This window comes from Perissodus microlepis, chromosome 17 (genome assembly GCF_051167445.1).
Source record: "Perissodus microlepis isolate ML-2025 ecotype Zambia chromosome 17, ASM5116744v1, whole genome shotgun sequence".
In the NCBI taxonomy this organism is placed as follows: Eukaryota; Metazoa; Chordata; class Actinopteri; order Cichliformes; family Cichlidae; genus Perissodus; species Perissodus microlepis.
Genome location: NC_140477.1, coordinates 7,259,996 through 7,404,174, shown reverse-complemented (window position 1 = coordinate 7,404,174; position 144,179 = coordinate 7,259,996). Strand labels below are relative to the sequence as shown.

At 41.8% G+C, this 144,179-nt stretch overlaps 2 protein-coding genes and 1 long non-coding RNA gene across 12 annotated transcripts; 2 read left to right on the top strand and 1 right to left on the bottom strand.

The window, feature by feature from the left end:
- Nucleotides 1–22,542: 22,542 nt before the first annotated feature.
- On the bottom strand, nucleotides 22,543–126,908 carry foxp2 (forkhead box P2). 9 transcript variants are annotated; one of them, XM_084909401.1, is made up of 20 exons: nucleotides 126,485–126,906; nucleotides 121,492–121,655; nucleotides 115,437–115,503; nucleotides 114,188–114,254; nucleotides 82,414–82,600; nucleotides 63,982–64,071; nucleotides 54,986–55,123; nucleotides 53,647–53,736; nucleotides 51,537–51,717; nucleotides 50,002–50,287; nucleotides 48,201–48,305; nucleotides 42,180–42,267; nucleotides 40,523–40,606; nucleotides 36,140–36,350; nucleotides 35,182–35,285; nucleotides 34,924–35,025; nucleotides 32,427–32,548; nucleotides 32,188–32,257; nucleotides 31,037–31,344; nucleotides 22,543–26,362 (listed from the first exon to the last, which is right to left on the bottom strand). In XM_084909401.1, the coding sequence occupies exons 5-20, from the start codon at nucleotides 82,588–82,590 to the stop codon at nucleotides 26,218–26,220; spliced, it is 2,301 nt and encodes a 766-aa protein (XP_084765527.1). In that variant the 5' UTR covers nucleotides 82,591–82,600; nucleotides 114,188–114,254; nucleotides 115,437–115,503; nucleotides 121,492–121,655; nucleotides 126,485–126,906; the 3' UTR covers nucleotides 22,543–26,217. The 9 variants fall into 9 exon arrangements, with proteins under 9 accessions (XP_084765527.1, XP_084765526.1, XP_084765525.1 ...); XM_084909400.1 differs by having other exon boundaries at nucleotides 121,492–121,643; XM_084909399.1 differs by lacking the exon at nucleotides 121,492–121,655.
- LOC146369147 (uncharacterized) lies at nucleotides 92,336–96,773 on the top strand. Its single transcript, XR_014797303.1, has 3 exons — nucleotides 92,336–92,640; nucleotides 94,029–94,229; nucleotides 95,031–96,773. It is a non-coding gene; the product is annotated as an uncharacterized LOC146369147 (long non-coding RNA).
- ppp1r3aa (protein phosphatase 1, regulatory subunit 3Aa) lies at nucleotides 125,149–136,796 on the top strand. 2 transcript variants are annotated; one of them, XM_084909398.1, is made up of 4 exons: nucleotides 125,149–125,555; nucleotides 132,067–132,125; nucleotides 132,221–132,318; nucleotides 132,988–136,796. In XM_084909398.1, exons 1-4 carry the CDS (start codon nucleotides 125,545–125,547, stop codon nucleotides 136,141–136,143), a joined length of 3,324 nt encoding a protein of 1,107 aa, XP_084765524.1. In that variant the 5' UTR covers nucleotides 125,149–125,544; the 3' UTR covers nucleotides 136,144–136,796. The 2 variants fall into 2 exon arrangements, with proteins under 2 accessions (XP_084765524.1, XP_084765523.1); XM_084909397.1 differs by lacking the exon at nucleotides 125,149–125,555 and adding an exon at nucleotides 130,350–131,222.
- Nucleotides 136,797–144,179: the final 7,383 nt, after the last annotated feature.

Below are 144,179 nucleotides of genomic sequence, written 5' to 3'. Positions count from 1 at the left end.
TTGATTTCAATACTTTTACACTGACAGTTCTAACATCTACTTTACATTATGTATATGCCACTAAGGTTCACAGAGATGGTTACTTATATGACCAGAGATCACTCAGATTTTGCAGAAAGTGCACACAATACTTTAACTCAATGAGAAAGTGCAGCTCAGCTTTATAGCTCAGTCATATGAGAGTGACACTGGGACAGTGCAAGCAGGGAAAATGGGTCGTATTCCAGGGAATGCATAGCATTTGCTGTTGGAGACTGATTACAAGTAGTTGTGGTGTCCAACTGGTTCCCCAGAGGTTGAGTGTACAACACCCTCAATTTCCGGGTAACCACTTTCAGTGGCAAGGCAGTTACAGAGGTTGCCTTGTGGGAGAAGATCTCCACCCAGACACTGGCAGTCTGATGTTTTCAATTTTTCAAATAACTGCAATTTCATTTATAAATGCTTACAAATTGCCAACATGTTGCAATCACGTCAGTTTTCAGTTAAACTGCTGTCCTGAAGCAACTATTTGTGATGGGTTTTTTTTTTCTCAGATCTGTAAGATTCTGGCTGGACTCTGAATGTAAGTAGTTAATGTGATTTTTTTTGTATATACACAGCAACCCCTATTCAATTCCAAACTGATAGCAAACTGATTCAATGTTAATGCCATTTTATCGCCCTTGAGGCAACAAAGTCACGCTGACGACAGTAGCACGAATCTCAAAGGCAATGAGAATGCAGGTTCGTTGAATATGATTTCAGTAGTTTTGGTCATGTTGTGGTTTCTATCCACTGTTTTCTATGTGACTGCAGCATTAACGAAACTCAGTATGTTTCATACTTTTTTGTTTTTGTAGTTCTCACTCAAATTTACGTAAATGAATGAATCAATTACCGACACGTTAGAATTCTACTCCTGAAAGTTTTGTGTCTTCTTTGTCCTTTGCTGCCTTTGTTGCCCAATGTGGAATGATAATCAAAAAAATGTCAGACTGTTTGGATTTCTATGATCCTTTACAGAAGCTATTAGCATAAACCATAAGCCAAGCTAAAGCGACACTGGCTAAAGTCACAGTGGGATCCTTATTTGTAAAGGCGTGACGCCTCATAGCCTGTGTGTCCTGCTTTGAGGTTTCCAACATGATGCCAGCACATGCCCCTGAGTCCTGTTAGTAAAACCCCCCTGGGTTGAAGCAGATCACATTTTACCCAGAGGCACGCGCAGCCACCCGCAAACACACGCATTCAAAAGAATACACAAACAAAGCACAAATATTCTCCAACATTCAGAACTCACTGACTGTCACACGCACAGACACACACACACAGAGACACTTCCCTGAACCCTCCTTCACAGTCCACAAACATACCTATTTCTTGATTAATTCGATGCCCTGCCTAAGCTTCCTAAATTATGCTTTGACATAGGTTATAATTAAATAAGACAAATTTGGGAAGTGTATGAAATCTCTCATTTTCTGAACAGAAATGTGAGTTTTAATTTACCTCATGCCGAGAAAAGCTGCGGTCACCTGCAGAGAGCCAATTCACTGTGCATCGCTCGGTGCATGATGTCTGGCTCGGACAGAATGCGTCGTTAAAACAAAAACCCCTATGCCAATTTATGGAATAGCGGTCAAATATTTATCCAGTTGATGAGCTGGGCTGTGTGTTCCTCCCTGACAATAATTAAAGACAAACCAAAGCTAAAGGTGAGCAGCAGCCATGACATAATTTCACAACGACCCAGTCTGAATGAGAGGGTAGAGGACAGTATAAAAGCACAGATTTTTCCTTGTCTTGATGAATGCATGTGAAGCAGGATGGGATAGGGATGTGTGAGGCAGCTTTGATTGTTTGATCCTGTTTGCATGAGCTGATCCATGATGGGTAAACATCCAAAACTGCAGAGTGACTGCTTATATAAACTGACCTGTGCAACAGCTGTGGCGGGAATAAGCACTGTCACACCAGAAAACTGAAATAAATGAGCTTGCCTTGTTGATCCGAACTGTCGCCTCCCACCAAGCCACAACAAACCCTGCTCGACATGACACAGTGGAATCCTACTCTTAATTCTCTCATCTGGAAAAAAGGAGTATATTCCCCATCTTCTACTGCACATACACAATAGACTTCAAAAGATGTGAGATTGTGCCTCTATGCCTCTATGGTTGCCTGCTACTCCCCCAGTGGAAGCTATTGAGATGTATACATGAATGGGTATGAATGGGATGTTGGGTTGTGTGTTGTGGGAAGGGCCTGTTGTGAGATCTGGGGTTTCTCAGACAGGGATCACAGCCTGAGGTGCTGCGTGTGTCCAATGAACAGTGCTCAGCACCATGGGATAACAATGAGAGCAGAGCAGTTCTGAAAATCAATAAACTGCTTGAGCTCTCCTTGGTCTCCTTCGTAGAGAAATAACAGGATGCTAGAGTCTATCTATGTCTCTTTATTTTTCTGTCTGGCTCTTTTAATACTCTCTTTCTTCAGCTTCTGCTTTATATAGTCACGGTTACAGGGGGAGGGGGGGAAGCAGAAAAAGTGGAGTCCATACAGTAAACACTGACATATTTAGTCTTTCCACGGGGAGGATATTTTTCTGTAGCCTATCTCGCGGTTAAATATGCCCTTATAAATGTCACAACTAATCCATGGACTCCCAGCATTAATGTGAAGATTGCACAGCTTGCATGGAAACAAGTCAGGATGGGAGAAAAGGGGGGATTTTGCAAATCTCCCATCAAAGTTGTCTAATTATGTTAATCAAGAATTCTCCAAATGTCAGCATCGCTGGAGAGGAAGAGATTTGGAGAGAGCATACACTGTAAATGATGAATCAACCAATCAACCAGACCGCAATGATAGTAATGACAGTTAAAGTTAGACATACAAAAAGAGTCGGCCTTAAATAATAGGCGCACTTCAACAGTGAACACATGAATTAACGTGAAGAATCAATTTATTGCAAGATAAATATTTTCTTATGCTGAATTGGCATCGGTTTTGCTCCGTGTTTATGGGAATAAAGAGCTGAGGAATCTGCCAAGAGTTTAACAAATGACATCCAAGTCCCGGATAGAAAAAAATAATTGAACCATGTGAGAAATAAAAATTGTTTCTTTTCTTTTCACCATTTAAACTTTTCAAATATTATGTTAATATTATGTTAATATAATATTATATTATGAATAACAGGTTATTTTCCCTAAAATGACAAAAGAGCCCTTGACCTTGAGTACCACTTGGAATTAATTTTTTTCCTTTTTCTTTTTTGTAAATGAAGTTTGTTTCTATTGTATGAAACTACATGCTCATTGGCTAGTAAGCTATCAGCTTTTATTACAACCAAGATCGTAAAGATAGAACGCTGAACTCGAGATGTGAAAGCGGAACTTCAGAAGCCAGCTTGTAATCTAAATCAAAGCTAAATATTGCATGGTTTAAACATCATAATTAATATACAGACACTAGCACTCATATTTGCTAATTTTTATTGCTAACTTGATAGATGCTATTTCGTTACCTTTGGGAAGAATAACTTCATTTCCCCCTTTCTCAGTGCTAGCTTAGCTTAGCTGCTCATTGCCCATTTATTGTAACTTCTAGCGTATTTCGGGTAAAAACCTGGGGAAAATATTTTGGTTTAACTCTTAAAACAAATGAGCATATATTCAGTATCACCAGTGTCTACTCTATTATATTACAGTTTTTAGCATATTTTGGGTAAAAGCTTAGGAATATATTTTAACTTATGTTTATCAAGAAAGCAAATTGGCGTTTTATTCAATATCAGCAGGATCTACTATATTGCGTTGTTCTCAACATATCTATGAGCCTGGATATTTTAGCTTTAAATATGCTTACATGTCCAGTAATTTGTAAGACGACAATTGAAAAAAAGTGAGAAAAATGACAACACAAAGGAAGTCGTAATTTAATCATCCGCAAAATAAAATATTACAGTGCACACTGAAACGTGCTTTCACACTCTATAAAGCTCCACGATCTGTGTAGCACGCATTAAAAACAATCATGCTGTTTATTGTGTTTGCTATAATTAGATCTTTATCAGCGGGAGGCTTTCTCCCCTCTGATTCTCTAATTTGATACAGTAGCGTGTGCCACAGGTTAGCCACATGGGGAGGAAACATTAATCTAATACAAGAATTCATTCAAAACTCCAGGGGATCTCCGCTAAGTGTTGCAATCTTTGGCTATTAAATTAATGCTGTTGTTTGTTTCATGATGGAATAAATAGGATATGCATGATGAATTAGTTAGTTTGCCGAAGACAGCGTCAATGAGATGCAGTAATGGATGTATATGTATAATATTAGATAAGTAGCAGATTGAAATTTAAATCCAATCTCATCACTTTATTTTAGTCTTTATATAATTTTGTTGGAGTGAATCACTTTGAGCCCTGGAGCTTTTCTATGATATACAATCAGTCCAAATACACATGAATAATTTGTTAGCTATATTGCCTGGTACACTTCTAGTTCTTGATTACTGACTGCATTAAATCCAGACTGTTAAAACTCCTTTTACATTCATTTAAAATCTAATGACACAAGAGTGCCTAAACAGGAATTTGTCCTTTGTTTTTCCTCTTTTGAAGAGGACCAACTCTAAGTCCTGACTGCCACTAACATGGCAGCCTTTCTTTAGACACTTATAGAGACTGATAATTCCCATAACACCGCAGACCTCAGTGGAATGGGCTTGAGCTCGACGCAAAATTATACCTCATTTGCATGTCATTAGGAAAATAGAAGCCACCTCCCCTTGTGGATTTAACCTCTTATAAATATATTTAAATATATAAATATCATGAATATATTAATTGACATGGACATCACAACATAATCACTAAAAACACACACACGCACATGTGGAAACAGTGGAGTCGCTTTTGGGCGAGACATGCGTGCAGACGGCTCTGAACACACCTGGAAACACGTTCCAGTGCGCACACACACACACACGCAAACAAAAATCATTACTGCCTCTGCACACATTTCAGCCAACTTATCCCTGACCTTCTCATAAACACACGCAGAGAGATCCACACTCCACCCTCTATAAAATAGTCACACATTCTTCCTCGCCACCCACACCTCCCTGCATGTCACATAAACCTAGCCCTCTTTCTGTCTTTCTCTTCTTTTCCCCTTTTCTCCCTCGCCTTTTCTCTCTGTTTTCATGGATCAGCGGAGAGAGCAATTACATCAGCGTCGGTCTGACGGCCTGGAGATGAAGAGCTGTGTGGTTATGGGCAAACACCTGGCCATGGTTAGAGGAGCGGAGCAGGACCAGAAGTAGAAAGAGGAGGAGGAGGAGATGCAGTGTAGACAGATGTGCTGCAGGTTCTTTGGGCTATGGGGAGGCCTAGAAGCACACTGAGTTTTGTGTGTGTGTGTGTGTGTGTGCATGTTAGGGGTTGAATTGTGATGGGAAGCACTGAAGCACAAGCGTGAGAAACCACAAGATGTGTGTGCGTGTGTCTGTTTGTAAATCGTGTGAGTGTGGTTGAGTCGAGTCAGTGAAGCCGTTAAACAACCCCCCATCACAAGCAGTTAACATTACAATCGCTCACAGCAGTCAAAACTCCGCACCACCAAAGTTTCAGGCTATCCATTCAGCATGCGTCTGCCTTTTCACTTATTGACAGAGTCACGGCCATTTGCATTACAAAAGGAAACTGTATGAAAATATTCACAAAACATGTCATCTGTGATATGGCTTCAAAATGCTTCAAACATGCCCAAAATCATTGGGAGAAAGAAAAAAAACACACTGAAATACAACAGTAAAGCGGGCAATAGAATGTAAAACACTTGCTGTGCCTCCATTTCCTTCAATCTGTTGCTGAGGGATATTTAACTTTAATGTGGAGACAAAAGGAAAGAAAGAGAGGAAAAGTGTGTGAAAGAAAGTGGCGGGATTGAAAGAAACTGAACAATAAAGGAGGGGAAAGAGTGAGTTAGTGAAGTTGCGTGAGGATCACAGGTCTGCTCTTTGACCTCAGACTAACCTCAAAGAGTCCTCAGACAGACATGTGGTAGCCATCTGGCCTGGCTAACCATGCTATTATATCTGGTGATTTATACTTAAGTGTTACTTGAATTATGCTGCTATGGCTGATTTAGCTTTAGTTTTGCTTACGGCTCAAGTTCATTAAACTCTCACTTCCAGTGACAGTGTGTCATACATAAATGGGCATTTTGATTTTTATACACACGTGGTTATGTCAATCAAAGCAACTGTGCTCAAGTTAAATTGTGGTTGCTACATAGAGGATGTGGTATCTGCAATGGATGTCAGAATGAGTGGCACAAAAGTCTTCCATCTTGGATTAAGTGCATTTAAAAAAAATCAAGTATAGCTGAGAGGTTCTGGTGCTTGACAACCTCTATTCTTAAATGGATGCTTAAATCAAGACTGTAGTTAGTGCAACACAATATTTTACTTCCAAAATGCTCAAATTCAAGTGTGAACCACATAACTAAAGAATCAGATCATTTAGCATATTGCTAAAAAATGTTGGATAACCACGTTGTTGTTAACCATCAAACTTCCACAGCTTCTGGAAAAAACGGGCCAATGCCATTCTTTCCGACACGTTCTCACTCCCAAAGCGTAACATTTTACGCTTCCGGGTACCCAACACGAGATTGAAAATATATTACGATTGAAAAAATGAGGAAACATGAGAACCATTTGGAATGAATCTACACTTGTAAGTTTGTTTTACTTAAATCGCTTTGGAAAAAACTATCTAACGTCATTAAAGTGCTGGTTAAGGTTAGTGCTAAGGTTAGGGTTAGGGCTAGAATACGTGGCTGGAACGTGTATTACCTCAGGAGAGTCATTCTACTGGATTTCATCCATAACCTGGTGCGTAGCATAAGAACGCGGAAGGTCACCTTTCGCATTCCTCAGGAACGCCTTGGGACTTGACAAGTCGTCACTATACTTCGCCCCGGGAGTAAGAACGGGCTAACAGACAGCAGAGAGCGATTGTTTTAGTTGCAAAAATAATGCACTTGGTATATGGGAAAACAAGCTTTTAGCTCCTGTTATTCACAGCCTCATTAAACACTACCAATGAGTTTATAGACTCTAATATTAATTTTATAAATAATGGTCCCCATAGGATTACACGAAGAAGAGTTTAAATACCTCAGGTCACCCTTTCAAATAAACGGATAAGGCTCAAGAGATGAAGAAGTGAGTGCAGTGGGTGGAGATGATTGTCAGGGGTGATTTGTGACAGAAGGAGAGAGAGCAAAAAGGATGGTTTACAAGAAGAAGAACTGAATGAAGATTTTTATTGGGAGTGACCGGGATGGACCAGCGAGCAAATCCGAGGAACAGCTCAGATTGAGTGGTTTGGAGTTGAAGAGAGGTAAGGCTGTGATGGCCAGGACATGTGCAGAGGAGGGATAGCGGATATATTGAGCCCCTAAAGAGGTCAGCTGAAAGATGAAGATTACATTTAAAAAAGGAGAGAAGTGTTACTCCATTTCTTAGTGAGATGGACCTGTCTTTCATCAAATCTGGTTTCAAAATGCCAAGATAAACATGGTGAAAATGCTCCAATGAAGGCTTCAAAATGAAATTTCACAATCCAACAGGTGACGACCGTCTGGGTATGCTCATCTTTTACATACAGTCTGTGTAAAGATACATATGCATGAACAAAGGACACTGAGTAAACATGACGCACAACAAAAAATAGCAGTTGGAAGCAGTAGTTAGAGGAGCATATTGTTCTGTTTAGAACTTGCTTATAAATATATTTAAATTGAGTAAGTTAGTCTTTCTGTTCTTAGAGTCTTCAATGGCACCAAAAAAGAGAACAATGAAAGCAATCACCTTCAGACTTCCATTTGGCTTTTGGGGGGCTATGAAAATATCACAATTGTATGTTTATAGCCTTGTTAAAGGGTATTAGGGACTCTATCAGCAATACAACAAAGCAAAGCAGATGCATAGGCTGCTTTGACTGGAAAGAGGCAAGGATGAAACAGATGGAGCTGCAGGTCCACAGCTCTGTTAAGAGGTACAAAAAGTACTGTCATGTTGATATCACAAAGACAAGATTGTTATTTTAGTATTTCAAAATCCAATTTGTAGCCAAGCCACTTTACTGTGAGCTTCACCATGGGGAGTGATGGGAAAACTTTCTTCAAAGATAGACTCACAGATAAATTGCAAAGAATTTGTTATTGTTCTCCCCTCAGTGAAGCTCAAGATGGAGATTCACAAATTTTAAGTAATACTGAAGGTGTAATATACCTACCCACTTTTATGCTGGCTTACTTATTCATTCCACGACTCCATTTATAGGCTCTGTAACTCCAAAATTATATTTAATTTTCAAAAGAAGGGAAGGCACAGATTGTAAAATGAAAAGAAAAAAGCCTCACAGCGGAGCGTGTTCTTACTCCCAACTTATCTTATATTGATGAGATGCACTGGCTATCCTTAGGCATCATTTTGAAGCACAGGATAAATGTTGTGAAGGGCTGGTTTTGAACCCAAACCACAACCTTTCCCTAATTCTAAACAAGTGGGTCTGGCAGCTAAATATGAGCAGAGTAAAAGTGAGAGCAGACAGAAACAGAAAGAAAAGAGAAACTTAAAGAAAACAGAAAGAGAAAGTAAATAGGACACAAACCAGAGTTCTCTTGTCAACAGTGCTGTAATTTACATCACGTAACTACGGTGGCCCTGAGAGGCCAAATGGACTGCAACTTAAGAAAACACCAGCAATAAGTGAACAACTCTTCTCACCCCATGCACGCCTCCATCAGAGCACACGCAGCAAAAGATTCATCGCCCCAAAATGCAGAACTGACCGGCACAGGAAATCCTTCCTTCCTGTGGCAATAAGACTGTACAACTCCTCCTCGCTCTGTAGATTACCTTTAGGATTAATATTAATGTAACTTTGTTTTATACTCTTTGTGCAATATTATTAGTCATCTGTTAGTTATTGATTGTATGTTTGTCTATTTCTCACAGTATATGCTGCTACACTACTTTCTTTTTAATTCTTTTTTTTGTATTCATTTTGCACAAGTATTGCACTTTACTGATAGGTATGTTATTATTTTATTTATTGTATTATATTTTTATTTTATTGTACTGTATTCTACTTTAGTGTATTGCATTCTATTTTATTCTATTCTTGTGTACTCTTTTTTCTTCTTTTCACCTTGCTGCTGTGAGCATGCTCGTGACAAAAGAATAAATAAAGTTCATATCTTATCTTAACACACTTACCTCTCATCTTTTCTTTCCTCACAAAACTGATAGATTCTCCACTTCTTTTAAGTGTCTCCCAGCGCAATTCTTAGCATCTTTTGGTTCCTGCAACTGGTGCGTCAGGTTATTGTCTCCCCAGAAATACTTCCCTTGTGCTTTTGGAAATCTGTTTTTTCCTATTTCTGCTTTCATTTTTCCTATTTGCGTTGTGTCTTGTGTGCTTTTGCAGCATTTTTCTTATTGTTGGTGTTTTCTTAAGTTGCAGTCCGTTTGGCTTCTCAGGGCCACCGTACATAACCCCCTTCTGCCTACTTATAAGGTCTTTGTTACTCTTCCAAAGAGGAACATTTGTCTAAAACTCTGGGAATGTACCTTTTTCAGCATTCTGAAAAAATGTTCTCCCTGGGTGAAATTGGTTCAGAAGAGGGCCCTGCTCCCAAACCCTCCCTGTGTCACAAGCAGATTGCCACAACAATTTGAATGGAAGATGTTGACGTGTCTGCAAAAGTTGCAAACCATTTATAAGTTTAAAAGGGTGATGCAATTCCCTGAAATTCACTAAAGCCAGAATTTCTTTGAGTGTTAACACGTTATTCTAAGAGAGCACAAATAGTGAGTAGTAAATACAACAATAACCTTAGTGAATTTCAGAGTAATGTCGATGTAAAAGAGAATTATTGGCTGAACTAGGAACAATAAATCAAAACTGTTGTGCATTTAAAAGCACAGTGTAAGCACAAAAAAATTGTTGGTTAATTGAACTCAGAGGATGTAGATCTTTGTACTCGCAGCCAACACAGAAGCACTTGTTGCAGACAAGTATAAACCCAGAGCACGCCTCCTAGCCAATTAACAGTAAAATCAGCCCAAACAGATTTCCAATTGATAAATCTTTAATGATACCAGGGATTTTACACAAATACACACTTGACAGTGCTAATTTAAAGCAAATAGGAAGCTTGATTAAAAATTCCCCGGGCATAGTGGGGGAAGATAAATGTTTGAATAATTTATCAGATTTAATTGACACGACTGCGATGTTGTAAACAGAAATATTTTGATGTTCGTAATGCATTTTGACACGATGAGATTTTGGGAGAGATCCAAGGAAGAAGACGACAGATTCAGAAGGGGAAAGAAACTCCAGAAAGTGACAGAGGCTGAGGAAGAGGGAAATCAGCTCTCAGAACTCGCCATTTACATATTATTACAGATCAAGCTGCCTCTACAAGCACTTTGGAAATTTTTATCATAACGAATGAAAAAAATGAAAAAGTCTGGGAAAGTGGTGGGTTATGATAGGCAGTGGAAGTGATCAGCAAACCCAATGATACACAAGCCTCGGAGGCTGCCTGAGGCTACAGCGCTTTGGTTTGACCCCAAGAATGTGACACTAAACAAGGATGTAAATACAGCGAGAATCGAGTGAGAGAAGAGGAAGAGATGGAGGCGGGGGGGGTCTTAGTCAGAGCACATATGGTGTTTGTCGCAGTACGGCACACATAAATACAAGCACACATCAAGATAGGGAGAAAGCGAGTGGAATTGTAAGTAAGCATCACAAAGATGACAGAAAAAAGAAAAAAAAAGTCAGGGGGACCGTGTCATGTTCCACTGGGGACCTAGCAGGGGTTACACGGCCAGCAGGTGCAAGGCCAGCACTTGTCCGATAAGAAACCGATCTGCATGTGCCGGCCTGCTTTCCTGTCCACCCCGGCTTCTGGTAAACATCCCGGTAATCTGCAAACAAACAGAGTTTACCTGTGACTATGAATGAATACATCAAATTTTGATGGAACCACCATGTAAGGCTCCCTGCACGCTCAGAATGCATCTCCACCATGATATGGTGTACACCTGAATACATGAATAGCCAACAAGGAGGCCCTCGCTGTTTGTAGGGGTGATGTTGACTGAATTTTTAAAGATGTTATTTTGATTTGACACGACTGCTTGGCTCGGTGGAGTTCGGAGGGGGGCGGTGGTGGATGGTGGATATATAAGACAGCCAGAGGAAGAGACAGAAAATCATCCAAGGCAGTCTGTGTCTGGGGAAGGGTGCAGGATAAACAGCACTGGGAGAAGCTCCAGAGGACAGAGACAAAAGACAATCAGCTGGTGAGGGATGGAATCATCATACCGACTGTCATAGGGATGGACAGTGCGGAAAGACTGACGGGAAGGAGACAAAGATAGAAGCTAGCAGATAAACAGATCCGGAGATGACAGGCTCACAGTGACAATCCTACACGTAAAGATCTGAAGGTACTAACACGCGAAGACAGCCAGATGCAGAGATAGACTGTAGAATTAGATGTCAGCATTACAGACAGCAAGATGAAGTCACCTAGACAGCCCGCAGGTAATGTAAGTAATTGGCACCATTTGTTTTTTTCTTTCCCTCACACCTTCAATTTATTCCCAACAACGACAGAAAGAGTCGCCACAACACGAGCTTCCCCACATTACTGCACATAAGATGCGAAAAAAGAAAAAAAGAAGTGGCAGCGAGGGGTGTGGGGGTGCTAGGAGCAAAGCTGACATTACAACACACGAGCGTTTATGTTGCCTCAAAATGTACGGCATCAACATCAAAGGAAGCCTCACCTTTTGCAAAGAAGGCGAAGACGAAATAAGCGTAGGCCCCTCGCTTTATTAACTCCCAATCAATAAACATGCAGTCGGTGGAGAGGTAATCAGGAAACACTGGCAAATGGCCTGACAATGTATCAAAGCCGACGCTCCGAGGCAACGGCACAAACTCTAACAAGCATTTTATTACCGGTAGCTGTTACTGACATTAGTCAAAAACCAAGAGAGATAAAATAGAATAAGGAATGCAGCGTGGCTGGCTGAGAGGGCCCCTCGGCTGAGAGTGTGCACCTCCTGTGTTTGATAGCCACACGCCTCCTCTTTGATATGATAACAAATATAAATTGTTTAAAAACATCAAATAGGTAGCGAGCGGGAAGCAGTCTCGCTGTCACGGATGTCTAGAGGGCGATAATGTTGCTTGTCCACGAGGTTGAGAGTATTCTGCTGCAGGCTTTTTGTTTGAGCCACAGGACGTGTTAATGGGATATTTCAGTTTTTCTGCATGTCTAATATCACTGTTTCTTTCTTCCTTTTCTTTTCACTGCGTCGTCTTCTGTGTTCCTGTGGTAAAGTAGTCACATCCTAACTGTTAGCATAAGTACAAATGAAACAGTCCATGATCCACACGTAAATGTGCATTCTGCATTCACAATCCCACTGAGATAAAGGTGCTTCCAGCAAATGTTCTAAACCACCATGTCCATAATTGTGTTTATTTACTTTCAGCTAACGATTCAATCAAAATGAAACACTTTTTACAATTATTCTTAGTCTTATTAATATACTTTTTTGATCCAAAAGTGGATTTCTGTTTCTGTATTAACCGTAGAACACTATCGCTATAAATAGTAACACAATCACTAATGCCGGGTGATTTTTACCCGATATAATATGACCAACAAAAAGTACTTGTCATCAAAATATATCAAAATATGACAACACATGACAAATCAGAGTAGTCTGCTTTTACTTTCAACTGTGCCATGTCTAACAGAATGAAAAAAAGTGTCATGAGGGGACGCTAAAATAATGCTCCAAAATTACAGAAAAATCAGGAATTCAAGAACGAAAAAATTCTTAAAAAAAAAAAAATGACACTAGAAAGCTGATCTTTGATCTACCCATTCCTGGGACATTTGAGATATTCCTGGTGAAGGCACAGTCTCCTTGACATGCTAACAGCTGCAGGAGAGAGAAATCATGTAACTGTATTTGCTTGGATGAAAAACACCCAGCAATAGTGTTCTAGGGTTAAAGCTATGTTCTAGGTACATTATAACAACAAACCCTTCAGAAACCCTATGACATAACGTACACCATAAGCTGATGACTGTCTTCAACAACTGTGATTGGCCTGTTCACTACCACTGTTTCCTCCTTTGCACTTCCATCTACCTTTTGCTAATGAACAAGATTGACAAAGGAAATTGAAGCCACTGCAGAAATACATCTAACCTGCATTCTGCCTGAAGGTCACCAGATGGCAATAGATTTGGTTGCAAAATGACTTCTGGCTCTATAGAAGGCTAGGGGGAAAAAACAGCTTTCTGCCTTGACCACTGATTTTGCAGACACGTGATTTTTGACATATGAAAGTCATCTTGACAATACAGAGTTAAATGAAAAAGGCTCCGAGTGGTTTGCAACCATCCAGCAGCCACTGCTTACAAGAGATAAATGTGTACTACCCAACCACTTGGTAAGTGGTGGCAGGAGGCTGAGGTTGATGGTAGATGTTCTGAAATCAATTGCTAAAGCTCTACTTCCACTTAAAGCGCCCCTTATGCAGGCTTAGAAACAATAATTCCTTGGCAACTTGGCAAGAAAACGGCAACAATCAGCTGACCCCTATGAGCAAGCACTTGGTGACAGTGGGAAGGAAAAACACCCTTTTTAACAGGAAGAAACGTCCACCACAAGCTCCTCAGGAGGGGACGGCCATCTGCCATGACCGGTTGGGTGTGATCGGACGAAGACGGGACAAAGAAACTGTGGAAGAGACCCAGAGATGCATGAACAATACATAAAGAAATAGTGAATGAAAAAAGGTCATGAAGAAGAAACACTCAGTGAATCAAGGGAAGGGCCTAGCAGCCTGAGCCTATTGCAGTGTAACTAAGGGAGGACTCGGGGTCACCTGATCCAGGCCTAACTAAGCTTTATCAAAAGGGAATATCTCTGCCAGACAAGTTGGGATCTTCCACACATCTGCCAGCAATCAAAGCAATGGTTCTGCAGCCTCTTTGTTTCACTTAGTTAAAGCAAGCAGCCATATACAGAACACACATTTTTTCCTCCGTGATCTGTGGTTGTATCCAAAATGACAGACAACTCTCAAGCAATATATGCGTGACACACATGAAAAACATCGATACATGTTCTTAGTAATTTTAGGGCCTCAGTCACTCACTTTGGGTCACACTGAATAAAAAATTAACTCTACTTTGTAAATCTTGGTCATACTGTGTTTAAAAAAAAAGGGATTACATGTCATATGACTAACAAGTCCTTAGTCAATAAACAAGCGGTTTCACAGTCAGACTCATCCATCCCATCACCAAGATGGTGAAAGTGATGTTGAAGATTTAAAAATGGACTTCGGAAAGCAGTGGATTACATCACATGAAACAGAATGAAAGAGAATGGAAAATAAGCAAAGAGGAAAACTTAGATTCCACCAGCTAGCGTTTCAGCGATGATATTGCAGAGTAACATGTGCACACTGCTCGCAGGTGTAAAGACTGACAACAGCATCAGGCACTTCTGTGGGCTACGTTGTAGGATCTATGTAGGTTAAACAGAAAACTCTTAAGCAAGCCTGAGGTCTTTAAAAACATATCCCTCACTTGACTGTAGCCCAATAACTTTGATGGAAGTCAGTAGGTGTGTTTAAGGTACCCGTGTTTGCAAGCCTTGTTCAGGAGAAGCTGCTAAACCCAAGGGCTGCTAACCTCGCATCCAGGTGAGAAGCCAAGACTGAGACCCGCTCCTCCCGTCAGCTAATTTGTTTGCTTCATTCGGGGGCATAGCTGATATTAAAAGGAGATCCTGAGCAGCTGGGAAAGACGGATGCAGGGAGCTGGGGAAAACGGGAGTCAGGGAGGGAGCTATCAGTTTACAAGCCCCAGGTACGGTGAGTGGGTGAGTGAGAAGATGCAGAAGAGAAGGCAATGAGGGAGAAAGGAAAAAAAAATCTCATCCAAATAATTTTCACCCTGTGGGCGCTAAAATGCAAATCACAGATCAAAGACGTTTGGAATGGAAACTGGCGAGATTGGGAAGGAATATCATCAAGCCGGGGTTATATATGTATGTTCAGGTTGTGAGAGAGACATGTTGGACTCAGGTAATGGAGCTGACCTGTACTTGAACACTGCCCCCCACTGCCACTATCATTTTCCTGCTTGCTTTTTCCCAAGGTTGAAGCGTGTACAGTACAGTGGAAAGTAATTCAGTTTCCCCTTATGCTACCCCCCCCCCGTCTCCTTCAATCCATGTTTAGAAAGCCTTTTTCTCGAGCCAGTAACTGTCTAGTTTACACAGACCTTCATAAATGTTGAGGTTTGGCAACCGCAAATGGTTGTTTGCGTGTTGCCTTGTACATCAAGACACTTTTCCCACCGCTGAGTGAACAGCTTCTCCTTTCTAAGGAAAGGAATGTCAAAAGGCAGTCAGGGAATGGCAACAACAACAACCGCCGTCGGAATGTGTACCTAGCGAACGCGGCGCTCTAAGTGCTCCAACTACTTCAGTGGTGTTTGATTTGGGTTTTTTTTGTTTTTTAAAAGACACGGGAAGCTAAACGGAATCATCCCAAAATGCATCTTGCTGAAAAATGTTCACTCTAAACCTACAGTGGAAATAATAGCGCAGCATTCATCTGCCTCTATACACACTGATGTGAGAGAACATACGGTAGGGTAGACGGATGTGGGCAGAGACTGAGAGAGAGGATGATGGAGGTAGAGGGGGGCGTGCTATAGATAGAAACTCAGGGGAAGGATGTGACTGGGAGAAGGTGAGGGAAGTCTGTACAAGGAGTCTCCACATTAATGCCTAATTAATGTCTCTCTACCCATTAATGTCTAATTAATAATTTACATCTGTCTCATCCACCTGAAGCTGTCATAACTTTTCTTGTATCCAGAAATTAAATGTGACAATGTTACATTTGTTTTCTACTTCTGACTCTGGCAGGCATTCCGTTTTTATTTTGAACACATCTGAGTAAAAATATACCAAAAAATGTAAAAATCACCGCCTCATCCACCTGTTGATGACGTGGCATAATCCCATTAGCACGTTAGCACTCGTAAACCCCACGTGAAGGTCGCGGCAAACTCAGTCATTTCATTAACTTCCGATATCTTTGAACATAAGCAAATAAATGTGAAGAAATGCCGTAAAGCGCAGTCTTATTTTCCAGAGCCTCAGCGTCTGTTTTCAGACACAGGGCAGGTATTCGGTTGCGGTTCCCTGGGTGCCATCTGCATCAGCACCGAAGCCTTTCACTGACGTGGATTAGCGGTTCACGGCACTTTGACTCCGACCGCCGCAGGATTCAAAACACAGCTGGATTTTTATGGTTGGTCAGCACAACCTGTGGAGGGTCACCCTGCTCCCAGTGTTCACCGAGCCCTCTTCAAATACACCATTTCCTCTCTGCTGTAGTTGCTTTCTTTCAGGGTATTTGCTTTAAGAATGTAAATCCTTAATCCTCCCATCTTTTTCTTTTCTCACTGCTGCCTTTCCCTTCTCTCCACGTCCACCCATTCTTCCGTCTTTTTATCCCTGTTAACCTCTCCATCATCTCTATATTGCATTGCTGTCCGATGTTATTTTTTTCTTCCTTCCTGCGCCCGGTGTCACCTGCTTTGTAATCTGATTACTTCACAGCGGAATTAGTATGTATATTTAATGCAATTTTTTTCTCCTTTTCTCCTCTCCGTCTTTTATTCTTTTTAAATCTTGATGAGTGATGCGCGGAGGAACGGAGATGGGGTGGGGTTGCTCTACTTGCATGTCTGGCGGATATGCCAGGGCCATGCTAATAAATGACAGCTGATTTATGCGTCTGTATTCTTTTATTTATAAAAAAATAGCAAGCGGGCTGATTTCTGATATTAATAATACAAGTGGATCCACTTTGATTAGGCTTCTGTGGAGAGCTGTGCATATTCAGCATTACAATTAAAGCCTCTGATGTGAAATAGGAATGACACGCTAATGAAGCGAGCTAGCGAGCCTGAACCACGACTGTCCAACAGCATTACGGCCCATCTCAGATGAAGAGTAATTATACGAGGAACACTGAAATGTCATTAAAAATCTTCAGTAAGTGATTTAACCCACCATTCCTCACTAATGCAAGATATTTCTTTTTTCTTTACCACCATCCAACCCCCACATGATCAGCTCCCCAGGTTCTTCCCTTTTTTTTTTTTAAGCAATCTTTTTTTTTTCTCCACGAGACCCAAACTAATGCTTCATAAGTTCCACAAACAAGAACAACAATAAAAGGCCTCAAGACCCCTTAAACACAAACATATTGAGATTTGAGACGAAGACATACAGAAGCATTGTCCTAATTTAATTCCACAACTCCGCGGTGCCAGTGGTGGTAGATAATTGAAATCATTCCATTACAGATTCCATTATGAATTGGCGATTAAAGCCAGATGTGATTACCATGGATTAAAAGGATGATAGTTGTGATCCCCCCCCACCACATAACCTTACCAGCTAAATGTAAGTGCTTTATTTATGACGGTTAAACATGTAAAGGTGAAAACATAACATGGAGTATGTAGCGTTGTTTTTTCTCTACCTGCCAAGTGACGAGAGATGCAAAGCAGCTGCTGGGGTAAGTCCAGTTCAATTTCTTTTTAAATTTTCCACCGTCCCCTCAAAAATAAACAGATGAATAATACTAGAGAGAGCTATAATGTGTAAAAATGATGAGGGGGGGTTGATGATGAAGGCAAAGAGTGTGTTTGAGGGGTGTGTTTCTTTCTAAGAGGATTTAGATAATCTGATTCTACCCTCTCATTCATTCTTTGATGTGCTCATTTTCACAGGCAAAAAAGAAAAAAGATTTGCCAGCAGCCTCGAAGGGTTGTGTTTGTTGTTTGTTAAAGCATAAAGCAAACAAATAATGAGCTATATCATGTCATCATATCTTATTCATTAGGACGGACTATCGAGAAGTCTCTTTGTGCGTGTGAGTGTGTGTGTTTGAGAGACGAGGGGGAGAAAGACCTGATAGGATACGTGTGTGTGTGTGTATGTGGCAGATAATGCCAAAGGCAAGAATTCATGAATATCAGCAGTTTCTCACCATTTTGTTGGGTTAATCCCTTGTTTCAGTTGGAGAAATAGGCATTTCTCTTGCATACATTACACCGGTGCCTGCACATCACATTCACACAAAGCAAAAAAGTGCGTTTACGTCAGGTTCCTCTGATGAAGCGATGAGTGAAGTTTTATGTATCGAGGTCATAGTTTTTTAGGCTTTTTTTTTGCCTATCTCAGCAGCTCCGTCCACAGAGTGGGAAGTCAGATGTGGTAAAAGGAGCAGGTGAGCTTGGAGTCGGGTTCACTTTAAAAGGTAGTGACTGGTGGAAAACACTTAGTGGACTACACATTAAAGGATTCTCATCTCATGGGAATGTTGTTTTATCCTATGTTTTTTTCTGATATAACAGAAAAATTGCTGACTGTGAAGCCTTAAGAGAATCTTATATAAAAGTGGACAAAAACATTACAAAATCTGCCTCCCCCAACCTACTGCTCGTGACACAGATATGTGATGGCATCCGATCTCAGCACCGGCTGGGTGGCTACTAGAGCTGGGCGGGGTGGGGAAGTGTCCCCTCGCCCACCACCGAACCGAGCGTCATGCCTCCGAGCCATGCAATTATTTTTGCACTGCATCCAATATCAACTTGAGAGCAATGCAAATTATTTAAGACGCGCTTTTCAGGACTCGCAATTATAATAATGATGATCTCAATTAGCGTTGCCATTGCCTCGGACTATTTAGCAGGCAATTTTGCAGCCTCGGGGTAAGGATCTTCTAGGGAGCCGACACGCATCGTCAGGTCAGAAGGGGTGGAGAGAGAAAGACCGAGACGGAGACTGCACTCTTAATCAATAAGCTGAGACTAGAGATATTTACCACCCAATCCCACAAGTGCACGGTTCATAAATTGACCTAATTGGTCGTTGTTAGAGAAATGAATGATGCCAGGATGCACTGTCTGATTTAAAAGGCCAAGATACAAGCTAACTTACTAGCTATTGTACTGAACTCCTGAAAGTTAGACATGGACACTGATAGCACTCTCTTATAGCACTCGCTCATTGTGGCAAGTACAGGCTAGTAGCTAGTTTGGCCTAGTGTAATAATGAGAAACAGATGGAAACAGCTAGTCTGGTTCTTTCCAAAGTTTACAAAAACAAGATATAATATAGTAACAACTCATAAAAGTGCTCATAAATTACTTTTGAAGTTAGCCGCTTTCCCACTTAGTCTTTTTGCTAAGCTAAGTCTTCTGGCTGTAGCTCTATGCATATATTTAGCCTCTGTTATGGAACGATGCAGCTAAAACAACTATCAGAAGCTAACATCTTAGCTCACCTGTGGTTTCTCACATGACGTCATGGGCACATTCCTTAAGAGTTGTCTACCAGATGATACATCCACTGCCAACCAGAATAAACCACACCAGGGAGGCATGTATTCCCTGAGGTTCCTGGTGGTTTCTAGCAAACGAAGGTGCTGCGCCAAAAACCTCTTGATGATTACTTTGGTTGCTAGCAACACTTTCCTGTAGTTCCTCAGGTTTGTCTGTAAATACTCACAAACTGCTACTTCATAAAGTATAACTTTAGCCAGACGCAAACAAGAACTGGAGAAAATTCAACTGCTGAGTAAAAATTTGTCTCATCGCTGCAACTAATGTGTTTCAAAGGGCACAACTTTTGCTCTGAAGGTTAACCTTCTCCTTTTCTGGTTTGTGTCACAGTTTTCACAGTTTCACTAAAGCTCAGATAGTAGCAGTAGCAGCAGAGTGGCAGTGTTTGTAGACAAGGCTGTTAGTTCTAGTTAACCTACGACCACAGCAGTATGCTAGCGACCAAACCAAGGTGCACAGACTTGACTTCCAGTCTTATCGACTTCTGTTAACACTTTCATGTTGAGTTTATGGGGTCAGTCGCTCATTTCAAGTCATATTTAAAACTTTGTTTCTATCATACTTGTTTATACTACGCATTTCAGAAGTGAGGATCATCTGACATATGCTCATAGGCTAATGAATTCTGATTGAGAAGTCCAGTAAATACATTAAATACAATAAATATAGAATAAGTAATGTGTTCGACCATCAAATCACTATGGGAGGCAGTATTTATTGCTACATATTAAATGTATTACTTCCTTTATATATTACCTGGTATAAAAAAATGACTAATTATATTTATATAAATTTTGCAATTCTCCCTTTTGAATAAGGGATATGCAATCTGATTAGCCAGTTCCTCAGAGAATCTTGACTCGACCAAATCAAGCTTCTTTAGCCTGACCTGTTGCATCACTGGCAGGAGAGGCCAGTAACAATTATTTATTAATTATCAACAGCTGTATCACACACCCTGATAACTTAAATGTGTATTTGTTGCTACTGGCACAAAGTTTACAATGAATGGTGATCTTTCTCAATTTTGAAGGAGGCAAACTAAAAATAAAAACAATTCTTAGCTGTTGAAAGTATACTTCTTCTCCTATCCGTCATTCTCCATTCACCTTTGTTCAGCTTTCTGGCTAGTAGCCAGGATTAGTTTCCCTGGCCATGACCTGGCGCACATTCACATACACATCATCACATAGCCTACCTAGGGGAACACGAAGACACAATTAGGTATAGTGAGGATTAATAACTACAATACTTAATTTGCTTGAAAATGGTCATCAAAGGTTTGGTTTTTGGACCAATTAGTTTGAGATAATTTGCTGCTTTGTGAACCTAGATATTTTCCCACCTTTAGTCCTAATGCTAAGCTGAGCTTAGCTAAGCCTTCTTGCTGTAGATCTATATTTACTGTATAGAAATTTTATGAACTTTTCCAATTGTCAACACAAAAGTAAAGAAGCACATGTCTCTAAATGTCTTAAAGCTTCCAAACATTATTTTGTATTTTGTAGATCTTTCTTTACAAATTAGCTGCTATTTTCAGAGCCTTCTCCCACTCCCATCACACCATGCAGTATACTTGCAGTGTACTGAATAAGGAGGAACTCCCCTCCCACCACCACCACCATTCATGTGGAAAAAGCTTGCACCACCAGCTACCCTTTCTTTTATTCATCGCTCTGTAAATAACTCCACTTTATGAAAAGCAGCCACTGTGACTCACGGATACCTCTCTAACCACAAGCCATTATTATTTCATGGCCTTTGAAAGAAGGGTCTATAGCAGGCGCTCTCACACTTTAATGTCGGAGCTCCCTCTGATGTTGTGTAGTACACAGCGGCCCTTGTTGCACTCCGTATGCAATCCCTCACTTGAATTCACAAACACTTCCAAGTGCATAAACAGCATGGAAGACAAGTGCCTTGCGAGCTAGCTAATGCTCTGGAACGCCATTGCTGAGGAGATAACAGCAGCCTGCCAAGGCTGATGTCTGGGACTGTCATGGGGGGGGTTGAAGAAAGACAAGTGTGTCTGTGTGCCTTTTTATGAAAAATGCTGTTGTTTTCTGACCTCTCATGGGACATCATGTGGTAAGGAAAAAGAACACGCATCAGCGTTACGATTAAATGACCAGCGGATATGATTCAAAGAGTCCCACGATGTCCCTGAGCACCCTTTGGAACGTGTAGAAGGCTCTCGGCATACAGACGAGCTAATGGGCAACCTATTGGTCATGGTAGATTCAGTTTGAATCTCAATGAGGGTGTCAGTGTGTGGCTGCTCCATGACCGACAAGGTGTGGTAGGCCTGCTGGAGTTGATTTAGCCACATTGCCTGTCATTGCGTTAGGCCAGTCAACATCCATCAGTCGAGAGGGTAAAAAGCTTTTTTTTGTCTTTTCAAGTGTCAAGAGGAAGCTGCTGTCTTTGAGATTATGGAAGATGGAAGATGTCTGGTGAAATTTCACATCTTTGTTTTCTGTACATGACACAGAGCCGTGATGCTAATAAGGCAGATATTTTTTTACATGGCAACAGACTTAATAATGCGGTTTGTGCCAAAACCACTTTTGCAGTATGTAGCCCAGAAATGAAGTCTAGTTGGGTGAGTTACTTCTTACAAAAGCTTTTCAAAGGTACACAGCAGTGCTTGGGTGTAGACTGGGACACGCGTACGGTACATGAAAGCAGTGGGCTTGAATCATACAAAGGCTAAACCCATTACAGGTCCAGAGGGGTGGGCAATACAGTGCCTTGTCCCGCTCCTCTAAACAAGACTCTGGGTACTGGAGGCTGGAAAAAAAGGCTTGTAACACATACATTAAATTTTAATTGTTTTTCCACCCCCTTCCTTCACATCTCTGAAGTAGCAGCTCCTGAAACCTTAAAAGTGTAATGCCAGCTAGATTTTCATGGCTGTGCCTTTGTAGAATAAAAGATACAACAGTGGAGGGAAAATAATTTACTCTCTGATGCTGGAGGTAGACAGTTGCTTTTCAAATTCCAAGTTTTGGTCCTTTATTTTATTCAGCAGTGAAATGCCATGAATACAGAAAATAATGTCTGTTACAATTCTCAACCATGACCTTCTAATGTCAGAGAACTTTTAACGTATGGACACAGTACACATTAATGAAAAGTATCAAAAAAAGTCGCTGGATCGATCGATCAAAAAGGAAATGAAAACAAAAACAAACCAAAGAAAAGTTCTCACCAATTACATAAACATATGTTTGCTACAGTCCCAATTTACTGTATACATAGGGGGATCATATTCTCAATTATTAGAGAAGGATAGCAGTAGAAAGGATACATGACTCAACTGCCAGACATAATGCTTCATAAAGTATGCACAGAGGTACAAGCAATAAATACACACATTAGGTTAAGCCTTACAGCTACGCAAAGCAGATGCAGAAAAAGCAAGTTTGCTATTCTTAGCGAGCAATGAGAGAGAAACAGTAAAAATTCAGGTAAGTCAGAAAAGAAACACTGAGATTTTTTTTTTCCTCTTAGAAAAAAGTCTGGTAAATTTATGGGTCCACCAACATTTTTTTTTTTTTACATAAGTATGCACAGTTATCAAAATACAGACAAAAATCAACCCAGAAAATCCAGACAATCCTAAAATCTAGTGGAGGAGCAGATCGCAGTTCTGGAGGTCTTTCTGGTATTATGTGCAAGCAACTATTTTAGACATTTTTTTTTTACTTAATTTATACAAAACCCATGCAAATCTACAGGTAATATGCATTCTGTGGCTGACAGGTTTTTATCCCTCCCAAAACAGTATATCTGAGGTAACGCACTCCTATGCATTGTACGTACAGTTAGGCCATCATCCCCATGGTTTTTATTATATTCTTTTTATTAGTTCTCGTTTCCAGTCCACCAAATGATTTTTTTAGACATGCATTTTAAAAAAAACACAATATTCCCTTACAGATAATCTATACATTATCATTCTACAAATGTTTTGAGGACAACCTATTACAATGCAAATCTTCCATATCTTGACGCAGGGAATGTAAACGTTGGGCTTGAGCCACGTCCTATGAGACAAGCGCAGTAAAGTGTAACGGCTCTTGTGGCATTCTCGTAACTCGTGCAATCCGTCGTAATTGTTCTGAATTGGTTGTTGTGCAGAGGTAGGAGCTTTTAGAAAGCCTTTTTGGGTAAGTGGGAGACCCCTTTTTTTTCTTTTTTTTTTGGAAAGACACAGCGTCCTTTTTATTTGGTGTGATAAGATTATTAAGAACGTCGTCTTCAAGTCGTTTTGCTGACTCCAGCTAAGTATTGAAGGGATAAGCTTTGTTCCAGGGCCCAGTACCCTCTTGACGTGGAACTGGTACGTGTGTGTATGTGTGTGTACTTTACAAGCTGAGCGTTTGTACAGTACCGCACGTGTCTTGTGTGTTAAGCTCTTACAAGCCCTGTTCTTTGGCTTGGCACAACACTTGAAAACATACATATGCACAGTGTGTTTCCATTTTGGTCTAAACAGAGCAGACACGTTGCTCGCTGCCGCAGCAAGACACAAAGCCACGTCAGGTCTTTGACAGCATACGTTTTCAGCAGCTGGAGATTTAACCAAAACAAGAAAGCTGGCAGACCACAAGCCTAAGGTCTGTGTATGCTAGTCTCTGACACATGTGTGTGTTTGTGTAGTTATACTGTGTGTAGTTTCAGGTTTTCTTTATCCCATACAAGAGGAGGCAGAATTTTGTGTAACTTTGGTTTACTGAAAACATAAATGACCATTAAAGCAACAACGCTTTTCTAGATGACACTGGCTGTGAAATGATGGGACGTAGTTTCCACAGTAACTACCTCTCTTTAAGTCACCCTAAAGCGTGATATAAAAAGCTGGCTGTCTACCCAGAGCGCCATCAGTGGCGATGCCTTTCGTACGCGTTTGGAAGCTGCACAGACCCACGCGACGAGGATTTGATGAAGTTAAAGCAAATCTCACCTAGAAAAAGGTAGATAATCCTCTTCCGCAATGGCTATTACTATTTGCTTTTCCACGGTAACCAAGCCACATCATTTCATATTCACTTGAAAATGTGACTTATTTGGCTTCACTAGATATTCTTCATGTTTGGTTAGCGATGTTTTCAGTTTCGGTTTTGACGCGGCTCGGAAGAAAGAAAAAAAAGCCACGGAATAAAGACATTATTTTGACAGTCCCACTTAGAACAATACATATTCACCAGGTTAGAAAAAATAAAAATAAATAAAGAAAAAACAACTATGTGTAATGCATAAGAAAAAGTTTAAAAAAAAATAGAATAAAATAAAAATTCACAACAACACAATGTTTCTGCACTTCCATTGAATACACAAATGTTTTGGTCATGATCCACTTTTACAGTTAGCTGCTCTCTACCAGTTACAGCACAAAATGCCTGCAGTTCAAACATCACATCACCTCCTACCTATGGTATGTCTGGCAGAAAATCTCCAAAGTGGACTTTTTTTTGTTTGTTTTGTCTTTTTTTTTGTATGAGTTAGCAAATTTCACATCAAAACCAGCCTTTATTTTCCCTCCATCTTCCTCATGATCATCTTTGTATAGGGCTAAATGAAACAATCCCAGAGGTTATTCCAAGGTAGTTTGCGGAACAAAAGCTTCTCTTTGTACTAGTTTAAAGTGGCAGAAGGCGGACCAAGAGGAGTTTGGTGGCTTCTGTCTATAAGCTATTGGCCATTGCTAGTGTTGGCTTTGGTTTCTAGCTGTTGCCTGTGACTGTTTGAAGGTAGACAAAGCTTTCGAACGAGGAGGTAAAAGGAGAACAGCGAGAAGAAAATTATGCAGAAATGCATTTGTTTTGGAAATGGCGCTTTTTAACAAACTTATTTCTTCCCCAACTTAATTTAAATTTTTTTTGTTTATTCACAAACAGATAACAGACTGGAAGCCAACTTTTTTCCTTTTTTTTTTTCTCCTTTGTTTTTTTTTTTGTGTTTTTGGTGTTTTTTTTATGGACAGCTGCAACAACAGTCTTGGTACCGCAGTTCCGTTACTGGTGTGATTTGGGGAATGGCATTTACAGTTGGTGGTATCTAAAAAGAAATCGCATTTGGGAAATTAACAATGGTTTTAAAAGAAAGCTGAAAATAATATACTGGGTTTCATAATAGTAGCAACATACAGGCAGTGACACAAATTTCTGAGACTACTCCTGTGCAAATGATAACAGAGCAACAACTTGAATTGAACCAGCAATTGTCTCTAGACATTAACAACTACTGTGGGTTGGATTATTCACAAACATAAAATGTCTTCCTTTTTGGCAGTATATGAGGCCGCTAGCTTTCAACGGAACATGGTGTTCCCCATCCATGAGTCTATCATCCTTACACGGTATGTGGCCACGCCATCCCTAATGAAACAGGTCTCAAAGAGTTCAATTTTTTTCCCAATCAGACATCTCATGCCTGCTTGTGTTTGGGGGATCCCAAAGGGCTGCAACAAAGAGTTCCTTTGGCCCAGTCTCTATCCGGATACATGCTCAATAAATAGTCCCAGTGGTGAGAGAGACAAAGAGAGTCAGCTGTGGTTGCTTGGACTGTGGAGTGGTTTCTAGTCTTGCGGGAGGTCTGTGTGAGAGAAACAGTGCGGTTCGGTGAAGGGATATGTTGACCAAAAACTGTATCCTAGTCACTCCAGATCTTCCGATAAGTTCCCTTCCTCCAGCTCCCGGTCCTCCTCCAGCTCTGGACTGTGATTGGCTGTCGTCACAAGTGACATCGGACAGTCGTCGTCGTCCATATTAAGTGGCTCCTCCTTTATGTGAATGGGTGGCCTATGACACAAGCACATAGGCGATAAATGATAAATGTTAGATTTATTCTTTAATTCAATGACAAATCCCTGCAGCACGATCACATTTAAAGGGACAGTTCATCAGAAAATGACAAGTTTTCTCAGGCATGCAGTGCTATTTATCCATCAGGATGGCTGCGTTTGCATCTGTTGAATGTAATGAAATGAAATCACATGTTTTAGGGAAAAAACAGATAAAGGCTTGTGGGCCATTTAGTTTCTCTACTTTTCAACGAATGCAGACACCTCTGCATCAGAATCTCCACAACTGGCCAACTGATACCAAAACAATGGATAAATAGCAATACAGGCCAGAGGAAAAATACACATGATTTTATGGTAAACTGTTAAGTATAACATTTAAAGTAAGGGAAACCTCATTTACAAGTAAATTATGAAGGGAACATAGTCAGGTGACTTATTACCACCATAACGCAATGTGCAAAAGAGGTGTGGAGGAGTAATTCCCGTTACTGCATGGACTGTGTTCAGCTAACAGACAAATATTCAGTGGCATCAAAAAACAGGCGTTACATGCATTATCTAGAAAGTAACATGTTGTTTGCGAGACACTAATTCGACATGATGCCTCACGTCTACTGTAAGTAAGCGCATGAAAATTGCATGAAAAACATGGCCTCTGTAAGGCCGATAAGCTGTGATGTTCCAGACATGTTTGGCATTTAAAAGTTTACTGATGACACCAGGTTGAAATACATGAAAAAGGAAAAAAAGGGGGGGGGGGAAAAAAACAGGCCACATAATAAATAATGGAGAATTTCTCATCCCTGAGCCCCCTGGAGCAAAGGCAGAGGAGAGGCTTTTTTATCTAGTTAATAGAAAGCGCAGCCACTCGTTAATATGCAGGGGCTGTGCGTGTCGCTCCTCAAGAGGAAAAACCGGCAGCTAGGTTCTGCCATTAATCAACTTCAGCCCCGGCAGTTCGCTCGGACACCATGATACATGTTTTTAACTCTAAATGGATGAATATCTTTAGCCAGTGTCAATAAGCACTGGGCAGCAAGCAGCAATGGCGCTGCTCACAGGACGCCTTATGTTTCAGAACAACAGAGGAGTGGGCGGGGGAAAAAAAGAAGTGTCGGGCCACTAACAAGAATAATAATGCTGTCACACACAAACAAGGCATAACACGATCTGGGGCTCTAGTCAGGGAGAGGGGTTTGTGCCATGATGATAAATCTGACAAAAGCTAATTATTTTTGACACATCGGATGCATCAGAAAATCCCCCTAGACTCTGAAAGAGGAGAGCGGGGAGAGAGAGAGAGGGAGACTTATCAAGTGGTAGTATGTTAGGAAGCCTCTCTCCTGGGTTGCCTTCATCAGTGGAAGCGGGGAGGGCAGGGGGGACTTTGAATTTGAAAAGAACTTTAAAAGGTACAGATGACTTTAATATTCAGAGCCAAATACTGTAAATTAATATTCTGATGTGGTGGGATGAGAAAGGGAGGCTGATCTTAGCAGGATGCGAACAGGAGCGGATGAACCTTTCTGTTTCTGTGCCTCAGGTTTACAGAAGGTGGGAGATAAGACAACAACACCTCCACATCCTCTTACCTGCCGATGTAACAGCTAACAGCATGGAAAGACCGATTTTTTAAAAATTAAGATATTTATTTATGTTGCCGATGGAGAGTAAAACTGGTGTTGAAAGGTGATAAAATGATGGGCTGATTGCCAGAAAGTTACAAATTTGTTGCTGAAATATTTTATGTTCTACATGAGTGCTTGGACAAAAACACTTTCTGAGACACTAAAATGTGGCTGTATAAAGGGATGTTTAGGTCACTATGTGAGGCTGTACCCCACCTTTCACTCATTAGTTATAGCTGTTCATAAACGCCATGCTGTAAACATTTAATATGTCCACTGATGCTGATCAGTACTTTATATTTGTATACTAGCACCAGATACAAATCATTGTTCAGCTGGTGCCCACAGCGAGTGAAGCGATGCATCCCTAGTTTTGTCGAGCACAATAAAAAGTGTTTCATAAAGAAGAAATGGTGTTTTTTTAAACACCATTTCCCGAAAATGACAATGAGTCTGTACTTGAATGCATCACGTGGATCACCTGGCAGACTGGAATGTGTTCTCATGCACCTCATTAGATGTTTGTGTGGCTCCGACGATAACGTTCACAGGCTTTGTGACACTTTATTAAAATATGTGGATGAGCCATTTAGTACTTAATAGCTAGCTGCCATTATTGAGTCACTCAGCAGGACTTTTGCGATGTAATAAATACGCAGTGCTTCGAGTGTGTGTATGTGTGTGTGGGTTCTAGAGATGCCTGGCTCTCACATCAATTGGAGATTAGCACCTGCAATCATGCAGAGGTATGTCGGGACAAATGCGATCATTAGTGCATGGATCTAATGGTAGGCTGCGATGGGGGGGCAGGAGAAGTAGTGCGGTGAGGAAGATAGAGTATGAGAGGAGTGCAGGCAGCCTGGGGAAGGGAGGGAGGGTTGGCAGCGAAGGAGGGGGCAATAAAAGTTTGCAAAATTTCAGACACCAAAGAGAGTTGGGCCTCAGTGTGATGACACGTTTATTGGCTCTCATCTCAGAATCAGTTGAGTGACCAATAACTACATCACTCAGGGTTTGTTGCAAGGAGGTTTGCAGATGTTTGGACTGGTGTTAAGGACACAACTACTTTTTAGCCTGTGGCTACACTGAACATAGCCAAAGGTTTCACTGGAAATATAAACAATAGACTTGGTTTCACCTAAAACGTAACCAGTCACTCATTTAGACATTTAAATTGAAAAAAGATGTGTTTACAGTCTTTAATCCTGTTATCAAGATTGGTGCAATTCAATATCTAACTCACTAAACGTGGACAGGGATTACGCGGCTCCAACCTAAAACATGTTTTACGAAATGAAATAATCAATACAATAAAGTTTTTAGACAGCGTGGCACTTCTGCATAAGTATTCAGAGCCAAAACTACATGATGTGCACACGCTCACACCGGTATGCACACAAACCTGGGATGGCCCGGGGCAGCCTGCTTTGCAGTAAAGTAGATATCATTAACCTTCAGACATTTAGGAGAAGAAGAGGTTTGAATGGACTTGCTTGTGCTGAGGACTCCTCTCCAGAGAAAGGCCTTCAAGGTGATGTACTATTTAGTTTAGTGCTACAAGCCACTCTATTATTTAAACACATCTTTGAAAAGCCATTCATGAAAAACACATTTCTTCCATTTTGAGGTTGTTGTGGCTTTGTAAAGGCGGGCGGGGACCGAGGGAGGGATAGAAGGATGGATGGATGCGTCTAATCTTCTAATCTAGCTACCCTTGCAAGTGTCAAGGCTAGTGCGGCCAGAGAAAAGAGAATGCAAGAAAAAGGAAGTGCTGTCCTGTTACTAAAAATTAAATGAGCTGAGGGAGTGGTAACACTGGATTCTGTCTGGAACTGGGCAGATTTGCTCCACTTATTACCCCCTTTCAGAGAGGGGTAAACATGTCCAAACAGATTAATGTATAGATGTCTGGTACTAAGGACTAACCAAACACTCCTCTGTTCTCTCTGATACACTTAGTCACATGAAACAGAAGTGCATCTTTTATCCATTAAAAAAGTGACTAGCTGATAGGTTTCCAACATGGTCTTTGAAGGAGAGTGGACGAGAATCATATAAGAATCATTTCTTTGTGTTTGTTTTCCGTGTGTGCGTCATTTTTCCACAGCGAGTGCTTACGCAGATAGTTCTTTGTGACATCAGCAGCCCAGACATTCCTAAAAGTCACATGAAATCAATTTTTAAAATCACTCTCACTCTCTCTCACACTCGCTTTCTCTTAGCCACGTTAAATGAGGGATGAGGAAGGGAGAGATTTTTAAAGTAATTAATGCTACACTTGCTAAATATTAATAGGCACAGTCTTGCATAAAATACAGCAGCTAAACCCCTATAATGCAGACGGTGGTGTAATTAAAGACAAATGTGTAATAGAGCCTATTTATAGACTAACTGTTAGCCAAGCGTCCGCCTCACCTCAGGTATAAGCACAAAGACAATCAAATTACAGCAGAAGATAAAGGATGAGAAAAAGTCTGCTTATGATATCGTACGTACTGGAAATTGAACCCTGCCCTTGGGTCAGAGAAAACTGAAATAAATACTGATACAGAGGGTTAAATGTCAGGCAATTAAACTAACAAAGGAATTCAACGTAGGCGTACAAAGGGGAGGGGTCAATGTGTGCTTGCATACTTAGATAAGCACTCTTAAAAATGTGTGAGGTGTAAATTAGTGCATACCCACCGCATTTAACATTATGAAGCATGAAATAGGAACTCTGATCCATCGTGTGCATGCTGCAACATCATAGGTATGCTGTAATGGTTGTCATTTAAATCCACAAAGCAGCTGTTATGGGCTGAGTAAAGGGCAGTATAAGCACCGGCAGCTTTTAATGAGATCGACTGGGGGTGAATTGTAGTTTGTGTTTCAAAAAGCTTTTAGGTTTTCTAAAAAGAATCTTTGACAATGTCTTAAGATCAGTGTTTAATCTGAGAAAAGTGCAGATGATGTGCACAAATTTGAGTTCTTAGAGGTCTAAGTAGCCCCAAGAGTTAAATTACTTGCACGTATATTTTCTTCTATGTGCAGGAGCTTACATGTGTACTGGAGGGGAATATCTGGGGCTGCTGTGTCCGTTGGTGTCCAGGTGGTCGACTGAACCGTTGAGGTCCTCGTGGGCTGACTGCAGCAGCATGGGGGGGCTGCCGCTCAGCGTAACTGGGGGACTAACACCCAGCAACCCCGGTGGGCTCCCTCCCAACTGGCCAGGCGGACTTCCTGCGGTCAGTCCGGACGGGTCTCCGCCGAGGAGGCCGTGGCAGGTGCCTCCCATGGGGCCTGTGGCACCACTGCCCATGAGCCCCGGGGTTCCCAGCAAAGGCAAGGAGGTCTCTGCTAGGGCAGCCTGTGGGAGGAAGAGACAAGTAGGGAATATTAGGAATTAGAACTTGAATAGACAGAGACAGGTCCAGGAACACTGAATAACTGGGTGCATAAGAGGGAGTAATCATTTACTGTCACACAGTTGTTTTGGTGGTTTAGAGGCAGTATGAAGAGTGAATATTATGATTTAACACAGTAATTATTTAAAGACCGTGGCTCAGTGTTGTTCAGCTGGAAACTATTTTTCCCCATGTGACACTTTCCTGACAACTACTTCCCCTCACCTGCCATTCCTGTGCCCTTGTGTGGTGTGGCTATTAAAAAAAAAAAAGTCCCCCCAAAACTTTACCTCCAAATAATAAAAACTCTTGACACTTTCGCCTGCTGAGCATTAAAGTTATATACGGTGATTAAATTTTTAAAGTTTTTGCCATGAGCACCTCGCCAGCGTACACTATGAAGGCAAATCATTTATGACAGGTTAGATAAATATTAATGCACATGCCCTTGCATTTGCACATGCCGCTATCAATCTAGGGTGGCTGCCACTCCTGAAAGAAGGGAAAAAGAAGGGAATCAAGGAGCGAGAGTTGCTCCTTGATTCAACCACAGGGTGGCCTTCTCTGTCTGATGGCAGACCGGAAGAGAGAAGAGTGAGTGGAGAGGTGCAGAAATTCACAAGCAAGGAACAAGGTGGTAATTCAAGTTAGAAAAAGAAAAAAAACTTGCTCCCTCTTATGCAAAGTGGAAGTATGAATATGGAGTTCTATTGTGCACATTAACTGCAATCATTCAGTCACTCAGGCAGTGGTCCTGTCTGTCAATCACGTAACACTGGCAGCCAGCTCGAGGTTTTGGTCCATACCTGTAAGCTGGCATTTAGTGCAGTTCCATAGCCAAGACTGGAGGGCAGATTCTTGACAAGTGATGGGCTTCTGCATACAAAAAAGTAAGCAAAACAAACAACAACAAATGAGTCAATCAGATCATAACATAATGTGTAATGTAATGCTAATAAGAGAGTGCAGAGTGTATTTAACAACGTTTCCACTGATCCTTTTAATCTTTTACTGATCTGGATCTATGAGTCAGCAGAGCACCTACCCCGTGATCTTCTGCGACCTGCGTTTCTGGTACTCCACCTCATCTACTGTCCACACTGCCCCCTTCACATTCTCCACGCGCACAAAGCACTTGTGCAGACTGAGGTTGTGGCGGACAGCATTCTGGAGGCAGAGAGAAATGACGCACAGGTCAGAGGGATGAGGTAAAAAAAAGCGAGTCATGTTCATTCATTATCCATCAAGAAAAAAAATGAAGATGAGGAAGGCTTCAAAATGGATTTTTTTTTCCTGCATTTTGAAGAAATTCTTAACATTCACGCACCATTGATTTAATTAGTAAAAAATTGAGTGAGAGCGAATGCTCTTACAAGTCCTGCACACAGTACATATCAATCAGAGTAAGTAGGCTAAAAGGAGGTAATCAGCATAGCGAATGGCTTATGGTGGTGACAGAAGTGGTAATGCCGGCCTTGATAATGTGATGTCAGTAACCCTTCCTGCTCCAGAAAAGCATTGCTCTTAATGGACACATCGCTTAAAAGATGACAGTATTGGAAGGGGGAGAAAAAAAAAGTCGTCAGGAGGCCCCTGTGTTTGTGTGTGTTAGAGACAGCGTGTTCCTGCAGAAGTCAGGGCATTAAGCTGAACTGACTTCTATATGTCTAAATACTCGGGTAAAATGACACAATCATCTTTTCGATATTATTATCAAAGCTGCTGTTAAATTAAAAGAAAACAATAAGGCGTTTTCATTAATTACTAAATAAGAAATAGCTAGAGAAAGAAGCACTCTTCTATTAATATGACAATACGTCCATAATTAAAACATGCATCAGACTCTACAAATAATAACCTTGGCTTTAATATCCCTGCCTCTCATATTTATCATCTCCCTTAGCTTGGTGTGTACTGCTCAAGAAAAAGGGATTCAGAAAAAAAAGAAAGAAAAAAACCTCATAAGCAGATCTCGCATCTGACCTGAAAATCCCAGGATTTGATTGATCTTAATGCCCATGGCTCTGAATATGATAATTTTAATATTAATGAGCAAATGAGCAGTTTTATTATGCATGCTATATAGTTAGAACTAATAAGCTTCTGGGTGAGAGAAAAGAGAGAGAAAGGAAAAGTGGGGTGTGGGGTGCAGATCCCTCTTTTGAGCTTATGAGACCAAGCTGAGATATTAAACTACCTTTCATTTCTCTCCTTTCTTCTTCCCCCTTTTTTTTTAAAACAAATTCTCTTCATTAATCAAATGACAGGCCGATCGCTGATCATCCCCCTAATGCTTACAAAGGGAAACGCACGGCTGTAGATGTAAATAGATCGCACTGGCTTTTGTGCAGGGTGGGGCAGATTAGGATATTTTTCTAAAAAAGGAGCAGGAAAGATTTGAAACCGTTCAGATGCTGGTGGTGGCGGTGATGTTGGTGGCAGCGGTGTTGTTTGGTGCCAGTGAGAACATATCGTAACATCACTACGCAGCAAAACACGGAGCGCGCTGTACAAACTGGAAAAGGGCACCCATCTTACTACGTGTCCTCTTGTATTGGTGATCACACACCCATGTGCTCATTTGCATCCCAAATCCAAATTAATTCACTTTGCTAAATCTAGTGCTGCGACGCGCCTCGCATGCTGATGAGCGGCTCGTTGAGTTTTCCCTCCAGTCCTCTGTGCAGCCACAAAGGCTAAAGGGAGCTAACAAATGACAGACAGGGGCCAAGGATAAATAACAAAAAAAGAAAGCAATGAAGACAGTGGTGCTTAAATTGGGCTTTCTTTATCAGCAGACAGGCACACTTCTGCTTAAAACATGTGCTGCAGGAAAAATATTTTTCACCATCTTTGTGTTGGGGAGACAGGACAATAAAGTTGTAGGGACAGATATACAAATGGGCCCTTTTGTGTGGGTAAATAAAGAGTGCTCCCTCCATGACAGGCCAGTTCTCACTTTGCCCCCCTTGCTTTAGTTCCACACTCTTAACCCCTCTCACAGGCACAATGTATGTGCTCACGTGTACATTGAGTTCCTATGTGCATGCATCTTTGGCCTCCGCATAGTGGAGAACTGGTTAACAGGCGAACAGCCATCTTTCTTCATAATTAACCAATGATATGCGAGAGAAGGTGGTTTTCGGGACTAGGAGGAGGGGTGTATCTCTTAACAAAAGGTGCTGATGATGGAGTGGCTGCTGTATAATTAGTGCGTCAGAGCCCTCTCCTCTCCACGCCAAGCCTCCGCTATTAATTGCACCGAATTAGAAAACGATATCTGAGGGGAGAATAATTCTTTCGCCTGTCATTTCTAAACAGAAAAGGCAGAACGGTGGAAAAATAAATAAGAGGAAGAAAAGGGCTCCATTCAAGACAGAGGTTGGAAGGAAAGGGGAGAGGAGTGCTAATCGCTCTGTGCTGAGTAAATATATGCTTTCTTAAGGTTTTGTGTTTGACTTGAGCGGGAGGAAGGAGCAGGCTTTGCTGTGATGGGAGTGAAAGTGCACGGGAGGGTGAAGAGGGGTGTTCATGAAGGTTACCTTCCAAGTTGCAGCATTGCGTCTGAAGTAAGCGAACGTGCGCGTGAACCAGCTGTATATTTCATTAAGTGTTAACTGCATGTCAGCAGAGTCCATGATAGCCTGAAATGAGATGACATCAAATAACGGTTGACTAACGAGACCAGGTAACTGACACGCATACAACAACAGACAGAGAGGAGAGAGGCAGAGCTGCCACGATTCATGCAGCAATTAATTTTAATCTAATCAGGCAAAGTTAATTTATTTCCCACTCACCTGTCTTATGAGGGTTGCATAAGTAAATGGCGGTCTGACATCTGCGTTCTTATAAAACTCATAGTTTGGGGCAATCTCTGGAAAAATAAATACTGTGTCACCACCTGAAATAATTGGCACATTTTATTCCTTTAGGTATTGAATTTACTCAAGGTTACATCAAATTAAAATGGGGTGGGGTAAGGATTGGGGTGGAGATGGGGATGGAGGGGGGTTGACAGAGAAAGGGGGCACATCAAATCAACATTTTCCATGTCTAACAAAATGCATTTTTAATTAATCTCTCTCGTGAGAGATCTTAAACACTAATACATCCCATAAAATGAAATCCGTGTAGTTAGTTAGGCTCAAGTTGAATAATTTATGTTGCTCCACACTAAACACAGAGAGTAAATATAAACATCAAAAGACGTCCCGTTTAAAATGCAAAGCTTAACACATTGAATGTCTTAATGTAATAAATATTGTATTTTTTTTCCCACCATTATTTGAACTTAATTAACATTCATGTAATATTTATGCACAGAGGAAGTTCTTGTCTATTTACATATAGAGTGATTAAACACACGCTTGCTTTTATAAACCCACCACCAGACAGCTCACACTGGTAAGACCAACAAGCCTCTGCGGTTTGTGGGTATGCGTTTATGTCAGTTGTGTGTGTGTGTGTTCACTTTCATGTCTGTGTGTGCTAAACTGCTAGAATATGATTAGTTGAAATTACTATTAATAGTCCAGGGCTCCGGTTATTGAACATAATTTTTTCATTAGATAAAAACAGAAACGTACCCTAAACTAGATAAGTGGCATTCTAGTTTATGTCAAATAACTAATAAATAAAATATATAAAAATGAGAATAAGCCACTTCATGTTAAATTCAATCAGGAATTGAATTTTACAGTAACTGGAAGTATTTTGATATCTGTGTTAGGTGCTGCGCTGAGTAGTTGGTCCTACCTGACGACAAAGGCATGGAATATTTGTCCGAGTGGCGTCTGCGCATGGCTCCCATGCTGGGGACGTTTGCTCCTCCCAGCACCGATGGCACGTGGGGCATTGCAGCCATGGGTGTGATAGGTGCTGTGGGCGTGGTCGGTGTCTGAGGTAAGTTGGGGGGTGACGCCGAGGGCAGGTTCTTGGACATGGTGACGCTGGACACCAAGTTGAGCTGCGATGGAGGAAGACAGAATGTGATTGGTGGAGAGCGTGAAAGAGACAGAAACAACTTGGGGGAGGGGGGTAAGGGGGAAGGAGGAGGAGGAAGGCATTATTTTGTGGTTTCTCTGACAGAGCAGAGTGTCTGCTCTCCTCCTTGCTAACACAGCTGTGTTTCCACTAACAAGGCTCGTGGAGAGGAGCCAGCCCATCTCCACTAATTACAACCACCAAATTGTATCATAAGAATTCTAATTAGAGCACGCTGTTCAAGATTATCCAACGATCAGCCTCCGTGTTATCCTGGCCCCATCTCTCTTTATCTCTCTATTTATCACACCCTCCCTCTCTCATTTCCTTCCTCCCTTTCCATTTACCCCACTGCAGCCACCCATAATTCTTATGCACTGAGGAAATGAGCATATCAAAACTCTTTTTCTACACTGTTGGAGTGCTTTTGCGAACATGGGCTGTCTGACCCTAGTCTCTAACCACAACTTTTCTTACAACAGATTTGAGCTATGTCACAAAAGGGGAAGGCTAAATAATTTTTTTCGTGGATAGTTTTAGTTGATGGGGTGATCGGAAAGTAGGGAGAAACTCTACTATCTGATCGACAGGCCCAAATATGTTTTAAAAATACATTTTGGTCAAACTGTATCCAGTGATTTTGTAATTGTATTCTACCAACTACTTCTCACTTTTTGTGTTTAATGGGACTGTTTCATACTCAACTCAATACTTGTCAATACTAGACTAACCAAAATAATGTAACCAAAAAGGTTCTAGTGCAAAAAAAATCTCTCCTGTCACTTTCAGATTCTATATATTTAAATGAAGACACTATTAGCAAATCAAAGCAACTCCGTGGACAAAGTATGCTATGCACAGGGTCAAACTGCAACTAATTATGTTGCTTTTAACTAAAACTGTCTGCATTTGTAAATCTCAACACTGGGTGGTGCATATGTCATTAAACAACTGCTACAGTAACTAATTACATTATGTTTAGTTTGAACTGATCTGCAATTTGTTAGTGAGAAGAATTCAGGACAGGCGTCTGAAACAAAAACAGTAACAGTACTGTAACAAAGTAGTCGCTACACAATAAAACTTTCTTCATGGCCAGGCTTGAGATACTATCAGTGTGCCTTGAGTGTGACAGAGGTATATGACTCAGTGTGTGCCAGTGTAGATTCCTAATGAAGAATCATAAAGCAAGTATTTTTCCCCCTACAAAAAAGCCTAGCCTGAGTTTTAGTCTAATCTAAACTGCTCTGTAGGTGGACAGTCAATCACAGAAATTCAACCCAACAACACAACTGAAAGCTAATATTCCTCCAGGAAAGATTACAAATGTAATAGATTCTTTGTCCTTAATTCAGTGTGACTTTCAGTGCATGAGGCAGTATAGGAAGTGGGAGTTTGAGTTCTTTCTTTGCGTGAGCATACAAAAGACACTTAAATGAATTTACACGGACAGTGACAGCCACTCCACACACATGTGCACTTGGCGTCTTTCTCTCCTTCCCTCCTTTGACATTAGAGGCAAGGAGAGCGCTGCTTACCTCTGGCTCTGCTGCCAGCTCTGCTCGCTAATCGTCCAGCTTTTCCACCACTTTTGCATTTCCTTCCCAAATCTCATGTGAGAGGCTCTAACCGACTGGAAAATTCCTAACTGACCTTTTAGTCTCTGCTCTAATTTAGTCGGAATGGTAATGACATCGTTACATATTCAAACCAAATTGCCTTAATTGTGAATCTACAAGTGGAATGCATCCATTGCGAGAGTTTGAATTAAAAGTGACTTGAAAGATGGAAGGGAATGAGGGCGCCGAAGGCACTGAGAGATGGAGGAGCGAGGCTGAGGAGAAGGTACCAGCGGTCATTTGTGGCATGTGTTGATAAATACGATAAAATGTCAAGTTTGAGACACTCCGGTGGATGTAGTGGTTTTCACATGATAATTATATGCCCACTTAGCTATAATGAGCTGCTGTAGTGATGGGCTGGGACAAGGGATGAGTACGGGGAATGAGAAAGAAACTTTAGAGGTTATGGAAATAATGTACATATTAACCTATTTTAATAGATCGGATCAAATGTGTACAGCTACTACTAATATTATCTACTTTTTTTTAAAGCGTGTACCAGGTAATGTTTTAAACATCACTTTATCTGAACACAAACCATTAATTACACTCCAAGTGCTCCCTGTTGTGTCTTTCACTGTTAAGCACTGTTTTACTATTTTTTTGACAGACTCACACTGCACAAACACACAACTGACGCCTTCAATAAAAATAGCAATTCATTTCCTTGCCAGCTATGCCGTCATCAAAGTATGCAATGTGCAAATTTCTGTGTGATTTGAAATGTTTCATGTTGTTTTCTCTGTGCATCCTGTTACATACGTGCTAACTAGACCCTGAATTGTGAAAAACTCGATGTATTTTTTTTTAAACAGGGTATCTGATAAACACTCACGTTCTGTATGGCAGAAAAAGTGCACTAAACATGCAAACTAGATTCTAAATAAATGCCCTTGTATATGAATATTGGGATGTATTGTATATTTATAATGTTAAAACATAAACATTGCAGACTCCTTGCCTTCGAGCCTTAGTGGCGTAGAGTTCCATTTTTACAAAGTGGAAGTGATTACAGCCAAACAGAAGAAGTGAGCACTTTGTTACCTCTCGCTCATTTGAATACACAAGGTTGGGAGAAAGAGAAATGCTAACTTTGACTCGCATCCATCTACGGCATGGCCAAAAGGTAGCATTTAATGAAGTAGAACAGGGTCATATTGGAGACAGTGAACCAGTGTCTTGTATTCATCTGGCATTAGTTAGCCACGGGCTTCACTAATGAAAAAATAGGACTCACCCTCAGCCCTGATAGGCCAGCGTGGACTGCTCATTTTTATCAAACTGTGGGGTCGATTTTCTGTCTTGCATCTGCAGTTCTACTGGGTGCAAACTCGAGCTGCCATTGGAAACCGGCCAATCACTCTCTCTTTTGTCCCATCTATTAGCTTTTGCAACAGAAACACGCCTGTGCATGTTATTCCCTGCAACAAATCTCCATATTACCTCCCCTTAAAAAAATGGGGAATCCTCAAAATTGAGAACTTAACTGTTCGTTTAGGAATTCTGTCTGAATTGCCCCCACCATCAAATGCAATTAGCTGCTCTTTCATGTGTGCTTTATGTAATGCAATACTTCATTAGCATCATTCATTCATATTCAGGCATGGATTATAGGCTGCAAATTCTTTATTGGACGAGATGGAACCAAGCTGCTGGAGTTTTGAAGATTAAAAAAAAAAACTACAGAGAGGGAGAGGAAGAGAGACAGAGAGAGATTGAATAATAAAAAGGGAGTTTGATTCCTGATGGAATTATGGGATAATTATGCTATCTTGTGATTATCTACATTCTATGATGAGAGGTGATGAGGAAAATTATTCTATTGAAAATAGGCACTTACTAAGCAGCAGAAACACGCTAACAATGTTTTGCTCTCAAATATTTCAAAACGTCTGAAATTGGAAGGAAATAATGTTTGCAAAAATGTATCATCTTAATATCACATTCAAACACTGGTTAGGAGAGATGCATTTATTTTCATTCAATCTAAAAGTAAAAGGCGAGAGAAAGTAAATCCAGAATGGCATCATTTGCCTCCTTCGGTGACCCCGTTTACAATTTGGGATTTTCTTTTTTTTTCTGTAACCAATTTCAGCTTCGCTGTGGGTATTTATGTCAACACCACATCATCTTCAGCACTCAGCTGTAATTTTCAGGTGTTTGTTGTTAAAATGACACGTCTTCTCCTCTCCCATTTCACTTTTGAGTGCCGCTGCAAGCCACTGAGCCAAACAGTCATCAGCAGCCAACAGGTTGTTTTGGCTATTATATCTATCACAAAGAAATGACCCTGCGTTTTAGCCAAGGACTCCACCGCTCCACCATCTAATACACTTCCAAACTCCATTGTCCTCTCGCGGCGCACAATAACCGATAAGAAGCAGATGTAACTCTGTATTACAAATCCCATTCCTCCCCCTCCCCTGCTTTCATCTTCTGTCACTCACTCGCACAACTGCTGCACGGTTAAACTGTTCATTTTCTGCGTTCATGGCCGAGCCTGTTTACAGTATCCAGAGCAATATGCACTCACTGGTTTGGGAGATGACTTGGGTTCTGAGGGCCGCATGTGCAAGTGGGTCATCATCGCCTGAAGACGCTCACGTTCTTTAGAAAGCTGTTAAGAGAAGAAGAGAGTACATTAGAGGAGGGAATACACAGAAGAATGAAAATAAACAAAGGTGAGACACGAGACTTGTCTGGTAGAGAGAAAAAGAACAGAAAAGAAAAAGAGGAGATGAATAAAAAGAAAGCAAGAAAGGTAAAAGAAGTAGAAAACGAGGGGCTGGGGGAGAAGGTGCAGACAGGTCAGGCAAAACAAATAGCATTTCATCTTTTTGTCAATAGCAGAATTTAGGTCAGAGAGGCTCTGACAGTAACAAGCTGGCGAGGCCATAAATTAGGTGGTCCTGAGTGTCTGCTCAAAGTCCTGTGGACACTGTTAGGGGGATGGAGCGCAGCCAGCAGCTGCTGAGAGGTGAAGAGGTCTTCCAAACAGGGTGCCAGGCGGCCCCGCCTCCCCGGTCCAGTTAGTTGCTCCAGCCATTGCCTATCATCAATCTAATTCACAAGGAGTGACAGGGACTGGACCATGTGAAAGCCTGAACCCTCTCACGCCCTTAATACATACACACACGGATCAAACACGGAGAGAAACAGACAAGCAAGTAGGTGTGCACGCATACACAGACGCTGGGCCTCATTACTAGTGACGGCTCTCAAGGAAAAAAAAAAGAGAAGGAGTGATGGTGGGAGTCAGGAATGAAAGAGAAGACAAAGAAGACAAGAGACAGGACAGGCAACACAAGTGTATCACTGTAATTGGTCACACTGTAAAGAGCAAGCTTCAGTAGCTTGGACAGAACATGAATACATATTTGATAAACAGCTTGGATCTTTTTTTTTCTATTTTGCACAATTTATTTACTTAAAAAAAACAATTTATCAAACCAGAAAGGATGGAGAGATGCTTGTGTTTTTAAGCAGGCCCAGACTGGCTAAGGGTGTTAGAATTTACACTGTATACCCTCAATTATTATTTTTTTAGTACAAAGGAGCTGATTAATAAAACTAACTTCATTCACTGGGGAGAACTGCTCAAGTCTTAATGAACCACCATAAAGAAACCACCAGCAGACTGACTGTTTCAGCTGGCACTGAGTTTGTACCCAGTTTGAAATATTTGTTTCTAAAGGAAAAGCAGCGCTTGTTGGCAGTGCTGAGTAATAATGTCGCTCAATCAGCGCTCTCATTATCTAGCCAGCATGACTTCTTAATAAGGTCACGCTCCACCTACTGAAAATAGTTCCCTCCTTTTGAGCTTTCTTCAGGTGCAAAGTGCAGTTAATTAACACAGCAGACTAGGAGAGATGCGTTTGCTATTAATTGGAAAGAAAAAGAAAGGAAGAGAAAATAAAGCATACGCTTAATTCAATTAAAACAGCCATAATGACTTTGGTTGTAAGGCCCGAGGATTCCTTTGTTTAGTGGCTTTGTTGAATTCAGCAGGTCCTGCTTGTCTGGAAGTATTAAGCAGACCACAATATGGCCTTCCTCTCGCACACGCAACTTTCAGAACATAAAGTTTTGAATGGCTGATTCACGAGTTAAGTTCAGTATTGTAAAATAAAACAATATGTGAGACTTCTTCCCCCCGTTTTTTATCCTTTATTATCAGAAAGAAAACGTACCTGTATTTCTAGCTGCTGTACGACCTGCATCTGGACTCTACACTGAGCCGTGCTCCGATCGTCGAGGGCGTGCTCGCTGTTTAGGTGCCTGGCGGTGGAGGAGAAGAGATGACAAGCCAACTTTAAAATCCATACAATATTTCAAGCCCGAAGAAGGCAGCAAGTGAAATTCATTTTCACCATGATCAAAATTTCAGAGGATGATAATTACAGTATCAACTTCAGCACTGTTTTATTTAGATGATAATATTTCTATACTGGGATAATTATCTATAGGATCCCGTACAGGCCCATTGTTCCACTCTGAAATGAGGTAATTAGAAGTAACATGACGGTGTGTGGTGCCATGTTTAACATGACAATAGGCCTGCGCCAGTTTAGATGGCTAACTTCAGTGCCACCCCGAGCGCCGCTTTCTACAGAGAATAAAAGATGCTGGGCCAGCAGAATAGCTTTGTCTCCTTCGTTTACCGAAAACAATACTCACGATTTAACACCAGCAACATTTGACACACAAAGGGGGCTCTTTGCTTGAAGGTGCATTATCTAGCAGCAGACATATTAAATGTATCTGGTGTGTTCGCCTCATTAAAAGAAAAAAAGGCAGCCAGACAGCCATAACAGTCAATGAGGGTTTTTGCCTTGATTGGATTTCGTCTGTAGGACACAAAAGCTCCACCATTAGGATAGACCTTTATTCTTGGTAAAGCGCACATATGCAGGCAGACACACACACACACACACACACACACACACACACACACACACACACACACACACACACACTCAGAGGAACACCAATATGGGGCAAAACGGGGGTTTCTAAAGTGTTGTGATGCTGGGTAATGAGCCTCTATCTAAATGATCATTGGTGACAAACTCACAAAGCAAGCTTTGAGGAGACATGCTTATGAAATGCCAGAGCTGCCACTTTATCTCCAGTAATTATAGGTTAGCTTGCAGACCCTTCAATGATCATTTACAGCTCTGCCTCCAGTGCATTAGAGGGAGTACAAAATCTCTCTCGCTGGCTTTCACTTTATCTAAGAACACACACGCTTGCTTACATTATCATGAGCTTGCACAAACACTGATTGGCACATATAAAAAAAAATAGATACACAAATACACAGAAATAAGCCCCCTCCCCCCACAAACCCCGTATTCCTTTATTTTCTTCCAAAAGCCTCGCTTCTTGTTTATCTGCAACGTGCAAAACAAGCCAACTCACTGAGCTGGTTCCTCCCGACCTGCCAATCAAAACCTGAATAGAACATTTGTAATCACAATAGCTCTGTACCTTTCAATTAGCCTGTGCACATTTAAAACCATTCCATTCTGTCCCTGCTTATACTTTTATAACCATTTCAGGTCTAATGCTCAGAAATTTTTCATTATAAATCAAAAATGAGGTAACATTAAAAAAAAGTGGGGGGCGCGGAGAGGGACGGATGAGGGATAGCAGCAGAAAGGGAAGGGACGAACTGGTGGATTTCCTCAGCCCTGTGCCTAATTGCTGTTTCAGAATGCGCATGCAAAAAGGGGGCATTTCATTAATCATTTAATCATGTCCCTCGCAGGATGAGGGAACTAATGTTGCAAATACCCTTTTCATTTCACTGCCCATAATGCTATCTTATGCACTTGATGTATGGCGTGTGTCATGAATTACAGCTGCTTCAAAAGCACAGAGCAGGCTGCTCGCTGTCCCTGAAGATACCGCTTTACAAAAAAAAAAAAAAAAAGACAGAGAGAAAGAGAAAGGGGGAAATCTTTATTAAGCTTGCCTCTCATCAACAAGAAGCTTGTTTATCTAATATTTTGCATGTGTTTGTGCTTGGAGGCCCTGTGGAAGTCCTCCAGACAGTTGCAGCTTGCTGCATATGCTCATCCTACTGCTGGCCAGTTAGCAAGACAATTACAGGAAGATTACTACATGCATTTATGAAATATTCAAATGGCTGTATGTCCTACTGTGCATTAATAATGCCACACAAAGACAGAAAGGAAGGGCGGGGGCAGACGCAGATGGGCAGACTGGAAGAAATAATGAAAGAACGCTGTATTTACTGAAATGTGGAAAAATAGATGACTGTGTTTCTGTCCTCTCTGAACTATGAACTTCTCTTGTCTTCTTTCATGAAACAGAAATCTCTTTATTAATCTTATGTCTCATTTTATTTCATTATTCCTGAGTTGTTAACTGACTTTGGCTTCCTCACTTGTAACCAAATTGAAGCATTCTGATGGAATTGTACATTTTGAGGGCAAATAAGAGAATTGATCTAAAATGTAGCATTCAGATAAAACTACTCACACTTTGAGATAAAGAATACGAGCCTTACTGTCCATGAGCCATTCTAGAGAAACACGGATTTCTGAGGATTACCCGTGTGATGAAAGGAATGTAAGAGCAGCGTAAAGAACAGTGTTGCAGAGTGAAATATGTAGCCAAGGTAGCGAAATCAAAGCAAATAAAGAGATAAAGGGACTGATGAACACAGACTGTGGGAGGAGTGATGCACAGCTGTTTTTAACTCTCACATAAAGACTCGTTTTTATTGGAGTCTGCAGTTTCTCTTTTCTCTAAAAGAGAGGGGAACAAAACATCTCAAAGGTTTTTCCCAGTAGCTGGGTACATGAATATGTATAAGCCATCAGTGTCCACTAAGGGCCTGATAATAAATCTGCTCAAGTCCAGAATATATGGATGATACACTTTTGCTAATTGACTGTGTGTATTATCAGGGGCTCAGCACCGAAAGTTGGCCTCCATAACTGTACACAAATTGAGAAAACCTGATATCCACAGCATGCATATTTACACACACATTCTCTCACACTGTCTCCTTGGTGTCGGTGCCCTCCCTTTTAAAGGTCTTGTCACGGTGCAGCAGACATGTGGAGTGGTAAAAGCAAGCTTACCTATCCAAAGGGGCCGGGGGGCCTGCCTGACTGAGGTGCCTGCCTCTACAGTGTGTGTATGTGCACATTATATAGAGACAAAGACACTTGCCTGATGCCTTGTGGGTTTAATTAGTAGCGGGTTACAGACACTAGGTTAGCGGCTGAGCTCACCATTTTAACATGGAGCCTGCCTTCCTGCCAGTAATAGGAAGAGCAGAATGGTGACGGAGAGTGTAACAGTTAACTGTGTGTGAGTGAGAACAAGTATGCATTTGCAGGTATATTACTGAGGGGGGAAAAAAGCCAAAGTAGGCGGGACAAGACGTGCATGTACAGGAGAAGAACACATTTGATGTGTTCAAGCTTTGTTTTTTTAAAGCGCTATAAAAATCTGCAGTAAGCTGGAGGCATTTATTGTACTGACAAATTATACAAATAAAACATCCACATTTACAGGTATTAATTGCATTTTCTGTCTCTTCTGTTTACCAAAAAGGCTCCCACCAAAATAGCCCTGGCACGCAACCTAAAAGCATGAATGTTTCTTTCTCTGTCTTTCTCATGTAACTAACACAAACACACCCACAAAGCAGCAACACCCACCACTCGGAGGTGGGTGCAATATTATTTCATTTTGAACTTCACAGAGCTAATTCAGGGTGCCAGCCACCTCGCGGCTACCTTTTCCAGGTGAGAACACTTAAAAGCGCACTGAAGAGCTATTAAATGCTGATCTTGACAAGTTTCTTCATGGAACAAAACAATAGATAACTAAACGTGTCACCGCCGCTGAGCCGAGCTCCTACAGCGAGCTACGAGACGCCAGCTTGACTCGGGTCCCCTCTCCCCCTTCCACCCCACCTCCCTGCATACATAACCCACACCCAAGTACCAACATCTAAACTGTCATCTACATCTGACACCCACTTTATGTAACCCCGTTTAAACTGCACTTGTGTGTGAGTGCATCTGTGTGTCAGTGTGTGTGTCGTCGACTGGCATCTCCGGAAACATGAAAGGACTCCCTCTGACACCTACAATCACTGCTCCGAGGCACGCCACCGAGCAGCCATCTTTGTTCTGATGACGAGTCTGCCTTCTTTGTTGGTGTCTGTTTTCATGTTCTGGCTGGGTTACAGTATAGAGCCAGCCTCTGACTTGCAGTGGTGTGTGTGTGTGTGTTTTCTGTTTTGTAGCAGCCAATGTTCTGGCAAGTGTTCTTACAAAACCGTCTGCCAACCTGTGCACTCGCTTTCAAGTATGAAATCTACCCATTTTCCAACTATCTGTCGAGCTCTCTCAGTTTGTCTTTACAGCCATGCATCCTTTTGCATTGGCTTACCAGCTTATTCGCAGGCACATGGCTTTACACACACTGTATCTATGCCCCTCACCTAAATAACCAGCTAAGCCACCTAGACACAGTATCCTTACAGCACACAGACTTACGTGTGTTTGAGCGTGAAAGGAGCATACAGTGCCAAGAAATAGACTGATGTCTTCTATAAGTAAGTGTACTAAGGTGATAGGACAAGATATCAGAAAATCTGCTAATCCGATAGAGGCTTGCCTTATCACGCACACATCTGTTCTCAAGCTGCAAGGCAAACTGTTCCACCTGGACTGCCGTACATGTATTCCAGGCTGGACAATGGATTGTACACATGCATTTGGCTTTTCATAAGCATGACTAGATGATGCTTATGGTTATGCCATGCTCAGTCTAGAGCACTGGTATTGGCATTGACATGTATGCGGCACATTTTCCACAGGGGATTAGCAAACACACTTGTCAGACTATGATTCATTGAACTCCACTGCCGTCAATAATGGGGCCTTTAAGTGATTTTATGCCTTGGCAGTGTGTGAAAATGGAGTCTAATGTACTGCCTCCCTCTATCTTTGAAAGACAGGTAAACACCATGTTTATTAGTGTCATTTCATTTTACAGATACACCTTTTAGCTTTAATTCACAAGCCGGCATTGAATTAGCAAAGCCTGACCTAAATATGACCGTTTTTTTAAAGCCTTTTGTAACTTTACAGCCACTACAGTAGAAAAATGCATAATTTGGAAAATAAGCCAGAACAATGTCCTGATTTTAAGAGTTTGTGCGAATTCACATGGACATTTACAGCCCATGAAAAACACTCACCAGATCGTTATTTCACAGTTAATTACAAATCTAATTAGAATATTCAAATTAAAGCTTTCCCCTTTCTTTTCTTCTCTGTGTGAGAGCAGGGAGCCGGGGAAAGAGTGAGAGAGAGAGAGAGGCTGAGGGAGACTCTCAGTGAGTGGCAATGTGATAACCTGTAATCGGCAGTGCTGCAAACACCTTCTTCCTTTGATGTCCCCCCACTAACATCCTGGCAACAAAGCCGGCCAATTACAAATGAGCTAATTAACTAAATTGTTGATGGAGCATGAAGAGTCCATTCGCTCTGGCGCCTGCACCATGACAACAGTGAATGGGGGCCTTTGTTGTGGAGGTAAGTGTGCGGCCGTGCGAGTTGCCATTAGCTTTTGACGCTTTTTCACAAACCTATCAGGCCCCTCCACGCCAGGAAGGAAAATTTGTTATGGACCAGAGTTGGTTTAAATCCTGCACTACTAGAGTGAAACCCTGTCAACTAGCTGTCTATAAGGTCAAAATGGGCTCTGTGAAAAGCAGTGATGTTTTCTTTGTTAGGCCCCCACAGAAAGACCAAGCACTGTACTGAAGGGGATCGCTTTCAGAGATTGTTATTTCCATCTTCAGTCATTTTTATGTGTTATTATGGCTCAGTTCTGGGAGCTCCCCACCCTTCCTCACATGCACACATGGAAAGCAGGAGGCAGGAACAAGAAACTGCACTACCTCGAGGGATGTGGGTTGCAAAGCAACTTGCAGAGGGACAGCAACTGTATTCAGGCTAAAAATGCTTAAACAGCACACCCTATTTGAGATGTGTGGCATCAGATGATTTGGGCTGGCACTAGGATCAACTGATCAGGGAGGATGGCAGCGAAAACTGACTTTTCAGCTTGCCTGAACTACTGCTACACTCAGTATATATATATAATATATGTTATTTCCAGTATTACGTATTTGTATTAGAGCATGTCCTTACTTCAAAAACTGTCCAAAGTCTTCACAGATGTTCTCACAGCCGGGCCACTTGCACACACCGTGACCATACAGGGGGTGAGTCCCTCCACTTTCTTCGTGTAGTGAACTAGAGGCGGGCCCAAAAAAATGAGCAAACAAGAAACGGGAAATAGCAGATTAAAGACACGCTGAAAGAGGTCAGAGCACTAATTCAGCAATTCATGTGATGAATAACCAGGGCTAAATCAGACAGAGAGAAAGCAAGGGATAAATGCAATAACAGCAGCTTTATAAAAAGGAAATTTGGGAACTGGGATGTTGATGGCTAACAGCCATTCAGTTTAAATAATCACTACAGGATAACTATATTAAGATGGCAAAGACTAATGTGTGAGAAATAGGCTGGACTACCATCCCCGATGGAAATCTAGTTTTGTCTCCACTGTAGTCACCATCCCATCTTGTAAAGCCATTATGGGGAGGAGGGGTGGAGGCTTTCAAGTAAACATTAAAAATCCAGACAGCCATATAATTTTCATCAGGAGATTAATACTCTGTGTAACTTATGTTCTTTGAGGACAAGGGGAGCAGGGGTGTTCTGGCGTTTTTCAAATGGCACCCAAATAAGTTACGACCCTTCCTAGACAGCACATCCTATTAAAGATGACAGTTTAACCTTTTAGGCCAGGCGCTAGTGTGTCTGTGTGTGTGTGTATGAAAATGTGAATGAGAGTGTGTTATGTACGGTCTGTGTCTTAGCGTGTGTTTGTCTGCATATAGGTTACACATGTGCATGCATGTGTGTGGTCGATGGCTACATGCATTCATGCCTGTGTGTCTTAGTGCAGGCAGAGCTCACGCTGCGTTTTACAGAGGGGCTTTCCCCTCATCGATCCATGGCATGTTAGTAAGCAGTGCTCCTGACAATACTCCTTGTTCGATCATTATGAGACACCACACACCCCTCGGGACACAAGCAGATAAAGTCTTTTTTCCTTCCTTTCTTCCTTCTCTTCTTATCCATTCCTTTCCTCTCTCTTTCCCTCTGTCTTCCTTCTAAAGATATCTTTTTCAAGCCTCCTTTTAGTGGTACTGGAGCGATAGCATCTACTTTAAACCAATTACACAGCACTTCCACCTCCAGTGTGAGTCTGTACCGAGCATCTACACAGACACACACACAGACACACACACACACCGCTACACCCTAAGTCCTTATTATAATATCGCCCAAGAAAAGCCTTTGAATAATGCATGGGCCAGATAGGCAGATATGTGAACAGTCAGTGTTTCGGTGCTGGATGCATTTATAAAAGACGGCATCACAAGGATAAACATCCTGGAAACGCCACTCAAGGCATCACGTATTCTGTTTACATGACAAGCAAGCATGGAAGGTAATTTTCAAAAGAGAAAAAAGAAAGAAAGCACTAAATACTTAATGTACAAGGGGGTTACCTTGTCTTCTCTGCCAGAGACGCTTGTTGTAAATGCGCCTGGCTGCATGGCGTCGTCTCCCCGCTTTTGATATGTGTGTGCAAGCTAAGTGTGTTCAACTGAACGCATGGTCCCCCGGGAGAACAAGGCTCTTATTTTTTTTCCTTAAGACACTAATAAACTTTTGAATAAATAAACAAAACGCCCAGCTTTCCCTGAAGTAACGATGGCTTGTTGTTGAGTGCCTTGTTTTGATGTGTTCAATCGTGGCACGGCAACAAACAAGCTCGTGTGAAGAGTACGGGTGCTGTAAACTTTTCATCTTCCCTTGCTTCTTCCTCTGTGATGCATCAAAAAGGTGGCGGATGGCATTTTAGTTGGTTTACCTCTCTCGCTCCCGTTCTCTTTCCCTTTCCCTCTCTCTCCTGTGGTTGAGGGCGGGAGACTGTCCGTTGGCGATGGAATGGTGAGAGATGGGCGGCGATGCTTTGGCGGGATTGGAGGAGGAGGTAGTTGAAGAAGAGTTGTTAGTGGACAGGTCTAAACCGCCGCCGCCACCCACGCCGGCGGCAGTGCCGCTGCTGTGTTTGATGCCGTTGTCCTCCATTCCGTGACCGCCACCTCCGGTAACGTCCTTCCACAACTGCTGGAGCTCTGCGGGGCTCAATCCAGCTAGAGACATCAAGAAGGAGATAGAGAGAGAAATAGATAAGGGAACAGAGAAAGTATACTGAATTAATAAAGTTGCTCAACTTAATACTTAATACAAAAAAAGAAAAGAATCCAAGCTGTTTTATTAGCTCTCACTTGCACATTGTGGTTTTCAGTTTAGGATGCATTGCACTCTGTGTTTACAGGACAAAAGCTTAGCTCTGTATGGATTATTCAACAGCCAGAGAAATTCCATACAGCTGCATGACTGAAGGCCCTGCTCTCAGCAAGGGCAAACTCGAATATGAAATCACAGTTTCCTGTTTATTGAAGCCACGTACAGTCTTCTCTGCACAGTCAAATACTGGTTTTAAGCTGGTTATGAATCACTTGTGTAGCTCTGACGCACAACGATTCGTGTGTGTCCAATGAGTAAAACTACATAAAAAAAGACTGATTATACTGAATATGAGCAAGTTCCACCTAAAAACAACAAGCTTTGTCAACTGCTGCTTTTCAGCTTGGCACAGAATTAAGCAGTTTCCTTTCATTTCCTCCTAACATCTTCCTGCCTGTTGTCTTCGCCTGCGCCATTTTGGTGGTAAACAACAAACATAGGTGTTTACTTGGCTCGGGAGGGGAAAAAACAAAAATGGAGCCTGCTCTCTTCTCCTCTCTCTCTCTCACTTGTCTTTTTATTCTTCTCTTTTGCCTCTCCTTTGTTCTCAGTAAAGGCAGTAAACAAAAACAACAACAACAACCTCTGAAAGAAGGAGGGGGAGTTGGGGAGTGAGGGAATAGAAACAGAGATGGAAAAACAACAAACAGAGGCAGAGCACAGCTGAGAGAGGAACAGAGGAAGACAGAGAAAGCCATAATCAGATGAGAAAAGAGTGGAAGAGAAAGGAAGAACAGAAGACAAATCATGAGGAGAGTTAAGGACAAAGTGAATGGTAGAAGAGCATACCAATGAAGGGACGGCAGACAGACAGACATACTTAAAGATAACGTATGAGAGACACAGCGGCATACCAATTAGAAAAAGACAGACAGGACAGAAAGACAGATGAGTGGTAGGACAGATGGGCTTGGAGACACTAGACAGCCGGAAGGAACAATAAAACAGAGTCAGACTGTGAAAAGCACCAGTAGACAAAAATATAGGAAGTATGTGACTACTGCTGCGAGTCACGTGCTTAATATCAATGCAACTACCTCCCTGCTCCCTCTTCTTCCCACCACTCCTCCTCCGCTCTCCTCCTCCTCTTACCTGGTGGGGGTAGGGTCTGTCCGGGCAGAGCGGCTTGGCCCGGAGCGGGACCAGGCAGCGTGAGCAGGCCCTGCCGCTGCATGTTGAGCAGGTGCTGCTGCTGTTGGAGCTGCTGCATCTGCAGGAGCTGCTGCTGGAAGACGAGCTGCTGGGCGGCCAGCTGCTGCTGCTGCTGCTGTTGCTATAGAGAGAGAGAGAGAGAGAGGAGGAGGAAGAGGAGAGAAGCAAGAGAGGAGTGAAGAGGAGAGGAGAGGAGGGAAAATTACAGACGAATTAACAACTGAGTGAGCGGGAGAGGACAGAGGAGACGGAGCGCTGTTTGTGCGTGAAGAGTGTGCACTCAGTCGCCTCTGCTGTGACCTTAGCTACACCTCTCTGCTTCTTCTTCTTCTGCTTCTCTACACGCTCTCTCCCTCTCTGTCTGTGCTCACTTAGTCTTTCCTCCTGGTTTCTTTTGGGCTGTACCACCTTCTTCTCCTGTCTTTGTGTATGTTCATGTCTTTGAGCACACACACACACAAACAAAGCTATGCTGATATACCAGCTCTCAAGCCTGTCAGTGTATGTGGCTTGTGATTGTGTATGATACTAAGCCTCTGGTATAATCCCCCCCACCACCACCCCTGATAGTTAATTGTCTCGCCTTCACTGATGGTCTGTTACAGCTTATGTGACCAGAGGGAACTAGCAGAGAGAGATTTAAAGCTGCATGTGAATGCATAGACACAAACACGCACAAACACAAACACACATCCACTGCACTACACCCCCCCTTCCACTCCCTCTCAGCCCTCCTTGTTGGCTCACAGAGTTGTTTATCGCTGGGCCAGACAGGCAATTGCGTAAGCTTTGTGCAAAAAAAGGAGAAAAAAACAAAGACAAAAACAAAAACAACAAAAACAACAACAAAATGAAAAACATCAAACTCAGCCACCGCTGCAAAACAACTGAGAAAGGGAGTGAATTTAGAGAGAGACAAAAGCAGTTGGCTCTGAGCTCTGAAACACAGCCGTACTGCAAACACCTATTAGGAAGCAAAAATCTCAGGTAATGATTGGCTGCAAGTGCACATTCACTGAGGCTTAATGGGGTATACTTTTCTGTATTTCCAGTTAGCTGTGCATATGTAATGCTTTAACCACAGAGGCCAGTTTTTGTTGTCACGTTTCTGTATGCTAGTGATGGTGTACCTAGAAAAGTATGGAGACTGAGGGACTGAGAAAGGGAGAGGGGTTGGGTGGGTTTGGGGGATAAAACCTGTGATGCGCTCACTGGAAAACAGGCTGCATAATGGAGTGGTGGCGGGAGGCGGTTTGCCCCCCCACACACACAAACCTCTCCTCTGCCTCAAGAGAAATAAGGGAGCAATTTCTATTCCATATTTGATGGCGAGCCTCCTGAAAAACTCTATTCACAAATCCAAACAGAAACAAAGCCGCCGGGAGGTCAGTTGTGACTTCCTGTAAGGGCAGCATAATGGGCTGCTTGAGGAGAGAGAGAGAGGGAGATGAAAATAAAGACAGAACGCGTGTGTTTATGTGATACCCATTTTTGAATCAATTTAGCCGTTCCCACAGAATTGCCTGGCCGTGGCTCTAGACCTGGACCGACGCTGTTACGCAAATGTGGCTGAGGCTGTCATGCTCCTCTACTGCTCCATGATATCCAAAGAGAACAAGACAGAGGCATGTCTGTCGACCGGCTGCCTGTCATTGTGATTTATGAGCGATGCACATTGCAACTTCAGAGGTGCTGCATGTGTTTGTGTGCCCGCAGAAACACTTCATTAACGAGGTGGCTGCAGCACCCTTTGACTTGTGTGAGCATGTGTGAATACAGACAAGACATGAAACTGTCTTTAACTGGATCTCCATACTGTATAATGCTAGCAGGAATCAGAGGAGAATAGCCAGCACTGCATGTGTATGCTGTGGGGTTATTGTAGTATTATACCTCCGGGTTAGCCCGCTTAATTACTTTATTTCTAGAACAACAAATCTGTCTGTTTTATGGTGCTTATTACTATCTATAGAGAATCTACATGCACACATTCACGATCATTTCCCCATGAGGCTACATTACTATGTTATGTCCCCAGGTGTGCACCTACCTCTTTAGCCTGCTTGCCAGGGTGTTGCTGCTGCAGAAGCTGCAGATGAAGCTGTTCCTGTTGTTTCTTATAAAACTCCTGCAGGTGTTGCTGTACATAAACACACAAGCAAATACAAGCAAAAGTAGAAATTCAAAATGAGTTTATGTATTTATCAAAGCAAAGTTAAAAAAAAAAAACCTGGAATTTTCTGTTACACAAACTTGGTGAGGCTGATCTATTATATCTTTTCAGTGTCAGACTCAGATCTTTGCAGTCTTTCACAATTTATTTCCTATGGAATGTTAATAGTCCCACAGTGCTGCAGGGATAACAATCCATCATATTAACTATGTATTTAGCTGCCAGAAGGTACTGGCTTCCTTTGGAGTGGTTGAAATAAACAAAATAAACTCTCTTAGGATCAAGCTCTGTACTTTAAACTGATTCTATTAACACACATAGTCAAACCGCTATTTAAACTTTCATATCATTTTTTTTTTCCATGTGGCTGTTTGGCCTAAAAAGAGAAGCCAAAGCAGGCCAGGCCACTGGAATGCTTGATCCAGTTCTATGCAAACTGCTACTGAAATATACAAGATTTAACAGACTATATGCAAGAATCAATTGAGAAATATTTTTAAATACGTAAATCAACAACAGAAGGTAGCAGATGTTGATTTTGTGACTGATGTGTATGGCAGATGATCAAGCTTTCTATCAAATCTTATGTGAAACTAAAAATGTTGAGTCACATTTTAAGACAAATCCCTGTACTTGCACAGTGGAGCGTGAAAGCATGTGACCACATCGAGCTGGGGAGCTCTTAATGAAGAAGAAGACTCAGAATGACTGACATTCTTAATTAAACTATTGTCTTTTCCTTAATCAAATCTATGAATGACAAATGCATTTCAACTCTGCCGAGTGTGCTTTCTCAAGTTGATTCCAAATATTACATCACCATCACTTATCGTTCAGCTTCTGCTGCACAGCCCAACTATGCCCTACTCTCACAGTCCCTGATGGATGCTTGTCAGGGAATTGAACCAGCGACACACTAGAGACGGTTAATTAGAGGTGACATGCAGGAGTACGTCAATTTCCGATTCCCCTTGGTAAGCGTGTCAAGGACATGGGGCTGTGGTGAGTTGGCGTAACTGGTGGCTGGGCACACTTATGTGGAGGGGTTGTGTGTGCATTTTTGTGTATGCCTGTACAAACACCAGACTACATTTTTATGTGGATTTAAATGTGTAACTGTATGGATGTGGGCAAACCAGCCTAGGTGATGATGGGGTATGTCACAGCATGAGTGTCACAATGTTCATACGGTGCATGTAGGTTGGAGTGTGTGTACCTGCTGCAGCATTACAGCCTGCTGCTGCTGGAGCAGGGCCTGGAGCTGCTGGGGGGAAAGCACCTGCTGCTGGAGGATCTGCTGCATCTGCTGCGGCGTCATCACCTGGGGACTCATCATGGCCACTGACACTGGAACCTATACATGGACGATGATCGTGGGGAAAAACAAAGAAACGAAGAGCTGAATAAGTTTTCAGGCATAGTGGCATGGATCTGCTGGAAGTGTGGTAATTGGTGGTTGGAGAGGTAGGGAGAGCAGGCCTCTCATGGCCGTGACGCTTTGCAGCCTAGAGGAGATGCTGAAGGACAGATGGGTGCCGTGCCTTTGTGTTGCTCATCTTATTTTCCTTCCTTTACCCCGCTGGGAAAAGTAAAGGATTTAAATAGACATAGACCTTAATTAGCAGGACCCTTGAACTCGCCCACTTTATCAGCACCGCTATTATGAAACAGCGTGAAAAAATGCACAACTCTAAAGTTGATTGAAACTACGCTGATGACGTGGACGCATGGCAGGAACAATCAGCATTATGTCATGGGAGTTTGGGGTGTACCTGAAGTATTCTTTTTTAATCTGTTGGAACGGTGTGAAAGCAACTCTTAAGTTCTCATAAAGGCTGCTGGTGTAGTAGGCTACGTAATTTTGAAAAATGCATGCCCTTTTTAGGTAATACTCGCTGCAGTAGAAGAACATCTCCAAAACAAAACCAAGATGCGTACGCTGCTTATGCCACATTCTTCTGAGGAGACAGTGCGAGCCACTTCTGAGGCAGCAGCTCAGTAGAACGATGATACGTTTCTCTTCAGGCTTTGATTGCATGCACACGTTCTAACAGGGGAGAGTAGGCTTGCAGTGATATTGCGGAATTTCTGCTCCTTGTAGCTGCTTAAATATTGAATGACTTTTGTGTGTGTGTTTGTTTACTCCTCAGTTATGGAAAAAAGAAGCCAACATGAGTGAATGATTTAGTGTTCAGTTCGGTTCAGTAACACAACAGCTCAACGCTTTTTTACTGAATAAGAAGACTAAAGTGGCACATTTCCAACATTTGCAGATACAAATTAGTTTGTTGTTTCTTGAACAAGAATTGTGGCATCCTGGAGCTGAATGGTAAACAGGCAGGCATTTAGACCTTAACATAATTAAAATATCAACATGTAGTAACACTTTTACTGAACTGCGACACTGCTTAGCATAGAGGTGCCATGACAGTAGCTAGCCTATATGGAGTGTCAAGGGGCCAATAAGACGTCCCTGTCCTCATCGCCAGCTAATCAAGCTGGCTTGATTACTTTCCATGTGCGTCTCTCCTCCCTCCCTCTTCCTCTCTCTCCCGTTCTCTCTCTGTCAGGCCTTGACACGTCCTTGTTTAGCTCTCCTCTCCTCAACGCCTACCCCCCACCCCAGGTTTTCCCCCCTCTTTGATTAGCCGAGACATTTGCATGGTCACTACACATTTTTCATTTTAGAAGTCATTATGCATTAGTGGCTCCTGATCGCCCGCCTTGACTAATCCTGATGAACTGAAAATCACAGCTGAAGGTCAACTTCCAGCCGGCCCCGCTGCACATTCATATTCATATTCAAACAAATCCTGCCTCCATTGTTCATTAGGGTCTTAGAGAGAAGGGACTCCATCTAAGGTGGAAGAGATGGAGGAGGAGGATGTTGTTGTGGTACATCTCTTTTCTTCTCTGGACTCCTCGATGCAAGAGTACAAGAGAAAATGCACAAGGTGCGGAACAAAAGGCGTCAAAAAGTTGCAAATTAAACAGTCCACGTGTAATTATGCAAATGCTGTGCTTACACCTTCAATGCTATTAACCCTTATAGGTATATTTGCAAGGTAAGTAATTACCCCCGCAGTCACTCCTGTTTTTGTGTTAGATGCCATTACAATGGGATGCGTGCAGCCGAGAAACAACACGAGAGATGCACTCATTAAGACTATTAATTGGGTGCTGGCTCAGAGATGTTTAAGTTTACAAAAAAAAGGGGGGAAATAAACGATGCAGGCGCAGGATTGCATCTTTTTTTGGGGGGGGGATTTAGCACAAAGTATGCAGATGCATATATTTTCTGCATGTTGTTTCTAACCATTTTTTAGTTTAGAACTGATAAACTATAACCATTCAAAGTCAGGGATTTTAGCAGCAATGAATACAACTAAACAAAACAGAAAAAATCAATAAAAACAGAAAGCAACCAAGTTATGAGATGAGGAAGCTCTCTTTACGCTTTTATTAACTTTTTAGAGACATAATGGGTGATAATCATCTTCATTTCACTGCTCCAAACAAAAAAAAAAAAATAAAATAAAGGAAGGGGAACCAAAAAGAGAGAAAAGGCAGAAGGAAGAAAGAAAGGGGAGAAAAGGCACTGGCCCACGTCTATTGTGAAGTGCAGCACAATGCTAATTCCAGCATTTAACTGCATGCTTTTCTGCTTGACGTATCAGAGGCTCCAAGATGAAAGCAGATAAGTAATTGCTCTCCTGGTTCTTATTCTTCACTGACAACCCATAAATTTAATTTTACACACACGTTCATTTACATTTTCGAGTATATGACATGATAATTGCAGGAATATAACACCTCCATTCTGCAGGATACTGCAGGAGGGCTTGATTGACATGAGCGGTGAATTGAAAGGAACAGGAGGCTGAATTGCTTCTCCTTGAAATGATTTTGCCACGAAGGGATAAAATTAATGAGCATTTAGAAGACGCTGGCAGTGGCGTAAACATCCGTGCACCGTGAATAGACTCTCTTTCGTAGAAGCAGAGCCGTGATATCCAATTGGTCTGTGCCTCTGTTTCTCTGTAATCCAAAAGGATACATTTCCAGTACTGCAGCACCAAAAAAAAAAAAAAAAAAAGGAAAAGAGAAAAATTATTAATGGTATTTATTAAATTGTCTGAAATTAGCTGCAGCTGATGTCGCCACTGGGGACCTTAAAAAACAGAAAAGGTTAGCCTCCTGGTTTTAATAGTGCAAATTTGGATGGAGAGCAGCAAGCTAATGAGTTTTAAAAATGGCATTTGAATGTAACACCAGCTTTATAGACATTTGTAAGAAAAAAAAAAAAAAAGTAGTTAAAAACTGCATATTTTGAAACATTTGAGCTGCTATTTATTTCCGCCCCTCGTTTTAATAAGCATGTGGAGCTACACTGACATGAAGGTGGAGAGGGTAGAGAGTAAAACAAAAGCCATTTAAATTGGCTGATGATGAGAAAACGTTGCTGGGGCCCTCACCAGAACAAGCAGATCATTACAGCACGCTTGTCACACCTGCACCCTATATCCAGCCTCTCCAACACCCTGTGAAAGGTCAAGCTCATCCACAGAGAGCTCAGGTATCTCTTCCTGAGATGGCTCGCACAGTTGTCTATCCTGACCAATGGACACTTCCAGACATTACACCCACTGTGCGGCACTTTATCTGTGAGATACGTTTTTTTACGAACAAACTCAAATGAGCTAAAGCAGAGATAAAATATATCAGAGTTCTAGCTCGAACAATTAGTCTAGCAGAAGGGAATTCCTATTATTTGATTTTATTCCATCATACTTAGCACTAATAAGCAAGCAGGGAGGTAGGGGGTGGGGGGCAGTGAATAAATGGCAGTCAGAAACACTGAGGGGGTTGGAACATGTGGCTGTTATCAACGACATAAGTTGCTGTAGTACTGAACGGGGAACTGTGTGGAGCTTCAGACACGGCTGAGATAAAGGCAATGAGAAATGGAAGGGTCCTAGTCGGTAATTATTGTGGATCCTTGGCAGGAGAGTCACTGCTAATTAAGCCACACGATTCATTTTACACATGAAAAAGAAAAAAAAAAGATTAAGAAATCTAGAGAGAAAAGAGACAAACCTCTCTACATGTAGCTTCCCTACATTTCCTTATTTCATCTCAATCTCCTAAGCATCCTAGGGGTGGCACGGGCCACAACGCCGAGCAGACCTCCACCGCAGTTTGTGGACTTCTGACCTCTCAACTCCATTTCAGTTGACACTGCTCATTTACTAGCCAATTACTGCCAAATGTGGCTGGGCGATTATTGATAGCTGGGACTCTCCACCAGAGGACCACCAAGGCGACAGGGCGAGCTGGTGTGGCTTGCACCTGACTGAGAAGTTTGCAAGAGGCCTGATTGCGTTTTCTATGCAAAATAACACACGCATACATAAGAGTGATTACCCTCAAATGCATGACGTGTGTTCAGCTTAGGGAGATCAATACTGTAGATTGTCAGGACTGAAGCTAAGTAGATTACTGAATGTTTTCCTAAATCAATTTCCATAGCAGTTTGGCAGCAGTGCATGGGAAGTGCAATTTATCATAACATAAAGACCCATCATGTAAAAGCCTCTAATAAAAAAGCCCAAGGAGATTGGAACGGGCTTAGCACAATTTCCATATTGATTTATCTCTACACGAAAGAAAGTCACTGATTAAGCGTCTTGAATGTAGTGTAGCTGTGCGACATTGTGCACATTGTTTGTGTCACTATCAGTACAAATTGTCACACCTTTATCATTAAACTGGCACAATTCACTCCCGACTGATGCCTCCCTGCAGGTGCACACAGTTCAAGAGTAAATGGGAGCGACAGAAAGAGCAAGCGGGAGGGAATTATAAAAGAAAGTGCAGAGAGAGGAGAGAACTGTAATAGAAAGAAAGTGAGAGAGCACAAGTGAGAGCAGGTGGATGTGGGGTGCGTGTGTGTGTGTGTGTGTCGGGGGTGGGGGGGTTACTTTCCTCTGATGTTGCAGGTAATATGGCCTCCACTGGATCAGCCTCTTCATCAGTGACACACAGTAAATTACAAGTGCTTCAAGCAGCTCAGTGAATTATAGTTCATCACTTGGAAAGGCTTTCCCCCTCACCACCAGGGCCCGGGCGTATCAGATCTGCCGGTTAGGATCCAATTAACACCCTGGCCAGAATCATCTGATTGCATGTGTAAGGGCTGGTATAACTCGTTTATTGCACCCATGTATCTTCTGTCACAAGGTAAATTTGTTGCTGCTACATCAAAGGTCTGAGCTACTTTTTTTTTTTTTATCCCTCCCTCTCACTTTCTCTTGATCCCCCAAACTCAGCTACCTCGCCTTGGGGTAGCATTTCAACTTCTTTTGCATCACAATGATGAACCTGCTCTGTCCTCGCAATTTAGCAATCTTGTCCTGTAGGTGTTGTAAATGCAGGGGGAGGAAAAAAAAGAAGTAGGGAAAGAGGGAGATGAGGGTGGGGGGGAATCTTGTTTTCTGGTTACAAAAGCAGTAACCAAGGGTGTTTGACTTAAAATGTGCTGACGTTTTTCCCCCTCTTTCTCTCTCAGAGTCAACAGAAGTTTTTCTCATGAATAACATAATACTCCCCACCCCCCCAACACTCTTTTTTCCCTTCTTCTCTGTGATAATTTTTCTCTATTTTCAGATCCAACCAGAGGGGATGCGGAGGAAAGATATATTCATAAATGTAAATGTGAAGTAGCATCCTTTAGCCACGCAGACTGGAGTTGGCTAACTTATGCTTAAGCCTGGCGTCACAGCCCTTTTCCCTGCATCTATGTGTGTGTGTGCGTGTGTTCCGGATGAAAGCCAATAAGCAGATGAGTGCTGCTATTGAGATGATATTGGTTCAGTGGTGAAATGTGTGGACCTGACCTTTAAAAAGTGTGACACTTCCTAGGATGGCCCAGTGCCCGCAGCCGGTGTGACTGGCCTGGGCAGGAAGCTGCAAATTTACAGAAAACACGGCTAAACCAACATCTCTGCCGATCCATAAACCAACCATAAAACCTTAAATATTTTCATTCATAGCTGAGCTTTGCACAGATGGAGCTGAGGTTATTAGTCTTGTAGAAAAAGTAGTCACAGCTCGATGGCATGAAAGGTGACACAGCAGCAGTTGCAACACTTGCTCAGGGCGAGCTCTCAGATTTTGCATGATTTAGAACTGGACGTTAAGTAGCAGGAGGTGGGGTCGGGGCGGGTGGATGCCATCCAACACAGCCACTTGCAAGGGTTTGGGGTCATTCTGGCTATTTTACACGTGGCTCCTGAAGCAATCATGATAGGAGTGAGGAGTTTATTTGAGATGTCTGGTGGATGGTGAGCCAAAACCTGCACCCAGCAGGTGTTACACTAACAGAGCTCTGCTCTGTTTCTTATCGATAACGATCAATAGGGCCGCTAACAAACACGTTCTGAACAAAGTCATTTCGGGCAATGTAAAACTTTAAGCAACTGTCGCTGTGCTTGTGTTTGTGCAGGCTGTGTGTAGATGCATGGTGCGAGCGAAACAACTGTCAGATTCATAGGCCTCTGTAATCCTCTCCGCCTCTCCTTGTCCGCGTTTCTTTATTTGTATTCCAAATGTCAGTGTATAAATGCCTTTCAGAGAGGGGGGGCTGGTATTGGCATAGAGAAGAGGAGAGCGAGGGGAGACAGGAGCAGAGACGAGAGGGTGTTGTGTGCCTTAGGAGAGCCGTGTAAGCAGAGGCAGGGGATTTACAGGAAGAAATAGGTGTTTATTGAGTGCTCCCGTGGGCTTACTGTGTAATAATAGACCTGTCACATTACGCAAATGTGGAAAAGCAGCTTGTGTGAGTGTGTTTTTGTGTGTGTGTGTTTTTGTGGCTGTTTTATTATTATTATTATTTATTTTTTCACCCGTACATGTGAATTTGTGTGCATGTGAACGCTAGAGCTGCTTGCCTCCGCATCATCAACTTCTGAGAAGCAGCGACAAGCAAGCGGATAGAATTAGTCAGGCGAGAGCCTTTAGCCGCTAATACGAGTAATTAAAACTGCAAGCCGAGGCACTTAGATGCTTGTGTACTAAATAATTTACATGCCGTGATCTATGGATCATTTCTCGCTCTTAAATACCAAAGATGGAGAACAAGAAGCAGAGGATTTATCAGTATCTCTGCCATAAGCAGGATGTCATGGTAATATTAATCCTTTTCCCACTTTCTGCTGCGCTAATCATACAAGGGGATCAATCCGCGTGATTCCTCTAGTGGAAAACATGTAGCTTGATTGCCAGTGACTCTTATCTAGCAGTGAAGCTAATAAAATATTGCGCTGCAGCACCCATTGTGGCCTCATAATCCAGGTAAATAATGCAGCTTTATTGAGTAAACTCCCTCAAGACAAGAACACAAAAAATGTGGCATGAGACGAGAGACAATAAAAAAAGAAAAACAAAAAAAAAAAAGCATTTTAATCAAGTAAGAGTTTCTACCGCTTTATACTGATATTTGCACAAAGGAGTAATACAGTTAAAATGTCATTTGAAATGAGTGGATTCAAGCAAAAGCACATCCACCGCTGGAAAAAAGAAAAAAAAGAGAAAACAATCTGGGGCCAGAATGCACCGAGCCCTGTTTGTGCATCACTGGGTGAGCTGGCAGCAGTGCCTCTCCTGTGACAGTCTGCTGAATGGAAACTTTTTGGAACAAAGAGGTGAGGATGTTAATAAAAGCTGGATCAACAAATGGATTAGCTGGAGCCGAGGACAGGCCGATCGGCAGGGCCCTCTGATTCATATTGATTCATATCGTCAACGAGTCAAGAATGGAGTAAGCAAATGTAAATATTCAATATTTACCATCTGCTGGTGTTATTAGAGGCAGGGGCTTGGACGTGGGCTGACGGTTACGATGCACCCACACAGCTCTCGTTCAATATTGTTCTTCATGCCATGTACTGTACTTGGTGACTGTGCAGGCATTTGCAGATCAGATTCCCATTTGTTTCAATTTACTCAGTTTGGCATACATTTACTCAAACAGAGAAATCCAACAATAAGCTTATTCTTGATGAACCCCCTTCGCCACAGCTAAAAATGGAAATATATAGTAGAATAAATAAACATGCCACTGCAAGAGAATATACTGATAATATTAATGCTTTTGATGAGCCCCAGTCAAATTATTTCAAGGAAGGGAAGACTTAGTCCTTGCCAACCTTATCTCTCAGCCAGTACGTAATTAGGCACACAGGGGTGTGACTCCAATTGAAGGTGTCGCCATTGTTAGACTCTGTGAAAATATCAACGGGTGAGGTTAACGCCAATTTCCCTGTTATTAATGAAATGCACAGAGCTCCTAATGAGGTAAACCATTGCTCCTTGATAGTACTTATTAGCCGAGTGGAGGGCATAAACTCCCACACTTCAATTTCAAACGGCTAAAAATAAATTAAATTTAAAAAAAAAAAAAATCCTCTAATAAAAACACAGAGCAGATGTCAAGGGGCCTTACATAATTTCGAGCAGGAACTGTCTAGTTGACTGAATGAAACAAGTTGCTGGTGTGAGAAAAGTGTTAAGAGTAGGAAGACGGAGGACTGAAAGGACTGTTAATGTATATATGTGCGAGTGTGGCGTCAGCGCGAAACTGCGCACGCGTGTCTGTGCGTGTTTGTGTGTGTGCGCATCTGTGTACAAGAGTGACCTTTTTCAAAATCACTGGCATCAGATATAGACAGCTCTACAAATCAATAAGGTAAATTAGCGTTGAAAAGTGGAAATGAGAGGAAGTTAAAATTAGCTGTCTGTGTAACCCACTATCCAGGCTGACGTGGCTTTCAAATAATAACTAGCCTCTGAATTTTCTTGTGTCAACAGCATTATGGATCCAGTGTAGAAAAGCCAATTTGTCATTGTACCACATAACCTTGGGATATACTTGTGGTGTATTTGTACAGTTTCATGCATCACATACTCGAAAACAGGCAAATGGCCTACAGATGAAACAATGCTCCTTGAGATCTGCCTCTGTTGTGTTTCTCTTGCGTCTATGTGACGCTTCAGCTTCCCGGGGACCCGCTTGTCCAGACTTTAAGATTCCAATGACAGGCCCAAGGATTGCGTTGGCAAATCAAACACACTTTGTGCAACAGAGGAAATCTTCTTTTCGGGGGAGCATGTATTATGGATGGACTTAAGAGATTAGACAGGGAGCTGCTTTACCTGCAGTGGACGCTGCTTGTCCTGACTCTTTGGAGATTTCAGGCCACTGCCTGGCTGCTGCAAGAGTAATTGCCTCGCTGCTTGTAGAGCCTGGGAAGAAAAAACACAAGACAAAAGACGGTGTTAAAAAAGAGAAAGAAATAGAGAGAGAGAGAGAGAGAGAGAGAGAGAAAGAAAGAAAGGTGCAGAGGAAAATAAACTATTAGATTTCCTAAGGCTGATAGTAGAGATAATTCAAATTTTCGCGGATGAAAACAGTCATCTCTGAGCGAAAGGCCTGTCAAATATCACCTCTTCCATTGTGACGTGGTTAACACTATGATATGTTTTAGTAACAATTCACAGAGCTGTGAGCAAGGATAAATACAGTTTGTCTAAAGCAACCCTGAAGAAGAGGGTGGGGAAGAGGGTGAGGCGGTGGGCAGGAGAAAAAAAAGGCAGAGTAGAATTGACCTGTCTAGTGTGTGCTCAACTGAAATACCCACTTCTCTCTGCAAATTACTGCCACATTTGCATATTCATAATATCAATTTGAAGTAGAGGCAGCACCATGTGAAGTGTCCCTGGGAGCTGTAATTAAAGTTGACAAAATCAACATCAGATTACATTTAGAGTGAATTAACTAGCAGCCCAGGTTTTACACTATGCATTAAGGGTGCTTATGCGCAGCGGATGGGTGATAGATAGAAAGATGAATAGATCGGTAGAGGACGAGAGGCCTTTCCCTGCCTGATGAAATTAGTTCGCAGCTGTTTACACATGACATGAAAAATTAGAAAAATCCTGTTTGTAAATTGCGAAATTTGTCATCAACACCCTTTGATGTGTTTGCCATACATCGATATGATAGGAATCAGAGAGACTGCTGGGATATGGCGTAATTTATTTCTCTAGGGTTTGATGGGATTACAGACACCCACCGCCCGCCCCCGCCTGCTTGTGTGCGCTGAATGCGTGCGACAAGCAAGCACCAGCTTCACAGGTAACGGCGGCAGCTGGGCTAGCAGCTTCACTCAAATTCTTCAAGAGCAGATGGATGAAAGAGCCTGGCAGAAAAGAACATTGTGCACAGCTGCTGCTACTACTGCTGCTGCTCCACACAAGCGTGTACCTTGTATTGTTCAGGCCCATGAGCATCAAGTGGGAGTGGAGAGAGAAAGGGGGGGGGGGCACATGCACACAACACAACAACTTCACAGGTGTTTGGCTTTTTTGATGAAAAAAGAAGGGGACGAGGAGGAGGAGAAGCAAGAAATGGGGGGGGGGGGGGGGGGGGGGGGGGGGGAGTAAAACTCAGATGGAGAGTGACACTTCCTCAGGAATCAGGGATGCTCATTTTATTTTCCAGCGCTTGCCAGTATCCATGACAACAGCTGCCTTGACAGGGCGTGCATATGGCGCAGCTCTGCCAGCTGGTGGGAACAATGTTTGAACTAGTACATTGAGATCCTGAGCAAACAGGAGGAGGAGGCAGGAGAGAGAGAGAGGGGAAAAAAAAGTTGCCCCATCTTAACCCCTTTGGGAATGCAGACAACCCCCTCGATCAATTATGAAAAGACAGAACTGGAGGGAGGGGGGGTGATTGTAAAGGTGGAGGTGGTGCTGGTGGTGGTGTGGGGGTTCTGTCTGGCTGCTCAGGAGGAGCCAGGCTTTCTGGACTGAAGTAAACAAACACATTACACTGGCACTGGGTCCTAACTGCATTGATCTGTCTCCTTGGTAAGATGAGCCTAGTTGCCATTGCTTTGTGGGTGTGCATGTGTGCATGTGACATCTGTAAACTGAGCCTTGGCCTTTCTTAGGAACACACACTAAAATACACATTAACACCTGCAGCATGCAGGCACAGACAGCCACATAAAGTTTTGTTGACAAACTGGATGTGAAATCAAACACTGCTTGACTCTCTTTTTCCTGAAAGACAACACAAATTCTCTGAATGCAGCCAATCACATCGCTAATTAAAAACACAGGGCCTAATTAATCTCGCCATTATTGGTGAATCAAAGTAATTATCAGGCTTATTGAGTCCTGCACACAGTAGTTAGAGGGAAGGCTGCTTGATGAGTGCAGCTCAAGGTATCTGTCAGGGGGAAATGTTTATCTGTGTGCGAATCAATAATGACTCGCTGTGTTATACCCAAAGTCAAGAGAGCCACTCAATATATTTCACACAGTCACGAGTACAAAGACAGAGATGTTTTTAACTGCGCTTCCAATATCCACGCCAAGTAAATACCGAGGGAGGTGCAGGCGTGAGAGGTGACGCATGGGGGTGAAGCGGAGAGATCAACTACACCAGGCTTATTAGAAAAGAAGTCTGCTCAGACTGCATAAAGAGTCCCTCTCCAAACATAACACAGACCTTATCAACACCGGCCAAACTTTTCCAGAGTGGTTTGTCATGTCTCAAACTGTCTGTCACCTCTTCCGTGGAAGTGGGGTTAGCTATTTTTCAGAGAGCCTGTGATGGTGTGGAAGGCAAGGGAGGAATAAAAGTCCCGTCCCCTCACTTTCGCTGGCTCTGAGTATTCTGCCATTACAGTAAAAAGCACCAATTTGTGCCACCCACTTCCCACTCCACAGAGATGGTAAAGCTGAAGCCCATCTCAAAGCACAAAAAAGCACCAAATGCCAAGGAAAGTCATCAAAAGTTTGCTGAAGAGCTGCTGGAGCGGACAAAAACACAGACGAGTACAGACGCACCGTCTATTTAACCTGGGTTGCTATGCACAAAAAAATGACATCCCCAGTCTATTAATGCACACATTGTATAAACAGCACAATGTGACACATTCTTCAGAATGAGAGCGCTAGCCAGACAGAGAGAGAGAGAGGGAGAGAGAGAGAGAGAGCCAGGGCCTGCTATATAAATAACAAGGCACTCAGAGGCATATTTGATGTTGATATCCATCACTGAGGTTGGAAAAAAAATAAGGAGGAGGGAAAATAACACAGAGCAACCGAGACCGCGACACGGGGATCCTTATGAAAATAAGATTCAGCCCAAATGGATCTGGTGTAATTGGTTTCAGATAGTGAGGTCGGGAGAAAGGCGATACAGGCAACTATTATGCGAAATGAACAGAGAAACAAGAATGTTTACACAGGCATTCCTCTTCTACATTAATAGGCATGCAGAGATCACCGGCGAGGAAGAAAAGGAGAGAGTGAGAAGGGGCTGACAGAAGGAAGGCGAGAGAGAGAAAACTGAAAATAAAAAACCTCATCCATTCACCCCTCACCTACAACTACCCCCCCAGTCTCCTAGCTCTATACAGAAATACAGTTCTATACAGAACTGGGTAATAAGCTACAGCCATCATAGCACACCTTTGTAAGGAGCATGCAAAGATCTTAAACAAGCATGAAATACATTAGGAGGCCCTGTAATACTGGGCCAAACCATTACGAATCTCCAGATTGCTTATTGCATGTGGTGGTGGGAGAAGGGTGGGGAGTGGGAACAAAAAAAAAAGTCATCCACTAAGAATGCCACTTTTTCAAATCCACCTGGAGACTGCACAATACGCAGCCATGACATTGGAATTGGATATATTTGAAGGGCTGTGACATTGTGTTTGGACAGTGTAGATCACTTCCTGGCTCCAGTCACATAGGGAGTTGTTGTTATTAGGGGGATATAGCCAATATTGGAATGATGACACAGGGATGAAATAAGCTAGCCTCAACAGGTACTTATTTACAGCGCCCAAGCCTTGACAGGATGTTTGCATGTTCCAGACAGTAGCTGTAAATAGTTGTTGATCAGTACGAAACAGGATTGCATCATAATAACACAGCCTTTCTGTGGTGCGCGGAACAGATGTTATGTGCGTATGCATGGGTGTGTATGTGTGTGTGTGTTGTAGGGAGTAAAAGGGCTGCTGTTCAACACTCGACTGTCGGCCAGAACAACTCCAGTCACGCTGACAGCTTTGACAACTCTCACACATACACTCTTGATGCATACGCACACACAGTACTGCACCAGCAGGCTTATCTATCTGCTTTCAGGGAACACATACACAAGAGCGAGGTGGGGGTGGGGTGGGGTGGGGGTGTTTGTGGGGAGGGGGTGTGTGTGCAGAAAAAGAAAAAATATGACTCTTTATCAAGCTAGAGGGAGTCACATGCCATGAAAAACAAGGCACAAACAGTTTAAGCTGAACAAACAAACATGGCTGATTGGACTGAGGCAGCTGGCCCGCTGGCAGGGAAGATATGCGCTGACACTCCATACCAAAATATTTACACCCTATCTCCTTATATAAGTGGATTCAGGGCAGATGGATGGATGGATATGGATTTGGAGGGGCTGGCTGGAGAGGATAGACAAATGAGAGGAGAAGGGAAACAGGATAAGATGTCCCATACAATGTTTGAATGCAAAAGTGGGGCCCGGAGTTTGTGAAAACAAGCAAAGTGCGACCAGAGAACAGCACAGGGTTTCCATGCAAGAACAGGCATAGCTTTGAGATTACAGAAACCCTTTTGAAGTTGAAGCTGAATTAAACTGAGCGTGAGTTTATTCAGGCGGGCCACAAAATCAAGCTCAGCTGCAGTCCTGGAAGCTCATCGTAATGCAGGGACTGCTGAAGATCCCATCAGCCAATTCAAATGCTATCCCCACATCAATTAATGGATCAGCTGATACTGTTTCCAGCATACAGTTGTTCCACATCTGCAAGCCGCTTTGCAATCCACTTCCCTTTAATTTCATCATGTCCGTTGTCACTGATGCCAGCTCTGCTCTGCTACTTACCACCTGTCTTTTCTTGCATGTTCATTTAGTGGCAAAGAGGGCCCAGAACAGACACAAAGAGGTTCTTTTGACCACAGAAGCTATGGCCGATAAATCAAAGCAAAGGCAACAAGCCAACAATAATTCCACAAGTAAGGGTGAGAACACTGTGAAACTTTCTCTATCACATTAATGCATTTGCTATCAATTTTAAGCCTGGTGTGTGTAAGATCACAGTACACAGATGCTGCTGATACCACTCGCCTTAAGTAACTCAGTCACAGGAGTTGAAAGACTCTCTTCATAAAAGGTCAGGATTGATGACGGTGCCTCGGTGCATCAACCGTAGCTCCAGATCCTGTTCTCTTATCACCTCCACAAAAAGCCCAAACAGAGCAAAACACACAGCTGGTTTTAGTCAACTCCGCCTGGTTGAGTGGTTGGATAGAAACTAAAAAAATGATGACTTCTTTTGACTGCAGATAGCAGCATGCAGAGTTAATGCAGGTGTTTGGATCTGCAAGCTGCATTTTTAAAAAGTTATAGAAACCTATGGGTGAAATCTTAGAAAGAAAGAGTAGAGAAAAGGGGAAGAATGGAGAAAGTATGAATTTGGAAAGTATGTAGGAGTAATGAGCATTTTAATGTATGAGCCAATAAATCAACAGTCTGAAGTGAAAAAGGGACCGGGAGAGAGAAGGGGAGGGAGAGGTCCATGGAGAATCTGCTTGGGCCTCAGGACAGAGGTAAAGCTATCCAGCAGAACAATGGGCTTCTGTGTCCCACTCTGCTACCTCTATCTCAATATTTTCAGCAACTTCAGCTTCCTCTGTCTACATACAGCGGTATTTAGCCGAAAATAGAAATTAGATCGGTTTGTTGTGTTACTTATGTCTAAAACTTATATTGACTGCTTGTACTGTTCATTTCCTTATCGCCTATTTGCTGCACTTGGAATTCAAGTCAAACTCCTTTCTCTCTCGCCTCCCTCCGCCCGCTCATATCACATTGTTCATTTCTTCTTCTCATCTTTTCTTTCTCCACCCTCTCTCACCTCTTGTTTATTGATTCTCTAGATTAAGAATTCTTAGGATAGAGGATTGTAACACACAAGCATCAAATTATTTTTGGGTGTGCTTATTTGCCTTTCCCTTGCATCTATTTGGCCTGTGTCTGTAGACAATTATGCCTACCCAGCCCCAGACTCAGGTGCTAATAATGAAGGACAAATAGAATCGTATGTGTAAACTTCTCCCACTGATGAAAATTTATATTAACTTTCTACCACAGTAAACAGAGCTGCATAGCTACACCGTCCCGGGAGGATTGACGAGATGAATTTGCTCGCTCCTACCCCAGGAAGAAGGCTCGCACTGGAGCGACGAGCGCGAACGGTAGGAGGGGCGCGGGGGTGTCTAAAGCTCCATTGTGTAACCTCACGCTTATTTTTCCACTAACAAAGACAAAACGCGGGTCTGTTTTGCCCATCACAGATAAAGTGTGCGTGTTTATGTCTGAAAGTTGAAGAGTGCATATGCACCGATGTGTCTGCTGAGACACTCTGAGGCCCGTGCCAGCAATAACAAGAGAGCACAGCCTGCTGTCGCTCACTGCAACCACTAACAGTCGCTAACATCCTACCTCCTGCTGGTGTCACTGTAGATATTCTGTGCAAATACAATGGTGTATCTGTTCTAGCAAAGGACGGCAGTAGTTTTTCTACTTTCAGGCTATAAATCTTTTTTTTTTTTACTTGAACCACAAAAGTCATCACAATAAGCATAGCTGCTCCTCGACTTTATAATTTCTTACTTTTGCCAAATCATATAGAGATAATAACTGCTTCTATCCATTGTCTCAGTGCACCTCTTCCATGCTTCATCACCATTGAAACACAATTTACCCGCACAATGTACCTGCTTTCCTTGTGCTGTTTCTCAGCCGGTGGCTTGTCTTTAGTGTGACCTGTGCTGTACAACTCCATTTAGATAAGATGACAGCAGGACCATTCAGCAAAGGTCTTTATCTACTGCTGTTCCAAGGGAAGTCCTTTAGAGCCTGACAACAGCAAACCTCCACAATACACTATCACAAAGAGCAAGAAAAATAGAGACAGACACAGAGAGGAGAAACTGGGAACGTATTTGTGTGAGTTGAGCAAGACAAAGGTGTGTGTATTTGAGAATGACACAATTTGTGTGAGGTCAAATCTTCTCTTTACAAAAGCAAGCCTGGAATTAGCTATAGCTTTTATTCTCTGTTTCTCCCACTGCATTAACATTGCAAAACACCATGTTCATATGCTGCCATAGAAAGGTCAGGAACAAATTAGAGCTCACAGCAAATCAATAAAAAGTTGTTCCGAGTGACCCTTTTTATCTTGTGAAGAAACATTTCAATTGGTCTCTTCCAGGATGGCAATGTCTCTATACAAGGGATCACTTAGAGGTTTGGGAAGAATGAAAATAATATGAATCATATGCTATTGGCTTTGTGGTCATTACATCTTAGCACCACCACCATCAAAAACATCAAATGAGGTGAATATCATTTGGAAGAATGGAGTTCCAGAGGCTTGGTGAATCTATGCCAAGTTGTTTTGAAGCTGTTCTGGCTTTAAGATGCTTTTTCCTTTAATTTGTCACCCGTCTCTACATGGAATAGCTCTTTTTGCGCCTGATTTCATTCTCAGGTGATTATGGCTCGTCTACTGTTCACAGTTCCCGGCAAGTAGAGTTCACACAGCTGGATGAATAACTGATATGTAATGTGGCATTCAGGCCAGCCATAGTTCATTTGGAAAAGGTGCTGAGCTGGGTGAAAAAAACTGGAACTATGGGAAAAAGACCCCAATTGCTTAGACCCAGTTTCTAAAAAGTAGTATGCTGATTATCCAGAACATGTTGTATATACATTATATTAAAAATAGAAGTATTCGCCTTTTGCTTACTGTAGCTATTAAGGAAGCAAAAGCACACTCTTTTATATAAATAAATAAACAACCAGAGGTGATTAGTAAATAATCAGCACCCTGCAAAATGCAGACACCAGAAAGGATCAGCGTGTTGACACAAATGTGTGAGTCTGTGCACTGTACATAAGATGCGTGTGCACAAACAAAGTCCAGGAGCATAAGAATAAATAAAAGGTTAGGTAAACCCCAGCACACCTCAGCTGGAGCATCCCTGGTAGGTAAACTGCATTTAAGTGCATTCCTCTCCCATTATACCACTGATAAAAATACCAAGTCAAAGCTCACACAAAACAATCATTAGGGAAAACAGGAAAGCTACTGAGTAGCAGTGCCCTACACCCTTCATGCCAAGGAAAACTCATTTAAAGTGGGGTGATATCATTTAGAATCCTCAGTATTTGTTTGTGAGTGTGCATAAGCAACTCAAGCCTTAAGTGCATCTGTATAAGACCCCCGTCTTGGGGGCTCTGCTGTTGCAGGTCAATAGTATAAGTGTCTGTCTGTCTCATCCTGCAGAGCTCAGGTTAAGTGTCGAGTCTAAGTGTTGCTCTCTCCTGGCGTCATCGAAAGAGAGCACCCTGACCTTAGTGAATGAACTCACCTCACCCACACATACGGCAAATTTTCCAGGCAATTCAAGCAATTATTCTGCGTATAGATAGCAATCACAAAACAGCATATAAATTACTATGCGTGTGTGGCCTTAGATAATCCGTTGCAATGATTTTTACGTGTTCTTTTTTGCCCAACCGAATTCAATCCAATTTTCCTTCCACTAAAGCAAAGGAGCACAGACTTTTAATAGCCATTTGTACACGTTTATGTGACTACTTGGTCTTGCCATTAGCCCCCTGTCTCCTCATCCAGGCTTGCTCTCCATTGAGGGCAATGTATCTTTCAGTGAATGCCTCACTTCCCCGAAAGATCAGCTCAATAAATAGCCGCTGCATCTGCCCGTGGAAGGGCAATGGATCACCTTCACTCCCCCTGTTCTTTCTCTCAATCTCTTTTCTTATGTAACACCTATCTTGTCCTGCGCTCCTTCTCCTCCTCTCTTTCTTTCCTCCGATCTGCATTGTACCTCGGCGGTTGCCTTGTGAATATTCCAATTACAGCAATGTGTGTTTGACCTTTAAGTGAGCAGCAGAAGATATAGTTATCTGCCTTCCACTCAGACACCCAGCGTCTATCAATCAGTAATCCACCCTCCAGCCCCCACCACCCTCACTAGAACAGGCTACTAGACTCAGCTGGGTCTGGAGAAATGTGTGTGTGTGTGCACCCGTGTGTGTGTGTGTGTGTGTGTGTGTGTGTGTGTGTGTGTGTGTGTGTGTGTGAAAACTGAGAAAGAGATGGAGAGAGGGAGCTATCATGGGCACAAACTGTGACAGGGGTGAGGTAGACAAAGAGGCTTGGAAAGCTTTACTGATAAAAAAAATGTAAAAAAAAATGCATAAGGTTTGTGCTTGAGTACATAAATGTATACCACACAAACAGACTCACACAAGAAAGAAAGAAAGAGATGTTAAACACTTTTTTTCTTTAATCTGCCAACAGCCTGACTGGGCCTTACTTCCATAAACAAAGACTTTTCCAGCATCCTATATCACGCTTCTAAGAACAAGCAAGCGTGAGCAGAATCATACTTCTTTAGTTTCATTCTTGTGCCCACCCTTTTTCCAAAAGGCTAATCTACATCTTTCATTGAATCAAGAATGGAAATTCACAAGAAATGCTTCTTTTTCAATTTCATGCTGAAGTAGCTCAAGTTAGTGGATGTAATTTCTCCTAACAAGAAAATTTATCACTCTGTCGCACTCTTAGTCTGGTGACTATGTGAGAACAGGGCCTCCGTTTTGCTTTTCTTTCCCCCCCCCCTCTCTGGGCTTTGATAAATGTGCCAAAAGCATGATCATTCCCTTCATAGCACTCCATACAAGGACAGAACAATTACAGTGGGTATTAAATAAATAAAACCTATGGCTAAAATTTGTATGAAAGATAAATGACATAATTTAAGACTTTGATAAAAACCTTACAAAATTAAGTAAGGGCTAAGCCAATGGGCGAATGGGGGTTGTTCTATACAAATGATAGAGACCTCAACTTCTGAGTCTAAATTATGCGATACTCTGTGAAAAAAAAAAGAAAGTTCCAGTTATTTTCTGAGGAATTTTCTCCTCACACATTTAAAACCTGTGCCAACAAAGAAGTATTTCCTTGCTGTGACAGAAATTCTGGCGAGGACTAACGATGCAAGAAAAACTCCTACAAATCCATTTGAAGTTTTTGTGCAAATTAGGATTATCGGGTTCACGCTGAATTGGATGATGAAGTCCAAACAGGTGAAAAGGAATGCACAAAGAATAGTATCGCAGAAACAATACCACGCATGGCCAAGCCACCAGTCTAATGTATATTTATCATGTAAACTTCTGATAAATGCATATGCAGAAACAATCAAATCTCTGGCTTTCCATTGGAAGATTTCGCACTACAGACTCAAGCGTGAAACCAATATCAGCTTAGTGTCTACTCAAGCTTGAAGTGCTGCGCCTAGCCCACAAAGCATGTTCTGCATATGCTCATGGGCGTCATTTTTATTAGGGTGGAACAAGCAGCTTTCCACTGCTATCACTGATCAATTCGTGTGAGTTAAGTCCCCAGTGTGGGTAAATAAGCAGTGGTTAGTTCTTGATGAGGAATGGCAGGCTGTCTGAGCATGAACACAGGCTGGAGAAAGGTGGGCCTGTCTATCTCTACTGAAATGGATTCCCAGCGTGACTTCTATTATTAACCTCAGTATATCTTATTCTCTGTATTTACCCCAAAATTATACATTTTAAGTAGCGTCTTCTGACTGACTTTATAATTGTTACATTTGTCTTAATGTAGAAATACAGCAAGCCTGGCATTATTATTATTAAGTTGTAAATGATACAGATAGCACTCCACCTTGACTGCAAAAGTGAGGACCTGACCTTGGCCGATACACTTTTAAAAGCCACCAGCTTCAGCTCTAAAGCCTGCAGTGAAGAGAGCCAAAGCCAGCGCTAAGTGACATGTCAGTTTGCCTGTTTGGAGCTTTCAAATTCCCCACGGCCTGAGCTTATTTACTACATTTGTATGAAAAGCTGTGAAGAGGAGAGGGCTGAGAGCCCAGCTGGCTCTCTTACATATGTATACAGTGTTTGGAGGCAATGTGTAAAGACCATCTCCCCCTCCCCTTGTAGAGCGTAGTGTTACAACTACAAACAACTTGGGAGAAGGATAGAGCCATTTATATATTCAAAAATGGGTCAGGGATGGAGGTAATCGGAGCAGCAGGGAGTGTTAACAAGTGCAACAACAAAAAAAAAAAGAGAAAAAACTGATGATACCTGGAATCTGCACAGATTCGGGCGCTTTAGAGAACGAGAGCACCGGTGACATTAAAGATGCTGCTTCTTCTTCCTAGTCATCTTCTTAACCAGATTTGAAGTCATTTTAATATTAGTTAGAGGAAGGGAGGGGGTGATACACAACAAACCATCGGGCATGCGTTTCAGAGTCTGATTTGTTACTATTCATGACTAAAGCAGAGAGGAACTGTAATACTAGACATGCTTGTTAAATTCACAACACTCCAAAGCTGCCTTCTAGCAAATCCTGTCTTTTGGTTGTCAGCTTAAGACACCCCAGCATATGCATATGTAGGATTTTTAAGCTCTGTTAAATGGATAGCGGTGTCGTGGCCTATCAAATGACTATAAGCCACTTGCCTTTTTTGGGGGGGGGGGAGGGAGAGAACCATTTCCAGAACATGCAGTCAGCAATGCGATACGTCGTATGCATCGGAAAGCACCCCCCTGACACACATGCACACACACACATGCACGTGTTTTCTTCATCCTCCTCTTAACTCCACATTAGAAGAAAACAGAGGCATTTAAATGTATGTATTCAGGCTGTGTGTGACACTAACACTCCACCCCACCATATTAATGACTGGTACGTAGTTTAAGCCGACGACAGAGGAGTGGCAATAAACAATGACAGAATGCTCGTTTTCGATTGTGAGGCCGCGAAAGATGATACACTATTCAACACCGAGCCAGTTTGCAAATAAATTATTGTGAAGGGTATTGAGCTGAAAGAATTGCTCAGTCCCCTCAGAGTATGCCACAGTGTGTGTGTGTGTGTGTGTGTGTGTGTGTATATACGCGTGGCTGTTTATGTGTTTGTGTCTGCGTGAGTGGACTTATAGATCCAGTGCCATTTATTTCCCTGAGTTGGACCAGGGCAGTTAGGGAGGCGTAAAAGGAAATGAGTTGTGAAGTGGCCATTGATCCTGGCCTGCACGAGGTTAGCTAGAGACTGGAGGACTATTGGCCACAGTGTGTGCTGCTGAATGACTGCCTCTTATTTACACGGAGGAGGTTAACGCTGGCTTAGTCATTTATCACTGAGCTACTGCACTATATAAGAAAAAAAGAAAAAAGAAAAAAAGTGTGTCAGGTCAAACATAAGGCCTAATCTAAGCTGAATGAACTAGATTCCATTTAATGTATTCCTATATAATTGCATGGTAATGTCTTTTCTTTCTTTTTATATTTCAGTTAGTCAAAAGAATATCATTATTTACAACTGTAGTAATTTGGATAAAGAGAACTGGGTTTATTCAGGGCAATCTGCATACATGCAAACCATAAAGTGCACAGAACGCAGCATGGAAGAAGGAATTATTGTGGAAGTGGGTTGTAAAGTGGCTTGCATCAACTTAACTAAATTGTGGGATCTGTCAGTTGGATGACTTGAAAGGTATCATCTGAGCCATCATTTGATTCGAACCAGCGCTGAAATCAGTTGATCTGACACGAATGCTGCAGAGCTCAAACTAACTCTTTTCTTGATTCTTTTTTTTTTTAGCAGAAAATAAACAGTTACACTAAAGTCAACTTTTAGTGGTGAACCATATAAACGCAAGCCTGCACGTGCACACACAGAGCAGGATCTGTTTTCTTCTTCTTCTTGTGCCACCTTTAACCCGTATACTCATCTGACCTTACTGCAACTGCTTGAGGATAAGATGCCCGTAAGTGTTTATTTCCAGCAGATTTCCACTATCTCTCTTCATCCTCTCTTCTCAATTCCTCCATCGCTTGCTTTCCCCGCTCTCTTACTGTCCCTTTCTCCTCGTCTCTCTTTCAAGCTTTGCAGCTTGACATTTCGCCATGCTCTCAAGGGACACACCGCACGAAATGGAGTTACTGGGAGAGCGCCACTGTAAATTCCAGAAGGCCACATGTAATGTGTCTTAAACATAGATGGACAGGCCAGGTTTCTGCGAGCTGAAGAATAAGACCGGGGGGGGGAGGCAGAGAACGGGAGACAGAGGGAGAGTTGGAGGAAGAGGTGGTGTCTAGATAGATAATAGAATAATACTGTGTTTTGTCTGGGGAAGCGTGAGCAAACAGCAGTCATTCACATCCTATATCTTTGGTGTCATCGCAAAGGGGGAAACTACAGGCCTATATGTCACAGGCCTGTATGTACTATTCTGTGGGGACTGTCTGCTGATAGCCAGGCTTGAAATAAAAAGAAAGATGACTTTCATTGTAAATAAGTCAGACACAAGGATTGCCAGAGAAGAACTGCCTTTTCGCTGAAAGGGGAAATAATTTTACAAAGACATATAGTACACGCTGCTTTCCTAATGCTTCTCCTGCCTTTACAGAAAAACCTTATCTTCACACAGACGATGATGGTTAACAAAAGGCTCCTTTATGAAATCGTTCATATTTCAGTGGAGGTCTTTCTCCTGTCCTGAGAGGTGATTGATGCATCAGGCCAGGGCCAGTGTCTTATTTACACAGTTGAGTGGGGCAATCTCAGGCCTGAAAGATAAACCTAATGAGCTTCTTTGTGTAAGGGTGCAAATGAGAGACACCATCCTCCCCTCCCTCCTTCCCTATTCCATCCAAAGGGACAGTCTGGGTGATTAGGCCTTTAAATTATGCTCAAGGGCAAAGCCCAGATTTGCATCTTAGGTATGTGCGTGTTTGTCTGTGTGTGTGTGTGTGTGTGTGTGTGTGTATGTGTGTGTCTCTCTTGCTTCTCAAATACAGTACAAGGAGACAGACAGAGAGGCAGGTGAAGGGCATAGAGAGAAAGATGCTCGAGGCTTGTTTATGGGAAGGGATGGTAGGGGAAGACTGTGTGTCAGTACCCAGTTTATACTAAACAACAAACTTGAGTTGTTATAAGAGGAAGATGAGCTCATATGTCTGTCAAATAAGAGCGAGCACACCTACACACACACACACACACACACACACACACACACACACACACACACACACACACACACACACATTGTCATTTTGTCCTTTGTCTGTGGGGTAACTTTCTCCCTAATGACTTTCATTTTGGGGAGAATTTAATTTGCCCCTAAACCCTAAATACTACCCATCACTTGCTGTCAGATTTCTCATCCCTTCCATTTCCTCCAGCTAAACAGCTAGGAAGGCAGGTTAATTGCTGTCACTCTCAAGTTGGACCACTGCCTAGCTCTTGTGTAGCGACAGGGGTAGCCTAGAAGTAAGATGGCACCTTGGCGCACTTATTGTAATTTATGTCAAAATGCTGCACTCATTTAAATGGGGTTGGATAGTTTGCATTTTGCTGCATCATGTGCCTCAGGAAAACGGTAAAACGCATACCTAACCAGTTTACCAACATGTAGAACTCTGCCTCTGTCAGCCATAAGTGGCACCTTTTGCACAAAATAAATATTTGGCCAGCAAGCAAGCAAGCAGAAAGCACATTGCATGCAAAAAAGAAAATATAATTAATTTAAAAAAAATCACAGGAGCAGGTTTTTGAAAATACAAAAATATGAAGCCAGCATTTTCTAATTATACTGGATTTTAATGAGTGAAGTCTTTAGACTAGTAGCAGATTGCAGTGGTTGTTCATACAGCTGTCTTTGGTTACAGTGGCTGACCCAACCATAATACATTAGCCTTCCATGCCTCCATCTTGCTCTGAATATCAATATATTTCCTACTGTAGGAACTCAGCCCATTTAAAGGAGGGCAGCAGTTCTGAGCATTGGCTCATCAATCCCACTGATAACCCTGGCAGGATTAAGTCTACAGAACACTGTAATCAACTAACAGGCTCATTATAGGGCATTATGTTACAGACCCAAAGATCGATGCATGACTTCCATGTACATACTTGGCAGCATATACTATTAAAACATAAAGCTAACTCCGGTCAATGACAAATAGATTGCTACTATGAGCTCAGCACATTTTTTTTTTGCTCTACGAGAGCTTTTATAGTGATCATTTTGCATAGCAATTAGAGCTGTGTAACATTCATCATTTGCTCTGATACATATCTGCAGCTGGCAAATTGCAATCAGATACAGTGGGTATCTAATCTGTGATCTCAAATCAAATTAGGTCTATTTAGACAACCTTGGGAACGGGGTGATGAAACCCTGACAGAAATTAGGGACTGGAAATTTAATTGTGACAATGGTTATTATTCAGATAGCTGGATAGCGAAATGTGTGGCTTTTACACTGAACACAATGACCTGCATAAAAACAAAAGACATTCAAATTTGTAAAAGATATTCACTTTATCTTAAATTAAATAATAGTGGATTATTATTAAAGGAAAATCGCAACTTTTGAAATCTGGATGTGGAAAAACTGTGTGCGTTACTTCATCTTGATCTTACAGACTTTGGCCGAATCTAAGGTGTCGAGACCTGAAGATGCTGCTTTTCTAATTATAGCTGCAGGTGGTATTTTGGAGCTGCTAGGTAATGGCAGAATCCATAGGGACAGTGGAGAATTCATCAGTGCTTATTATTAATCATCCCCCCAGCAGCGTGATGAGAGGCTGCAGCTTCTATACCCACTGGACCACTCAATGTCATTCCAAATGTGGGTGGAAAATTACATTCAACTGCATTCCTTCAAAATGGACTCGGAGCAAACGTGGATAGAAATTTTTTTAAGCTGCATTGAAGTGTAAAAAAAAGTGCAAGCATATATGGATGCATGTATATATGGCCACACAGGGTCCATGCTGCATATACACCTGTCAATATCACATCCGTCAGACACACAAAAGCAGCAGTGCTCAGTGCTAACAGATGTATATATAATTTTTTTTTTTTTTTAAATCTAACCTCATCCTTTTGTTGAACTGTGCTTGCAGTGTGAGCACACCACAGGAAGTGTGTGAAGTTAACAGCACAGGGCCCCTGTTTTAAAAAGCCTCCAGAGACCTGTTAGCCGGACTGCTCATTTCAATGTGTCTCTCTCTGGGTTGGGAGAAGGCTCGGACTGGCCTCTTTACGAGGCGCATACTGTCATACACCCCCCCCAACCCCAACCGCACACCATCACAGCTCTCAGCCGTATGTCCATCTCACAGACTTAACTAGACACCTTATGCTTACATTGCTTTTTTTCCACCTCTCAGTGCTGTGGCCTTTTTAAAAATTTTAACAGCACTTTTTTTCATTTTCACTGACAGACACACTTTTATCCATTCTTTTCAATTACATTTTGAGTACACAGTCTAATATCTCTAAATCTACTGCTCAGATTGCAATTTTAATAAAATAAAACATATAACATGAAATGTAAAGCAATTCAAAGTTTTCTCAGGGATCACCTTTATCTTAGGATTTCTCTCCTGATGGGAATGGTCTCTTCCATAATGACTGTGCTCTGTTTCAAAGGACACTAGGACTCACTGTGTGGTTTGAGTATGAATCTGATGTGAATCACATGCTACGGCCTTCAAACCCACTCGATCTCAACCCGATTAAACACCTCTGAGAGATGACATGTCAGACAGTGCTCTTCACCACCATCATCAAAACACAGAAAAGGGAATATCTTTTTAAAAGAATGGTGTTCCATCACTCCAGTAGAGTTTCAGAAACTTGAAGAATCTGCGTCAAGGTGCCTTAGAGGTGTTCTGGTCACACATGGGCGCTCAACACCTTACTAGGGCACTGTGTTGCTTTTTCCATTAATTTGTCAAGAAAAAGAAGAGAGAATTACCGAAATCTACCCAACATCTTCAAATGCACGAGTGATGCCTGAGAGAAGGAGAGGTCTGACCCCAATCATACGTGTGTGTGTAGGAAGAGTGGCAGAGTGGTGATAAAGCAGGAGGATGAGGCCACAGTGCTATAATGCAGCTGAAGCCACCAGCAGGGGTGAATAGGGTTGTGGAAAATGGGTGTTTGGATGGTATGGGGCTTATGGGGAACAGAAGAGGTGATGGTGGACTGGGTGGGGGGTGGGGTGCTCCAGGACAAGCTTCATTTTGCTACACTGAATAGCCCGTATACACACATGCAGAAACTCATTGACACGTATTGTTCCGCCCTCGCCAAATTGACCACAGGGCTTCAGCTGCCACCAAAAAAAGAGAAGAAAAGAAAAATTCACATAAATACAAATACACACTTGCATGAAAATTTCACCATTAGCCCAAAGGACAGCACGCATCATTACAAAACCCGCGGTGTTGTCCTCCATCTACCCCAAAGCATGGCCCTCTGACCTAATCTCCCACTGCTCTTTTGGCAAACTGTCAAAGCCATCATTCACCGTGAAAAGACACGAGAGACACTTGACTCCTTTACTCTGCTGGCGACTGACTTTCACAACTCCTGCCCCCCAACCGCTCCACCACCCTCCCCCCGCACCCTGCAGTTAATTCACCCTCAACTTGCTGTGACTGAGATGAATAGCAGCGGTACAATGAAACATGTGTTGGCAGGGAGAAAAAAAAAGCAGGCATCAAATATTCGTGATCAGCGGTGCCTCTAAGAAGCGCCATTTAATAAAATCGATACAATAAATAACTAAATTGGGGAAAAACTATAAAAAAGTATATCTAAAGTATTTGCTAGTTGAAGGGAAGTGAAGATCGGAGACTGCAAGCTATAAATCAAAAGCGTCCCGGTCAAAGGTTTCTCTCCTGCTGGTGGGTCTGTGGTTACAATGTCTGCATCTGTGTGAGAGCCTCCAACTAGTGGCGAGTTAGGAGGCCCTCTGGTGGATACAGCACAGCCATGACATACACACCCATGCATATGCGCGCAGATACACACTCTCCCTGTCCAAACTGGTCCGTTTGATCCTCCAACACACTCTCTCTTTCTCTGTCCTCTCTCCCTCTGTCATGCACTTTTTCTCTGTCTCACACACACGCACTACATTTCTCACATGGCCTCACAGGGCAGCAACAACCCCCAATATATTCCCAAATTCAAATGCTAGTGGAAAAAAACTAAGCAAAACATGAAATAAAAAAATAACAGCTGAATTTCTAAACTAAAACAGTAGCAGCAAAACACTCTGAGCATCATCTGGAGGCAGCAGCTTCAAGCAGAGCACGCTGTCAGCACAACAAACTGCCGAGAACATTTACCAACAACCTAAACAGCCTCTTATATAAACAATGTGTTTTCCACATGCCTAAAAAACAACAACGCCACACACACACACATACACAAAACAACATAATTCATTGTGCCTCCTGCCTATGTAGAACACCCCAGCGCTGCCTGAGAAGAGAGCACAGCAGAGCGGAGAGGTAGAGCGAGGGGGAAACGGAGTGTGTGAGGGAGAGAGAGCGGCAGAGAGAGAGAGAGAGAGAGAGACGAGACGGGGAGAAACACAACTTACCTGCTGTTGTTGCAGATGCAGCAGCTCGACTGTGCTTACTTCGCTGCTTGTGTCACCAGCGCTTGATCTCCCATCTCTACTGCCAGCCTCTAATTGGCTGCTGCTTAGGGTGCTCATTCCATTTTGACTCATTGAACTGTTGCTTATTGTCTCTGTGGCCGACTCCTGCATCATCATGATTTAAAACCTAGAAGTGATTAAGAGGCACCGGTTAGGGCTCTTCTTGTTACAATTCCCCCCTTTTTTTCCCTCCTATTTTTTTTTTTACGCTTCCATTATCAAGCCCTCAGTCCCCCTCTGCAAATTAAAGCATTTAAAGAAGAGGGAGGGGGGGAAAGGAGAAAGGGGGGATGCAGGAGGAGCAATTATGCATTCATTGTGTAAATGAAGCAATACAAAGAGATGCATGTCCTGGTGCTTTCTGAAATGGGAAGAATATCTAAATGTGGTTTTAAAGCCACTAAAATTTGGCTGTAAATCAGAGCACCTGCATTGCTTTATTAGTATTTGCATTATTAAAAACACATAATACACTGGTAGGAATTAAAGGCAAAAAAAATATATATAAATAAATAAAATATGGGATTCTTAAATAACATGTGCTTAATTCTTAATATCTCCATTGCACTTTGAGGACGGCCAGGCACCACGGACAGAAAATACAGAAGCGAGGGCACTCTTAAAATATTTTCTGTCTGGAAGCTGTCCGATTTTTCGTGTGTTTCGCATCTGAATGAAGTTGCCTAATGACGCAAGGCTAATCATGCAAAATTAAAATTTGGTGGCGGGGAAGAGGAGGAGGAGGTGGAGGAGGCGGCACCAAATCACATGGTGCAGGGCTGGTGATGAACACCATAATGGGTTTGTCATCCTTGCTGTGGCTAAAGAAAATCTGCCTCGCAGGCTTCCATAGAGAAAGAACGCTCATAATTCATTTTATTGGCTTGAATCATGTTTTTCTCCACTCTCTTCTTTAATCAAACCTTATACATTCATTTATTTTACCACATTTAAAAAATAAATAACTCTGGTGTGGATGAGATGCAATCAAAGTTTCTGCTGGCAGATTTACAAGTCAAAACCACATTTTAAAAAGTGTAAATAAATATAGGAAATTGAATTCATTCTGTCAGCATCTATTAGATATGGAAAAACTTGGGTAAAAATTGAGAAGAAGAAAAAAGGGATGAAGAAAGGATTCTATCATGAATATCACTAATGATTGTGCTAAAAACAGCATAAATTATGCATATTACCTCCTCTCTTTCCAGTAATAAATGTTTTATCATTATCCCCTGCATTTAATGCTCTGTACCTTCGCTGGGGCAGAGAAGAGCAGCGCCAACATCAGTTCTCACAATAAATAAAAGACAACCTAAGCACTCCGCAATCACAAATTGTATGCAGGAGAAAGAAATTCTGAAATGCTGAAAATTAAAATGAGGGAAAAAATAATGTGAGACGATTAATTTTTAAAAATATACCCCTTTTTTACAAAAAAAATAATAATAATATAGTGACTCTCTTATGGAGGAACCTTGCTTTAAAAAGCTGTCAATATTTCCAGTCCTATTACTATTTTTTACATTTTAAAACAAATATTTTTACAGCTTCTTTTTCTCCACCACCACTACCACAACTGAATCCATATATATGCAACCAGAGAGGGACAAACAATGATAATGATTGTGTGTGAATGCGCTTTTTTTGTGTGCATTTGTGCCCAGCCCACATGGGTACCGTGTGTATTCTTTGGCCTGTAAATACCATTTTAATAGAAGTGTGTACATGTCCCTTCACTGTGTTTGTGTGTGTGTGTGTGTGCATGTGTGAGTGTTTGACGAGGGGCAGATACAGGACAGGCCTTAAAGGATGTCCACAGCCAGGATAAACAGGATCTAGGCAGGGAGAACAAACAGGGCTGAGCTATTACACAGAGCAGGGCGACAGCTGCCCGGGACACAAGTAAATAGGGAAGAGGCCAGGACAAGGCGTGCTTGTGAACAAACAGGCCCCTGTTTAACACCGCAGCGCTCACTACTGATGGAGAGAGACGCAGTAAAAGAAGGCAGAGATAGACAGAAAGGGTGGGGGATGACGAAGAAAGGCAGAGGAGAAGAATGAAAGTGAAGGAGTGCGAGAGGAAGAGAGGGTGTGGGATGGAGAGAGGGAGGAAGGTGGTGATGTTTTCAGGGGGGAGGTAGAGAGAGAGAGAGAGAGAGAGAGACTGGCACAATGTGACATCCAATCCGGTGATGAATCTCAGCATAAGAAACTCAAGGCTGCAGCCGAGATCAGCCGGCTAATAAGTATTCAAATTAGGCATAAATTTTACATGCCCAATGTTTAAAATATTCAGAGAAAGACTGTCTGATTGCCTTTACTATGATTTTATGAACATTCTAATGGAGCTTGGATCTCTCTCTTTTTTTTTTCCTGCTTTCTTTCTTGGACCGGCGACGGATGTTCGGAAAACCTGAAGATATAAGAGATGAGGAAATGAGGATTTTTAATAACATCTGAATGCAATGCAAACTATGGTGGAAATCCAAGGAAAATTGCTACTTTGATATTAACAAATCAATGTGATTTTACTCTTTTTTTAAAGAAAAATCTGAGCTCACATCAGATTACTATTTATAAAAAGTTAAAGTCAAATAAAGAAAAAAGGGTTAAAAAAACTGTTAGAAAAATCTGAATCTGAATACATAAATAATAAGATGGCCAGCTTAATCTCAACGCTATAATCTTCCTCACCTCCTCCAAAATAAAATCTGCAACATAATGATAATGCAGATATATGCAAAGTATATTCGCAGAGATCAGATGGTGCTTTAACCTTAATGACAGCAGTGAGATAAATTAATTAGCCATCTAAAGGCGGCATTCAAATCTGCCAATTAGAATGTCAATTAGAAACACAGCCAGGCTGCAATGACGAGCGGGCAACCAAGCTGTGGATCTGACTGTGGGGGTGATGGAACTGTCACAGATAGACACACACACACATACATGCGCGTGTGTGCACAAACACATGCACAATACTCGAGAGTGACAATGCTCTGCACCTGGGGGCGTGACTGTATGAAGCATGCATGTAAGATTGCGTCTGTATATGTGCATGAGCCCACCACGGTGCCCTCTCCCTGAGGGGTACCAGCCCTGACCCCAGCTCAGCCTGTCCTGAACCAACTGGGTTGGAAGGAACCACGCCACCTCCAGCTACAATATCCGCCAAGGCCGTCGTTCCAATGTGGCTGCTTTAATGCTGCATGAGTGAGGCTTGCCGGCTGCCGGCTTGCCTGCACGTGTGTTTGACATCCATAAATTGGTGTCCTGCATTTCAACACACCCGCTATTTGATGCCATTTCCTCAAGCCATAATCTTCCAATGAGGGAGAACCTAGACCACTTATTATCATGATCGGAAGCAAAGAGGAAGCCTGTTATTACCTGGTAATATGCTGGTAATTCTGCAGACGTATAGCTTTGGGAAGGAAGATGACAGTGATACTCGGCGTTTGGGTTATAAGAGATGAAGATAGCTTTGAGCTCTCTAAATTTACTGTCGCTGAAGGCACCAACATTTCTATTAAGATAGAGGTTCAACAGAAAGAAAAGACACTTCATTTTGCAAAGCTTCAGAGCAACTCCAGCTTTTGTCTCATTTCGTGTGCAACTCTACAATCACTCGATTGCTTGCTTCCTCTTCAGTTATAGCAAATATTTACTGTTGAATCTTGCATCGTCAGGAATCTGAGAAAGTGTCCCGACGGGGCGTTTGGCCCAGAAATCTGGAGAAATTCTCCGATTTCTTTGGAGAAGTGACACAACAAAGGTGTAAGGAAAATTGAGCCTTTCATTGCCTCAGTCGCACACACACACACACACACACACTCCCAGTTCTGCACATACACGACAAAACACACACCTATCATTAAAGGGGAAAGAAGCAGCCCTCCATCTTTGTTTGCGAGCTCTAAAAGCCCTTAATGTAGCCTCATTACCTGGCCTGTCTCCCGCTCTATCATGTGCAGTAAACACACACTATGACACTGGCAATCCATCTAGTGGGAATACACAGCTGTCTCCTATGCTCCAACACAGTCTGGGGAACACTGAGGAATTTTTGTTCAGAGTCCCTGGGCTATCCATTCTCAGCATGAGGATGTTCTCCACTGTGTCTATCTAAAACACAGATCCATTTTCACATTCTACATGCATGAGTTGCAAAAAATATTTTCATTAGGATGACACAAAAGAAAGGGCGGAGGAAAAAAAAGTGACCGGTAAATCTGTGATCCCAGACGTCCGTTCATTATCGGTTCACATTTCAGGTGGTTGGATGGAATTCTTTTGGTGTGTGAGTTCAGAATAAAAAAATATATATATCTAATAATAATAGAAATTACATTTCACAGTCTGCTGACTCCTCACAGCTCTCTGATCAAGTCTAGATATGGTTACCATTTAAAATAATCACAGATTCTGTGCTTGAGTGAAATTAATTCATCATTGCCATAAGTTACTATGCATACAAAATAAAGAAGTAACTAGGCAAGGGCAAGAGCTCACATATTCAATACTTCAGATTGCTTAATAAATCAAAATGCCACGTATGTGCTTGACTGAAAAAAACGATGCTAAAAAAATCACTGAATTTTAAATAATGACTGGCAAAAAGTTTAATAACTTAATCTACAAATTGTATGCCTTCAAACAATCTTTGATTATGATCATATATCTGTTTGTACCTCAGTGTGAATTGTTGTTTTTTTTCCCTGCCAGTGAGCTGTCACAGCACGAGGGGGGACATCACAAGCAATTCATTACAGCCTACAGCTTCTTGTACCGAGTTTGGAGTTTGAGATGGAAAAACGACCACTTGGAAAGCTACGTTCGACACAACCCAGTCCTCCGGATTAAGTAAGGAGAGCCAGGCTGCCGTGCCTTAGAATTAAAAGCTTCCTTTTTGGCACTAAAATGCCACCATAAAAGAGCATTAATGACTACTTCTTATAAACCTGTGTATGGTAATGGTTTCTGCTCTCAGATAGAGGAATTTCAAAAGTGCTTCACTGGTGAATAAAGATTGCTTTGGAAAAAAAAAAAAGGGGGGGGGGGGGGGGGTAGCTGAAGAAATCATATTTACAAAATCAGGAGTGGGGCCAAATGAAAAGAGATGAATATGAATAATGGACTTTGCTTTTTTTCCGGATTAACATTATTCAAAGCAACGGAATCAAATGTGGTTATCTCCTGTCCAATGAGCCCCTACACTGAGAAAAACCTCAGTCATATTTCAATTCTTCATTTGAGCTGACAATAAATTGTAGTTCTGTGATAGGAGACATTCAGTCAAGAATGTTCAGAACTTAATTCTCTTCTATTTACAATAAAGAGATGAGAAAGAATAAGATAAAAGACAGACTATTTGCCACAGTATGTAAGTGTCCCTGAATGGATGTGTGAGAGTGTGTCAGAGTGGAGAACAGAAAGTGGAAAGAAAGAAAGAAAGAAAGAAAGAAAGAAAGGGGGTGAATAAAATGACAAAGAGAACCATGGGAAAGAGTGTAAAGTGCATGTTCAATTGTACAATCTGCACAATGTCTCTTTAGATTCAAATGCAAGAGGCACTCAGGAATAGTGGGAATGATACTGCGTTAATACAAATTAATGTTATGTGAATGCAACCAGCTCTGAAATATAATAATAGCAAAATATTCATTGTACACCAGCTATCCAGTTACTAATATAAATGGATATGAAAGGCAAGCATTGGTATTAATAAAATAAAATCCACTAGTATCTCATTAAAAATCAAGAAAAAAAATTATAAACAAAATATTTTACTATTAATAGATTTACGTGGTATAGTAATAAATGCACACTTCTTTGAAATATTAGTGCAGCACAGCTTGTCCCCTGATGGAAAAAGAGGAGGAGAGAGACTAGTCCTCTCCTGCATTTAGGCTCGACCCATATCATTTACATGTTACCTATCAGGCACCTCGTTCTGTTGAAGCTGTAGACAGCCCTGCCGCTGTGGGCGAGCGAGACAGTGACGAAAGCCCGATCAGTCGGCTCTCATTTGCATATTTGCCAATTTCATTAATTAACTCAGCCCACCTAATCAGGGCTAATTGACCTATAAAGAGGGGAGGCCTCATTGTCTCGTGCAATAATCTTTATCACGAGGAGAGGAGGTGCGCGGCGAATACAAGGCACTCCAGACCTAACTGTATTTATAGACATCGTATCTGGAAGTGTTTCACTCAGAAAATACTGGAAGTGATCAAAACTGAGCTGCTTTGACACATTGCAAGGACTGGAGAAAGAAGAAAAAAAAGAAGTAAATGGACAAAATTCTTCACGTTGCTCTGGTGTTCTTGCTGAGAAAAATCAGAGGAGCTAATGACAGTTGGATGGGTCTGACTCGCCGCTCCTCTCCACAGATCCAGCGGACGGGCGCAGGGGAGCCAGCCGCGTCTGACACAGCTACAGAGACATAGCTCATTGTGACGTTTCCAGTTATTTCTGGTTGATTAGGGCCATTATGTCTCGAGCTCTGATTTATGTTGTCATTCCCTCTCAGCAGTCCTGCATCGATAGATCTTAATGAATTGGTAAATAAGGGTGAAGATTGCAGTTGACAACACCGCAACATTCCTCATTCATACCAGACAAGATTTATGTAACCAATTAGAAGCATAAAAAGGTGGGTTTGGTAAGGAGGGGGGGAAAAATCATCTCTTCTGAGGAAAATTACTAAAGTCTAGCCAACGACAAAACATATAATGAGATGTCCTCAACTTTGGCTTAGTTGTACTTTCTGCACAGAAAGGTTGGGGACGGAAGAAAAAGAAGAAACGATCCCGCTCCTCTTAGGATTAAAAAAAAGAAAAAAATATATATATACAGAGACTGCTGAGTGTGTGTATGCATAGACTGCTTGACTGCACCTCTGCTTTAAAAAAAAAAAACATACCTGAGTGTCCAAATCACATCACAATAATGCCCAATCCAAAAAATCCTGATGGAATCAACAGATTAAAAATTAAGCCAGAGCACCAACAAAGAACCACTTTGATGTGGAAATGTTAAATTCAAGAAGCCCCCCCGCCCGCCTTCACCCCCCCCCCCCCCCCCCCGCCTTCACCCCCCCCCACAACAGCCAAAACAGAGACACTGAAAATGAAAAGTAAGGCATCCATGCAGGTGTGCGCACGCAAATCAACTGTTACCTTAATGTTTAATACAATCAGCAGGGAAATTTTCATCCGCATTTTGTAAACGCCTCGTATTTCGATCGCTTAATCTCCCCAGATTGTAGTCATAGAAATCTGTTAGCAGGCAAATAAAAGGCCACTTTGTCATTAAAAAAAATAATTAAATAAAAAATAATAATCAGATAAAAGTGCTGATCATCAATAGCCGGTGACAGGCCAGGAAGACCCAAAGGGCAGCAGTGAACAGAGGTGGAAAATTAAAGCGGAGTGATACGGGAGCCGGCTCCTTTCAGCCTCTCTCCCTTCAAGCACATGCAAATGAGGCCGTGCTGCTTAACTGCATCATTTATGTGGATAATAGCGGCATCATCATTACGGGAACTCAAATTAAATTACATCACAATTAGCATAACAAAGTGATTGGTTAAACTTTCAAAACAAATAACGCAGCTCTGCTAATGAACAGTGTTAATTGGTGAGTGTGCATTCTAAATAAAACATGTAGGTAAACATGTGTTTTAGTCTAACAATTTTAAATTTCACTTCCCCACTTTTTATTTCTTTTTTGGGGAGGAATAGAAGAAAACAGAAAAAGAAGACTTAAAACTGAATACTGCCAGGGGGATTTGTAAGCTGAAATATAAAATGTGTAGCATTTAATTTTATTGCGCTAAAGAACCTATTATATGCCAGACTCTAGAGAACAATGTAAATTATCTGCCTTCAAAATGGAGTTTGGCCAATTCTCCATGTGAACTAATCACATAGCTCATTATGCATTAGGGTATTAAATTATGAAGAGGAGTCCCTTTCACATTCCTGCACAAAGCCCTATAAAATGTTAATAATATGCCCACAATAGCCCAATACCATGCCTTGCTCACCCTCATCAATATTTAAGTAAACAAATGATCCCACTCGCCTTTGATAAAGATAATTAGTGCTTCACCAATTATCAGTCTTGTGACCTCTCTCCTCTTCAAACTAAACGTCTGCTCCAAAGAGTTTGGGATTTTTTCCCCCCTCCACACGCAAAGAGATGGGAGAAAAACAAATAAGTCAAACTTCAAGTAACAGCTTTGCCCTCTCAGAACACATATCTGCAGCTGATTAATATTTGATTGTTATTAGCTTATGAAAGGTTATTGAGTGGCTGTGCCCTTTTATTCGGCTTAATCATAGTGGTGCATCACTGTCCTCTTGATTTTAATGATCAATGATTAGCTTAGCAAGCGAGTAGCAACATCTGAAAAACTCACATACTCACACACACACACTATCCAAATAGTACAAGAGCAGAAAATACCACAGCAAGTTCATGCACACACACACACACACGAATTCATTCAAACACACACACACACACACACACACACACACACACACAAAGCCAAAACCAGCACACACGTGCTCACTTGTACGCATGCACATAGACACACACACACACACAGCCATACACACTGAGCCATTCATCAACACTAATTAAGCAGCAGATTAACAGAGCCCGCAGACCAAGGCTGAACGGTTACACAGTGGGACGACCAACGGGGAAGGCAGGAGACACAGCCCGGCAATAAAATACAACCATTAAACACAGCCAAGAGCCTGAAGTCGACTATGGGTGACAGAGGATTGATGGCTGGATGAATGATGGATGGATTGATGGATAAATAGATGGATGGACAGTCTGCCTGACTTTTTTTTCTTCTTTTTTTTACCTGAAGGTGAGAAGTGCCAGAGAGCTTGACCGAGGAACAGAGTACTTGGCTCTGCCACCGCCGAGGGTGTCTAGCTGCAACGGCCCCAAGTCGACTGGTGTCACCGTGTGAAGAGGCAACACTATCTGTGTCATCACTTTAGCCGTGTTTATGGGGGATGGCATCATAAACAAGCCACCCCCCACCACCAACCCCCCCTACACTTCTCGCCACCCGCCACACAGCCCCCGCCCCAGTTCCCCCCTTCTCCTTTCCTCTCCTCTCCCTCTCTTGCCACCTCACCACCACTGTACCATTCATGCATACTTAAATCACACTCGCCCCATTAAAAAAAAAAAGAAAAAAAGAAGGGGAAAAAAAAAGAGAAAGCCCAGACGCCTCTCCTGACAATTATTCTATCATTTCCAGTTGTCACCGGGGCAATTACCGATCGGGGGGCCCTTGTGCAGGTCGGATATGCAGGCCCGAAAGAGGAGGCTTGAGTTGGGGGAGAGAAGGAAAAGAATGGGAGAGGGACAGCGGAGGGCGTGTGTATGCGTGTGTGCGCGCATGTGTGTGTGTGGAAGGAGGGAGGTGGGGGTGTGGGTGAGGGGGTGTAGTGTACAAAATGGAAATTTATGACAGAGAGACGGTGGCTTCTTTCTCTCTCCGCACTGGATATAATTAGACCATCATTTTTTTAAGTCTGAAGATAATGAAATTTCGCAATTACAGGAAAACACCACTTAATCATTTCATTCACCGGTTTAGTGGAAATGAGCAATACCGCAATTACTAGGTAAAGCTCTGCTTTTGGTGCATTTTTAGAAAATAAATCTGAGATAAGTTTTTTTTATTTATCTCAGCTACTTCTAAAAAGTAGCAATAAAGCATGTGCATCCGTGTGCAAATGTCTAAGTGTGTGTGTGTGTGTGCAGGTACTCTGCGTGTGGGTGGGTCCTGTGTATGACTGAGAGAGTGTGTGTATGTGAGAGTGTGTGGGGATCTTCACACGGGGACTGCTGTGACTCGTCACAGGATGTTCGCCGGCTCTCCCCTTGCATCTCGCCTGCATGCTTACCAGGGAGGCTCGCGCTGCTCTCGCTCTAATCGCACATCTGCTTCTCTGAGCACACGCTCTCTGTCTCTCTCTTTCTCTCTCCCTCGTGCAAGTGCACACACACTATCACTCTTGCGCACAACCTGCCGGACCTGCTCTCTCCTTTGCTCTGTGTAGTCGGCATTGCTGAGACAAGAGGGGGACAGAAGTACGAGAAGAGAGAGGTGCACTCGCCGCAAAGGTATGTGTGTCTGGCTTTATACTAGTGCTTTTCCTTTCAGCTCCGATTGTGTGCATGTCAAAGTGTGTGTGTGTGTGGATTCAAAGAGTCTGAATGGGATTAGTGAAGGGCTCAGCGGCAGTCGGTAGCCTCCATACCGTGCACGGGGCACTTAAAAACAATTAAGCCATATCACATCCGTGTATTTCCAAGTTACACGACATCACGAAGCACTGCTACGTTAACACAAAACGAAGTCATAAATAGTCCAAAAGAGGCAGATAAAATGACCTACCTTTTAAACAATGACTGAGAAATCCACTCTCCCTGGTAAGAAGCATTTGAAGAAGTATTCTCAGAAACCTGAGAGCATTACGGTGCATCAAAAATGAAGAGAAGGGGAAAATGCCAGTAGCGGAAAACAGACGGCAGGAAAGTGGAGGCAAAAAAGGAAGAAAAAAAAGTAGAGTAACTAGCTGACGCTTACTGTCAAAGACATCACCAGAGAAGTATTTACAGCGGTATTTACAGTAGTGCGAGGGGAGAGCACCTCTGCCTGGTCACGTCTGAGAGACAGTTGCCGTTTCAGTGCTGCCTAATTAAAACAAGTCAGGCAGCCCCGCTGGATTGTTTTGACGCCTGAGGACCAATAGTACACAAAAACCAGTGGCTTGATCGGCGGGGTAGGGGGGCTGGTCGTGGGGAGCAGAGAGGAGGGGGCGGAGGGTGGCGAGAGTTGGCAAAGAAATCGGGGGGGGGGGGGGGGGGGGGGGGTACTGGAGGAATCTGAGAGGGGAGGGAGACGACAAAAGGTTGAAAACTGGCGAGACCGCCACATGCCGAATGCTTGCTTACTATTTTTCTAAGATGATCATTAAAACTGTTAAAAATACCTTAACAAAAGGTATTTTTAAATGTAAATGATTGGCCAAACAAAACAGTTACGGGAAGGGAAGGAAGAAATATGAAAAGATATACAGAGAGAAAAAAGAAAAAAAAATTAACACACAAGCTGACAAACATTTCACAGCTTTTCTCCCTCAGCCAGAATGTTTAAAGGCTTGGTTTACTACTTGATAAAAGGAGAAAATGTGCTTGTACAAATGTTACATTCACATATTTGAAGCCTAATAAATTAGGTCAGTATCTATTACTAGAAGTGCAAAAGCTGCCAATCCCTATCGCCGGCTAAAGACGCTGACAAAAGCTGAAACGAGCTGAACGAACCTCGGCTGGGATCAGATGTGCTGCGTGTGATGTATTGACGTGTTTCCCCCATTGTAAACAACGCACAACAGGCAATGAGACGGAACATTTAGGGCTAATGGTGTTTGCCAATCTTTTTGTCAATTTTTTTCCTCCTCTTTCTCTCCCCTTTTTTCTCCCTCCCTCTCCCTTGCATGCCACAGATGTTTTTCTTAGTCGCTCCAACAGACAGGAATCTACTGGCAAGAAGAAAGGCTCGGTCTTCCCCAGGAGAGAGGAGTACAAAGCCCCCAGTCTGCACACAACAGATGCCGAAAGCTAGTCCATCTGCCACCAGCTTGCAGTGCCACATGGGCCTGAGAGATTTAATACAAGAGAGGACTTTTATTTATTCCTTTGCCTATGTAAGTTTGCGCCACATAATCAAATACAAATACACATCTAAATCTGGCACACATGCAACTTTAAAATTAAATTCACCCTAATGGACACACACATGTGCGAGCATACAGGCAGCCGCAAGAGGTTATAGGGAGTGCAAGAATCTTCTGTTTTAAAGAGTGGCACCCGGGGCAACTATGACAGATTTATTTAGGCAAAGATGTAGCCCCCAACGCGGGGTAAAGACCACTTGAACTCACAGCTCAGAGCGGCGCACTGGTATAATTTAACAGCCTCTGAATAGCACATTATCTCCCCGGCTCTGTTGGAGCATATTTTAGCTGTATGATATCATTATTAAGAGACAAACACAGACCAAAAAAAAAAAAGGTAGCATTTTCATTAGTGTCAACTGTCTGAGCTCTGAGCCAGGAAAGGTAAACACCAAACAATCATGACAGGCTGAAAGAGACCGTGGGAGCTGAAGCAGGCGAGAGAAAGAGAGATGACAAGAGTGGAAAAGCAAGCAAGAGAAAAAAAAAAAAAAGAGACAGCGACGGAGAGAGTCAAAAGGGGCTAACATTAAACAACTGCTGTTAATTGCTCTAAGCATCCACATTATGCCAGTAATTTCTCCCATTTCTCTTTCAGCGCTAAGGGCTTCAGGCTAGAAAGCTCCTTCAGCCCCTTTAATAAACTACTCAGAGTGCCCCACTGGAAAAGACAAACACGAGGCCCCTGGCCTTAGAAACATTTGCCTCACTAGGGGGAATGCTATGCCTGTTTCTACACTTCTGTGACAATTCTGTGCCTTCTCCCTTCAGATATTTGTTCCCCACGTCTCTTCTTCCAGTGCTTTCTGCTGCCAAGGTCAACAGAGACAAACAGGCCCACCAGCGTCTTGATGTGGTGGCAGCAGAACAGTGAGAGGGGAAAGAGGGAGAAAATGGGGGAGATGGATAGATAGACATGTGTAGTGGGTACAGTGGGGAGGGGCGATGGTGGCAGCAGCTGGTTACCAACCTCGGCAAAAGCAGCAGCAGTGGAGGAGCAGTGGATCTGAAACGCACTCAAACGCCACACTGATGATAGCAATAAATGCTTCCCATCTCCCAGCACTGCTATAATTTCCATAGTTTATACGCACACAAACACACCACTACTATTTTAATTAAAGCTACACTGGCACTGGGGACAAAGTCAAGTATGCCTTGAAAAGCACATGCACTGCTGTAAGGTCAGCTACTAGGAGCCAGTCTTCAGCTATAATTTTATTAACAGGTATTAGCCTAAATATATTGAATTTACAAAATAATGCACTAATTTTTAAATTAAAAAAAAAAAATAGGACAAAAGGCAAGCACAAAGATTTCTCAGAGATTACAAGTGTAATATATGTATATTTCTCTCAAACCTTTCAGTAAGTCTATTTATGTTGTCTTACTTCCCAGAAATTTAGCGCCACCTGGAACAATTGGTAGAGCACCCGTCATTATTCATCACCTAGCACGCTAGCAAGGGCAGCCTTACCACTGCGGGAATTGTTGGCTTAAAAATAAATAACTTTTGAGTTCTACGCCACTATGGAGAGGAAAAACTTTGTATTTAAAAAATAAAGGTTTTCATATGTCAGTCCTCTGAAAATCTTTTTTTATAGAGAGGTAAAAAGATTTGCTTGTCTTAATACTTTGGTTTACTCAAAGCACATTCTTCCAACTTGCCACTGAAAGTGCTCAGCCAAGATTGAACTTGCAGGAGACTGTAAAGGCTTTTATAAACACATTTTACTGTCACAGAGGAAATAAATTAAGCAGGGATGGTGATGAGCCCTTAAATTGCATTTATGACTTTATGGTTAACTCAAGTTTCTATTTATATTATACATATGTTACACTTGTATTGAAAAAAAAAATGAATATGTTATTTTTATATACACGTGTAATATGACGTCAATAATCCTGACTTTTCAATATAAGGTTTAAAATGTCCTCTTTTAATTTTCCCATTTTTGGAAATAAATTCATGTCACACACACACACACACACACACAAGCTCCTTTCATAAGTTGTCACATAAATGTTCCACAAGCATAATTCCTGTTCCACTAAGTCCTGCCTACAAAGAATGAAATGAATAAGCCAAATAAGGCATAATGAGGGGGTAGGGCTCTTACTAGTCCTGGTCAATGCTGATCACATGATATGTTGCTTATGGCCACAGAGCAAAGACCATTACAGACCGGTGATTATATAAGTGGTTGGAAGGCAGCACCATTTTAATATACTGTACTTAAGCACCGGGGTATCCATGGCAACTTGCCCTGCACCGTGCATTCAGAAAATCCCTCATGAAATGCCTATTAAGTGGATGATAATGACAGTGTCCAAATATATTTGCATATGTGTTTGAAAGCCAAAAAAGAAAAAGAAAAAAAAAACACAAGCAAAGTCAATGGGGGTGGAGGGGTCCCCGATTGTTGCAATCATAGTAATAATCATAATAAATATGTTGACTTTTGTTTGTTTGCTGCTATTGTAAGAAATACAACATTTTTAAATCAATGATTAATGAAAGGCTTTGCTTCCAGTAAGACCAGTACTGCCACAGTTGATTATTATTGGTAATGTGTGTGAATTAAGGCCTCTTCGCCTTCCTCTGGGATTCTCCACATGTGACTTCCATTTGCAACTCTGGCCGAGTGCCCAACAGGACATCCCTGAGAGAGTGTTTGCTTGACTCAATATCAACAGCCCGAGTAAGCAGCTGGAGGGGACACTCTGGCCAAACCCAGCCATCGCTTCTATTGAAAATAAACTAGGCTGTGCATTCACTGGGCCCAAAAATATCAACACGCGCTGCAAGGAGCCACGTATAGCACTCTGCACTGTTCCGCTGGTGCCTCTCAAAGGCTTAATGATACCTGCACCTCCCCTCCAGCTGCTTCTGCCGACGCCGTAGCTACACACAGACGGCAGGTGGGCGGGAATTAAAGTATACATTACAGCAGAAAAATAAAAAGAGATCGAAATGACAGAAGTCAGACAGTTCAAGCTAACTGGGCCTCTTGAAGCGAAGGAGCTGGTAGACTAGCGACAGACACTCCAGGTTAAATTGGCCCTCCAGTGCCTCCTCTTATTTTCCCCCACCACCGCAGCTGCCTCCGATGCCCACCCCCAATTCTAAAAAGAAAGAAAGAAAGAAAAATAGCTTTTCTTCAAAAACATATTTGAATTAAACGAGTTGCTGAAATCAAAGGCTCAGCTGAGATGGATAAATTTAAACAAGCAAGTGCAGCTCACAGCAGTTTACCTGTTATACAGCAGATTGGAAGGAGATGAAAGAATAGAGCATGGAAGACAACTTCTCTTTTTTCACAGCAGTAGATATGATCATATAGTAAAAGGCAGCTACGGTTTAATTAGATTCCTACTAGGAGAAAAGTACATGCTACAGAGTTGTTGTGGGTTTTTTGTTTTTTTTTATCTTCTTGGCCACTGAGATGTCATCAAGCTAAAGCAACGGCCAAAAAGAAAAAAAGGCGAGGGGGGGGGATTCAATAGTCGTCTCATGCATTCAGATTTCCTGTTAGGGGATGAATCTGAAACCCATTTATGACAGTGATCTGTAGTGTCTGAGGATCCCACAGCTCCAGCTCTGCCAAAGAGATTATCATTCCCAGAACCACGGCTACACAGTTGAATGGCAAAGAGACAAGCTTCACTGGCAGTCAAAAGAGCACAACACCTGTATATGCTATGCAACAACCCGCTATCTAACATCCAAGGAATCCCATCAATGCACTCACAAGTAGCAATAAAAAATGCTTTCATGCCGGATGAAAAATTAGATGCTGACCGTGAATTAGATAACAGGGAAAGTTTGGGAATAATCCCCAGAAGCTGTTGTGACGTGGAGCTTTTAAGTGGACTTTACAGACCTCCGATTACCTCAGCTTTCTGGGTTCACTGCTGACATAGTGGCTATCCATTCATGACTAAAACACCATTCAACTTGATACCAATTACACCTTTAAAAAAAAAGACCTGATCAAATTAATTCAGGAAAATGGCATTCTAGCAAAGAATAATAAACTCATTATATGGAAAACTTAAAACTCTCATATTCTCCACACCACGGCTAATTCAAACCTAATTTTTACTAGCCACTAATTTGAGGGTGAAGGGGTTGGGGGGGGGGGGGAGTAGGAATTACATCTGGAGGTAATTCAATGTGTGGAACTGAGCCCAGTGGAGGCTATAATACCCCCCCACTCGCCCACACGCACAAAAAAAATACAAAAAAAGACAGACAAGACATAGAGAAGGAACTATTTAGGTGAGTGGGACTTCCGGAGCACTGAAACGACACTTCTCACAAAAATGTTTTCATTATGCTGTCACCAGACACAGGCTGGAGACGATATAGGTGCTGCAGGCACAGACAGAGAGACAGACCGAAACACTGATAAATGAGGAAGAGGGGGAGAGTTTTTTAGGAATTGTGTGTATAAGGTGCAGGCTCCTCCAGACAGCTGCACTGGCTCAGGATTTAGCCAAGTATGTGGAGTTGAGGGAAGGTTGCGGGTTAATTTTGACTCCACCGTTGGGTGTTGTGCCCGCTGTAAAGGCTCAGAGTTTATGAGGAAGTCTCCCTCTCAAGTGACCAGCTACATCTGGGCTGCCTAAGTGGGCTGCCTAATAAATGGCACACTTTTTCAATGATCTGCAATTTCAAAGCACTGAGTAAAGGGTATCCAGCTGTATCAATTTCACTGTATGGATGCAAACTTAGCAGCTATTTGCAGGGAAGTATTTGTGCGGAGACTAGAAGTGGTAATGTTTGAAAGATTATTCGTGATGACGCTGAAAGCAGTCACACCGCTATAAACTGCGGGGAAGAAAAATCTAAAGTTTGGCTCCCAACAATCCCTGCAGGAGAACATTGATAGAGAAACTCGCCTCAGTCCCTTCCACACCAGAACCCCCTGCTCTTCACTTAAATCCTTTGCCATCCCTTCAACGCTAAATGTGTTTTCCAAATGAAAATAAACGGAGTCTGACTGGTTTGAGGCAGTCATACTCGGGAATATGAGATCAAATAAAGGCTTCTGTGGAGGCTGAAAGGAGAAATGAAATGGCTTCTGAGGGGGAGATGTACCGAGTAATAAAATTACTCCTTTATATCTTCCTAAACAGCACATGTTCCCCCTGGAGTGGGTGAGGGCTTCACTTCGGTCAAAGACAAGTATGCAAGTGGCAATTTTTCCTTCAGGAAGATTCCCTGATACACTTCTGGAGACTTGGCACACTGCAATTTTCTTGAAAACGAGAAACTATTTCAGCAACAAGTTAAGCGGAACTTTGGAAGTTTCACTTTGATGATGTGCTGGTACACGCTGTCATTGAAAGGTATGTTCCATTAAATTGGAACAGCAAGATGATTCATAAGCCTATTGCTTTTCAATGTGTTCAAACTAGGCTGAAATGTTCGACTGTATTTTATACTAACACATACAGTTGACTTAGAGCTGACCATGATGTACCACAAACACAGCAAATCATTTTTGGGATGAAAAATGTCTCTGCTTTGAAATTGGTTAGCTATTCCAATTATACAAGCACCACTCCATTTGGCATTGGGGGGAAAATTTACAACAAAAGTATGAGTCTAACTACTTAAAATCATGCAATTGATTTGTATTATTAAAAAGCTGGTCACAATAATATTCAGATGGACTTTTTCCACTACAGCAGAAGGGCTGTATTAGAGGAAATTTGCAATCGGAGAGAATACATTATAATTCATTATACAGTAGCTATTAAACCTTCAGTAAAAATGCTTTAGTACAAGGATTGAGCCACTTATCAGACCTACTCACTACCTTTAAAAGCTGTCCATGTTCAGTGCTCTGAGTGGCAAAAACGCAATCGCTGATGACTTTGAAAATAGGACGAGATGTACAATTTATCAAAACAGAAACGGATGGCAGGGATTTCAAAGAATCAAAAGGTTGTAACTGTTTGTTCAAAAATCACAAGAGAAAGGAAGACTGCAATTTATGGAATTAGAAAAAAGAAATTCAGAAAACCATTTTTAGAAGTTATCAATAGAGTGGCTTGGGTTATGCCAGCTGAAAAAAAGAGACTTTTAAAAAAGAATAAGTGTCAATAAGAAGTGTATTCTTCACAAAATGTCGTGAAAACGTTTCATCTAAAAATCTCTGCATCTTTCGAGCAACATATATAATGTGGACTTCTAATGATATTAATTCAAGAAAGTTAAGCATCAGTTTGGCATTAATTAAGTTAACTACGTCTTTATAAACAGTGACAACCAGCAAACCTGTATTGGTTACAAACATATACAAGCAGACTGCAGACTGATTAGAGATCTCATGACACCAGGCACCAAAAATAGTGAGTGCATGCATGAGTGGCTTATAAGCCTTGTCAAGCTATCACTGTGGATGACTCTTAATTTACACAAAGGTGCCCAATTATACTTGGAGGCAACATTCTCAACACTGTGCGAACTTGGGAGACAATAACTTTCTCTCTTTATTGTCATTTGCCCCTGTCGAAGCCTGTTGTCATCTATTCAAGAAGACAAATGGCAAATGGGATGTTTCTGACAGCTTAAAAGTACCCATCAGCTGCCCTTTAGACATCTCCCTGCACATCCATCTCCTGAACCTCCCCAAACAAACAGCAGGCTCCACTTCAAATACATAGCAGGACTATTAGGTAATCTTCTCTTCTTTGTTCACTCTCCCTGAGACTTGGTGACTTACCTCAATCTCTCCCTCTTCCAACTCCTGCCTTCAAGCTGACAGAACTAGAGGAGTGCACCGCAGCGAATGACTTGAAATTATCTTGTGTTTTCAAAGACATTTTATTTATCGGTATGATGATGATGAAGGTATGGTTTTAAAGTGCGAGGGGGGAAGAGAAGAGGATGGCTGGAGCACAAGGGCTCTTTGTTTTAGGAGAGGACAAATCTGAGGTTTCCTCTTGGATTTTCAATATCCTGCAAGGTACCAAACAGTTACAGTAGTCTAGTGTCTGAGCTTTTCTTTTTTTCTTTTTTGAGAAGGGAGGGGGTATAGAGGCTTGCTACGTGTGTCTGTGAATTGTTGCATGCTTCTTAGTAAAACGCCGTGTGGCTTCCAACAAAGCCTGGGAAATCAATCAATCTGCAAAGAAATACTCCATATGCCAGATGTGGCACTTGGAAAAAATAAGACTTAAAAAGACTTGGACCCACAAAGGGTTCCAAACAGTATAAAATCATGTTGAAATCAAATATTTGCTACAGATGAATCGAGCTGTCAAAGTGCTACCTATTCCACTTTGAATTTCTGCTTGTTATTTTAGGTGGCTTCACGAAGGCATAGCATGTCAGAGCTTTAAGTGTGTAAACATCTTACTCTGAAATATATCGCCACTATTTACTTTACAAGTTGCCAAGGAGAATGAAAGACAAATGTTTCATTAGCAGGTGACTTTTTTTTTCCTTTGGGTTTCTTTTACAAGTCTTCACTAGTTCCGCTTCTTGACACATATACATACATACACTGAGCATAATTATAAATGCAAGGCTTGCTATAGGGAGCTGAACTTTTCACACCTTTCAAAGCCACAAAATTGGATGGTTTTGTGGTTGTGCAGCTGCCGCTTCGCGCTAATGCAAGGCGGTGTCATATGAAAAATATTCCTCTCCCCAAACCACAGGGCTGGTCATTAATGAAACACAGGCCGCGCAGTGAGGTCATACAGAGTCTAGATTTCAGCAGCCACACTTAAAAACCGCTCAGAGAGAATAGAGAAACATGAACACAAATCAGATTCCAGCTCCAAGGACGGGGAAAATAAATAAATAGAGAAAGGCACTGGCCCCTCTCACATTTTCCCCCAGCGCTCTGCAAACAACCGTCAACTGCAGCTCAGAAACAGCTCACAATGAGAGCAGACTAAACAATCTGGTCCCGGCCAAGGAAAATGCTAAGCAACTCTGCACACAGGATGTCTCACCCTAATTGCCAACTATCAAATCTCACAATGGAATCTATCCATTTGGCAAAATCTTTACAGCAAACTTGGCAATATGTCTTTGCTTTTAAAAGTGTCAACTTTTTTGATGAAAAGGCTGGACACATAAAGATGGGGAAATACTGCTGTCAAGAATTTCATTTCCATCTTGGATTCGATGGGGGTTTGTAGAGCTTACAGGAAAACTACCAATAACGTGTGCTGAGAGGGAGAAAAACCTTTTATTGGACAAAGGTGCTAGGGGTCTTGTTAACGAGTGATTAAAATCCTCAGCATTAAGATAAACAGACTAAATAGGTCCCCAAAGACGTGCAGACTCATGAAGGAGAGGGAGCGAGGGCAAGCCCGAGTCAGCAAGAGGGACGGACAAACTGTGTGCTGGAGCTGGGCATGCATGTGAGTGTAACTGGATCCTTGGGACTGGTATAAGAAGCAGTGTTACCAGGAGGGACAGGGCTCTAAACAGGAAACTAATGGGACAGTCTCCACCATCCGCCATGTGGCATTGTATTTTCCAGCCAGTCGTAGCCACGCTCACAGAAACCCCATGACTTCAAACAGCCAAAATAGCAGCACATTCATGAAACAGAACAGAACTACTGGGAATTAAAGAAGGCAGGAAAAAAGAAAACACACACACACACACACACACACAAAGGTAGCAGACCTCAACAGCAGATGGTAAAATTAACATTTCAACAGTTCCTTCCTTTCATGTAGGTCTCGGCAGAACTTTTTCTTAAAAAAAAAAATGAAATCCAAAAGTAAGAGGGGCTTGGGTTTTTGGTAAGATACAGTGGTGTAGAAGGCATCTGGAAAAGGTGAAGAGGAATATTGGCTTATTGCTCCTGATGGTCCACCTCTATGAAAAATTAAATAGGTCTGTTTTGCAGGTTTCCCCTCTCTAGAGTGCCCTAAGCTGTGTTATGGAAACATCATCTTGGTAATTTATACGCCAAAGAACACCTGGTGATGAAAGAAAATAAACTATTCCTCCCTTTCTTTCTCCATTTAAAACCTAACACTTTGACTTTGCGTTCTCTTCCTTTGATGTTTCCTTTTTCCATCTTTTTAATGTCCATCCATTTGGCATTTTTTTTGCAAGAAGTTGGCATCTATTGTAGAGTTAAGTCGTTCACAAAATGCTTGTCAGATTTCATTTTGAAGTCTTGATAGAAACTTCAAAAGGTGCTGTAAAGATGTTATCGTGGAGAGACGGAAAGACTGAGGCATCTCTAATAAAGACCCAAACAATGGACAGCCTCTCTCATTTCCAACCCTGTCCAATGGAGCGTCTCAGTAGTACCCATTAATTTGGACACAGTTCTGGCTAAATTACATGTGTTCCACCTCTGTGACATTTTAAATGCAATTAAAAGCTGGTTATGGAAGTGTGCACGGACTTCCCTGTGATGAAGGGAAATCACTGACGTGATTAACATGCAAACGAGCTCATGCTGGCAGACTAGATTGGGGTTTGAAAACCTCAATTACTTTTGTGTGATTATCTATTTACCAGTACACAGATTTCCATTTCTCATCTCCAGCCGAGTTCCCCGTGCACGAGCCTCAATTATACGTGGCACACCTTTATTTATGATGCGCACGATGCTGAAATACAAGCTGTAGTTATTTTTTACTGTGATATATTGCTTCTTTACAGGCTGCTTGTGAAGCAGGACCACCAGATCAAGACTTCTTAATGTTGAGCAATTTGCTTTGTGAGCACTTAATATGATCTTGATCCCCCAGCGCCCCACACACCTCTAATCCATCCATCCAACTCCTATTTAAACTCAGCTTAAGTCTCACTCTGTGTGAGAGAACAGGAAAACTAATGGACAAATGGTGGCCAGAGTGGAGCGCTCTTAACTACAGTTTTAGGCTTGAATACTTTTTATTTTTTTCAACTCATAACTACAAAGTAAGAAATATCCCTGTTAAATAATGGTATGAACTGGCAACTACTTTTTACAGTGTAATACCACAATTTATACCAACAAATATAAAATTTACAATCTAGCACTGACAGATATTTGGTTGCATGCATATATTATATAATATTCTTTATATATTATTGTAAAATGATTTAAATATTGTAATAAACACATCATTCATAACCCTAAAAATCCTCAGTTTGCTTGACCTTATTCATGAACCCTACATTCAGTGTCTTGTCACTCTTGAACAATGAGAAGAAATTCATTACACAATACAATTCTAGGAGTTTCATCCAAAATATTAGCAAGAGTAAGTCTAAACATTAAAAAGAAAAACGAAAAACACAAGTTCATATTGTGTCGACTTAAAAATTTACATTTCCACAGGTGAACCATCTCCTGGGAATATTTAAAACTTATTAGCTAATTTCTTTTCTAAGGGTTTGACAAATGACATGACAGAATTTGACACAACATGATTTTGCACTGAGTGTACTGACACCAAAGTCTGACTGACTGAAAAAAAGCACTTTTCAAAACACTTTGAGTGGTCAGTAAGACCAGAAAAGCACTGCATAACTACAAGTACATCACATGAAAAAAATAAAAATACAAAAAATATTGTATTGGCTTCTAAGTAGCTTTCTAATAATATGTTTTGCCCCTCAAAGGTCTTGGCATTTGCAGCAATAAATTGCACAAGAAGAGCTGTACATTAACATACAAGATTCCCACATTTTTCTAATCAGCAATTTCATACAGTAAATGAAAGCCTTAAAAAAGTGTCTATTAGTAAATGGTGAAGTCTAATATGCAGTCTAGCGGTATGTGGTGATTAATTGAGTACAAGGACAAAACTATATCAAGGAAAGAAATTAACTTGAGGAATGTCTTATAGTGTGCATCATCTTGCTTGGAATGAGCAGAAGAATTTATAGCAACACAACTGGAGTGCATGTGGATTCATTTAAACAGCGAAGCAACCACAGGATCTCTACTATCTATTGCAGTTTTTTTAAAGAAGCATCCAGAAAAACAACAAGGAGTAGTTTAATAAACTATTTTAGTAACTGGATCAATGCGTACTTAGATTCAAACCATTTTATCTGTGGGATAGTTTTCTTTTTAAATAATATAGTGCACATTTTATTTTATTATTTTTTTTTATTGCCAATCTTCTGACAGTTTCTCGGTGCCCAGGGACAGAAGGAAAGAGGAAGACACGTATCTGTGGCATAGCCAGACTTTTCACATTGTGCCCAGCATACATAAAACATTCCCTGTTGCTTCAGCTGGAGCAAAAAGGAAAACAGTGCCATCAAGTGAAATATTTGAGGATTCCTCAAACACCTTTGCAGACAGATCTATCATGTCATCAAAGAGAAACCAGAAGAAGAAGCTGATATTCTTTGATAAACTTTAATTAAATTGATTTATTTATCCAGGATAAGAGATTGCTTCTCTTGTCAAAATGATAGCTTGTCACTGTTAATCATATTGAACACGTTTTAACTTTATACTTAAAAAAAAGTATCATTCAAATGTATTTGGATTCCTCTGCATGCTTTTAAGAATAAATAATCCACAAATGTGTACTCTGAATGAGAATGTTCAGCACCTCCCACTCAACTAGTGAGACGATAAGACAAGGATTAAACATGGTGCTTTGCTGACTTCATGTTCAGAATCCTGTTCGAGGTACGTCAGGAACAAAGGGAATCATTATTACTATTTGAACTCAGTTGCCAGGACTTGACTACACCATTGGTATAAGGTTGCTAGAGTAGGGAGGAAAAAAAGAAGCAGTGGATACAGCATACTGAGTGAGTGAAACTGGTGGTGATGGCTAGAATCATGAGTGAGAGAAAATAAAAGAGAAAGGGAGAGGGAGAGCTTAGATAATAGCAGATAATGGACAATTAACTCAGGCTAGTAGTGCTTGCTGCAGTGAATAGCAGCTTCTGGTGCAGCAAGTCCCCGATCACCACTCAGCCATATTCACACTGGGAATACAGGCAATATCAAGCTGCAGGCTACTGGGCCTCAGAGGTGTACACGCTGCATTAGCAATCTCCACAATGCCTTCAAACAAAGCACGATACCAACAAAGTGTCCCAAAGTGCAAACGCAAGCACTCTGCTGATGGGAAGTCTGCGGTGCCATAACCTTATTCATTGTTTCTTGTCCTTTCACCACCAAATAAACCCAGGAGCTGTAAATCCATTTAAAAAAAGTGACATACCATTCCTGTCTGCCGACATTGAAATTAGCATAATTAAACCTACATAAAAGCTAATTGCATAAATAAATGAGTCAATGTCACCACTGTGCATCACAGGAACAATGCTTGTGTTCATATCAGGGGCCTCAGAAGTGTTTTAACTTCCCAATCAGCCCCCTACTCCCTTCAAACTCCATCTAAATCTATTGATCTGTGAAACACGGGGACTCAGGGGAGGCAATTCACTTAATATCATACATCTAATGATGAGATGAATAACGATTATACCATTTGGTAATTAAACGTCTTACAAACCATTTAACTGACTGTGCGTCTGCAGGGGTCGCTGGAGGTCATAACGATTGTTTTTCATTCCTTGCTCGGCACGAAAGCAGGAGACACGCAGGAGGCAGAGCTGGGGGTTGGTGGTGGTAGAAAACAGTGCATGACACAATGGTGAAAACACACTAATGATTGTTAGCAGCTATGGCACTAATCTCTAAAGCTGTCAAGACTCTGAAAGGCAAATAGTACGGCAGGGCAAAGGAAACGAGGAAAATAAAAACAATAAAAAGGTTTGGCTTTTCATTCTTTGAAGTTTTATATTTAGAAATCTCATTACCGCGCTTGTTTTTTTACACAACAAAAGAGATATTTACCAAATGTGCTGCCAATCCTTAAATAAGGGTGATGTAGAAAAGAAAAAAAAGTCCCTTTATGAATAGTCACCTTCCATTTTTGCAAGAAAATAGAAGGTGTCTGTACATAAAGGCGTGTTTAACACATGCTCTGAGCCAATTTACTGTCAACATCCACAACCCTAATCCCTACTTACAGGCAATAATTACCCAACGGTGCTGTATCAGTGTGTTGTCAAGCCTGTACTAAGCTTATTTTTTCAAATATACTGTATACACTAAGTACAAGGATGACAAGAGGGTCAAGTAAAAGAAAAGTTCTAAAATGATTTTAAAGGTTGCAAAACCTGCACACACACACACACACACACACACACACACACACACATACACACACACACACAAAAAGTCTAATCACTTTGTAGAGCCAGCCTCTCCTTTATCCTTAGTGGGCTCACAGCGTGTTTCTGTAGCTGGCTCAAGCACATTCACACAGCATTTAGCGATAGAGGGATGTGTCTCGTGCTCCTGGCTCCTTATTGAATGATAGCTAGTAAACATTGTCATTCCAAAGAGAGACAGGATTAAAGCCTGCTTTGCCCATTGAGGGGAACAGTATGCGAAAAGAGAAAGGGAACAATAGCCAAATGGAGGACGGTATCACAAGGGTCCAATGTCTGCTGTGATGAATATGTGGGAGATTATAACCCATTCCATCATTTCCATAATGTAAAATTCTTTCTTTTTCACCCGCCAACTATTCACTAAATAAATGAGAAAACTATCACCCGCACAGCAATATTTGACAAAAGGCAGAAGGGAGGGAGACCGAGTTTTGAATGACCCCCATGCCTTTGACAATATTGGCGCTGTCCGGACACATTCGGAAGCAGCGGAGTGAGTAAAACCTGGTAGAGTATTTATCATTGGGCACAATGCAAATGTATTACCATGTCACCAATACCACTTTACAGCACAGAATGGAACTATACTGAATACAGGAGAGTTTTAAATAATACCAGGTGAAAATATGAATGGAGGGCTCTATTGATGTGTGGCTTTAATACCTCAGAAGTATTCTAAACTGAGGGATCATTCAGTGGACATTGGTTTAAAACCCTGCAGCCACAAAGAGTCAGCCCTCACATTTAACCAATATGCTAACTAGCCTAGCTATTAAGTCTGTCCAACAAAAATAATTCGAATTGGACTGACTGAAGTCAGAAGGGTCTTTCAAAAGGGTGAAGAAAAAAAAACTTCTGGAAAGAAAAGTATAATTACAAAGTTCAGACTAGAGAGAGTGCTAATAAATGAAGATGAAAAGCTTTTAGCCAAGCAGCAACCTCCAGGCCTAAAGAAAGAAGCCAGAACCTGCAGTTCCTCAAAAAGCCATTTGAGGCTGGCTCCAAAGGTGGAGGAATGAATACTCACTGCCACATGAAAATCTCCCACATTAATGGTTTAAAGTTATGCATTTTAATTGTTTTGGCTGCTTTCACTGGAATATGCTATCTATGATTTTTGACAAAGGCAACTGCAGCTGGTAACTGTCTCTTAGCATAACCTTTATTAGTTTGACTCACTTGATCATGTTTGTGGTGTGGGGCCTTTTGGAGCACTTTAATGCAATTAGCTGACAAATAATACGTGTTGCTTTGTGGTACCACCCATACAACAAATCTGTGCTACAGTGGTTGAAATTATTGTTATAGTTTTTTTTTTTTATTTTGCTGTGCATTAAATAACAACATCTGTATCTAGGTATGGCCTTCATCGTTTTAACCAAACTTACTAGCATTATCTGCCAAGTTAACCTTAAATGTTCTTGTGTAATATGACGGCTTCTACCCTCCAAAAATAATCTGGCACTGGTAAAATACTAAAATCAAAGCTTCGTAACTGGACTTTACAAACTCATTGGATGACATAATGGTGGTTACAGCCATCCTTTATATACAGTCCAAGGTTTCTGGCTATGGGTACGCTGTGAAATATGTGAAAACTACCTGGTTAAGCATGACTTACTTACCTGCTAGGAAATTCAGTAAGTAAAGGATAAAATGTCTTTTCATTAGATCTTAAAATAGATACTAACAATAGACTCTGTGCTTGCTATATAATCGACCACTTGACTGCAGATCCTTGAGTCCAACTGTTATTTTTCTAGAGAGCTTCTCAAAAAACATTAAACTTGTGAAATTCCTGAGCCATAGAAAATATCTCCGCGCCCTAGCTCTGCTCACGCCTCAGCCTCGCTGACATCTCTTCAGCCATTTGCTTGATGTGTGAGTGTGTGCGTCTTTGTGTAAGTGAAAGAGAGAAAGCCTCTGCCAGTCTACATGCATGTGAATGTGTGTGTGTCATCTGCGAGATCTCAGCAGTCTATTCCAGAGATTTCTCCCATGGTACCCCAGTTTATTTACTTTATCTACAATATAATGCTTCAGTGAACATTAGCAACTTTGAGACACAAGTTTCAATCAGTCATCCAGCGGCGGTGCTAGCAAGCTCGTGCGTGTGTTCATCCAGGTGCAGAGAAAAGATGAACACCACCGCCTCTTTGGCTTCAAACTCAAAGGAGTGACAAAAGAGGTCCCAAAATAATTCAAAATCAAAACGGACAGCGGGAAAGGAGAGAGAAGGAAACAAAAGAATAGTAGAAAAGCAAAAACAGGGAAGAAAGCCAGAAAAATAAACTGTACAGGACAGAGGGGAGAAGAGTTAGGGAAGGGAGGTAGGGGTGGATTTTAAAAAATGACTGAGAGAGAAGTTAAACAGAAATGATACTATGTTGAGAAACGGGAAGAGGAAGAAGGACAGACAAAGGGAATGATAAAAAGAGACAAAATAAAAGAGAAGGCATGGGAGAGAGGAAGAGAAAAAGAAAAGGAGGGGAGACAAGATGTTCTCCCTGGGTAATGTGGAGGGGGTCTTGTCCAATAAACACAGGTGAGCAGCTCGACAGGCCAGGACCACCAAGCTGACTGACAGCTGAGAGCTCTCACTGACCGCCAGCTTTATGTTACATGACACGAGGTGTGCAACTCATCAGACAAAGAGAAACTGCCTGCACCTCTCAGAGTGCGGTAGGGAGAGGGTGGAAAGCACACACGTACACCCACATGCGCTTTTGCACGGCTGTTTAAAGCGGCATCCACGTACCGTGGCTGCAAAGTTGCAAACACAAAAATACCCACTCTCTCATATGGCCAGACAGGAGGAAAGCCCTGCCATTTTCCTTCACAGGTGAGCAGAATAAGGAAACACCCCGGTGCTCCAGTTACTTAGCGGGAGAAAGTGAGAAGTTGTAGGGTGGGGGGTAGGATGTATGCTGTGTGCCGACTGAATCTTTTCCACATGACGGGCCTCGGGCTGTTTTTGTCAACTGCACTCTTGAGCAGCAAGGAGTCAGGTAGTGTGACCACATGATTGCCCAAGAGGCACTGCAGTGAGAGGGGGAGAAATTGGGGGGTGTGGGGGGGGGTGGAGAGAGTGGAAGGCAAGAGGAAAGCAGAGAGAGAGGGAGAGAGATGGAGGGAGGGAGAAGGATCGGGGGCCGGAGACAGGACCGATGCAACACGCATGATGAGGTGTAATCACAAACCCCATTCAGAGTGCAGTGGAGTTTGTCAACATACACACATTCACATTCCACTGTCTGTCAGCTCCATGACCCAAATCGAGCATGCTGTGTGAGTGTGTTTTTCCACACACATGAATACTTTTTGCCCATTTCGCCTCCAACCAGGTAGTAGCGGTTGCACTGTCTAGGCTTGTGGTTTGTGGTGAGGAAGTCAGATTCCAAGCTCTTGTAGGATTTCGCTGCCGCCTGTATCCCTTTTCAAGCTGCGATCAAATGATCATTACGAACAAAGGACTTGGCTTGTTGCCTCTGGAGTAAAAGCTTTTTCAGTGGCTGTGACCGTGTGGTTTGATTTGAAACTTTTACTTTGAGAGAAAGTAAAGGGGGGGGGGGGGGGGGGGGGGGGGGAAGAGAAAGAGAGAAAGTCTTATCATAGAGAGGAATCCTACCATTAATTAAAAACAGCAAAACTGAGTCACTCAAATAAAAAAAAAACCTAAATGTAGTTATGACAGACTTAAGTTCACAAAGCTAACGTGCAAAAAGTTAATTGTAATCACATTTAAAATAATGTTTGATTTTTAGTGTCTCCCAAGAATTCAGGAACAACTTCTTGGCAACTCAGTTATTTCCACGTACTGCACCTTAGCATGCAGACCCTTACATAAACAGAACTCATCAGCAGGTTAAAACACTGTAGGATTTAGTTTATGTCACGATGGCGATATCCCTATAAAACACTGCGCTGGGAAGGGCTAACATAAACTTTCGACTATTTGTGCAGGCTGAAAAATGAGGCTGCGTGACAGCTTGGTGATAACACACGAGTTCAATCTGTCAAGACAATCAGCATTCAGACCTTGGGAGAAGAATGCGCGACTGTGTGCGACCGATTCACTGGACACGATCACCTGCGAGCGAAGCCCACTCATAATTCGTCCCACCTGAAATAAGGAGTTCAACCTAAAGTCAGGCCTCTCTGATGTCATGCCTGCCTCAGGTTGGGTTTCACAATAATCTCAGGCTCTTGGAGAGATGCCATCAGGCCCTGCTTCCACGCCCCAAGATTTTCTTGAATTAAATTGCAAGGAAAGAATAACACTTGAAACAGCAGATCTTTGCTCCCTTTTCTTCAGAAATTAAGCTATTGCATGCGGTATTTCCAACGAGTCATATACACACATATAAAGAACTATTGCAAGGGCCCCAAAGTATGCTGAGGCAGGCCACCTTTGCTGAGGGAAATTAACTTTCTTTTTCCTGCATTAAAATTTCTTAAATTACATATTCTAGATTCAGATTCATCCGTTCATATTCGAATGAAGATTTGGCAATTTATAATCAACTGGATAACAGACAGCATGAAAGAAAAAGAGGGGAATACTGCAGAGGATCAATAGAGCCATCTTCTTCTGAGGTAATGATGGTAATACTCATTCTGAGCCTCCTTGCAAACTTCATTCTCATAGCAACTGTGCACTCAGGACAAACATTCGCCGTGCAATTTCTTTTCTTTACTCATCACCCGACATCCTCCATCTCCACATCCTCTCTTGCTTTTTTACTCTGACCCTCAGTTATTTCTTTTTTAGATAGATGTGAGTGAGATAAATACCTGATAGTTGCTAGGAAAAAAGTATAGTGTGGAAAAAGAGATTAATCTAAAGTGTTTATACTGAGAAGAGGACCTGGACTGAATTCTATCTTCTTCTTAAACTGGGTTTTATATGGAGCATTCACACCAGTTAAAAAGAAGAGGAAAAAAATTGCTGGAAATATAAATGTCAGGTATGCAAAAATAATTCCTTCATGGAAGTAATGTAAGAACAGGACATCTCCTAATCAGAGAGCTCTGCAAAGGGCAAGATGTCACTGGCTTTTCTTCCAATTTGCTCACAGTGTGACACAATCAGACCCTAAACCAAACTTCATTAAATCGAAAAATGGAAACTGGGGAACTTCCAGAAAACTTTCAGCTTCTCCCCCTCCCTCTTTCCTAAGTGTGAAGACAAAACAGTGGACCATAGAGAGAAGGGCGCATGAAGAACGGCAGCAGATCCTTGGGAGTGAGTGCAAAAGTGAGGAAAAGGGGGAAAGAAGGGAAAGTAAACCTTTGATGAGTAAGACTTTTTTTGTTAAGCGATGGAGCTTAACTTTAAAATATTCTGGGTGGCAGTGAATGGGGGATTGACCAATGGCCCTGATCTCAGCCACACACGGGGGCACTGGGGTTAATGGTGGATAAAGATTAGAAAAAAAAGAAGGGTTGCTTTGCCTGATCTCCATCCACCCCCACACACCGACCCTGCAGTTTTCACCTTCTCCACCAATCCCAAATCAGCTAGACAATGGAGGCTGCCAATGGGGAATGATCCAAGTCCCTTTGATTTCTGCCTCTACCCCCTCGACTGTTCTGAGTGCCCAGGGTAAAGACCCGTGGAGGTTCCCCTGTTTGCCCACTCACAGGGACGACAGTTAGCGGGCTCAGAGAAACCATCTGAGGATTGAAAATGGTATGACAAGAGGTCTCTGATCTATGACAAGAAATCAATTTCAAACTGGAAATGTGCGCAGAGAGCTGTTCAGACTGAGCTGTAGCTTCTTTAAAGTAGCCAAAGATATGCTTAATTGCTGTAGATTTTTTATATGTGTCTACGGTGGAAGTGCAGCTTGCAGTGTTGAGGCAATTACACATTTTTGCAATGATTAGAGGGACATTTTTAGGCTAGCAGATATGCAGTAAGAGTTCATCTTTGAAGATTTAACTGAATACTGGACAAATTAAGAAGTAATGTTTAAATCTCTTTTAGGTGGAAAAAGAAATCTTGACTCTGTTTCACTCAGGAATGAAAGCAATGGGAAGGTGGAAGTGGTCTTGCACCCAAGATGCTGAGTGTCTTTGCTTATGTGCACACACTTTAATCACATTTTAACCTCAAAGACAGTACTCCAAGATGGTGTTTTAAGAAAAATTGATTTTTTTCCTGTTAGGTTATGGATTGAATAGATTTTAAAAATTGATTCAAAGCAAACAGACACAAACTTCTAGCTTCAAACAATAAATCAACCACAAAAAAAAGTTTTTTACTTCTTTTGGAAATGAACCAGATTGGCAGCAAAATGTAATAGCTCCACCTCGACAAGTTTATGCATTGTCTTGCAAAAAAGACAAACATTCCTCCATCTTTGGCCTTGACAGAATAATTGTGGCATTTAATTAACTGCAATAAATAAATGGCTATTGCATTATGTAAAATGGCAGATTATCATGTGCAACCTTTATACAACACTTGTGCTTTTTCTTTTTAATAAGGTCACAATAACACCCTCCAGACCATATGACCAATATCCATAAGAAAATGATACACTGATATGTACACTTTTCTCATACCCCGCTCTGCTGATTTGTCATTTCAGCACCCAGGACTGTTTCTCTAAAGCCAAACCCCATCAGCAGTCGTGACTGATGTGCCTCATTACAGTGGACACATTAATCTGAAAGAAAACACAACACCAGGCATGCAAGGACAATGAAAACTGCTTTCACTTACCACTTTGCACTTTACAGTGTTTGTCGTCTGCTTTTTTCTACGGGTGCACTGTATACATATTTCATCCCTAAAAAGAAAAATAAGAAACATGTCGGACCATAAATATGAGAAGCACACCGAAAAAAACAACAAAAAAGCGCATTTGTCTAGACATGCATTGAGCAGATACTTTGTAACTGACTCAAATAGCTAGAAATAGCTGGATTTGGAATCTGAGGCTACAGGTTGATCTGTGGGCTCCATTTAATTTAATGCAACAGTTTCCAATGTTTTTAAGTTCTGTTTGGCTGCTTGCATTGTGATTTTATTGTAAACAAACATTGTTCTATCAATGATAGAAAAACTGTCGGCTTTACTCTCATAAGCTCTGCTTAGCAGAGCTCAGCACACAATGTGACACAGACGGTGAAACAGAGAGCAGAGGAAGAAAGGAGGTAAAATGCAGTAAAGACATGCACTAGGCTGGAATAAAACATGCAAATAAACTAGATTTACATCATAAATAAATGTTTTGGGGCTTTTTAATAGTCATATATTTTTGTTCCTTGTTTGTTACTCTTCATTCCAATTCACAAAATTCAATTTCATAATTATTTGTATGGAAAAAGTCTGACTGGTGGAGTCCCACTTTTGCCACCTGCTGTGTTCACCAATATACATGTGGTAGAGATACATGTGGAATATACCGAATTTAGGAACAATGTAACCCCTCTTCAATTCTAGTTCTGCTACAAATCTCAATCAAGACATCAATTGCATAAAAAAGAAAAAGAAAAAGAAAAAAGAAATCCAAGCTTGCTCACATTTGTCAGCCATAGTGCATATCATAACTTCTAAGTAAGAGTAGATTGAAAATCCTTGGGGTGTGAAAACCAAACAGGCACAACTGAAAGGTTGCCCAGTGAAGGGGGAATTCTATCAAGGTAGACAAGATGAAGATTTGTTACATTTGAGGAGGAATGGGGCCCCACTGACCTCTTCCAGCCACTACAATCACCCTAACACGGGCAGGTTAACAATACCGTAACACTATCAAGCACAGACCAAAAACAAAGACACAGTCATTGCATGCAAACACACAACTGTTTTACATAAGAGTTTTACTCTGAAAGATTAATTGGCCTTAGGAATGCACTGTGTACTTTTAATTTTAACACAGAGCTTTGAAAATACATGCTGCTCTAAATCCCTCCCAAGGTCCAGGATGCTTTGACCGATGGACATGAAGGGACTATGTTCAAATACTTACCCTCAGGGAGAGAACTTGCTGTTGTTGTCCGTCACAGGTGGGGTAGCAGTCCAGCAATGTCAGCTCTCTGAGATAAGAGAAAACAAAAGCACACTGTTAGTCCAAAACTACTTTATGACACACTGATTTTTTTTCCCCCTAGGAAAATTCATTGCTGGAACTAACAAGTGTGGGCTAGATGGCTTATTGCATAACTATTTTCTGTAAGGTTTGTAGGTGAAGGCAGTAAACTTTGTGACAACAAAGTGCACCTGGATTTTTGCTGTGAAGCCTGAGAGCATATGTGTGTGGGTATATATCTGTGTGTAAATGCATGCACCAACAGGCAATGTACGGTACAGTACACTCCCCTGCCCCCAAACTGCTCAATCTCTGTAAAGTTAAAAGGCGCAGTGCCTGGAAGGCTCTAGCTCTCAACGCCAAGTAAATCACACCGTTAACCTGACACGATTGATTTCTCATATACTTCCATTCAGCTGTCTGAATCTAAGTACACATGCTATAGTATCCATATAATTTAGAGCCCATTAGCATTGATGATTTTTGTGTTAATCACACAAGTACATTGAAAGAAGAATACAATGCCACATCTGCAGCTACTGATTGATCTGGACACTTTTATTGCACATGCATTACATTTAGAGAACTAGGGGCTAACAACAAGTCCCCAGGAGCATCAGAGAGGCCACTTTCTGCTGCTGGGGGCATGAAGGGCAAAAAATGGCCTGGATGTTCCTCTCTGGGATGTTTTTTTATTCCTCTCCCTTTTATTCTCCCAGAATTCCAATGACCCCTACAGGCAACCAGCGACTGCTGAATCCTAAGGAATGTGCTCTCTGAACTGTGCAAAAGGCCCGGAGCTCACAGAGCACAGCTGAAAACAAAAACATGCCAACTGGTATAATTTCTCACTGTTTTGAGTTCGTGGAAAAAACGTTGCACATATTGCTGCACAATATTTGCAAAGAATGGGGTAAGAAGGTTTAAGACTGGGGGGTGAGCACCAACCAGTGGACTGGATATTGGGAAAACCGACATGAAAAGTTTCAGAATAACGATTGTTTTAATGTGTATTTAAGTAGAGTGAAACTTCTACTTGGATGGGATTACTACATCTGAAAAAGCACATTTTAGATATAATATGGATAAGCTACTTTCAGCTGCTTCCTTATTCACAAAGGGTTGCCACAGCAGGTATCTCCACATGTTTGATTTGGCCGATTTTTTAAACCTGATGCCCTTCCTTTCACAACCCCAAAAGGACTTGCGGCTCCTGGGATCAAACCGAGGATTCGTTCCCTGTTATCGAATGTGTAAACCACTACACTAAGGAGTCACTTTAGATATAATATAGATATAAAATATAATTTTTAGATAATGCCCCCCACTTCTCTTAAATCATTTGCTCCTGGGTAGACTTCCAACATCACAGCACCCTGTGGCCATGCAGATGTTATATTTTATTCAGTGGAAAAGCATTTGGAATGCTATTAGTCTGCATGACCTCCAATTCGTGGGGATTTACAAATAACACACATGTCTTTATGCCAAGTCTAAAACCATTGGTAAATTCTATCAACTTATAAATATGGCAAAAGCATTCAACTATTCATGAAGGTCTAATAATGCTATAGGCTGATATTTACATAAAGTGCTTGTGCGCTAAGTCAAGATAAACTATTTAAGACCTGGACCACAAATACCTCCACACAGCAGAAAAAGGAGGGTCCTGCGATGAAAGAGGACATTATGCTAACAAGTCAGATTACTGTACACAATAACTTTATCTTAAAAGTAAATACCATCCTTGGTGTTGGAAAGAGAGGGGGGGCGTTATGGAAAGTCACTGGCAATATTTCTGTGGGGACCAAATGCTCCTTATCAGTGTTAGTCGAGCAATTCAGGCCTGCCTGAAGAAAGATGAGTCTTCAAACTCATTCTATTCATGGTCAGACGTGTAATTACCCTCAGCTCACAGTCTAGACGTAACCGCTTTCACAGTATTTAAGACCTCCTATGCAACGCACGGACGCCGGCTCCTACCACCAAGCCCTGCACGTTAAATCTGTGGGCAGATAAATTAGCGAAGAATGCAATAAAATAGACACAATGAGAGGAACTTTATCCTCCCCGCTGCTAAATGAGATTTCTTTGAAATGCAGATCAGTGGCTCTAGATTAGTGAATTTTAGCTGCTGTCAACATCATAACAAAATACAAATGCGATTGTTCGCTGCTGCCTTATCTCCTTGCTTCCATCTGCTGGCTGGTTATTTACTCCCCCCTGATTTACTATGCAGATCTAAATAAGTCGCATCAAAAGGAGGGCTTACTGCACAATGGCTTCTTAAGCTTCTACATCAAGGTATTTGAAAAACCGGTAGTCACATGAAAAGGCTGCCCATCAAAGGCACATCTCTAATGAACTCTCCCATATCAGAGGGGGCTTGTGGGGCCTGGCTTTAATGCCTTCTGTGAGAGAGGAGCAGAACTACAAATCAGACCCACCAAGCCATGGCAGAGAAAGGAGGAGGACAGAAAGTGGGAGAAAAGAAAGGAGGAGAAGGAAGGGGAAGACAGCAGTTATCAGATGAGATTAACTCAGCAAAGGCACTAGTCCTGGGTCTTTCCATCCATCTAACTCTTAAGTGTACGCTGATGAAGGCACTTGTGAAAAAGTTCAAGAGAGCACGCTACACTGAATTCAGCGACAACACACCAAGGTTAACTACTTAAAATACAAATTTGTATTTTAAAATAATCTGGAATCTCAAATGTTGATAGATACATTCAGTATGAGTGTAACTGTAATGCCTTAAAGGCTTTTTGAACAACTGTAATGAAAGGAAGTCTGAATATTCTAGACATCTGTTTAAAATGACCCATCAATCCAGTGATCAAAGGAAGATATAAACTGTCAAACACAGGAAAGGAAAACATACTGTGTTTTCCCCACTTCTCATCCTCCGCAAGTCTGCAAACAGCTTTGGTAATCTCAAACAGAGCTTTTGCATTACGCTCCTGCAATAACCTTTAATTTCATGGTGTATTTGTTGCATTCAGCACACAGGCAGGATTACAACTGACAATCTTCAGACTTATACGGGAAAAATAAACTGCATGAAGAGATCATGATCTTGAGCCCCCCCATCCCACCCCACGCTCCCAAACACACTGCCACCCTGCTTTGTATCCCTATGTCTGGTTGAAGGGGAGACCCCCACCAACAAGCATGCAGTTTTACCAGTGAACAATTAGCCCCGGAGCAAGAGCAGGCCCTGCACTGGCACATGTGGTTAAGAGACGAGCGCTGCGGGAGAGCGCCAGATGATGAAGGGATGAGGTTGGGAAGGGGGAGTAGAGGAGAGGATATTGAGGGGGGGTACCCCCACCCCATCCCGGGTGAAGGAGGCGAGTGGCGCGTGCCAGCCACACGTGTGCCAATTTTTGCCTTCCTTCATCATTCACTTTCGGATCCTCTTTACAGAGATGATATACATATAAAATAGAGAGTGGACCTTTTCCCCCTCCTTACATCCAGTCCAACTTTGTCCCCAAATTTTAGGAGCCCACCCCGAAATTGAGCTGTGATGTAAAGGAACCCAATGGTTAAGTCGCTTGTGCTACAGAAACCAAACTCGTCTTCCCTCCCCTCACCCTGCCTCAAGCGTCTTTCTACAGTGCAGCGTGCCAACTGGGCCCAGTGCCAGTCGCATTTGCAACCACAAGGGACCCCCGTCTTTTCGCCTTGCCTAATGAAATGACAAAACAACAGATTTGCATATGCAGAAACAGGTGTTGTAACAGGTTTGACTCCTCTTGACCCGAGCCGTGTTAAAGAGAGAAAATGCTAGAGAAAAAAAGTTTATGGCCAACAGCTGCCTGGAGGTATTTAGGCTCTGATGGGCACTCAGGTCTGCACCATCTGCCCTGCTCCTTGCCAGGAGTGACAATCTAAATTAAAAACCACTCATCAAAAATCGTAAAAATAAACCATTGTTTTGTTGGGTCCATATGTTGTGGCTATTTTACTTCATTCTCAGAGAGTTGCATTTGAGGCTGAGCTTCATGGCCTATAGCTATGATCCAGGGAAAATCCAAAGAGCCACACAGTAGCCTGTAATTACCCTCCCACCGATCTGTTGCCTTCAAACCAAAGCCCTGCGTCATCCTCCACAATATCCAAGTCCATCCTCTCCACATTGCAGAGGAGAAAACCTAGAAGAGCCTGTGTGGTGAAAACATGGCCATTGTTTAGAGTAGGATTAGGGATTGCCATCCAGGAGCACGAGCCGGGTGTTCAGATGGTGAAAGAAGAGAAAAGCACTACGCTGTACTTGCTCTGAACTTGATAACTGCTATTATGTTTTATGCAGATTTACATTTGCATTGCCAGAAATAAAAACTGTGGTGGAGAGTGCATGGTGGCGAAACAATCCAAAGCTAAAGCGATGCATTTCTGGAAATGTCAAACGTCTCCCTTCCACGTTTTGACCAAATTATGTCCTGACTCAAAGGGGCCTGACTGGGAACATTCTCTTTGTCCTTTTGCTGAAAGACACGGCTAGTGTACAACACCAAAGCTATGCCCAGCATGCTCAACACCACCGCAACCCAACCCCCCACTACCATTTTTCTCCCCCCTGTTTTTATTTAGACGGGTGAGACAGAAGGAACAAACCTGAGACAGTCGTGACCCTGCACGAGTGCTGTAACTTGTTCTAGAGCTATGCCAGCAGAAGGCAGCACCATATGCCCTCAGCCCCGAGCTGGATGCTCTTTCTGCAGCCTAATGTGCCTGTCAAAAATTGTTACTGTCATGACCCCCCCTCTCTTTCATGTTTTTCCCCCCTACACACACAACATGTTTGAAATAAACATTTTTTCCCTTTTTCTCTGTGTCTCTTAGGGTAAAGAGGAAAGGTTGTTTCCTCTGTGAGGCACGGTGTGTTTTTGTTTCTAAACAGGATAAAACCCATCAATACAAACCATTCTATAAAGCCCAGTCTTTACAACTGTACACTCATTAACTAATACTATATTTATTTATTTATTTATTTAAGGTAAAAACCAACTTAGGCATTATGAAATCTAACCTCTTTTTCTTTTTTCTTACATTTCTATTGTGAAATTAATTAAAATAATCATTATTCTATTAACATATCATATATAAAGACCTTCTAAACCTCAGTGGACCTCAGTCCTCACTGTTTACAAGTGACAAGCTGATGGCTGAATGCAGTCTGAATAACGGTGACCTTGCCTTTTACCATGAGTGACCTTCTGTCTTTAATTCAGGGCAAGACCCCCAAAACCAACACTTTTTTTTTTTTTTCACATGAGGACATCGTCCATCTGACCGTGACTTGAATAAAAGCTGTCATGCCCTCACACCACACTGGCCACACAGTAAACATGCAACTGCTAACTCAAAAAGAAAGAAAGAAAAACTGAGGATATAAAAACATGTAAGGTCTGTGGCTGCTATCAAATGGACCCATGGTTGTATGTGGCCACAACCAACATCGCCCGTTGTGGGCTCCACATTTTGAATCCTGCATTTCCATCTTTTTTTAGAACCAGAAGTGAACACATCTGGATGAGTGGGTGGAAGCTTGGTTGTCAAGGTGCATCCATAGACTGCGTGGATGCATCATACAGACACAGATGTCTACTATTTAGTGGAAAAACAACATACAAATAAAACGTTAGAACATCACTCAGCAAACTTAAAACAGACTTCCTGGAAAGTCTGAAAGTACAATTAACAACACAGCAATCCATATCATTTGTCAGCTAACTGCATTAAAAAGGCTCCAAAAGGCTGCATGGTTGGAAGGTACTGTTAGTGACTTGAATCAGCAAACAGCTAGCATTTATCCACCTGTGTCAGCACCCACCTTTGAGTGGTAGGACTAGAAAAGTGAAATATCGTTCCAATTACCTGTCGCTCATAGCAGTTTAAATAACATTTAAATTGATAAATTCTAACAAAAACCTAATCTTCCCAAAAAGCTGGAAATAAGCTAAAGAGAATGAATAAAATGCTTTTGTACCAGGCTGTAGAGTTCAGCGATTTAATGCTGGAGTCTGTGAAGATTGACTCGCTTTTGGAGACAGCCTCAAGTGGCTATTACAGGAACTGCAGTTTCTGGCAATCCGTGCTGGCTTCCATCTTTCACCCCTGAAGGTTGCAGCTTGGTGTCAGCTGAAAGGAAGACTACAATATATGAGGTCACGGTCAAGAGTAGAACAGCCAAGAGGAGAAATTTAAACTTTATGAAAAGAATGACTTATTTTTCATAACTGTAAGAAAGATTGTGTACACAAAGCTAATGTTTTATAACTTTGCATGAATGCTCCTTTGCATTTAGAGTAGAGATGGCACGATACCACTTTTTTATGTCCGATATCGATATCATAAATTTGGATATCTGCCGATACCGATATGAATCCGATATAGTGTGTTTTTAATCAATAAAACTTATTTTTTAATATCTTGCTGCTTTTTGTATAAGTTCATACTCAAGTTAAAAAACAAAACAAAACACTAAAGCTATTCTATTATACCTGTATGCAAAAAATACACTGCACCCAAAATATTTCATAGTTCAGCAAAACTGATCAATCTAATAAACTTAAACCTGCACCATCCTCCCTATTCTGGTATTTTAAAGAGTAAGCAACCTAACTAATAGGGCTCTAAAACTCCCAGCAAAAAAAAAACAAAAAATAGGGAACCACCCCCCACCCTCCACCTCATGATGCTTAATCGACGTAATCAACTTTAATTTGATGCAGTGTGAAAAAAATGCACAGAAATCAATTAATTTTGAAGAATAATTAAATAGATTCAACATCTTTCTTCAACAGAACTGCAGAGTGCACAGATCGTCCCTTCCCAAAGGAAAAAGTAGTATAGCTTACTAGGGTATATTAGAGGGTATATGTCTGTGAAGGTTCTCAGTCATCCAGGTCATCGTAGTCAAAGGAGCTTGCAAAGAAAAGCGTCTGAACTGAAGAAGCTTCTCGGATGAGAGGTGAAACGTCTTCAAGTAACTTAAAGAAGTCCAGACGCTTTTCTTTGCAAGCTCCTTTGACATTAGAGGGTATATTAGTCCATTACTGTATACAGTTACTATATACAGTAATGGACTTCGATACATTTTACATCAGATTAAAACTTTGGGTGTAAGATTCAGATAATTATTTATTAAAAGCTAGACATTTTAAATGAGAATAAGAAAGAAAAGTATGTCTTTGTGCCCCCTTTTCCCTGTTCATGCCCTATCGGCCCCCCTGGCTAAACTTTGCTAGACCCGCCCCTGCACAGTTACCAGCCGTCAGCTACGTAGAAAAAGATCCTGGTGTAGAAAGTAATATTAAATAAATTCTAACAACAGCTTATCAAGCTTAAACGTGCTGATGTTGTTCAGCCGCTGGTTTCCTCTTTCTGGCACGAAGTGGGCCAAAAACAAAGAAGAGAGACGGACTCGCGACAGAAAAGCCGATCAGCTGATCATTGATCAGTTTCACGATTGAAGCAGCAGCAGGAGAGAGAGAGAAGAGGCAGTCGCTCCATATATCGGTTGTTAAGCTTAACGCGGGAATGCTTTACAAACATTCAGAGATGAACTTACACACTTGCTTTACTTCTCTCTGGGATAACTTCCTCGGAGATGAAATGCGGGATTGCTAGCAAGGCTACAAATACACACAGGCGCTCTATCACGTGACACATACTGCTGCAAAGTGCTACGGTTATGAGCCGAGTTACGCCATGTGGCAAGTTTTGTGAGGTTCTTTTCTGATATTTAATGGATCGGATTACATTTTTTATTTCCCTCCGATATCCGATCCAGTAATTTACGTCAGTATCGGACCGATACCGATACGTAATATCGGATCGGTCCATCTCTAATTTAGAGTCAGACACACTGTGATACACGCCAGCAAAAAACTACACATCTCAGCTTGTGGAGTGTGGTCATCTGTTTGTAAGTTTTACAACCCTTGGAGGGATACATGATGACGTAAGATGTAGTAATATTTGCAAAAACAATCTTTACAGGACATTTTGATACGTGACTGTTTTGATTAAAGTCAATTTACAGCATAGCCACATAATCTTTTTAACTTGGGAAAGCAGGCATAAAAATCAAATGGTCAGTGAGTATGTTACCAACTTTTCCCTATTAACTCACCCTTGTGTGAGGAGCCTGCAATCTCTCTATAATCCACATCCCCTGACCCCACCCTACACAGCTTTCTCCAGCCAAAGAGTCACAGCGTTCCTCGTCGACAACAGTGTCTAGCTGGGCTTAAGAAGTGACCCAGAGCGTAACTAAAAAAGTCTGAGCTGTCTCAAGACTCTTAGTAACTGGAACACACAAAACATCATTACTGAGATGTGGATAATTACAGTCCAAAAGAGTGGCCTCCTAAGCATGTAATGCACTCTTTTATCTTAAGAAGTCAATCTCTCCAAAGCTGACAGCTTGCAGCATATGATCCTGGTAAACAAATACTTTTGCGCGGCACAAAAGTGCCATTAAAGGCCAAAACTGTCAACACAAATTCCATTCTTAACTTGGAAGGGGAGGGAACCAAAGTGCAGCGGGGAGGGGGGGACGGACGTGATCACTTCTGGTTGCTTTAACTTGCACGGAGGTACGGAGGTTGTCATAGAAACATTTCTATGAAGGGATATAACCTGAACACATGCCATTTAATTACCTTTAAGTTTATGTCACAGGGGCTGAGTGAAAACACACTGGATGGGCTCACTGACGAGGTTAGATAAGTGATGCTGCTAGTGCGCCACTCCCTCAAATTTCTTAACCATGCATGCCCCCCCGAAAAAAAAGAAAAGAAAAGCACCAACACCTCAAGGGTTGAGTGAACAGTCTGCTTCATTACAGTGGTACTGGGGGATGGGTGATGGTGCGATTCAAACACTAATCCAAAAATGAGTGTTTCATTATCTAAAGAGCCAAAAACAACACTGATGTGATCTGTGTATGAAAGCCACTTTCTTCTAATCAAACCCCCCCCACCCCCTTTTTTTTATTTTGCACAGTGCACAATAAAAAACTGTGGAAACTGTGCAAGTTTCCACAGGAGTATTAGAATAAAAAAATAATAAACACAAAGGATTTTTCTGCTTGAGTTCAGCTAGAAGCAACAATTCTCATATCTGAGACAAAATCATGCATCAACCAGCGTTCATTGAGCTGAAAGCCGAATCTTAATTTTGATAAATGATTGAAACATATGACAGGGTATACACATTAATCCTGTGGAGGACATTCATTTTCCTATTACCATAATGTAGAGCACGACCACCCAATGATGAATGCTGCAATCAAAAAATGGACGCAGAGTGGGGAGAGCCGGGGTAATAAGTGCGCTGCTCCCAACAACGGTCAGTCTTGAAGGGAGACTAATGGCAGGTCTCTCTGCATCTCTCCCACTGCCTTAAGTGGGTAAGGGAAGGAGAAGAATGCATCCTGTTTTACAAACTCCAGTGGCCTCACTTAACAAATGCAAGGACACCTAAACAACAAGTAAACAAGAGTCTGTTTTAAACACACTTTGAGAAATGATTACAGGGGCATTTCAACAAAGGGGTTGATTGTGCGCTGTCGCTGACATATTTCACAAGGGGCATTTATTGCCGCCTGGCCTTTGAAGAGTGAGAGCTGCTGAGTGAGGGGGGGAACTGGCCCACACCTGCATAACTGAGGAGGGAACACCTGTGCACCCTGCGGCTTGAACAAGTAAGGTCGATCCAGCTAATCCAGGGGTGAAAGCTGATCAGAGGACAGGCCTGAAGAGTTCTGCAGCTCCCAGTGCCTTGTTAGCCTTTCTTTACCAAAAGAGAGGGGGAAAAAAAGTTACATCTATTGATTTTTGGGCCACACTTGATTGCAAGACAGGAGGGACAGGGAGTGTGAAATAGAGGAGGCCAGCAGAAGATTTTTTTAGGAGCTTGTAATGTTTAGAGAAATTAGTCTGAATTGGAGGTTTATCATGATGAAAAGCAATACACTACCAACACCCCTGTCTGTTTCTGGACAACGAAAAAAGATGGAATATAAAAATGGAGCATGCAACTACGGTAAGCTGATTAATCGTAGATATTGATAACGCAGACAGCAGTCATGCAGGTAAAGGATCATTAAATCTAAATGCACCTTTTGAGCTTAAGAAGCTGTGACAGTGGTATTTAAAGAAAAATATATCTGAGCACTAGTGGAACATGGTTTTAAAACCACCAGTCATATGAGATATCATTATATGGCTAGAACACTAAAGGATTGCACTGAAAAAGAATTAAACTGACTTCATATCTTACACACAGAAGCTGTAATAAGATGCAAATCAAATCACAGTTTCCTTCTTTTTTTACTAATTACTAAGCTACGTAGTAGGTAGCTGCATAAAAATAAAATCAGCTGGAAAATAAAATAGCTTCCAATTAAATTCATGTAGATACTTGTCCTTTATGTAGTTTTTTGCTTATTTTTTTTCTAGTGAAGACTATATATATATATATATATATATATATATATATATGTATATATATACAAAAAAAAAACCAAACAAAAGAATTGAGCTGGTTTCGGAGCAAACTTTTTAAATTAATTTTCAAATATTTAATTTATCACATAACGGTGAATAAAAATCGGTAAATAGCCTAATTCTGTTAGACACGTGTAATAAATGTGTTAAAAAATTAACAACTTGTTTTATATCGTCGCACTTAAAAAAAAAATAAAAAATCAGCGTTCAGCTTTCAGAGCAGGCAAAGACTGGACAGTGCTCTCAAAAGGTCCTAACAGTTTTTTTAAGCGAATACCGAGCTAGGGGAAATCTGTCAAACAGCTCGCTAACTCCGAGCGCAACGTGTAAATAATAACCCAACAAAAAGCAAAAACTTGACAACCAGCGGTTCACTTCCTAATTCAAATGCAGTGGACAGAGAGGTTTAGAAAAAATAGTCAAAGGTTTTCGGAGACTAATACGCTCCTGCGCAGGAAAACTTACCACGAGAAACGGCAGGTATATTTCCCTAAAGTCAAAGTGGACACGCCAGGTGAGAAGCCGTCGTCCTCTACACTTGCAGCCGTCTTCGCACGTGACTGTCCAAGTTCACCATAACGCAGAGAAAATGAACAACAAGCTGCAGAGTAAATAAAAAAAAGCTCAAATATTCCTCCGCTGGGCACCGCTGTCGGAGACAGACACACACACACACACTCTCTCCTGCGGTCTCCCGTCAACGCCGCTGTTATTACTAATGCAACAGAGAGAAAAGCAATATACTGAGTCCTGTTTGAATGACGCGCAATGCGAGGAAGAAGAAGCGGCTTGTTTTTTTTTTTCTTTCTTTCTTTCGTTACGATTCAAACACACATCAGGCAGCAACCCGGCAAGCAAGTAGTATATTTGGGACTAGAACCCCCCCAGGGGAGGCACTTGCTTGTTCGCGGAGGTGTGTTTGTTATTTTTGGGCGTACTGCGACCCCGTGTGACGTCAGGGCCACCTGCTCTGTAAACAAAAAAAAAGTATTTTTAAAAGTTTGCTCCCCCCCTTTTTTCACTCTTCGCTAACGTTTAACTATTAAGTATTTTAGCGGGGAGAGCTGCTGGCCGTGTGAGGAAGCGTTCACCATAGTTAGATATTATTGTTGGGGATTGAACCGGTAACCTTCCACTAATGGGACGATCCCGCCAACCAAAAAGCAACATTTCTTGTTTTTGATAAACTTGACTTTATATGCTAAAACTCGCAAAGAAGTAGTGCGAAACCATCCGCTATTAAAATGAAGAAAAGAATCAATATATGCCTTTAATGTTCCTGCAATATTTCATCAAGAGGATCTGCTTTTATGTAGCAGCTTCCTCCGGCATACATCAATCGTGACTGTTTCCCTTTTGAATCTTTTTAAGGAATTGGTCATTTTGTGTGTTTTCTCCTCTCAAATTTTTCTTTCATAAAACTGCATGACAGGATTTTTTTTTAACAAATAATAATGCAAATGAAAGCATCGATGGAAACAAATATACCTTAAAATCTTCAGCAGCTTTCGAGCCAGAGTTTAAACTGCACCTCTCTCATCAGCAGTGGCATTTTTAAAGCTGGCGTTTTTACGTGCACGTCATTAAATTGTAGGTTTGCAGACAGAAATATTCGCGGTCGTCTACAAGTGTTTACACTGAGAGGATGATTGGAAACCAGTGCGTGAAAAACATAATATCCTAAACGCCATCATCATTATCAGTGTTATTAAAATTGTACTTTAGTGTAAACACGTTTAAGGTTAAACTCTGTATACAGAAAATCACTGTTGAATAAATACTTTACAAAAGAAAAAGATATGACAACATGTACAGATTCTTGACTGGAGGATTTTTTTATTACTCATTCTGTCATACCTTTACAACGTAATTTAGTGTATTTATTCATCTAATAGTAGATCCGAAGCCAGTCAAACACTGAGCACAACCCTGAGCAGTAGTTAAAATGATTTGCTTTCTTCTATCTCGTCTTTCCTCTCCTTTCTTTCTTTTTTCTTTCTATCCCCCCCTCCCCCCTTTTTTCTTCAGACGCTACGATGTTCATAGCTAAGAAATAAATATTCAGAATAATATCAAGTGGGAAAGGAAAAGGAGTAGGAGCTAAGTGTTTTGCTTAAGAAGGGCGATTAGTGCATTTAAAGATTATATATCTGGTGTTATTTATGTTACAAATAATTGAGAGAAACCCGGTTGTATGTGATGTGTACATGTTGCTGTGTAGTGTGGCCATGTGAATTTAAAATACAAAAAAAGGATGTATTGTTATTACTGACTAAATACGTAAATATTTTTTTAAAAATACATTATCTTTTAGTTATTATTATTCTTATCAGCATTATCCTGAAAGCTGTTTCCTATTGGCGTGTATGCACGAAATACCCCTATGATATTCTAAAATCATCTGAAAAAAATACAGTATTAGACACTTATCTGTCTGATGTAATATAAACTGGGATTGTTCCAGTAATTGTGTGGTATACGCACACAGTCTTTTCTACCGTTTTGTGCTTTTGTTTGTGTTTAAAATCTTTATTGCAACTAAATATTCCGTGAAATGTGAATTAGAGGAAGCAGCATCTGCAAAATGATGAGGACATGAAGGGAAAAGCAGCCTCGTGGAATTGTGTCGGTGGTATGCCGCCACCTACTGGTCATTCTTTAAAACAGAAAACAACTTTCTGATGAAGGTAACTGGCACAGGAAGTCTTAGGTACACAGAAGAAATATTAATATTACCTTTTCCTTCTGTAATGATCTTGTTTGTGGACAAGGCTAACTGTGCGCCTGGAACTCATTATCACACTAAGGGAGACTAAAGTGGAAATGCAAATGAATTTTAACTTGTGCTGACATGAATTTTACTATGATCACATAGTGCCATCTACTGATAAAACTTAGTCACACAATTCGTCTTGTGTTTAGACATTTTTTAGCATTCCTGCTACTGACTGTATACATTTAGTGTTATGTATTTTATATGATTGCACTTAGCTGTAGCAAATTAACACTTGTCACGTGTCTGCCTTTTCATACGCTGCAAATGATGCAACTTAATCATTAAAACTGCAGTTGAAAAGTCCAAGGAGAGCATTTTTGGCTTCAGTATGAAGAACAAAGGGTCCTTTGGGGAAAAAGAAAACCCACTCACACACTTGTAAAAGATTATACAACAAGCACCAATGTCTATTTACAAGATATACAAGATCTGGGGGTATACTTATCCAGCATATCAAGGATTAGTTGAATTAAACTTCCTATCTGAGATCACTTTGTGCAAAATCATGCCAGTTCGCACACGCACACAGCCAAAGAAAGAGTCCAATCTCATAATAATGTTCTGTTTTGTTGTCCAAGATGCAGTGAACCTAAAAAATTAAGTCTGCTTTAATGTCGACGATACATGTCCCTGGCCTTCCAAGAACAGCAACAGAACTAATACTAATTTGATACATTATTGATGACAGTGTGGACATGCTTTCATTTCCTTGTCCACGTGGAGGTGACTAGTCAGCTGCAGCTCCCCCGCAGTGGGTAGGATGATACTTTTCTTTCTAGGGGACGTTTCAGCAGGGGAGACACTTGGTAACACAAGGAATTTAGGTGTGGCAATTCAGTTTCAGTTTCAGACCAACTTACTGTAGCTTCCTATAGTACTTCAGTTGATCAGTGTCAGTAAATACTTTGAAGCGGCAGCACTAATAGTTACTTTGTCTGGAAAATGCATTTTACATTTTATTGCTTTTAACACTGGTGAGATTCCTGAACAAAAACTAAAGCATCTCAGAGCTGTTCTCATATGTGCGCCTTATGCTAACCATCAGTCCTTAGGTTGATCGATCACTCTCCATTTGTGCTGTTTCAAAGGATGACTTTTCATCAAACTTGAGTCTGTTGAGCTTTAGATTTATACCCAGAGGCCTGATCACCATTAAGTAAAACTAGACAACTGCTTTTACAGTGTAGCCAAGAATGCAGAGATACTGTATCAGGTGTAGATTGTCGATAAGCAGGTAGAAATTTTGCTATGTGAAACTTTTAAGACTTTGTTGCTGCAAAGCAAGTAAATGTAAAATAAAATAAAAAACTTCAAAGTAGCTTCAAGTATGTCCTTTTTCTGCACTAATTTTCCATTGTAGAGCTCTGTAAATGCTTTGCTTTCATGTAGTTATGATGTTACTAACAAACATATTATGAGAGCATAACCGCGAGGATAACAGGCCAGCCTTGGTCTAGTTATATGTGTCCTATTAATAGGCCTGGCTCAGGCTCACGAGCTTCGCTGTAACCGAACTCCATCTGTCAAGTCACGTCCTCTCCCTGCTCTCCCCTCTACACTATCACTGTAGCCGGGCGAGGGTCACTAAGGTCTGTGCCACCCTCCTAGCGGACACACGGCAGGACAGGCAGACAGCTCAAGACCATCGCGTATTATGGAGACTCTGTGCGTTCAACCCTCGCGACAGGACGGGCTGATGATGGAGGAGGAACAAGGGAAAAGTGGAAAACAAGATGAGGGGGGAATGAAGGCCTCTTCTCTCACGGGCTCCACCACAGATGAGGAGACAGATGACGACTCGGAACCAGAACCCCCACCAGTTATTCGCAGGAAGGTGTCTTTCGCAGATGCATTTGGCCTCAACCTGGTCTCTGTCAAGGAGTTTGACAGTGCTGAAGCGGCAGAACTAGAAGTCAGTCGGGCTGCTGAGCAGGAGGCACTTCATTCATTAGAGGAGCTCTATATGTGCTGTCTGTTTACAGTCCCGTCATCCCCGGAGGAGCTGGAACAGAGGCTGCAGGCACAGATGGTCGAGCTGGAGAGCATTGAACTCCTCCCAGGGACCACCACCCTTCGAGGCATCGTCAGGGTGGTCAACCTCTGCTACAGTAAGTCTGTTTTTGCCCGGATCACTTTCGACCGCTGGAACAGCTGCTTTGACCTCCTGGCAGACTATGTGCCCGGGTCCAGTGATAGAAAAACAGACAGGTTTGCCTTCAAGTATACTTTGGTGCCTCCGTTTGAGAGAGAAGGGACTAGATTGGAGTTCTGTCTCTGTTATGAATCATCAGCGGGCACATTCTGGGCTAACAACAAAGGACTTAACTACGTGATGTTCTGCCACCAAAAGGGACAGATAAAGGAGCACGGGCCTCAAATGCAAGAGGAGAGCTACAAGAGCAAGAGGAGCTGTCTCAAAGCTAACAGGTGTGAAAGTCGGAGTTTTTTTAAACATTCCTTTCTGCAGAAGGAAGTCACTTGTATGTCAACCAAAGCCTTCTGTGAAACTTTTTTGTGCACTATAGCGAGAACGGCCCTGTAGCTGCAATTACTGTGGAAGGAAGTTTGAAATTCGGCACAGTGCAAGTGCACTTACACTGTGCTGCTCTTCTCATTAAGAGAAGTCATTGAAAGCAATATGCTCCACTAACTGGGCCATTGTGTGTTTACAGTGAGGTGTTATGTAACCATCCAGTGGCCCGTAGAACACACATTGCCCATTTATGGCCAGATGTATGCGCCGGTTTCCATGACGTCTCCACTGTAGCAAGATATGTTCATTTTATCCTCTTTGACCCCATCTGCAAAATTCTTTTTTTATGCCTCAAGAATTATAGCTCCCCTTTATGTGCATGCTCTGGCTTTGAGCTGCTGCAGCACGAGGGCCAGATAATGCAGCAGACAAACATATTTCAAAGGCCTCTGGCGCAGATACACACTGTCTGGATGTGCATAATAGGTATTTTGTATACTGTGTAGCATAGTTATACAGCACGGCCAGTTGTTGTTCAAGGCGTGTCTTTAATAAAAGATTGAAACCTGTTTTCTATTATACCATTTGACTTGAACCCCAGTGCTCGAGGTGTTTATGGGGACTTTAAGCTTCGCGAAATTATGAAACACAACATCTGGAGGACAGAGAGCAACAATAACCCTTTTACTACAAAAAGATCTGATGAATACTATACATACTGGATTGTTAAATTAATTATCTGGTACTGTCTGGAAAACATCTTATGTCACGCTAGCCATATCTTATTTTGAACAACAGGAATGGAAGAACAGTGGAGAAGACCCGGGATAATGCTAACACAGCAACAGTTGCTACAGGTGTGTACTTAGTGTTTATATATGCATGCATGTGTGCATATATGTTTTAATGTGCAACAAAACTTTCACCCTTGCCTTTTTTTGGTCTTCTGCAGAACTAGAAGCAACACAGAGAGCAGAAAAGGCCCACAGGCAGACACTGGACAGCAAAGATGTCCAGTTATTACTTCACAGTGATAAGCACAGACCTTTGGTGAGGCTCTTTTTATATTATTTTACCCTACCCCAAATGAAAATGAAAAACATTTATTGATAATGAAGTAACGTGCTAGGCCAGAGGCTGCAGTTTGAGGTTCAGCAGTTCCCACCATGCTTTTAAGAGAGGATGAAAAACAGAGAAAAAGGAGTGGCAGTGTGGGTTATAGGGATTTACAGAGATAACGCCAGAAGGGGTAATGTTTGGGGTGTCTTCAGTGTTTTAGGAAATTATAAAACACCAGCATCACCAAAAAGTAAACTCCCCTAGCCATAAAATGTATGTTGTGTCGTCATAAAAACGCAGTTCTTGTTTGTCTCCAAGGTACAAATGATAGCTGAGGAAGCGGTGCATGTTATACTGCACAGTGAGTCCCAGAAGGGTACATGAAGTTAGCTAACCTGATACTTGGGAACACATCTGAAATCCTTCACATTCAGTCCATTAATAATACATGGAGCATGCTTGTAAACATGTGGGAAAATTGATGAGTCAAACAAGAATAGGTCTGAAGTTGCTAGATTATTGAAATGCTTTGCATGTTGGATATATAAAAAAAATACTCAAAGGAAAGGCACGTTTTTAACCACCAACCAAATATCAGGGTTTCACCAGCACAGTGACTTAACAAAGCTCACTGCTTTGACTTTTGGCCTTTTTTGACAGGTGGAGAGCGTAAAAAGCAGACGCAAAGCAGCACGTTTGGCACGTGTGCAGGACTACCTCTCCCAAAGAACGCATCAAGAATCCAAGGATCTTGCATGTGACTCAGCCAGTGGCCAGAAAGCCCCTCAGTCTATGCCGGCTCCCTGGGGTGACTCTGCCAGCTTGCTCTATAAATACCAAAAGGCGCAACCGAACGAGTGCCCGCAAGTCCTCACCTACCATCAGATTCCTCTCCTTACACTGGACTGGAGCAATGACAAACCCCAGCAGTGGGAGACGGCTGACGCGGATGACATCTGGAGCGGAAGAGCTAAAACGATCTTGTCAAAAGAAGAAAACGCACCTTCTGCTGATGACATGTGGGAGACCTTTCTTCCTCGGACAGATGATACTGACAATAAAAAAGCCTCTGTGTGCGATGCGTGGCAGGCCTTTCTTAATGGGCCTGACCATTCTAACGTTCCAGAGTCAGAATGGCTGCAGACAGCAGCATCAGTGTCTCCTTCAAACGACAAAGGGCTCCAACCCCAATATTCAGCATTTCGAGAATTTCAACTGGGTGCAGATATTCCTGCCGCTGCACAGGCACAATGCTTAGATGCACGTCAGCCTCTGTCAGACACATGGGGAGAACTGTTGGCTAATGTTGCCTTGAACACCGAAGACCACCAGCCAGCAGAGGCATGTGTCACCAGCCCAAGAGATGACAATGCAGCAACACAAGACGCATCCCAAAGGTCAGAGACGAGCTCTGTAACAGACACTCCACAGAAACTTTGCCTCGAGGGGGCACTGCGGTCCGAGGACTCTATTGACAGTTTAACCGAGTGTCACAAGCATGTGGTCCAGGAGCCAGAAAGGGAAGGAATAATAGGAGGAGCAAAAGAAGTAGAAGAGGAGCCCATCACATCACACATGGCTGACTTAATAACAAGCTCAGGGGAGTCGGAGACAACAGACATGACAGCAATGCCAGGGTTTCAGAATGCAAGTGCTGTTGATAGTATCTCACAGGGAGCAAGGCTGGATGAGGGTCTTTCTTCCACCGGGGAAGGAGAGGTTACAGGTACTACACACAATGGTGTAGATGACATGCTGGCATTTAGGGAGACAATCAGACAAGGGACAAAGGATGGGGCGAGGTATGTTTCTTCCACATCCAGAAAAGGAGTGGAAGAGGAAGACATCATGATGAACTATACTGAAAATAAAGCATCTACAGAGGAGGAGATATTTAGGCCACACAGAACAGAAGAGAGTGAAACCTCCCCAAGGTATGCAGATGAAATGCAGTGTGAGCAATTTGGGCCAAACAGAAATGGCGGAAATCAGCAGGAGAGTGATAGAAATGAAACAGGACCTCAACATCTACACGATGGTGGATTTGATTCAAAGCAGGAAAACAAAATCGTGGCAGCCGAATTGAATGAAGGCGTTCCATCGAACACCAAATGCGTGACAGCACTCGAAGAGACAGAGCAGGAAACTTCCTTTTCAACAACAGGTGAGGAAACAAAGGGACTAATAAGTACAGCAGAGGAAAGGTTCCAGGCGTTAGATGATCAAGCATGGCAACATAACGATACAGCTTTAGATGTGAGTGCATCAATAATTTTGGATGTGCACGACAAACAGTCACAGTCAGTCCAAAGAGGCAAGGAGCCAAAAGTTGAGATGAAGCAGGAATCACAAATGGAACAAAGTGGAGTGAAATTGAAAGAAGGTGAGCACGGATTAAACTTCAACAAGACAGAGGTGGGAAAAAGCTTTAGTTGCAACAGAATAATAGCAAATCCATCAGAGCAGACGAGACCAACAGAGAAATCAAATGAAGTCAACCAGGCTTTCCAAAGTGGCTGCAATACATTCAGACCTCCAGCAAATAAATGCAACCCAAAGGGGCTGGAAGTGGTTGAAGTGGGATGGACCGATTCACAGGAAGACACGGAGGGTCAAAATGAGAACATATGCGGTGAAACGAGCCAAGAGGAAATCGAAGTAAAAGAGAATGCCGCAAAGAAAGACACTTCAGCGGAACACCAATCTGAGACGTTACAAAGACTAGAAGGAGATATGAGTCAGGAAGACAGAGATGAGATGATGAGCATTCGGGAGCTGAAAATGGAAGCAGGGAGGGAGTTAATGGGTAATGTGGAGGGCCCTCAGGGGGAGAGGAAGAATGCACTGGCAGAATTGAAAGAAGAAGAAGAGTTGTCAGCAGAAGTTGAGGGCTCTCTGCGTGTTGAATATAAAAAGCTGTCACATGGAACAAAAGAACCTATTATGGGAGAAAATACTGCATCACTTGAGGTGATAGAGGTGGGATTGGAGGAGATCTTCATAGAAAGATTTGTAAAAGATTTGGTCAGGGGGATTTGGGAAGAGGTCTTTGGCAGAGAAGTGCGGGTATCAAATAGACACACTGATATTGTTGATGGAATGGGGTGCATGCTGAGAGATACTACACAAGGCTGCCATGTTCTTTTTGAAAAAGATCTCAATGACACTTTTGATTCAGGGGTATTTTCCTTGACGGAATTACCGACAGATCCAAACTCAAGTTTCTGTCAAGGGCTGGAGCAAGCTGTACCCACTAAAGGCCATGAACGCTCTGTGGTAGAAGGAAGTAAGTTACTTGACATAGCAGAACAAGCTCACGTTGTCTCTGAATCACATGCAGATTTGATTTTGAGTGCTAATCCCAGTCACAATCTCACCACCACCTCAGATGTGCATAGTCGGCAATCATTTCCTGAAACAACTCCAGCTCTGGGAGAAGCTCCGATGGATCTGGAAAGCCACACTCGCATAAAAGAAAGATCGGCTGCTCGTTGTGAGACAGGCAGACAAATAGAAGGCTGTGTAGTTGCCCATGGAGAGATTTTTAATAAATCAGCCCACCCATCTCACAAACATCCATCATCTTCCTCAGAGAAATTAAAGCAGGCCGATGGTCTTGTATGGTGCAGTATATTATATATCCTCAGTCACGTCACCAGACTTCTAATCTATGCCCTCTTAATTAGTGGATTCTTTGTCATTGTTTTCCTCTATGATTTCCCAGCAGTCTTAGCTCTCTACATATTTTCATTATCATGGTGGTTTTATAAGTGGAAGAGACAACACGTGATGACAGACAAGGAGATGGTGGGATAGCCTAAGATTTGGTGGTGAAGAGTGCTACATCAGCACACTACTCTAAACTGTAATGTCCACTACCATGCACAATGCTATTAGTGTGTGTGTGAGTGTGTGTGCGTGTTTGTACATTTGGCTGATTTTCCCATCTATTAAGTTACTTAATAGACTGATTCCGAAACTTTTTGGGGTTGACAAACAATTAAAACTGAACACAATATACCACGTACCTGTCTTTGGACTTGCGTGCATTTTTTGGTTAATTTAAATACAGTCTAGTGGTAAAAAAAAATGGTTTAAGTTACAATAAGACTCACTAAACAAACAGAATTTGGTGCAGAAATATGTTTTTGTTGTTGCATGTTTTGTAACGCTATAAATCTGTCTTGCAACTCCAAGCAGTCGATCTAATTTGAGTTCCCATTAGGGCGTCATTCTGTGGTTAAAAAAAGACAGAATAAAGGAATACAATAAACTTCAAACTGAACTGAACGTTGTTAAAATCATAGGAATTTTCACCTTTTGTTGAATGTTTTAGTCCACAGAAATGTTTAAGTGTATGACGTGTGTATGTTTGCTGTGTTTTATGGGCCCAATACCACTTTATTATGTAACAAATGGAACAAATTTCCTTGATTTTCTTCAATAAAAGAAATTCATGTGACAAAAAAATACAACAAAGAAACCCCCATTGTTTTTTAAATTGACACAGCAAGATTTATTTTGCCCTGGACATTTGCATATTTCACAACTGATGAACTTTGCATGATGCATATGTCTGTGAAGGTTCTCAGTCATCCAGGTCATCGTAGTCAAAGGAGCTTGCAAAGAAAAGCGTCTGGACTTCTTTAAGTTACTTGAAGACGTTTCACCTCTCATCCGAGAAGCTTCTTCAGTTCTAAGGTCAAATGGTGGAGAGTCCCAGATATAAACCTAGTGGGAGTATCCCCCCACAGAGGGACAAAAGGACCCCCTGCTGATCCTCTAATCGCCTGAGCCAAGGCGTGAAACTGGGTGTGGGTCCCAATCAGCCAGAGTTTCGGGTGTGTTCATTGTGAAACCTGGCCCCACCTTATCATGCGAATTCCTGAGGTCAGATGGCCCAGGATGTGAGTGGGCGTTAAGGCGTCTGGGAAGGGATCTCAAAACTGGATTATAGATGGCAGAGAGTTGGTGTCGTAAACCCCCGCCTCTGTTCAAAGATGGTCGCTCACAGTGGACATAGATGGCTTCTTTCACTCCTCCTTCACTCCGGGTTTGAAAGAGGAGTGAAAGAAGCCATCTATGTCCACTGTGAGCGACCATCTTTGAACAGAGGCGGGGGTTTACGACACCAACTCTCTGCCATCTATAATCCAGTTTTGAGATCCCTTCCCAGACGCCTTAACGCCCACTCACATCCTGGGCCATCTGACCTCAGGAATTCGCATGATAAGGTGGGGCCAGGTTTCACAATGAACACACCCGAAACTCTGGCTGATTGGGACCCACACCCAGTTTCACGCCTTGGCTCAGGCGATTAGAGGATCAGCAGGGGGTCCTTTTGTCCCTCTGTGGGGGGATACTCCCACTAGGTTTATATCTGGGACTCTCCACCATTTGACCTTAGAACTGAAGAAGCTTCTCGGATGAGAGGTGAAACGTCTTCAAGTAACTTAAAGAAGTCCAGACGCTTTTCTTTGCAAGCTCCTTTGACTTTGCATGATGCATGTTTTATGACACTACAGCTTTGTGGTTTGTTCACTACCAGTGTTGGTCAAGTTACTTGAAAAAAGTAATCAGTAACTAATTAGATTACTTCCCCCAAAAAGTAATCATGTTACTTTACTGATTACTTATTTTCAAAAGTAATTAATTACTTAGTTACTTAGTTACTTTTTAAAAACACGATTTACAACCTGAATAGGTAATAAAGCAATAGATCTTTCAGCCCAATTCTGCTTTTTCTGCATAATCCATCATACAAAATGTAATCAAATGGAAAAGTCTCTTTTTAAAACTTGTTTTATTAGTTTTAATCTTTTAACTTTATGCATCAAGCAAAAATTTAATTATATGCAACATTCTCTGACTGGAAGAAATTTGTTTAACATTTAAACCTATTTTCTGCACATTCCAGAACAAAAAATAAAATATGTTTTTGTGTTTACACTCACTCTTTCAAATAGATGCAAGTAAAACACAGCAGAAAATAAATAAAATCAAAGACAAGCGGTCCTGTTGCTCTATTTTCACCTGTAAAGCAGGAGTGGGGTAGGCGGAGGTTTGCCCTGGTGCAGGTGAGCCGCAGCGGTCAGTTGAAGAATCCGCGAGTTTCTCTGTGAATTTCACATTACGTTGTAGCGCACTCGGTGCTTGCTTGGAAGTTTAGGGGGGGTTTTCGCTGTAAAAAGAAGTTTTCTTCCCACACAGTGAACAGTGGACACTAATGTTTTTGTCACTTTTTATGGAATCAAACTCAAAGTAAGGTCAGTACTTCCACGCTTTAAACGCTGCACGCTCATACTCTCTCCGCACTCAATATATTATCCATTGTTGATCTGCACACAGCTGTTGCCACGAATGTCGCACTCGCTTATGTCACTGTCATGAGATTCTCGCAAAAAAAAATCACAGTTTTAGTAACGTAGTAACGCAGTAACGCAGCGTGCTTACGGGAAAGTAACGGTAATCTAACTACCGTTTTTGCAATAGTAATCCCTTACTTTAATCGTTACTTGAAAAAAGTAATCGAATTACAGTAACGCGTTACTGCCCATCTCTGTTCACTACTTCCTAGACTTTGATTGTACAAGGTCGTTATACTTACTATAATTATTCATTGACACAATGAACTAAAGTAAGTCTTTAGAGTACTCAGATTATATTTTTATTGTACTATGTTTTGCAATTCAAGTAATTTGTTAGTTGCACAGCCCTAGGGACCAGTCAGTGACCCTCTGGAAAACTCCAGTCGCTATGGAAAAGTGTGTACTCTGTGAAAGGTTGGCAAGTGGGTGCTGGGAGTTGGTTGCTGTGGTCAGGTGAAATCAGTTTTTAAAAAAGTTACTGCTATGGACAGAGAGATTTTTGTTTCCCTTATTTAACTTAGCAACAGCGATCAATTTCCACTATCATCTTTCCAACCAATTGGGGAATATATTTTTTTTTCCTAGTAACCACATGTTCCCAGGGGGTTTCTGACCTGCCTCTAGGCCTGCGAGACTGATTCCTAAGCAGTCTGTTATTTTTAAAATGTGAGCACATTTGTCATTTGCTTTGGTTGTGACACAAGATGAAAAACGGAAAATATCCGAAGCAAATGCAGTGTTTCTGTCTTGCTTGTGTCAGTGTCCATCTTAAGGTAATTGAGGAAAGAAGCTAACGAGCTCAGCTTCATATTTTAAAGTAGCAAGTAGCTAAGCAAACCTTAGCTGGCTAGGCCAGTTGACTTAAAAGCGAGCTCCACAGAAGCTAGCTTTTAGCTAAGCTGTTACCTAGAGGAGAAGCTTGTTGCTGGTAATGTTGTGGAAGAGATGATCCTGTCATTAATTTACTTAAAACAGCGTCACAATGGTATAGTCATAGGTAAACTGACAGCAGGCTACACAGATACTGGACAGTATAACAAACATGCAAAAGCTAAGTGCAAAGAAACATTTGGTTTTTTAACCTAAAGTTTGCAGGTTTTTTGTTATTGGATTTACATGTTGCTATAAAGATCACTGCGTCTTTTTGGAGATTGCAGGTTTAGGGATATTCATTTGGAATAATGACAGTATCTCAAAGAAATTAAAGAAAAATAATATCAAACATTCAAATAAGTCCTGTTGTTTTATATTTTTGTTTTCCAGAAGAATCACATTTTAATGATCAGATTAGTTCACTCTAAACCTTTTTAAATTATGCTGCTTGGACAAAATGCAATGAATACAATAACTCCATCTGCTAATACACAAATGAACAGATTGTCAAGGTAGGTGGTGATGGAGAGAGAACCCAAAGGCAGGAAATGGAGGCAGACTGAATGAAGGAATAAAAAGAGCCTTCATTGGCTGATACAAACACAACATAAAGCCCAAAAGTGAACCAAGAAGGAATAAGAAATACTGGAACACAAAGAGTATAAAGATGACTATATCTACAAACATTCACTGGTGAATCAACAACAGAAGGAACAGAACAGAAGGAAGGAAAAAAAAAGAGTAATGTCTCTGCACAGCTGTAATCCCATATTCCATTTGTGCCTATGGCTTGTGCTGAGGACACAAAAATATCCCTGTATACATGTTCCAACCCTACAGAAGGGTTAGGAAGATTGTTTTGATGATTACATGATCCCAAAGAAAAATAAATTCATGCATATTTCAGGCATATATCTTGCAACACAATGTATTTCATAGCTAACATTTATTTTCTCACCATATTGACTATGGTGCTTGGGTGCCTGTAAGGCTCTTGTGTGACTCAATATTTTATCTGTTAGTGTACCACAAGCAGAGAGTTTTTCACTGTGTGACAATGTGTGCAATAAAGTGGCAGCTTGAGTGACACTGCACTCCAGTAGAAGTCACTTGATCCTGTCTGGGGTATGTTGACCTTTTGTAAGCTGGCTCCAATCCTATGCTGGCACCTTTAGAAAACTGGCCCAAAGCCAGTGTTTTCAGAGCAGAGGACTACTTTTTCTGTAAGGCCCTGTACCGATGAGACGCAGTGCAAATTTGGCACAAAGACTGGTGTGCACTGACAAAAAGTAGCAGTGACGGGAAGAATCTGAGAAACAAGGACAGAATCTTGATTATCTGGGGTTACCCAGAGGTGTAAGGCTGCTTGTTATTTTCCTGACTAGCTCATATGCCAACGTGTAAGGATTATAAATTAATCAGTGCTGCACCAGGCGGAAGGATAAGGCTGCACATTTACAGATCTAGATAACAGTGAGAGGTGCAGAAGCTGTTAAAAACCACAACAAATTGTATTTCCTTTTCAGCCCCCCCCTTCAAGATTTACAGAAAAATCTGCAACAAATGACAACAGAGTTTTAGTACTTATGGCATATTTAGCATTGAGATAGCTTAACCTTCTCACACTACATAAATTACACATATTTCTTTTTCTTGTTTGAAATGAAGGAATGTTTAAAAGGAACCAAATGATTTGAACTAGGTTCACATCAGGCTGCTGGGTGTCACAGATGTAGCACTGATAACTGACTCTCTGGAGCACACCCAGCACCTTGTGATACAAGACTAAAATGAGAGCCTGTCATCAGATGTTAATGCTCTCGTCACTCCTCTCACATTGCAGTGTGGATTGTGTGTTAGCATTTGTAACTATGGGTATGTGGTTATATGGGGATATGGTGGCTATCCTGTGAGAGATACCCTCTATCCTATATAAGCCACCAAATACTTAAAAAAGGCATCAACTGTTTACTTGTACTGTTGAATTGTGTTACCTTAGTGAGACCATGTTGTCTGTGTATTGACAAGGAGAAACTGATGAAGGAAAGGGTATATAAGCCCTTAAAATGTGTCCGCGTCCTGTTTTGTTGTACAAAATGTCAGTACTTCTGCTAAGGCTGATTAATCAGTTCATCTCGTAGTATAGTCTTACACATAAATGTCCACCAGCAGCTTTCAATAAAAAAAATTAATGCAAATTTGTGCAAAAAAAAAAAAAAGAGTCATGCAATGACACATTTCTTCCAGCAGATGTAAGTGTGGCTCCATTTTTTAACGAATCCACTAGCTGAGGATTGGAAACCAAAATTATGGTTAAAGGTCTTAGTAGTACACACACACACACACATATATATATATATTTTAGATTTGTGCAGTCACTTTAATTGAAATGTGTGACAAAATCTATAAAAATCGTCAACTGAGCACGATGAATAGAGGCAGTCGATTCAGTGACAAATGCAACAGTCCTGTGGCAAAAAAATCAGTGCACACTGATGTGCACTGGCTGGGACAAGAGGGTGCATGAGGACAGGATATGAGAGTGGAAGAGAGCGCAAAATGCGGCGGGGCCGTGTCGCGCGGCCTAGGGGGACCAGAGGCACTCTGCTGACAGATTGGAGACCTGACAGACTGCATAGTCCACACTCTTCCCGGTCATGGAACCACTTTCTATTCAACCCTCTCTGCTCCGCCTTCCTCTGCAGTTGGCTTCCTGGGCTTTGCTCCCTCAACCAGCATCATCGGTCTGCGACCCTACACCAACCAACTCCGTCTCAGCTCTTTCTCTCCCCCCCCACCCCGCATCTAGGCCTTCCTCCTCCGCCATGCTTAGTGACTCGACATTCCCAGATGTCCGCTGGCTCTTGCATCACTGAGACAACAAGGCTTTCTGCTGTTGCCACTTGGCATTTGAAAAGTTGTACATGGGTGAGTGTGACACCATCACCCACTGTGTGGGTGTAATGTACAGGGTTCTTCTAAGAACAAAGCAATGACGTACTATCATAAGAGTGCATATTTTATGTGCTTCATGCCAGACTGTAGATAGGATGTAAAACTGATGGATGGCAGTTAATACACTTGTGCTTCTTCCACATTTCATAAATGTGGTGAATGACTCAAATAAAGTTGTATTCCAAAATGCGCATTCCACTTTAGAGTACTCACCACACAGTGTATCTTATACTTAGTACTCATTACACAGCTCCTACATCCTCTGCTTTCATTTGCAGCATTACCGTGATGACAGAGTTGTTTGTCATCTTTAGCGTTGAGATTTTTTTCATCGGTACAACGAGGAGGTGTGAGAAACAAATGAGGAAGATGAGCAGAAGAGGAGGTGGTGGAGATATATCACTCATACGGTATGCTGTATTAATGTGAGACTTTGATTTAGCCAAAAACTGTGCAACAGCAAGAGGAGGATGACAAGGAAGAGAAGATAATGTGATATCAAACCCCCGTGTAACACTTCTCATAACAAGATTTCAAAGTCTATCCCGCTGGGGGGAGATAAAGGTTGATAGTGAGTACTTCATGAGATCCTGGATAGTAGGAGTGGAAAACAAATAATCTTGTTAAACAGGTTGCATTTACCCTAAAAAAAACTATAACACAATTTACTTTAAAATTGCACAAAGCATATGCACAGTGATTTCATAGGTTGGGGATTTGTTTTTAGCACAGAGTGAATCACAATAAGCTGTTTTCTGTGCTGTCCTGTGACTCAGCCAGCTAATACAAGGAGACATGCCATTCTTGATAGAGTCTCCCCTCTGCATCCTTGTATGAACCCAAAAGAAAAGCCACAGTGGTTCTTTGTTCTTTGCGAGCGAGCAAGCAATCAATCAATCAAGCAAGCATCTAAGCCTTTGTTTGGCAATAATTTCCAAGGTTAGAAACCCACTTTGCTTTTCTCCATAGCAAAGAGATACAAAGGAAAATGCAGTGGGAAATTCAAAACATTCATCTAGTACAGGGGTCGGCAACCCTGGGCACGCGTGCCACAGTTGGCACGCGAAGGGTTAACTGATGGCACGACCATAGCTGGACTGGCCATAGATGGTGATTTTTTGTTTTTATGGGCTGATGATTTTATTGTTATTTTTTTTTTTTGGTAACGGTATAAACAATGAAAGGTGGTGAATTGGCCAGATGTGTAAAAAAATAACTGAGTTGTTTGGTGGTGGCTATAGCGGAGCTGCCACAAGAGGCCAGGTGGATGAGGGAAAGGGGAGGCAGGAGGAGAGACCCGAGGTGGCCGCCGGTCCGAGTGTCAGGTGAACTGAACTTCAGGTAAGAAGTTATGACCTGCAGTCTATCTGGGTCAGATATAAACCAAGTTTAGGGGTAGTTTATTTTCGTTGTGCTGAGTTTTTACAGTCAGTTACAATAACTCGTACTGCGTAGTAGCTAGCATGACAGAGTTTCTATCCGGTCGTTAAGTGATGACGTGACGAATCCTACTAAAGTAGTCTGTGTTTAATATGGCTTTTGTGTTGTTAATATGTTTAATGTTATGTATTTTCTTCTATTTAATCTCAAAAAGCTCCTAAAACAGTCAGTGATCACTGTTGACCTCCCTCGGCTTTTATTACCGCTAATCATTTA

Excerpts from the sequence above, each read along its gene's own strand:
- foxp2 (XM_084909401.1), bottom strand. The coding sequence starts at position 82,590 with ATGATGATGCAGGAGTCGGCCACAGAGACAATAAGCAACAGTTCAATG. Across the intron at positions 51,718-53,646 it reads CTGGCAAGCAGGCTAAAGAG|CAACAGCAGCAGCAGCAGCA; the intron begins GTAGGTGCACAC and ends CTCTCTCTATAG. Across the intron at positions 42,268-48,200 it reads GACTTTGGACAGTTTTTGAA|GCACCTAAACAGCGAGCACG; the intron begins GTAAGGACATGC and ends CTCCACCGCCAG.
- ppp1r3aa (XM_084909397.1), top strand. The coding sequence starts at position 130,450 with ATGGAGACTCTGTGCGTTCAACCCTCGCGACAGGACGGGCTGATGATG. Across the intron at positions 131,223-132,066 it reads AGCTGTCTCAAAGCTAACAG|GAATGGAAGAACAGTGGAGA; the intron begins GTGTGAAAGTCG and ends TTTGAACAACAG. Across the intron at positions 132,126-132,220 it reads CACAGCAACAGTTGCTACAG|AACTAGAAGCAACACAGAGA; the intron begins GTGTGTACTTAG and ends GGTCTTCTGCAG.